General features: G+C 43.3%; 1 protein-coding gene across 1 annotated transcript; it reads right to left on the bottom strand.

The window, feature by feature from the left end:
* Positions 1-66613: 66613 nt before the first annotated feature.
* Positions 66614-133281, bottom strand: ADAMTS8 (ADAM metallopeptidase with thrombospondin type 1 motif 8). The gene is made up of 9 exons (XM_073603309.1): positions 132037-133281; positions 116619-116855; positions 113138-113270; positions 106980-107147; positions 100159-100457; positions 98529-98712; positions 97504-97676; positions 90149-90324; positions 66614-76234 (listed from the first exon to the last, which is right to left on the bottom strand). The coding sequence occupies exons 1-9, from the start codon at positions 132808-132810 to the stop codon at positions 75499-75501; spliced, it is 2880 nt and encodes a 959-aa protein (XP_073459410.1). The 5' UTR covers positions 132811-133281; the 3' UTR covers positions 66614-75498.
* Between the last annotated feature and the right edge of the window lie 10898 nt (positions 133282-144179).

Below are 144179 nucleotides of genomic sequence, written 5' to 3'. Positions count from 1 at the left end.
CTCCCCCCTTGTCTCGTTCTCCGCTGTCCTCCCGATCCCCGCACTCGCCGGGACCAGGTATAGGCAAGTGTGGGTGGGGATGTCTGTCTCTAGGGCTGAAGTCAGCTACATTCTCCCGCCGCCGGACCGGCTAGCATTTTCTCGGCTGTGCGCTTGCTGGTTAGAGCAGGGGGAGAGGAGATCACACACACACCCTCTCACTCCCGCATCCGGTCACGCCCCCCGCCCAAGTTTGTTGTATTTTTACCAGCGAGTGTCGCTCCACATGGTTTGCAAAGGGTCTTGTTGTCCTTAACATCAAATGCAAAATACATCCATAGATCTTCTCTTTTCTTTCTACCAGTGACAGTCACAGAAGCTGACATTTCCGGTATACTTTGGACATGGACAGACGGTGAGGAGGAAGCTGTTTTGCTTTGTGTCTATCTCTTAAAGTTCTTGCGATAAAACCAAGGAAGCTTAGACTTCTGTAGTGTATCAATGCTTTACTAAACAGGAAAAACCACACATAGAACTGTAGGATGCACAATACAACACAACTCATAGCTTACAAAAATATGCCTACAAATATAAGCATGTACAATATGTGCTCATTAAGTAAACTAAACAGTTACTCAGCTTAGGGTTTAAGATGTAATGTCCTTCATGATTCCTTGCTCAGTCCAACTCAAAAGTTCTCCAAAACTCTCCAGCTTCTAGTAGCCATGTCTGGCTTCATTGTCCTTCCAAACACATCTGTGGTCCGAACACATGTTTCTTTCAAAAGACCCCAAGCCCCCCCCACCAACTTCCTGTTTACCAACTTCCTGTCTCAGCTATTAGTTTGCGCAAAAGTTATAGCGTCTACAAAATAAGGGAATAAATTTATAGCATTTTTATTATTATTTTTTTTTTACTAGTAATGGCGGCAATCTACGATTTTTATCATGACTGCGATATTGCAGCGGACATATCGGACACTTTTGACACATTTTTGGGACCATTCACATTCATACAGCGATCCGTGCTATAAAAATGCATTGATTACTGTATAAATGTGACTGCCAATGAAGGGGTTAACCAGGAGGGGGGTGCTGTAGGGTTAATCATGTTGCTAGGGAGTGATTCTAACTGTGGGGGGAGGGGACTCACAAGGGGAGGAGACCGATCGGTGGTCCTCTGTACAAGGAACACACCATCGGTCTTCTCCCATCTGACAGGACGTGGATCTGTGTGTTTAGAGATCCACATCGCGGCCACCGGGCACGCGCACCGGGACCCGAGTGACGCGGTGGGCGTGCACGCCCCCTGGGGGACCTGGAAGGGCCGCCGTCATATGATGGCGGCCCAGGATAACAGCTGCACCGTCCCGCCGTCATATGACGGTGGGCGGGCAGCAAGTGGTTAAATAAATGCTGCATAGTACTGGATGGTGGTCTGAGGGATGGCCTGTAATCGACAGTGCCCTGGATGCCACTGCCAGTGGTCAGAGGAGGCCTGTAATGCACAGTTGCACTGGACAGATGGTGGTCTGAGGAGAAGGGAGGCCTCGGGCCTGCTGTAATGTACCACAATTACTGTACAGTCAATGACTATGAGTCAATCATACAGTGTACACTGTACACTCACACAGTCTGCTCTGGGCGCCTGGCGCAGCGTCAGGGGGAGTCGGGAGTCTCGGAACTCGGAGTCGGGAGGCCTGTAATGCACAGTCACACAGTGCTGCTCTCACACTCTTTGGCACTCTCGTCACGTCAAGTAGGCGGAGCTCCATAAAAAGATGAAAGTTAGTTCACGAGGGTAAAGGTCCCTCTTTGCCGATTTTGTCTCGTTTTGCGTTCGTTAACGAAAATAGATTGGATTTTCGTCACAGTTTTCATCAGTGGATGAAAATGTGCTGTACTTTTCATTTAGTTTTCGTCACTGTAAAAATGCTGCTGACGAAATCTTTGACAAAAACGCCTTCATTGACGAAATTAACACTGGTGACACCAACCCTAGTGACGCCACTCTCCTGGCCCAAGATGGCCTCCAGCATTACATGAGCTGTCAGCATCCAACCGGATCGCTACCCCAGTGACCCAGGAAACCATAGAACAGGGGTTCCCAAACTTTCTAAACAAAAGGCCAGTTTACTGTGCTTTGGACTTTGGGGAGGGGTAGACTGTGACCAGTTTCGGTAGAAAACGCCCTGGCGTCAATGGGAGTAAACAGTACTCCATCATTGGTATCAGTGGAAGGAATTGTGCCCCATTGTTGCTATCAGGGGAGGGAGTAGTGTCTCATTGTTGGTATTAGGTGAAGCAATGGTGCCCCATTGCTGGTAGCAGGGAAGCAACAATGCCTCATCCTTGGTGCAAGTGGCAGGAATTATGCCCCGTTTTTTATGTCACTTAGAGGAATGATGCCCTGTATCAGTGGGAGGAATAGTGCCCCAAGGGCCAGATAAAAGCAAGCAAAGGGCTGCATCTGGCCCCTGGGCCACAGTTTGGAGACCACTGCCATAGAGGAACCATGCTCCTCCTGACTTCCTCTCCCTCTGCACTACCACTGCAGTTGAGCGCCACCTGCAGTGGAGAAAATAGACTGCACCTGCCTACACTACTGTTTGCTATGTTGTTGCCTACCTCTCAGTTTATTGCTTGGGAGCATCCCATGGTCTGTGAATACAAGTCCTATGCCCTGTACTGTGTGATTAAGATAAAAGGGAATTTTAACTTACCTGTAAATCCCTTATCTTGGAGTACAATACACAGGCCCCTCACCTGTGTTTTGACAACTCCTTATTGTTTACAAAAAAATGTCTCTCAAAATGGGCGGTTATATATAGGTGACCTCTAGGAGCGGCCCTATCAAGTTTCTTGACAGTGTCTAGTCACCTGAAAGTAGCCTGCATATAACCCATGGTCCAGGTGAATCAAAATTCCTATTTTTTTTAAGACAAGCAGTGTAAGTATCTGAATATGACTAAGAATCAACCTTACAGTTCTTTGTGCAGCAGAGCTCAGATTGGAGGAAGGAGAGGCAGGACTAATAACCAATCATTTGTGCTACAGTGCGCATGTGCTAATGAGGAGAGAACTGCAGCAAAGAAAAATCAAGTCTCCTGCAGTGCCAGACAGGGTTGTGCTATGTGGCAGAGATGAGTGAATCTCAGAATCGGTTGGACAGAAATACAAATTGTGTGGAAGGTAAAACAAATTTTTTTTTTATATACTGTGTGTGTGTGTATATACAGTTGTGCTCATAAGTTTACATACTCTGGCAGAATTTATGATTTCTTGGCCATTTTTCAGAGACTATGAATGATAACACAAAAACTATTCTTCACTCATGGTTAGTGTTTGGCTGAAGCCATTTATTATCAATCAACTGTTTACTCTTTTTAAATCATAATCACAACAGAAACTACCCAAATGACCCTGATCAAACGTTTACATACCCCAGTTCTTAATACCGTGTATTGCCCCCTTTAACATCAATGACAGCTTGAAGTCTTTTGTGGTATTTGTGGATGAGGCTCTTTATCTTCTCAGATGGTAAAGATGCCAATTCGTCTTGGCAAAAAGCCTCCAGTTCCTGTAAATTCTTGGGCTGTCTTGCATGAACTGCACGTTTGAGATCTCCCCAGAGTGGCTCAATGATATTGAGGTCAGGAGATTGAGATGGCCACTCCAGAACTGTCAGGAAAGAAGCAAGTACCAGCCTCGCCATTATCGCCGCTTTCCTACGCACATGCGCAGTAGAGCGGCACCCCGGCACATCCCTGGGCACAATACAGTGGAACTGCTAATGCGCGTACGCAATTCAGCTTAACGGCTAACGTGCGTTCAGAATTCAGCGAAACGGCTAATGCATGTTCACAATTCAGCGAAACGGCAAATGCGCGTGGGCAATTCAGCGGAACGGCGAACGTGCGTACGCAATAGGGCACGCACAACCTGAGCCTCCCACTGCCTATAAAAGCCACTCTGTGCCATGGCCAAGTTGCTGGTTTGTCTTTCAGCTTCCTGTGTGTTTCCTGCTAGTATCCTATTCTTGATTACCCGTTGTGACCCAGATTGACCTTGACTTCCGCTGATCTCTTCCTGCATCTGACCTTCGGCTTGCCTCTCGGACCTCGCTACTTGCCTCCTGTGTTTGACCCTCGGCCTGTCTACGGATATCACTTCCTGTCTCCAGTGATTGACCCTCGGCCTGCTCTCAGACTCTGCTATTTAATAGGTAGGGATGGTGCTGCGCTAATCCTAATGTTCTCCACACTTCCCAAGTGTGGGTATATAGTAGTAATCAGTGGCTAAGGTATAGACAATAGTGGCCGTGGAATGAGGAGCCTACTGATCACACGATGGCTGTAGTGCCTAACGTGCTGTGTGGGATTGGACGTGAATATGTGAAAATAAACAAAAGTGTCTAATCACTCTAAAATCAGTGGGATCAAAAAAGGTCTCCAATGCATAAAACAAAAAGAAAAATGGTGTATACAAAGTTACACTAAGTGTCTGTGGAGATCTACAGTTGCTGCAAAAAGATATCTTATACCTATAGTGGGTGCTTAAAAACACAATATTCAAATACATCAAAACGGTGACTTATATAACAGCACCAACTGTATTAAAATTAAAGAAAGTGACTTGTGCAATCTAAACACCTCTAATATTGTTTAAAACGTGACATAAGGTAAAGAAGAATAAAAACACAATAATGGTAGGAACAAAAATTAATTCAAATTAGACGTGCAATATTATAATGAATGTCCATAGGGATCCATACAGGATATAATGAAGTATTCAATGCCAAACAAAACGTGCAAAACTGCAGGTTGAAAGTTTCTCAAAGAAAGTGACTTGTGCAACAATATAGTGTTCAAAAATCCAAACAGTGATCTGTGCAATCTCAAGCAGCTTCAGATGCTTTAAAACATGCCAAACGGTGAGGAGATACAGACTGGATTGTATCACATAATGATAAGCTGAGGTAGAGATGTGAGGTGTATACAGGTGCTTCCCATGCAGATGCTCCTACACTGTAAGGTAATGGCCCCTTACCTCATTAACCTGAGGTTACAGCATATAATCAATCAGGCACCGCTGGTATCTCCTGTGGGGGTGGCTCCTGCGCACAGCGCTGTCTCTCGCTTAGCCTCAGATCATCCACATATATAGTAACCAAAGGAAACAAGGATGCCGTATAGTGTAGTAATTTTTATCCACAAAGCTTTATTATCAATAAAACAGATTCGGTACTCACACAGAACAGAATATGCAGTGTATCCGGACGAGCGGCAAGCTCGTACACTGCTGACAGTGGAAGGGTGTGCCTATCCCTACGCGTGGCGTCACGGGTCACGTGGCTTCATCAGGGGATGCTAATAGGCACTTTTACTTGTCTTTAAATAGACCAGGTAAGTTCAATTGATGGCGGCCATTTTTTCGAAGTTCAATGGGGAATTGCTATAGCGGCCATTTTCCTAGGGATATATGGGGACGGACATTTTCTTGGTTATAATAGATGGTGAAAAACGTCAGCCGTCATAACGGCTGGAATGTCCTTAATCACGATGTTATAGCCTGTAATTAGTTTCCAATAGGGATGGTTAAGGATGGTGTTAACATAGGCCAGAGGGGATAATTAACCCAGTAGTGATCGGGAGTAAAATAAATATGCTACATCTATTAAAAAGGCAGATGTTTTATTAATATATTGATCTCAGCCGTATTTTCTCTGAATACCTTCCATTGTAAACAATATACTACTCGTACACTACCTATATAATGCATCAGCAGCAAATATCTAAATTCTTGGTACATTAAATTATCGGAAAGTAAAAAAACAAAGGATAAATAAAAATAGAAATAAAAATACACTAAGTATTAAAAATCCAATTTCAGCATAAAGATTAAGCATAATTAATGTCGTTTGTATAAAAATATATAAAGCTATGATAAATTCTTATATAAAATATATATATGTAAAAATATATAATTAAAAAAGCCCTTATGTAAAAATATCAATCCTATCTAATGAATTAAAACGTGAAAAAAGATTTTATTACGTGGACTTTAGTCATGTACTGTGAGAATGAAAACCGTCGGTGGAATGCAGGAGTTGGAGGTTTCGTGTAATAAGGAGGAGAGAAAAAACTATTATAACTCCTAATCTCGGAACTTAAATAAAATTTTGTGAATATTCCTGATTTAAAAATCGCTTAAAAAACAGTTCAAATCAAATTCTATGTTGAGACCCCGTGGTGTAAATGTATCCAACGTAAATATCCATCTGGATTCAGCCTGGCTGAGGGTTCTCACCTTATGCCCCCCCCGCCAGTGTCTAATATAGGGTTCAATCCCCCAGAATTTCAGATGTGTGGGGTCTTTGTTGTGACAGAGCAAAAAATGCTTCGAAACGCTGTGTTTGTCATAGCCCTTCTGAATGTTTTTCACATGTGTTTTAATCCGTGTCTTCAGTGGTCTTTTGGTCCGGCCGACGTACTGGAGCCCACAGCTGCATTCCAGGGCATATACAGCTCCTTCAGTATTGCAGCTGATAAAATTATCTATCTTGTATGTGTTCCCAGTACTGGTTGATGTGAAATCGTATTTTCTTTCGTTTGGTCTTCTCGTTTTTATGCAGGCATAACACCTTCTACATGGAAAGAAACCTTTCCCGGTGAAGAAGGTAAAAGTTCTTTTAGGTGGATCAATCACACTTTTTACCACCTTATCCCGAATGGTAGGTGCTATTTTGTATATAAAGTGTGGGTGTACAGGTAGAGATTCCCGTAACTGTTTGTCTGCCAAGAGAATATGCCAATGACTTTTGATAATTTTTTCCACCTTTTTATGCTGTGCACTGAAATCTAGGATTAAAGGTGCTCCTCCTAGTGGCTGTTGCGGTTTCTCCATGTCTCTAATCAGAGTATTGCGATCCATCATGGAGACTTCCTGTACTCTCTTTTCTATGAATTGGCGATCATATCCTTTATTTGCGAACCTTGATGTAAGTTTCTCTGCTTGTTCAAAGAATGTATTAAGTTGTGTGCAGTTCCGTCTCAGTCGTACTAGTTGGCCTTTGGGCACATTGAAGAGCCAATTCCTATGGTGGCAACTTTCAATAGGTAGATAGCTATTTCTGTCTACATTTTTAAAGTGCGTGTGCGATTTCAGTCCGGATTCATCTTGTGTAATTTCTAGGTCAAGGAATGTTACTTTACTCGTACTGATGTCCCAGGTAAGTGTAATATTTTTGTCATTCATATTGAGTCTCTCTAAGAAGCTGGTGAGACTGTCCATATCTCCCTTCCATAGAATGAAGATATCGTCTATGCACCTTTTATAGGTCGCCAGTTCGCTTGGTATATTTTCAAATACATTATCCTCCTCCCACTGGGCCATAAACAATCCAGCTATGCTCGGGGCAAACTTGGCCCCCATTGCAACTCCGTTATGCTGTCTGTAGTACTTGTTCCCGTACCAGAAATAGTTATTCTTCAAATTAAAATCAATACATTTTATTAAAAATTTCCTCTGTATACAGGGTAATTGAGTATATTTCCTTAATCCCCATTTTGCTGCTTCGCATGCCAAGTGATGAGGTATAATAGTATATAGCGAAGCAACATCTGCGGTAACCATAATCCATGGACCTTCTTCCTTTGGGGTGTGTTCTAAAATCTGTAACATCTCTTTAGTGTCTCTCAAGTACGCACGCGTATTCTTTACAGCGGGTTGCAGAAAAGTGTCGATGTATTGGCCCAATCTGGATGTAAGGGAATCTATACCATTTACTATTGGCCTCAGTGGTGGGTTAGTATTATTCTTGTGTATCTTGGGTAAGGTGTATATAATAGGTGTGCGACATGACTCTGGGACCAGGTACTTCGCTTCTTTTTTATTCAAGATATTTTTCTTCACTCCAAGGCCTATAATCTGTTCCAGTGCTTTCCTGCACTTATAGACGGGATTGCTCAGTAGTCTCGTATAGGTGTTCTCATCGCCAAGCATCTCTGTCATCGTATGATGGTACTGTTCCTTTGAGAGTACAACAATACCCCCGCCTTTATCAGCTGGGCGGATTACCAGATCTTTCCTCCTTACTAATTTTCTGATACCACTTTTTATATAGTCAGGGTCTTCCTTTTTCTTGATCTTAAGCTCTTTAATATCTTCTAAAACCACTTTTTTAAAAACTTCAATATATTTATTATCTTTCAAGGGCGGATTAAAAACAGATTTATTCCTTAAGGTGCTGTGTGTGACGCCATTCTCCTCGATCAGCGGATATTTTATCCTAATGGGATTACTTGCAGTATACTTTTGAATGTTCAGTTTTCTTATAAATTTCTGAATTCCAATATACGTCTGGAATTTATCCAGGTTTTTCATAGGTGCGTATTTCAGGCCTTTGTCCAGTACAGCAATCTCTTCTGATGTTAGTTCTTGTCCACTTAGATTAAAGATCCCTTCTCCTTTCATTCTCTTTTCCTTTTGTTCTCTCTTTCCCGATCTCTGTCCTCTCTTCTTCCTGGGCTTTTTCTGGGGTTTCTGTTCTCGTCTGACGGTCTCGGTGGGTGTTCGTCCCTGCCCCTGTCTAAAAAAGACCTGTTATATGCTTGATTTCCATACTGCGAGGGGTAATTACTCTCCTGCCTATCTTCTTCATCTCTGTACATGAGTGGCGCATAGTGGTTGTATGTTGGTATCGGGCTTCTTTCATTATGATATTGGTTTCTTTGTTGGGGACCTCTTCTCTCCCCATGTGTATGCTCGTGCGTCGGACTTCTTCCTCTTGGCCCATATTGTTCGTAAGGTGGTTCCCTATTCTCCCTATATTTGTAGGGAGGTCTTTTTTGATCTCTCCATCCTTGAGGTGGTCCTCTATATTCCCTCTGGTCATATGGTTGTTTATGCCAATTGTTATATGGCCTCCTATTGTTTTTCCAGTAGGGTCTTCTACCCCCATTTTGTGGAGTCCGGTTCGATTGAGGTCTTCTCTCCCCCCGATAGGGGGTGTTAGGGAGATAGTAATTTCTCCCGTCGGGTTCGTGATGTCTTCGGGTCGTTGGTACACGCTCTTCTCTTGGGGTTTGGTAGTTCCCAGATTGAGCGTACGGGGGATCTGTATTCTGGTGGGGATCAACCCTCACAGTCCTTTCTGGTGTCGAATAGGTGGAAACATTGTCTCCTCTACCTATTAAATTTTGCCATTTAAAAACCTGGTCGTTTTTGAAATCTTTTATATCTCTAGTATACTTCTTACTCTTCCTCTGTTGCACCTCTTTATCTGTTTTCAAGAGGTCTTTATTCAACTGTGTGGTTAAAGTTTTGAATTCTGCTGTGTCTTTATACACTTCTAATTCTTCTTTCAGTTGGGAAATGTTTTGATCTATTATTTTAATTTTCCTTTGTTTCCTTTCCAATAGGAATCTTAATAGTTCCAGCCCTTTATCATTAAAGAACTTAAACCATTCTTCATTGGATTGTTGATCACTAAGGCCATCATTCGGGGGCACGTCCCATCTCAGTCTCCTAGGGACTAGATTCTCTTTTAGATACGTCTCAAAGGTGCATGTGTCCCACCAGAGACTCACTTTTTTCTCCATATTATGTCCGAGCCTCCTCATTAGGCTCTCCAGATTTAAGTTTTTTGTAGTGCTCGGATTGGACGCATTGAACACTTCTTCTAGGTTAATTTTTCTTTTTTCCATATATGTGAAAACATCCATGGTTGCAGCGGGAATGGATTGGATGGGACTATACAAACTGATAAATTATATTATTCCTGCGCTACCATGTATAAATCTGTGATGTTGGTAACGGAAAAGCAGCTTGCACCGAATAGGGTCCAACCTGACCCCAGAAAAAGAGAGATTAAATAGGTAGGGATGGTGCTGCGCTAATCCTAATGTTCTCCACACTTCCCAAGTGTGGGTATATAGTAGTAATCAGTGGCTAAGGTATAGACAATAGTGGCCGTGGAATGAGGAGCCTATTGATCACACGATGGCTGTAGTGCCTAACGTGCTGTGTGGGATTGGACGTGAATATGTGAAAATAAACAAAAGTGTCTAATCACTCTAAAATCAGTGGGATCAAAAAAGGTCTCCAATGCATAAAACAAAAAGAAAAATGGTGTATACAAAGTTACACTAAGTGTCTGTGGAGATCTACAGTTGCTGCAAAAAGATATCTTATACCTATAGTGGGTGCTTAAAAACACAATATTCAAATACATCAAAACGGTGACTTATATAACAGCACCAACTGTATTAAAATTAAAGAAAGTGACTTGTGCAATCTAAAAACCTCTAATATTGTTTAAAACGTGACATAAGGTAAAGAAGATTAAAAACACAATAATGGTAAGAACAAAAATTAATTCAAATTAGACGTGCAATATTATAATGAATGTCCATAGGGATCCATACAGGATGTAATGTAGTATTCAATGCCAAACAAAACGTGCAAAACTGTAGGTTGAAAGTTTCTCAAAGAAAGTGACTTGTGCAACAATATAGCATGGCATGTTTTAAAGCATCTGAAGCTGCTTGAGATTGCACAGATCACTGTTTGGATTTTTGAACACTATATTGTTGCACAAGTCACTTTCTTTGAGAAACTTTCAACCTGCAGTTTTGCACGTTTTGTTTGGCATTGAATACTACATTATATCCTGTATGGATCCCTATGGACATTCATCATAATATTGCACGTCTAATTTGAATTAATTTTTGTTCTTACCATTATTGTGTTTTTATTCTTCTTTACCTTATGTCACGTTTTAAACAATATTAGAGGTGTTTAGATTGCACAAGTCACTTTCTTTAATTTTAATACAGTTGGTGCTGTTATATAAGTCACCGTTTTGATGTATTTGAATATTGTGTTTTTAAGCACCCACTATAGGTATAAGATATCTTTTTGCAGCAACTGTAGATCTCCACAGACACTTAGTGTAACTTTGTATACACCATTTTTCTTTTTTGTTTTATGCATTGGAGACCTTTTTTGATCCCACTGATTTTAGAGTGATTAGACACTTTTGTTTATTTTCACATATTCACGTCCAATCCCACACAGCACGTTAGGCACTACAGCCATCGTGTGATCAGTAGGCTCCTCATTCCACGGCCACTATTGTCTATACCTTAGCCACTGATTACTACTATATACCCACACTCGGGAAGTGTGGAGAACATTAGGATTAGCGCAGCACCATCCCTACCTATTTAATCTCTCTTTTTCTGGGGTCAGGTTGGACCCTATTCGGTGCAAGCTGCTTTTCCGTTACCAACATCACAGATTTATACATGGTAGCGCAGGAATAATATAATTTATCAGACTCTGCTATTTGTCTCCAGTGCTTGACCCCTGGCTTGCTCTCAGACTTTGCCTCCAGTTACCTGTGTTTGACCCTTGGCCTGTTTTACAGACTTCCTATCTGTCTTCAACATTTAATCAACGGCCTGTTTGCAGACCTGCTATCAGTGTCCAGCACAAGACTATTCTGCCTATCTAAGAGACTCTTGCCAGTCATCGGTGTTTGACCCCCGGCCTGTTGATGGACTAGCTGCTCATCTACCTCCCTGAGCTTCAGCATCTCTCAGTCCTGCACAGCTGTCTCCTTCCCGGTGACCATCACGCAAGACCTGCCCTGCCTGCTGGTGACTCATGCCTCTTTGTGCCCTTCACCCCCTGTGCGTTTAGTCACAAGAGGTTACCACTCTCAGCATCTCGGCCTCGGTGAGTACCCATATCTGACAAGAACCTTCACTTTATTCTGCTGTAGCCAATGACAGGTCGACTTGGCCTTGTGTTTTGGATCATTGTCATGTTGGAATGTCCAAGTATGTCCCATGCGCAGCTTCCTGGCTGATGAATGCAAATGTTCCTCCAGTATTTTTTGATAACATACTGCATTCATCTTGCCATCAATTTTGACCAAATTTCTTGTGCCTTTGTAGCTCACACATCCCCAAAACATCAGCGATCCACCTCCATGTTTCACAGTAGGAATGGTGTACCTTTCATCATAGGCCTTGTTGACTCCTCTCCAAATGTAGAGTTTATGGTTGTGGCCAAAAAGCTCAATTTTTGGTCTCATCACTCCAAATGACTTTGTGCCAGAAGGTTTGAGGCTTGTCTCTGTGCTGTTTGGCGTATTGTAAGCAGGATACTTTGTGGCATTTGCATAGTAATGGCTTTCTTCTGGCGACTCGACCATGCACCCCATCTTTCTTCATGTACCTCCTTATTGTGTATCTTGAAATAGCCACGCCACATGTTTTCAGAGAGTCCTGTATTTCACCTGAAGTTATTTGTGGGTTTTTCTTTGCATCCCAAACAATTTTCCTGGCAGTTGTGGCTGGAATTTTAGTTGGTCTACCTGACCGTGGTTTGGTTTCAACAGAACCCCTCATTTTCCACTTCTTGATTAGAGTTTGAACACTGCTGATTGGCATTCTCAATTCCTTGGATATCTTTTTATATCCCTTTCCTGTTTTATACAGTTCAACTACCTTTTCCTGCAGATCCTTTGACAATTCTTTTGCTTTCCCCATGACTCAGAATCCAGAAACGTCAGTGCAGCACTGGATGAAAGATGCAAGGGGCTGTCAGGAGTCCAGAAACCCATTGACCTTTTATACACACACACTAATTACAAGCAAAGAGATCACAGGTGAGGATGGTTACCTTTAATAGCCATTCAAACCCCTTTGTGTCAACTTGTGTGCATGTTATCAGGCAAAAATCACCAGGGTATTTAAACTTTTGATCAGGGTCATTTGGGTAGTTTCTGTTGTCATTATGATTTAAAAAGAGTAAACACAGTTGATTGATAATAAATGGCTTCAGCCAAACACTAACCAAGAGTGAAAGAAAATTTTTTTGTGTCATTATTCATTCTCTGAAAAACGGCCAAGAAATCAAAAATTCTGCCAGGGTATGTAAATGTATGAGCACAACTGTGTGTGTGTATATATATATATATATATATATATATATATATATATATATATATTTCATCTGTGTATTTAAGGCCTCAAGCACACTGGATGTTATTAAAAGGCCAGTAGCATTAGCTGTAGAAAGCTGTAGCTGTAGAGTGAGTTTTTCAGCATTTTTGTAGTAGCATTTTTCAGCATTTTTTTAGCTTTTTTTTAGTAAAACTATACTCCCATGAAAGTTTATGGCTTAAAAACAATGATAAACGCAGAATAGCCACATTTTTCTGAGTTTTTTCGGCATTTTTAAGCTGTTTTCAGCTTTTTTCAGAGTCAGAGCATTTTTACAGCTGAAAAACTCCTCTCAAGACGCATTAGTTCTGGGTTTTTTCCAGCTAAGAAATGCCCCTGCCAAAAACTGCTGATAGCCTATGTGTGCATGGACACATAGGATAACATGCTGGAGAGTTTATTGACTGCAGAAAAAAATGTCTGAAGCCAAAAACAGCCGCCGTAGAAACGTCCAGTGTGCACGAGGCCTAATTGTTTGTTCAGAGTTCAGCTTTAAGTTTACACAGATCCCATGATTTTACAGTTGTGGTATTTGGCATTTAGTTTGTGTTTCACATAAGAGAAGTGTTAAAGTTATATTCCTATAATCTTTTTAATAAGTGTGCAGGGTCACTAATGTGCAGCAATTACTGCCTAGCATATGGACATGATGTAACAATAACATTGTGCAGGATAGATTCCAGCCATAAAACATAGATCTACAGTACTGATTTCATTTTGTTACATGCCATTTAATGAAAACACAGGCTGGGGTGGGAGTGGAGAACCTATAAATTTCTGTATTTTATATTTTTCTGAAGCTGTGGTACCTAAACTCATACATTCAGTCATTCATGTCTAAAGAAAAAAAATCAGGCGCAAAAGAATATAAAAATTGCCACCCAAAGACCACAACTTTTTCTATCCATAAGTTTTACAGCTGAACTCTGGGCATGAAAATATTCCTTTAATAGCCACAAGGATGCATATTATTTTGTGTGTACCAAATGGATTCGCAAACCCAGGTATTACCTTGTAAATGTAGCGGTGACATTATCACTGTGCTGTACATAGCCTCTGCAGAGGGCTGAGCTGTGACCCCAACCAGTGCAAGCTGTCAGCAAAAAAAAAACAAAACTACAAGAGAGGGCGGAGACAAGATCAGTCACCATGCACAAAGAGAGAGAGAGCAGTAGTGACCGGTATATATTAGGGGAAGTTCCTGCACAGAGGTAAAGCTTCACTCTGGATTGCTGCACAGATCTGGCAGAAAACACAAAGCAAGCCAAGATTCAAGACAATATTTGCTTATTCTGGAGTATAGTTTTAACATGAATCACTTTTTTTTCCCTTGCTGTAGTAGGGAATTACCTTTGTCAGTTTTGAGAATGACACAAATATTCATTTTAACAAAGTCTGCTGCCTCAGTTTTAATGATGGATATTTGCATATACTCCAGAATGTTACGAAGAGTGATCAGATGAATTGCAATTAATTGCAAAGTCCCTCTTTGCCATGAAAATGAACTTAATCCCATAAAAAAAAAAAAAATTTACACTGCATTTGTGAAGAAGGCTTCAGGGCACCCAATAAAGTCTAGCAAGTGCCAGGACTGTCTCCTACAGTTGATTCAGCACCACCAGTGCAGAAATGTGCAGAAATGGCTCAGGAATGGCAGCAGGCAGGTGTGAGGACATCGGCACGCACAGTGAGGAGAAGACTTTTGGAGGATGGCCTGGTGTCAACAAGGGCAACAAAGAAGCCACTTCTCTCCAGGAAAACCATCAGGGACAGACTGATAATCTGCAAAAGGTACAGGGATTGGACTGCTGAGGACTAGGGTAAAGTCATTTGAATCCCCATTCCAATTGTTTGAGGCATCCAGAAAAAACCTTGTCCAGAGAAGAAAAGGTGACATGTCAACAGTAAAGCATTCTGAGACCATTCATATGTGGTATTGCTTCTCAGCCAAGGGAGTGGGCTCACTCACAATTTTGCCGAAGAACACAGCCATGAATAAAGAATGGTACAAAAACATCCTCTGAGAGCAATTTCTCCCAACCATCCAAAAACAGTTTGGTGATGAACAATGCCTTTTCCAGAATGATGCAGCACCTTGCCATATGGCAAAAGTCATTACTAAGTGGCTTGGGAAACAAAATATCAAAGTTTTGGGTCCATGGCCAGGAAACTCCCCAGACCTTAATCCCATTGAGATCCCATTGAGAACTTGTGGTCAATCCTCAATCTGAAAAACCCCACAAATTCTGACAAACTCCAAGCATTAATCGTGCAAGAATGGGCTGCCATAAGTCAGGATGTGGCCCGGAAGTTCATTGACAGCATGCCAGGGAGAATTGCAGAGGTCTTGAAAAAGAAGGGTCAACACTGCAAATATTGACTCTGCATAAACTTAAAGTGGCTGTAAACCAGATTCATTAAATTTGAGCTGGGCACATATATCTGCAGTGTTGTCTTATCTCTCTTCAAAGGCCTATGTCCTGTGGCTTTCTCCTGCTCCATTCTTCTGTTATCAGCCTGCTGACTTCTGACAAGTTCGCTGTCAACTGAAATAAAAGCAGCCTGAGTTTTGTGTTGGGGAGGATGTTAGAAATAGAGTAGCAGAGTGCTGACCTATTCAACAAACAGTTCTGAAAGTCTCTACCTATAAGGAGAGGGGGTGTGTGCCTTTTTCTCCAATCAGCTGTCTTGGCTGTATGCCCAGGCTTCACTGCAGTGCTGAACAGGAAAAAAAAATCTGCTAACACAATCTGAACTTTGTAAAGAATATACAGTCAGGTCCATAAATATTGGGACATCGACACACTTCTAATCTTTTTGGCTTTATACACCACCACAATAGATTTGAAATGAATCGAACAAGATGTGCTTTAACTGCAGACTTTCAGCTTTAATTTGAGGGTATTTACATCCAAATCAGGTGAACGGTGTAGGAATTAAAACAGTTTGTATATGTGCCTCCCACTTTTTAAGGGACCAAAAGTAATGGGACAATTGGCTGCTCAGCTGTTCCATGGCCAGGTGTGTGTTATTCCCTCATTATCCCATTTACAAGGAGCAGATAAAAGGTCAAGAGTTCATTTCAAGTGTGCTATTTACATTTGGAATCTGTTGCTGTCAACTCTCAATATGAGATCCAAAGAGCTGTCACTATCAGTGAAGCAAGCCATTATTAGACTGAAAAAACAAAACAAACCCATCAGAGAGGTAGCAAAAATATTAGGTGTGGCCAAATCAACTGTTTGAAACATCATTAAAAAGAAAGAACGCACCGGTGAGCTCAGCAACACCAAAAGACCCGGAAGACCACGGAAAACAACTGTGGTGGATGACCGAAGAATTCTTTCCCTGGTGAAGAAAACACCCTTCACAACAGTTGGCCAGATCAAGAACACTCTCCAGGAGGTAGGTGTATGTGTGTCAAAGTCAACCATCAAGAGAAGACTTCACCAGAGTGAATACAGAGGGTTCACCACAAGATGTAAACCATTGGTGAGCCTCAAAAACAGGAAGGCCAGATTAGAGTTTGCCAAACAACATCTAAAAAAGCCTTCACAGTTCTGGAACAACATCCTATGGACAGATGAGACCAAGATCAACTTGTACCAGAGTGATGAGAAGAGAAGAGTATGGAGAAGGAAAGGAACTGCTCATGATCGAAAGCATACCACCTCATCAGTGAAGCATAATAGTGGCGGTGTCGTGGCGTGGGCATGTATGGCTGCCAATGGAACTGGTTCTCTTGTATTTATTGATGATGTGACTGCTGACAAAAGCAGCAGGATGAATTCTGAAGTGTTTCGGGCAATATTATCTGCTCATATTCAGCAAAATGCTTCAGAACTCATTGGACGGTGCTTCACAGTACAGATGGACAATGACCCGAAGCATACTGCGAAAGCAACCAAAGAGTTTTTTAAGGGAAAGAAGTGGAATATTATGCAATGGCCAAGTCAATCACCTGACCTGAATCCGATTGAGCATGCATTTCACTTGCTGAAGACAAAACTGAAGGGAAAATGCCCCAAGAACAAGCAGGAACTGAAGACAGTTGCAATAGAGGCCTGGCAGAGCATCACCAGGGATGAAACCCAGCGTCTGGTGATGTCTATGCATTCCAGACTTCAGGCTGTAATTGACTGCAAAGGATTTGTAACCAAGTATTAAAAAGTGAAAGTTTGATGGATGATTGTTAATCTGTCCCATTACTTTTGGTCTTTTAAAAAGTGGGAGGCACATATACAAACTGTTGTAATTCCTACACCATTCACCTGATTTGGATGTAAATACCCTCAAATAAAAGCTGAAAGTCTGCAGTTAAAGCACATCTTGTTCGTTTCATTTCAAATCCATTGTGGTGGTGTATAGAGCCAAAGAGATTAGAATTGTGTCGATGTCCGAATATTTATGGACCTGACTGTATGAAGCTGAAGACAGCAGATATGCATGTAAAACTTATGTAGGGAGATTTTTTTTCATCCTTGTGTATCAACTGAGGCTGTTCACTGGGTATATGTGAGGGTTTACATCCACTTTAATGTAATTGTCAATAAAAGCCTTTGACACTTATGAAATGCTTATAATTATACCTCAGTATACTATAGTAACATCTGACAAAAAGAACTAAAAATACTGAAGAAGCAGACTTTGTGAAAATAATTGTGTTATTCTCAAAGCTTTTGGCCACAGCTATAAGTTATAGACTGCCAAAGGAGCTGCATCTTACTCTGAAAGTGCTGGTTTCTTGACTATAAAGCTGTTCCAGTGGCTTTAGTACTTTCTGAGTTACATGTCTGAAACAAGTATGCAAATCAGAATCTGATTTTACACAGACTTTGCTTACTGCCTGCTTATTCTAGGTGAGCATGTTAAAGAAATGAAGTGAGAGACAGCCAGGCAACTGGCTTTTTTTGTTCCCGACCACCCGCCGCAGTTGTACTGCGGCAGAATGGCACGGGCAGGCGAATCGCCGTCGTGTTACATCGGGCACGCAGCCACCAAGGGGGCGCCCCCTCGGCGGCCACGATGATCGGATTTGATCCAGAACTCATCAATCCCCAGGCCCAGGCCAATGAAATCTGGCCTGGACCTGGTGATCGGTCCTGGCGAATGAGATCGTAACTGTAAACACCGACAGGGGAAGTAATGTCATCTCTCCTCGTGTCGGTCTTTTCCATTCCAGACCGAGGAGAGATAACATTTAATAGTAAATGCACCAACACTACACTGACACCAGGTCATGTAAGCACACATTTCACCCCCCCGAGTTAAAGCGGGGGTCCACCCACACCGCCAAAAAAAAAAAATATTAAAAGCCAGCAGCTACAAATACTGCAGCTGCTGACTTTTAATACATGGCCACTTACCTGTCCCAGGGTCCCGCTCGGTTCTCGGCAGCTGCCGCCGCCATCCTAGGTGGGGGAATCAGGAAGTGAAGCATTGCGGCTTCACTTCCCGGTTCCCTACTGCGAATGCGCGAGTCGCGCTGCGCGTCCCAAGTGGTCCCCGCTCTCTCCTGGGAGCTGTGTGTTTCCCAGGAGACAGCGCGGTGGGGACGGGAAGAGGCATAGACTCCCATGGGAGTCTATGCCGGAAGTGGGTGCAAATACCTATCTTAGACAGGTATCTGCACCCCCCTCCCCCCTGAAAGGTGCCAAATGTGACACCGGAGGGGGGGAGGGTTCCGAAAAGCGGAAGTTCCATTTTTGTGTGGAACTCTGCTTTAACCCCTTCACCCCCCGTCACTGTGTCACCCAGTGCAGCATTCAGATTTTTTTTTGATCGCTGTACTGGTGTCATTAGTGACAAAAATCAGTGTTAGGGTAAATAGTCCAGATAGGTTTAGGGACCCCCTCTACCCCCCCCCCAATAAAGGTTTAACCTTTTGATTACCCCCTGTCATCAGTGATCACTGTATAAGTGTCACGGGTGACGCAGGTTAGCTGATTTATTTTTTATAGCGTCAGGGCACCCGCCGTATTTTACCTAAATAAAGATTTAACTCCCGGCGGGTGATCAAAGTTAGATTTTAGCGTCAGATAGGGTCTTCGTCGCCCCAGGCAGCGTCCGATTAGTGCCAGTAGCGGTAACACCCACGCGCACAGCATACACCCCCTCTTAGTAGCATAGTGTCTGAACAGATCAATATCTGATCTGATCAGATCTATACTAGCATCCCCAGCAGTTTAGTGTTCCCAAAAAAGCATTGTTAGCGGGATCAGCCCAGATACCTGCTAGCACCTGCATTTAGCCCCTCCGCCCAACCCAGCCCACCCAAGTGCAGTATCAATTGATCATGGTCACTTACAAAACACAACACACATAACTGCAGTGTTCGCAGAGTCAGGCCTGATTCCTGTGAACGCTAACAGTTTTTTTCGTAGCGCTTGAATCAGTCGCTGACAGTCAGGTGCTTTTTTTTCTTGTGAGTTTCACTAGTGTACCAATCAATTTAGAGACCAAAATGTCCAATCGAAGGTGCACCAGTGAAGAGACCTACACGTTTCTGAGCATGACAGATAGTGAAGAGGAAGTCACTCATCTGTCAGATTCAGGCTCAGAATACAAACCTGTAGACGGCATCTGCACCCTGACAGATAGCTCTGACGACGGAGTTGTGGTCCCTGCCAAGGTCAGGCGTACACGACCCCGTTCTTCTGCTGTCGTTGAGGTGCAAGAACCGCAGGTCCCTCGTATGGAGCAGAGAGCCAGTACTAGCGCCGCTCATCCTTCTGTTGAACTGGCAAGCACCAGCGGCCTAGTACATCCTGGTCGTACATCCAGCACTGCAGTATCACGTGGTGACGTGGAGAGTCCCATAAGTGCAGTTCAATCTGCCACCAAGAAGAAGACAAAGACAGGCCCTTCGAGCCCATAGTGCCCTTCCTGCTGCATCCGCCAATCCTAATTGGGAGCCCATTACTTCTGCAGCAGCCATACTTCCCCCATTCACTGGCCAACCCGGAATTCAGGTGGAAACAGTTGATTTTACATCACTTTTTTTTCCCTGTTTTTCACCGAAGATCTCTCTAGATCTATTGTGGACCAAAGCAATTTATATGCTGGTCAATTCATTGCCGCTAATCCCCAGCTGACGCTTGCCAGAGATTGGAAACAGATTACGATTTCCAAATTTAGGACCTTCCTGGGCCTATCCCTCCTCATGGGCATAACTAAAAAGAGTGAGTTGCAGTCATATTGGTCCACTGACCCAATTCACCATATGCCCGTGTTCTCTGCCTCCATGACCAGGACACGATACGAGCAGATCTTGTGGTTCATGCACTTCAACGATAATGAACTCTGTTGTCCTCAGGGTGGCCCTGAATTTGATCGGCTCTACAAAATTTGGCCTTCGTAAACCACTTCAACCAACGCTTTGTAGCCTTGTTTACTCCCCATCAAGTTGTCTGCATTGATGAGTCCCTGATTAAGTTTTCTGGCCACTTGTCATTCAAACAGTATCTTCCTAGCAAGCGTACCAGATATGGGGTAAAGATGTATAAGCTCTGTGACAGGACCACAGGCTAGACATATAGTTTTATGGTTTACGAGGGAAGAGCTGTTAAGATTGTGTGGGACTTGGTGTCACACTTATTCGGAAAGGGGTACCACTTGTATGTGGACAATTATTACACAAGCGTGCCACTTTTTAGTCACTTGTTTGATCATCAAATTGGCGTATGTGGCACCGTGTGATCTAATCGCCGGGGCTTACCACAGCGGCTTGTAGATTCCCATCTTAGGCTGGGGGAGAGGGCCTGCTTGAGATGTAATAATTTGCTCGCTGTGAAGTGGAGGGATAATAAGAATGTTTTCGTTCTGTCCTCCCTTCACGCAGACACGACGGTCCAAACTCCTACGGGGACTGGTGTTGTGGAGAAACCCCTCTGTGTCCATGAATATAACCTTAATATGGGAGAGGTGGACCTCAACGACCAGTTGTTGGCGCCGTACCTAATTGCACATAAGGCCAGACGCTGGTACAAAAAAGTGTATGTATATTTATTTAAATTGGCTCTGCTGAATGCTTTTGTGCTATACAAAGCTTCAGGACAAACTGGATCCTTCCTTAAATTCCAGGAAGAGATCATCACAGCCCTTCTGTTTCCAGACGGTGCTGTGGCCCACCTTTCCAATCCAAATGCAGTAAGCCGGCTGCATGAGAGGCATTTTCCGCATGTCCTCTCTGGTACCCCTACCCAAAGAAACCCCCAAAGAAGATGTTGTGTCTGTGGAAAGCGCAGATATAGGCGTGACACCCACATTTACTGTCCCTCCTGACCTGACCAACCTGGTCATTGCATTGTTTCGAACGCTACCACACACTAGTTGAGTATTAGCGTAGGGTACAGCACCACACAGTCCTAGGCACGCGTACACAGGGTCACGAAAGATGTGATGGCCATCTGCAATGTTCAGTTTACAGTTTTTTTACAGTTTTTATAAAAGTGAAAAAAAAAAAAAACACACAAAAAAAATAAAAAAGCCAAAAATAGATGTGGTTGTATTTTTCTTCTCTCTCTCTCTCTCTCTCTCTCTCTCTCTCTCTCTCTCTCTCTCTATTGTTCTCTCTCTTATGTTCGCTCTCTACTTGTCGCTCTACTGTTCGCTCACTATTGTTCTATATCTATCGTTCTCTCTCTGTTTTATTTTTACTGTGTTTTATTGTATTTGCTTTGCAGGTATAGTATGTTATACTGTAATGTTTGTTTTATTGTTAACCATCATTTGCTTAACAGGTACACCATTCAGCTGCAGCACGGGTTTATTTATCTTGACAGCAACAGCGTTTGCTCCCACGATACATAAAGCCGTGACTCCAGTGCTGTCAGGGGTGATTTCACCACCACAGTTAAAAAAAAGAGCATATATGCCGAAGCATAGGGGCAGGGGTAGAGGAGCAATTTGCTCCTAACATTAGGGGGGGATTGCCCCCATGCTTCAGCATATATTTTTTTAGGAACAGATTGCAATGTTTTATTTTTACTATGTTTTATTGTATTTGCTTTACAGGTATGGTAAGTCTTACTGTTATACTGTAGTGTTACTTTGTTTTATTATACACTATTCAGCTGCAGCACGAGTTTATTTATCTTGACAGCAACAGCGTTTGCTCCCACGATATGTAAATCAGCGACTCCAGCGCTGTAGGAGGTGATTTCACCACCACAGTTAAAAACAAAATGGTGCATGTATGCCCATCATTAGAAGTGGGTGGATGAAGGGCGGTATTCTAATGGTGGGCATACCCTCTGATCAATCTCTTTTTTCATGCAGCCCACAGGCTGCATGAAAAAAAGAACATTACAATGTATGCCCAACAAGGAATTTGAGTGGTTATACCAAAATGATGCCTGCAGGTTTAGGTATCATCTTGGTACCATTCTTTTCAGCCAGTGGTCAGCTTTCATGTAAAAGCAATCCTAGTGGTCTAATTAGCCTCTAGACTGCTTTTATAAGCAGTGGGGGGAACGTCCCCCCCTCCCATCGTCTTCCATGGTTTTCTTAGGTTCTTCTGTCCCAACAGGGAACCCGAGAATGCAGCCGGTGGTTCTGCCAGCTGACCACAGAGCTGATCAGAGACCAGAAAGGCTCCAATCATGTCTATGGTCTAAGAAACCGGAAACTACGACATTTCATGACTTAGGTTTTGCCGGATATAAACAGTGCCATTGGGAAATTGGCAAAGCATTTTATCACACCGATCTTGGTGTGGTCAGATGCTTTAAGGGCAGAGGAGAGATCTAGGGTCTAATAGACCCCAATTTTTTCAAAAAAGAGTACCTGTCACTACCTATTGCTATCATAGGGGATATTTACATTCCCTGTAATAACAATAAAAATGATAAAAAAAAAAGAAAGGAACAGTTTAAAAATATAATAAAAAAGCAAAATTAAAAAAAAAAAAAGAAAAAAGCACCCCTATCCCCCCATGCTCACGCGCAAAGGCAAACGCAAACGCAAACGCAAGTGTTGGTCTGGTGTCATATGTAAACAGCAATTGCACCATGCATGTGAGGTATGCACCGCAAAGGTCAGATCGAGGGCAATAATTTTAGCAGTAGACCTCCTCTGTAAATCTAAAATGGTAATCTGTAAAGGCTTTTAAAAGCTTTAAAAAATGTATGTAGTTTGTCGCCGCTGCACGTTTGTGCGCAATTTTAAAGCATGTCGTGTTTGGTATCCATGTACTCGACATAAGATCATCTTTTTTTTTTTCTTTTTTTTACAAATCTTTTATTTAATCAACGGGAGAGGTCCATGGACCCTTGACACGAAATAAACATCATATCAATGTGTACAGAACATACAAAATTCAGTACAAAAGAGAAAAAGGAAAGAAAATGGTAAGACAATAATTTGTCCAACTCTAACAAGAGATACATTGTTCAGTACAGCAGTCCCATGTGGCCCTCCCCTCTCTTTTTTACTTAATAACAATAAACAGTTGCAACTGTGAAATCACAGAGCACGAAAGAAAGAGAAGAGATAGGGTAAAGAAGGCTAAGAGAGCAGAAAGTAAAGTAAATAGAAGGAGAGGCGGTAGTTGGGATAAAGGAGAGAGGGGGAGAGGAGGGGGGGGGGGTGAAGGGGGTGAAAGAGGTGTGTGAGGCAACAAAAAAAAACAAAAAAAAAAGGGGGGAAGGTGGGGGGTCAGGTCTTCAGAACCTTAGTGTCTCACTACTACTATTTTAGTCTGGGATTGTGTTTCCAAATAAAGTGCGACCCTCCTCAGAGTAGACAAACATGTTCCAAAGAGACCACGTCTTGGAATATCGTTCTTGTTGTTGCCGTGCTGTTAGGATTAGGTCCTCAAATGTATTGATTTGTTCAACTTTCCTGAGCCATATCCCAATAGTCGGAGATTGTGGGGTTTTCCACTTCAGCGGAATGCATGATTTGGCTGCGTCAAGGAGGTGACGGATAATTGATTTTTTGTAGGACTTCACCCAGGCAGCCGAGACGTGGAGGAGGAAGAAGGCTGGGTCATCTGGAATTTGCCGGTCTAAGAATTTCTGGGAAATATTTTTGACCTCTGACCAAAATTGTGCTATGATTAGGCATGTCCAGAAGACGTGTAGTAGTGTACCCCGTTCCTCCTGGCATCTCCAGCATCTATCCGAAGTTGCGGGGAAAATTTTGCTTAGCCTCGCTGGAGTCCTATACCTGGTTAAAATTTTAAAATTGGTTTCCTGCATTTTTGTGCAGATTGACGATTTATATGTGAAATGGAAGATGTGTTGTTTTTGTTGCGGACTAAATGTGCGATTTAAGTCTCTTTCCCAGTCAGCAATGCAGCTTAGGGAGTGGGAGTCTGATGGAGTGATGAGAAGATTATACATGCTCGAAAGCGTATGTGGTAATGCCCCTTCAGTTGAACATATCTCCTCTAAGGTTGTGAGAGGTTGATTGAAATTGCTTGGGGGGGGGGCCCTAAGGAAGTGGGAGAGTTGGAGAGCATTCCAAAACTTCAGGCGAAATGATCCCGATGGATCCATAAAGTCTTGCAGTGAGGGCCATTTTCCCTGTGTTAGGAAGTGTGAGGCCTGCGTATAACCCGAAAGTAGAAGGTGTTTAAAGGGTTCATCCTGATACCCCGACAAAAAATACGAGTTCCCCAGAATCGGGAAGATTGGCAAGGTCTCGGATGAGAGGGACTCTTTTTTGAACAACAGGGAGCACACCTTTGCAGTCTGGCGGAGTAGCGGGCGTGACTTTATCCTATTAGGTAAGGAATCGTAACACCATGGAGCCCTATTCAAAGGGATAGGGCTCTGATCTTGTTCAAGCTGAATCCACAACTTGAGGGACTCATGCCTACACCAATCAACCAGTCTACCGAGGTGAACCGCCTGGTAGTACTTGTGTACGTCTGGTACTGCCAATCCCCCATGTTGTTTTGGCAATGTGAGCTGGGATCTCTTCAATCGGGGGTGTTTGTGGGCCCATATAAATTCAAAAAATATCTTTTGTATTTGTTGAAAATAAGAAGATGGGATGAGGACAGGTAAAGCCTGTAGGAGGTATAGAAATTTAGGAAGTATACTCATTTTAAGAATATTGCAGCGGCCGAACCACGAGTGTAGATCGGAATTCCACTTATTGAGGAGCATTCTGACTTTTGTAAGTAACGGGGGAAATTTAGTTCAAAGACCTTTGATATGTGGGCTAGAATTATTGTACCCAAATATGTCAATGCCGTATTGTTCCATTTTAACCAAAAATTCGACTGGAGTTGGACTTTGAGTGACTGTGAGAGATTAATGCCCATCGCTTCTGATTTTAAGAAATTTATTTTGAGGTTGGAGAGGACACCGTATTTATCAAATTCCCTAAAAAGATTTGGGATGGATATCACGGGAACAACATGTCGTCGGCATATGCCGATACTTTGTGTTGAAAATTTGCCACCGATATGCCATTAATATCTGGGTTTCTACGAACCAAGCACAGAAAGGGTTCCAGTGACAGAGCGAAGAGGAGGGGCGAAAGCGGGCACCCCTGACGCGCCCCATTGGAGATTTGTAAGGGATCCGACAAGACTCCATTAGCTCGTACTTTAGTATATTGATGAGATCCACTGGGACATATTAGCGCCGAATCCAACATATTGAAGGACTGCGTACATAAAGGACCAGTTCACCCTGTCAAAGGCCTTCTCCGGATCTGTGCCCAGGAACACGCATAGATTTGTTAGCTGTGTGTATTAGATTTAGTACCTTGATGGTGTTGTCTCTTGCTTCTCTCTTGGGCATGAACCCTATTTGATCTAAGTGAATCAGATGAGGCAGATGTTGTTGAATTCTATTCGCAAGTATCTTGGTGAACAGCTTTATGTCAGTATTAAGCAGGAATATCGGTCTGTAGTTTGGGTCTTTACCTTCCTTTGGTATAACTGCAAAAAATTTAACCGTGAATGTGCTCAAAGTTAAAGGTTTAAAGGTTTAAAGGTTTTATAGTAGCCGATGGTGGAACCATCAGGACCAGGGGCTTTCCCAGGTTTATTTGCCGCTATCACACATTGAACTTCCTCAGCCGTGATGGGGTCTTCTAGGGCTTCCTGAGCTGAGTCAGACAACTGTGGCATTTGAGAGGCACATGTATGACTGCAAGTTTTCTTGTGAAGGGGGATCCCTGTCTATGTTGTACAAAGATGTGTAGAATTTCTGTAATTCTTGGGCAATGTCGAGGGGTTTGGAGACCTTGGTCCCTTTTGGCAGGCATATGTGGGGTATGTACGTCGCCAGTCTTTGATCCCGTAGCGACCATGCTAACATTTTGCCGCATTTGTCGCCCGATTCATAGGAAATTTTCCTACAAATTTGCATCGACGCCTCGGCTTTATACTGTAACAGGTCATTAATTTGGGAACGTCTGACAAGGAGGTCGGTCTCTAAGGAGGGGTTTATGTCATGCTTCCAGCTGTCGTAAGTCATCTAACAGTGAGTTCAGCTGTTGGGTACGTTGTTTTTTAAGTCTCCAGCCATGCTTAATAAGCACTCCTCTGATGACCGCTTTGTGAGCCTCCCATACGATGCCAGGGTTGGAATCCGCCGTGTCATTAGTGCTGAAATAGAACTGAAGTTCCCTACTAACCTCTGAAATTACATCTTTGTCTTGTAAGAGACTTTCATTCAGCCTCCAATATTTAGTTCTTGAGGTGAGGAAGTCTGTAAGGGCATATGACAAGGAGATTGGCGCGTGGTCAGACCACGTAATGGATCCTATGACAGAGGCTCTGACTGCATGCAATTGTGAGTGTGGTACTAGGAATTAGTCTATGTGGGAATAAACTTTGTGGTGTGTAGAGTAAAACATATAGTCCCTTTCTGTGGGGTGAAGGATACGCCATACGTCTACCAGTTGGGTTTGATGTAAGGCTTGATCAATGGGTTTACGAGAGCCAGGAGGAACGGCGCAACATCTCGAGGAAGTATCTTCCGAAGGGATCAAAGGGATATTTAGGTAACCCCCCACAATCAGTTGCCCTTCAGAGAAGCTCAACAGCTTTTCAATAGTCTTCTCCAGGAAGACATCTTGGTGAGTGTTAGGGCCATATAGATTTGCTAAAGTCACCTTGACACCTCCAATCATGCCTTTCAGGAATAAGAACCGGCCTGCTGGGTCCAGCACGGAGTCTCAGCATGTCCACAGCACCTTACTGGAGATCCCTTTGACTTCGCAGCCGTGTTAGTCGAGTGGTAAGCTATTGGGAAAGCCCGATTCTTAAGAATGGGCAGTTTGTCGCCTCTGAAGTGGGTCTCCTGTAGGAGGGCCACATCTGCCTTAAGGCGGTGAAGATCTTGTAGGAGCATACATCTCTTTTCTGGAATGTTAAGTGCTTTGGTGTTAAGTGAGGTCACATTAAACACATCCATGAAAAAAAAAAGGGGGGGTTGAGGAAGGAGGAGGGAGGTTAGGAAAGGATGAGGAAAGTGAATGTGGAGAGAAAGGTGGACAAAGAAGGAAAGAGGAAGCAGAAGAGGAGAGATTCTAGAGAGGTAGCAAATATGCTGGAATGCTCACCAGAAAAAAGAAAAAAATTCCCGGAGATTGAGGGTTGGCCTATGTGGGGGTTCGGATAGACACAGCCGGAGAAGGGGCTCCGGCTATCCCCACCCATCTTGGCTTTAGTGAATAATAATATACAATAACCTCGAACTATTGACTTCCAGTAATAAACATAATTGTGTAACCAAATAAGCATAGCATTGAAAATATAACCTTGTGTGAGAACATACCATTACAATAGAGTGAGCATTAGACTATTAGTGTAAGGGTCATACCAGGACCTGAGAGTGACCTAAAGACTGGAACTCTCTCCTTATTGGTCTTTTGCTCCCCAACAGATCAGGGTTAACCTCTGGGGGGGGGACCGATCAATCCGTCCCCAGGACCTGTCTGAGAATGAACATCCCATAACTCCATAACTCCTGTGGGGGGGGGGATGGAGGGGGAGGGAGGGAGGGCTTGAGGGAGGGGGAGGAGGGGGAGGGAGGAGGAAGGTTAAAAGGGGGGAAGGAAGGGGGGGGAGAAGTTGGTGGGGGAGAAGGGGGGTGGTATACTGGGAGAAGGCATACTATAGAGGGGCTGTCTCCCGTCCCAGCGGTTTGTTACCCGCTTAAATTGTAGGAAGCTGTATGGGGCCAGGCAAAAGCATGCCCCCCAATCCCAATAGTTGGACAGGTTGAAATGTTCACTTCTAGTGATCTGTGTTAAGCTACCCAATATACCGGAGTCAGGAGCACACCGGAAGCCGGGGGACCAAGCTCTCCAGCTTAATAGTGGGGTTCAAAGGAGACAGCAGGAAAGAGTCTGCTCCCAATATTTCATGGAGCATGAAAAAACATTGGGGCACAAAGACCCCACCTCCCAGGACGCCATGTTAGGCTTGTTAGAGTATCTAGGGGTTACTGCTGTCCGTGTTAGATAATGCACCAAAGTATCTTCGATAACCTCCCTAGTTCTCTCATCGGGAAAAGCTAGTCCTGTAGTAGGCTATCAATAGCGGGGACTGCTCAGAACGTCCACTTTCCGTTAAACGGTATGGGGTCATCTTGGTGTCTCCAAGGGGACCATTAATACCATGAGGGTCCAAACATTTTAAGCCTCCATACTTTGTGAGATAGATTCCCAGAGGGGAACCTGCTGTGTAGAGCATTTAGCGGGGACAGCTCAGAACATCCGCTTGAAGCATTAGTAGTCAGTAAATAACAGAAAGAAAAAACAGAAAAAAAAACCTGCGGTATGAACTCATGTAGATTATTGTCCACCGCACTCACGATTCCCAGGATCTCTCTCCGGACAGGGCTCTCGGTCTCCTCCGTTGTCTCTGAGGGCGTGCTGGAAAAAATCCCTGGGTCCTGCAGGGCTAGGGCGGCCTGTGGAAAGATCATCTTTTTTATCTCATCAAACATTTGGGCAATATAGTGTGTTTTAAAGTTTTAAAATTTTAAAGTGTGTTTGTTACAAAAAAAATTGCATTTGAAAAATCGCTGCGCAAATACTGTGTGAAAAAAAATTGCGACACCCACCATTTTAATCTGTAGGGTCTTTGCTTTGAAAAATATATATAATGCTTGAGGGTTCAAAGTAATTTTCTTGCAAAAAAATATTTTTTCATGTAAACAAAATGTGTCAGAAAGGGCTTTGTCTTCAAGTGGTTAGAAGAGTGGTAGATGTGTGACATAAGCTTCTAAATGTTGTGCATAAAATTCCAGGACAATTCAAAACCCCCCCAAATGACCCCTTTTTGGAAAGTAGACACTGCAAGCTTTTTGCTGATAGGCATGTTGAGTTCTTGGAATATTTTATATTTTGCCACAAGTTTCGGGAAAATTACACTTTTTTTTTTTTTTGCACAAAGTTGTCACTAAATGATATATTGTTCAAACATGTCATGGTTATATGTGGAATTACCCCCAAAATACATTCTGCTGCTTCTTCTGAGTACGGGGATACCACATGTGTGAGACTTTTTCTGAGCCTAGCCGCGTACAGGACCCCGTAGACCAATCACCGCCTTCAGGATTTCTAAGGGTGTAAATTTTTTATTTCACTCCAGACTACCTATCACAGTTTTATAAAATGTCAAGATAGCACAACCCCCCCCCCCCCCAAATGACCCCATTTTGGAGAGTAGACACCCCAAGCTATTTGATGAGAAGCATGTTGAGTCCATGGAATATTTTATATTTTGCCACAAGTTGCGGGTTTGTGAAAATTTTTTTTTTTTTTTTGCACAAAGTTGTCACTAAATGATCTATTGCTCAAACATGCTATGGGAATATGTGAATTTACACCCCAAAATACATTCTGCTGCTTCTCCTGAGTACAGGGATACCATATGTGTGAGACTTTTTGGGAGCCTAGCCGTGTGCAGGACCCTGAAAACCAATCACAGCCTTCAGGCTTTCTAAGGGCGTAAAATGGTGATTTCACTTCCTCACTACCTATCACAGTTTCGGAGGACCTGAAATGTCAAAATAGCTCAAACACCCCCCCCCCCCAAATGACCCCATTTTGGAAAAAAGACACCTCAAGCTTTTTGCTGAGAGGCATGGCATGTTGTGTCCATGGAATTTTTGATATTTTGCCACAAGTTTCGGGAAAATTACAATTTTTTTTTTTTTTACACAAAGTTGTCACTAAATGATATATTGTTCAAACATGGTATGGTTATGTGTGGAATTACACCGCAAAATACTTTTTGGTAGCTTTTTGGGAGTCTAATCGCGTACAGTTTTTCTTTTTTCAATTTTCAAAACTTTGTGACAAAAAGCGAGATCTGCAAAATATTCAACATGCCTCTCAGCAAATAGCTTAGGGTATCTACTTTCCAAAATGGGGTCATTTGGGGGATTTTGTGCTATCTGGCCATTTCATGGCTTTCGAAACTGTGATAGGTAGTGAGGAGTGAAATAAAAAATGTACGCCCCTTAGAAAGCCTGAAGGCGGTGATTGATTTTCGGGGTCCTGTACGCAGTTAGACTGCCAAAAAGTCTCACACATGTGGTATCCTCATACTCAGGAGAAGCAGCAGAATGTATTTTGGGGTGTAATTTCACATATAACCATGGCATGTTTAAGCAATAGATCATTTAGTGAAAACTGTGTGCAAAAAAAAAAAAAATATTAATATTCCCGCAACTTGTGGCAAAATAAAAAATATATCAAGGACTCAACATGCCTATCTGCAAATTGCTTGGGGTGTCTACTTTCCAAAATGGGGTCATTTAGGGGGGGTTGTGCTATCTTGGCATTTTATGGCCTTCATAACTGTGATAGCTAGTGAGGAATGAAATCAAAAATTGACACCCTTAAAAATCCTGAAGGCAGTGCTTGGTTTTCGGGGTCCCGTACGCGGCTAGGCTCCCAAAAAGTCTCACACATGAGGTATCCCCATACTCAGGAGAAGCAGCAGAATGTAATTGGGGTGTAATTCCACATATAACCATGGCATGTGTGAGCAATATATAATTTAGTGACAACTTTGTGAAATCTTTTTTTTTTGTCATTTTTCAATCACTTGTGACAAAAAAATAAAATATTCAATGGTCTCACCATGCCTCTTAGCAATTTCCTTGGGGTGTCTACTTTCCAAAATGGGGTCATTTGGGGGGGGGGGGGTTGTACTGCCCTGCCATTTTAGTACCTCAAGAAATTAGATAGGTAGTCATAAACTAAAAGCTGCGTAAATTCCAGAAAATGTACCCTAGTTTGTAGACGCTATAACTTTTGCGCAAACCAATAAATATACGCTTATTGACATTTTTTTTTACCAAAGACATGTGGCTGAATACATTTTGGCCTAAATATATGACTAAAATTGAGTTTAATAAATCTTTTTTATAACAAAAATTAAATTAAATTTCTAAATTTTCGGTCTTTTTCCATTTATATTGCAAAAAATAAAAATCGCAGAGGCAATCAAATACCATCAAAAGAAGGCTGTATTTGTGGGAAAAAAAGGCCGCAAATTTAGTTTGGGTACAGCATTGCTTGACTGCGCAATTACCAGTTAAAGCAGCGCAGTGCCAAATTGTAAAAAGTGCTCCAGTCATTGAGCAGCCAAATCCTCCAGGGCTGAAGTGGTTAATGAAATCCATATTTCCCTTAGCACAGATTTTCTGTAGCAGAAACCTGTTGCATGTGAAGCAAGATCACAGTGTTTCAGGGCAGCATGTAGCAATGAATTTAAAGTGGTGTTCCACACCCAAAAAAAAAAAATACATGAACGTGCCTAAAAAAAAAGTAATAAATGTGTGAGTGAGTAATACATTTTTTTACTCACCTCTAAATGCCTGTTGCTAGGGGGTCCCTCGTAATCTGCCTCTTTCAGTGCCTGGGCTGGTGACATCACTTCCCAATCATCATGTCAATCATCTGGGAACCATTACAGGTCCCAGATGACTGAGCGGCCAATCACGGCGCGCGGTGCCGCTTGCGCATGCGCAGTGGGTGCCCGGCTGTGTAGCCACAGCCCGGTGCCCACAGTTGCAATGCCAGTGCCGCTGAACGGAGGAGGAGACGAGCGGGGCTTCGATCCCCTGCATCGCTGGACCCTGGGACAGGTAAGTGTCCAATTAAAAGTCAGCAGCTGCAGTATTTGTAGCTGTTGACTTTTATTTTATTTTTTTTTTAAATGGGAACTCCTCTTTAACTTTTTTACAAATCATGCTGTCTTAATATCTATAATCAGCAGTAGAAAATTAGCAATTAAGCATGAGCTGAACACCCCCTCTTCGGTTCGCACCAGAACATCCGAACAGGCAAAAAAATCGGAATAACAGGCGAACACCATTAAAGTCTATGGGACATGAACATGAAAAATCAAAAGTGCTTATTTTAAAGGCTAATATGCAAGTTATTGTCATAAAAAGTATTTGGGGACCCGGGTCCTGCCCCAAAGGACATATCAATGCAAAAAAATTTTTTAAAAAGTCAATTTATAGAGCAGTGATTTTTTTAACGCTTAAAGTGAAATAATGAAAATGAAATATTCCTTTAAATATCACGCCTGGGGGGTGTCTATAGTTTGCCTGTAAAGTTGCACATTTGGGGGCATGGCCTGCTGCAGCATGGAGTAGGACGTGTTGGACCAGAGCTCCGTCCAGTACTCCTTAATCCTTGCCCATCCTGCTTCCCAGCATCATCCTCCAGCAACCTGAGGTACCTCCTGAGCCCCCTGTAACCATATTGACCTGTTCCTGCAGGTCTTTGATCGGACGGGCGTCCGAACCGGCACGGAGCTCCTCCGCGGCGGCAGCCGCAACTACAGGCCGCGGCTTCGGGCCTACTGGATTCCGGAGGCCATCCTGCCCTCCTCGGCCTCCCGGGTGTCTGGCTCTCCTCCCGCCCACGGACCCTACCCTGAGGGCTTCCAGAGGAGTCTCAGGCGGAGCGGTATAGGACCGCACGGCGGTAGCCCCAAATCTAGGCCGCGGCTTTGGCCTAGTCCGGAGCTCCGGCGGCCATCTTGCTCCTCCAGGCCTCTCCAGGGGTGATACGATCTGGCCCTTGGGACACCTGGCTCTCCTGCTACCAGCTGACCCCCCTGCATGGGACCCTGAGAGGAGTCTGAATCACATAGTGCCCCCCCACACAGCGACAGCCTCAAATCCGAACCGGGGATCTGGCCTGGTCCCGGCGGCCATCTTGGTACTCTCGGCCTTCCCACCAGTATTGCATCCTTACTTCCTGGGCTCTGTACCCTGCACTCTCCGACCTGAAAGTGGACACAAGCGGTACCAGAGCTTCTCGGGACCGGTATGACCGGAGGGAGACACTCCCAGGCATCTCGCAAGCCCCGGAGTACTCCGAAGAAGCAGGCCTCCGTGGTGCGCTTGTCTCCCGCCACGGCGGCCAGCGTGGCGTCTCAGGCAGAGGAAGGAGAGGCAGCTCTATGGGAACAAACTAACTTTGAAGTCCTCATGCAGGCTATTACTACCTGCCAAACTACCCTGACGGGGAAAATAGAGTGCATGCAGCTAGACATCAGCCTCATTCGTAGAGACATGGACTGTTTCCGCTCCAGGCTCACTGAAGCTGAAAGAAGAGTGGGGGAGGCAGAAGATATACTACAAGACCAGGGAGTCTCACTCCGCACGCTGCAGACCAAAATAAAAGTCCTGGAGGCTCGTGCGGAGGACGCAGAGAACAGAAATCGAAGGAACAACCTTCGGATAGTGGGACTGCCAGAGGGCGCAGAAGGTAAAGATCCTACGACGTTTACTGAGCGCTTGCTGTGCACCCTTCTTCCAGATGCCAAGTTCTCTGATGTCTTTGTGGTGGAGAGGGCACATATAATGCCTGCTACCCGGGGGCCCCCGGGAGCTCCTCCACGCACATTTATTCTGAAACTCCTCAATTTTCGGGATCGAGATCTGGTTTGGCGGGAGGCGAGAAAGATCGAGGTGCTTCGCCATGAGGGAGCGAGACTCATGATCTTCCCAGATTTCTCCATCGATACACAAAAGTCAAGAAGATCGTTCGATCAGATCAAATTGGATCTCCGCAATCGCAAGATCAAATATAGTATGCTATTTCCCGCCCGTCTGAGAGTGCAGGATGGAGAGTCAGTGCGGTTTTTTACATTTCCAGAAGAAGCATCCAGGTGGCTTGAAACAGTACCACGAGGCTGATCCGATCGCTCTTACTAAATCCCCTTATAACATAAGTTTTACTGCAACAAAGATCACCTTCATCTGCTGACTTCACTACAAGCCCGAACCCTTTAAGAATAAGTCACTTTTATATTCTTCTTAAGATCCGGTTCTGTGAGTATATATGTCTACTAGTTATAGAACATTTACGCAAAAAGAGATGAAGAATTGTTTGTGATCGTGCTTAAATATATGGTGAGGGGACCGGAATCTTCTGTTCGCAACGTGTTTCAGTTTAAGAATAGTACCCCCAGACTTTTGGGAGACAGTTTAATATGCTGGGATCGTTTATCCGGGAATTTTGGGTCTTGTTGGCTGCTCTTTATGAACACAGACTAAGTCGCTCCGATGGCTCACTGTTCACGAGCCCCATGGGCAGTTGCCACAATTAGTTTTGGGGAACGAGCATCCCGAAGTTTGGGGGGTGGTGCGGGGAGGGTGGGAAAGGTTGGTGCTGGGGTTCTCACCCCAGATTAGTTTTACGTTATGTTATTTTACTTTTACTTGTTATACATTTGGCATTTATCTGCTCCAGATTGTACAATCAGTGCTCTACTCAAGGCAAGACATGCAGTGTTAATCTGCTAATACTAGAGAGGGAGGGTTATTCGGCTCACTGTATTATCACTAATGTGTATCTCACTAAGAGTATTATGTTATCATGTAAGCTCTGTATGGAGCGTATGCTGTACCAATCCTGTGGCACATGTATCAGGGCACCAGAATGAATCTCCTTAATGTTATGTCCTGGAATGTACGGGGCCTAAATTCTAAGATAAAACGCTCCTTGGTTTTTACTTACGTAAAAAAATACAACCCCAATATCTGCATTTTGCAGGAGACTCACTTAACGGGGAGCAGGACGCTGGCTCTAAAAAAGCCCTGGGTGGGTTCATATTATCATTCTACATACTCTACCTATTCTAGAGGAGTCAGCGTCCTGATCCATAAATCACTGCCCTTTACACTGCTTGATCTCCACCTAGATCCCGAGGGGAAGTATGTAGTCGTCCATGCCATGTGCGACAGGATTGAGATGGTAATAGTGGGCTTATATATTCCACCCCCAGCCTCCATGGCGATTTTACATAAACTGACCCCTATATTAGCTCAATACCCGGCTGCAGCCATTCTTCTGGCTGGAGACTTTAATATGCCACCGGACCCCAGTATGGATAGGCTGGGTGACGATGGAGCTTCTGACTCCCCACTGAAGAGATGGGCGGAGGGATATGGTCTTAGTGATGTCTGGAGATGGCGTCACCCCAGGGATAGGCAATATACTTGTCACTCTGCCACGTATGCCTCCTTCTCAAGAATAGATCTGTTCTATGCTGGGGGACCCATTCTCTCCCGTGTCCAGGAGGTTAAGATTCTGCCGCGTGGCATTTCTGACCACGCTCCCCTCCTACTACAACTAAACACGGACTCGCCAACGGGCTCCGGCCTATGGCGGGTCTCGGGTTTTTGGATAACGGATGAGGGTGTTGCCCCTGAGATAGAGGGAGAGATGAATACATTTTGGTTACAAAATAAAGCAACGGCCTCCCCTGCAATGGTGTTGGATGCCTTTAAGGCATATACACGAGGTCAGTACCGCATGGTCATAAATAAAGTTAGGAAACTCAATAGGCTCGCATTGGAGGAGGCTGAGGGACGGGCTCAGAGTTTGGAATCCAGCTATGTGACTAACAAAGACACGGGAACTTATACCACACTTCAAGCTCTCCACCGTGAGATTGCGTTGTTGCGAGCAACTGCGACCTGCAAGCTACTGCTCTCACAGTCCCAGAGAATATTCAAACAAGGTGAGAGATCGGGGAGGCTGCTGGCGTGGCTGGCCAAGGAGCGCTCCACCATAGCACACATTGCCAACATTAAAGATGACATGGGGAACCTCTTGGCAGATCCCGCTAAAATCAATGCCAGATTCGCACAATTTTATGAACACTTATATACATCCAAAACTGACTACACCCTAGATACCTTGCAACACTTTCTAGGTCAAATAGAGTTCCCAGTCCTCTCGGAGGAAAATAAAACTAAATTAGATGCACCCATTACCCTTAAAGAAGTGCAGACGGCAATCTCTTCACTGCAATCTGCAAAGTCCCCAGGCCCAGACGGTTTACCGGCCGAGTTTTATAAAACTAATAGTGAGTCATTGGCCCCTCAGTTTCATGAACTTCTTCTGTCTATGCTGGAGGGTCAAAGCCATCCTCCATCAATGTCAGAGGCGGTGATTGTTGTAATACCTAAGCCCCGTAAGGACCCCGAGCTATGTGAGTCATACCGGCCTATTTCGCTATTAAACGTCGACGCTAAGATCATCACAAAAATTCTAGCGAATCGGCTTAATACTGTTATCTTTTCTCTGGTTCATGGAGACCAGACGGGTTTCATGCCAGGTAAGGGAACAGACATCAATTTGCGACGATTGTATACAAATATATCCCATGCCCTTGCCAGAGGTACCCCCGGAGTAGTGGCCTCCCTAGACGCCGAAAAGGCGTTCGACTCGGTCGAATGGGAATATCTTTGGCATGTCTTGGGAAAATTTAATATTGGGCCTAGGTTTATCTCTTGGATAAAACCAATGGGTCCCTCTCACCCCCCTTCAAACTACAAAGGGGTACTAGACAAGGATGTCCGTTATCCCCGGGTTTGTTCGCCCTAGCTGTTGAACCTCTGGCTATCCTTATTAGGTCCTCCGTGGCTGCAGGGGGGATGGAGGTGGGCCCTCTACGGGAACAGATCTCCCTCTATGCGGATGAAGCTCTTCTTTATCTCCCAGATGCCTCCCACTCCCTCGAGGAGACCCTAAGGATCATAGACTTGTTTGGCTCCTTCTCAGGTATACGCATAAACTGGAACAAATCCATGCTTTTCCGGATCTCCAAACCGCCCCTACTCCCTCCCCACCATATACCCCTGCAAACAGTCACTAAGTTTCGGTATCTGGGCATTGAAATACAAAGGGATCTCTCTTGTTATCTGACAGATAATGTATACCCCATTCTACAGCAACTAATAAGACGCTGCTTAACATGGAAGTCCCTTCCCCTGACACCGGTGGGTAGGATAAACCTCCTCAAAATGATATTCCTCCCCAAATTCCTGTATGTATTTAGAAACACTCCAGTACCTATCCCTGAATCATTTTTTAAGCAACTAGATCGGGTGATTACTAATTTCATTTGGGCGGGACAGACCCCCAGGGTTGCCAAAACAGGCCTGCAGCTTCCCCTATCTGCGGGTGGGCTGGCATTGCCGTGCTTCAGGAAATATTATTGGGCAGCGGTGCTGGTGACGGTGCGCTGGTGGTTTGTTCAGTCACGACATAACCCAGCGGTTAATTTAGAAGCAGCCATATTGGGGTCGTATTCAGCATTGAGCAACCTGGTATTCAGGGGTCCAAAAGCACAAGACAATATGACCATCCCCATGCGCACGACCGCCAAAATTTGGGAACAGCTGACAGCTAAGCTCAACCCACCACAAACTTATTCACCCTATACACCACTCTGGGGTAACCCTAAACTACCACATCTGTTAATGATCCCAGACCCAGCAGTCTGGGCTAAATATGAAATTAAAATCTTACAGCATATTATGCCAGAGGGTAAACTCCTTACATTTGACGAATTGCGTAATACCTTCCGACTCCCTACTAAAATGTTTTTCCGCTATTTGCAACTGAGACACGCAATTCAGGCTCAATTCCCTTCAGAAATTCAACTACAATCACATATGGTGGAGCGCTTCCTCATTTCCAAGCATGTGGACCGTGTCCTTTCCTCTTTGTATCTCCGGGTGTCCCTGGGAACTGATAACCAGGGGACTAGGCTATTTAACAAATGGAAGCTGGCTGTGCCCTCCCTGACGGATGACGATTGGGAAGAGGGAGTCCAACAATATATTCCTTTGATGATATCCGCCAGGGACAGGTACATCCAGTTAAAATTCCTTCACCAGGCATACTACACACCCCAACGGCTTGCTAAAATATATCCCTCTCACTCTGATAGGTGCCCAAAATGCAATACGGATATAGGTACTTTCTTACATGTGGTGTGGTCGTGCCCCCTTCTTCAACAGTTCTGGAGGGAGGTGGTGTAGTATATCAATTTAATTGGGAACCTGACACTTACACTGGATCCCCGGGTCCTTCTCCTGGGGATCTGTGATACCCTTATCGCAAACACCCATAAGAGGCTATTCGTTTTCTACGCTCTATTCTATGCAAGGAAAACCATTTTATTTAAATGGAAACAGACAGACCCCCCAACAGTGGGACAGTGGAAAACACTCATCGATAAGACCCTCCCTCTATATAAGCTCACATTTATGAGCCGGAGATGTCCCAAAAAGTTTGAAAAAATTTGGGGTCCATGGGTTTCTAAGTGAATGGCCACTGATGCGGATCCCCCCGGGAGAACTCGCTGAACTTATACACCACTAGAATACACTTAAAATTACCACTAAAATATACCCCCCCCCCTTTTTTTTTTTTTGCTTTGGGGAGGAGGTATTGCTCCTAAAATACAACTTTGCAGTGATATGAATACCTGCAACTAAGATGTGAGCTGATGTGCCTTGCCTTTTTGATGTAATACTTGAGACTATTTAACCTAGATTGTCACCTTCCTTCTGGAGATGGTTCTTCTTTGCCTCTTTTATGTAATCCTCTCTTATTGTGCCCTTTTATATTTCTATGTATAGGAATATGTACATTTATATATATATTTGTGAATGTACTTCTTTTTTATCTTTGTACTGAAACTTTTCTCCTTTGGAGATGAATAAAAACGTAACTGTTAAAAGTTGCACATTTTTCCCGTGTTTAGAACAGTACCGCAGCAAAATGAAATTTCTGAAGGAAAAATTGTCATTTAAAACTGATCGAGGCTGTAATGAATTGTCGGGTCTCGGCAATATAGATAAAACTCACTGGAAAAAACGGCATGGGGTTCCCCCCAGTCCATTTCCAGGCTCTTTGGGTCTGGTATGAATAATAAGAGGAACCCCGAACCAAAAAAAAAATTGCGTGGGGGTCCCCCCAAAATCCATACCAGGCCCTTCAGGTCTGGTATGGAAATTAAGGGGAACCCTGCACTGAATTAAAAAAAAAAAAAATGGGGGAATCATGCAAATTTATTTCCTGCAACCTGTGGTTACAAGAAAGAAATTCACACTGTGTACGGCCAGCCTTAGTTCTTGTACCCCCGCCCATGCTCAATTCCCTTCAGAAATTCAACTACAATCACATATAGTGGAGCGCTTCCTCATTTCCAAGCATGTGGACCGTGTCCTTTCCTCTTTGTATCTCCGGGTGTCCCTGGGAACTGATAACCAGGGGACTAGGCTATTTAACAAATGGAAGCTGGCTGTGCCCTCCCTGACGGATGACGATTGGGAAGAGGGAGTCCAACAATATATTCCTTTGATGATATCCGCCAGGGACAGGTACATCCAGTTAAAATTCCTTCACCAGGCATACTACACACCCCAACGGCTTGCTAAAATATATCCCTCTCACTCTGATAGGTGCCCAAAATGCAATACGGATATAGGTACTTTCTTACATGTGGTGTGGTCGTGCCCCCTTCTTCAACAGTTCTGGAGGGAGGTGGTGTAGTATATCAATTTAATTGGGAACCTGACACTTACACTGGATCCCCGGGTCCTTCTCCTGGGGATCTGTGATACCCTTATCGCAAACACCCATAAGAGGCTATTCGTTTTCTACGCTCTATTCTATGCAAGGAAAACCATTTTATTTAAATGGAAACAGACAGACCCCCCAACAGTGGGACAGTGGAAAACACTTATCGATAAGACCCTCCCTCTATATAAGCTCACATTTATGAGCCGGAGATGTCCCAAAAAGTTTGAAAAAATTTGGGGTCCATGGGTTTCTAAGTGAATGGCCACTGATGCGGATCCCCCCGGGAGAACTCGCTGAACCTATACACCACTAGAATACACTTAAAATTACCACTAAAATATACCCCCCCCCCCCCTTTTTTTTTTTTTTTGTTTTTTTTTTTTTTTGCTTTGGGGAGGAGGTATTGCTCCTAAAATACAACTTTGCAGTGATATGAATACCTGCAACTAAGATGTGAGCTGATGTGCCTTGCCTTTTTGATGTAATACTTGAGACTATTTAACCTAGATTGTCACCTTCCTTCTGGAGATGGTTCTTCCTTGCCTCTTTTATGTAATCCTCTCTTATTGTGCCCTTTTATATTTCTATGTATAGGAATATGTACATTTATATATATATTTGTGAATGTACTTCTTTTTTATCTTTGTACTGAAACTTTTCTCCTTTGGAGTTGAATAAAAACGTAACTGTTAAAAGTTGCACATTTTTCCCGTGTTTAGAACAGTACCGCAGCAAAATGAAATTTCTGAAGGAAAAATTGTCATTTAAAACTGATCGAGGCTGTAATGAATTGTCGGGTCTCGGCAATATAGATAAAACTCATTGGAAAAAACGGCATGGGGTTCCCCCCAGTCCATTTCCAGGCTCTTTGGGTCTGGTATGAATAATAAGAGGAACCCCGAACCAAAAAAAAAATTGCGTGGGGGTCCCCCCCAAAATCCATACCAGGCCCTTCAGGTCTGGTATGGAAATTAAGGGGAACCCTGCACTGAATTAAAAAAAAAAAAAAAATGGGGGAATCATGCAAATTTATTTCCTGCAACCTGTGGTTACAAGAAAGAAATTCACACTGTGTATGGCCAGCCTTAGTTCTTGTACCCCCGCCCACGTCATTACTGTTGACTAATAAGCTTATCTCTCAGCCAGTCTGGTCTCTTCTCCTATCAGCATGAATAGTGCACTGCAGCACAAGTTATTGACGCCTTGTGCTGCTTCTGCCTGTCCCAGTTTGAGCTCTGTTGTACAGGAACTGCACGAGGCTGAAGCTAGGTCACTTACAGTGCCTACATTTAAAAAATACATTTGAAGACGTATTCAAAATAACCAAGCTGCATTAATTTGTGTCTTTTATATGTATCTGCCTGGAGATTGATGATATGTTGTAAGTACTGCTTCTGTCCAGTAATCCCTCAGATACACCTGCACTGCTTTCTCCGATATACCTACATATGTCTCTCCCAGAATTCCAAAAGTGATGTATACGTGTTACTGCACTTCCCTGGGATATAAATCTCACTAGAATATATGTTATACTTACATTTTAGTACATTTGACGGCATTATCTGTCCTGAATTGTGGATCCTAAAGCAGTTCATACATACCTCTCTCAGTCTGACTCTTAACAAAATCTCTTGAGAAATATAACTCGACTTTACAGATCTCAGTTTCTTTTCAAAACTGTTTTTATAATTTATTTGGCAGTAAGTATTATCCCTATGTGCGTCATAACTATTTTCTCAGAAATATAAACGACAAATAATTGTGCGAAAATGCGTATTTTTCAAGCAATAAAATGTAGATACTATTTTACACAAGCAAAGTTTCATACGTATATAATCCAGTTATCTGTCATATTGAGGGTGTTCTCTTTTTAGAGCAATAGAATTGTATTATGAGCATCTCCGGTGGTCAGTCATATTGGGGGTGAAGTGTTCTATGTGTAGAGTGTAAAAGAATTGTGTAATGATTATGTCCAGTGGTTGGTCATGTTGGGGTGTAATGTTCTATGCATAGTGTGCAATAGAATCGTATTACAATCGTGCCCGGTGGTTGATTGTGTTCGGGTTGTAGTGTTCTATATATACAGTAGAATGTAATAGAATTTTAATAAGATCATTGGCAATGGTCGGTCATGTTGGGGTGCAGTGTTCTATGTATAGAGAGTAACTGAATTGTTTTATGATCATGTCCAATGGTCCATCATGATGGGGGTGTAGTATTTAATGTATATAGCGTAATAGAATTCTATTATGATCATGTCCACTGGTCGGTCATGTTGGGGGTGTAGTGTTCTCTGTATAGAGTGTAAAGCTGGCCATAGATGGATCAAATTCAGCTGGTTTAGCAGGGACTGGCTGAATTTTGATCCATCTATGGATGTTCCTGTTCATGAGAACTCAATCTAATGATTTTGCTTGGAAAATTTTACTTTGATCATTAAATTCTGACTACAGGGGAGTCCCGCTGTCAGAATACGATGACACAGCATGGAGAACTCCCACAAATTCTCAATTGTTGGGTGGATGGGGCCTACTTGTCTTCCACATGGGGTACCTCTTCCTGTGTATGTGCTCATCAGTACCTGGGACCGCGTTCATGTGAAAGTCAAACATTATGGCTGTACCTCGGCTTTGAGATGAGCCGTACACTGTGTGCAGCTGTGAAACATATAGAGTTTCTCTGTGAAGCATTCCATGTAACTACACATCTTTGCTCGATGTATATTGAATTTAGGAGGTACACTGCTGAGCCCGTGCCCTCTCCACCAGTCCAGCGCACCTCTGCCATCTCACTCCCAGTGACAGAATGGGGTCCCACCAAGCACCTAGCACGGACCTCATGCATGCTCTCACTTAACTCCTTCTCTCTCCCATATCATGTGGCTAGGTACATGGGGTCTCCAATAGGGAAGGTGCCAGATCACCGACCCCCTCGCTACCGGAGCACCCGTCATCTTTGCCAGGTACCACAGATCACAACTGGCTGCTATACATTGTCCACGAGTTCATGGTTCCCTGTAGCAGCTGCACTCCAACTTCAACTCTCCTGCTGCGTTAACCTTTTGTAGTGGCCTTGCGTCATATTTCATGTGTGCTTTACAGGCCCTGTTCTTCTGATACATCATGTACCACCATGCACCCATTGAATTACTTCCAACCAGGCTGGAAACAGTTAAAGTGTTACTAAACTCAATTTTTTTATATATATATATTAAAATAACAAACATGTTATACTTATCTGCTCTGTGCAGTGGTATTGCTCAGAGCGGCCTCGATCCCCCTCTTCTGGGGTCCCCGGCGGCGATCCTGGCTCCTCCTCTTCTCCTCCTCTGTGGGACTACCATAGCCAGCCGCTGCCTATGGGGAGAGGTAGAATAGATAAGAGAAGTTGCATTAGAATAGTCCCAAATGATGAATCAGGATAATTGATTGAATAACATAATGATATGTTTCAGTATTTGAAGTTGTTGGGATAATGGGGAGAGATAGTCCCTGCGCTCCCGAGCTGTGTGCCTACGGAGTCGTGCTTGATAGACTTACACAGCGGGACTTAGGCCCGCCCCCACTTCCTCTGATCGACAGCAGCAAGAGCCAATGGCTCCTGCTGCTGTTGATCAGAGGAAGTGGGGGACGGGGACACTGAAAACGTTTTCTTATCTTATTGCAAGTAATGCATTAAGGTAAAAAATGTTTTTAGGTTTAGTAACACTTTAATGAAATTTTACTGCAGTCTGCCCAGGTTCATACCTTCCGGAGGAGCAAAGTCCATTCAGCAAAGGTACAGTAATGGTAGGTTCCTAGTCCAGGGAGAATCCCACCGGGGTGACCCAGGAAGGGACCCCAATCTCCAGTAGGACTACATGATGCAGCAGACCTTCCTCTTGAAATCCCATGTGGAAGAGAGAGAGCTCCTCTGAGCCCTCCCATGGTATTTATGTGGCTTACAGCAGGAGGCAGGACTCAGAAAGCCTGGGAAAGAGTCTAGAGACAGTTAACCCCTTCCCATCCCAGGCAGCCTGTAACTGTCTGTATAACTACAGAGTGCAATGACTACAACAGAAGAAATACATTAATGACACCCCGCAAGCACTTAAAGCGGAGGTTCACACAAAAATGGAACCTCTGCTTTTCGGAACCCTCCCACCCTCCGGTGTTACATTTGGCACCTTTCAGGGGGGAGGGGGGTGCAGATACCTGTATAATACAGGTATTTGCACCCACTTCCGGGAATAGACTCCCGCGGGAGTCACGCGGCTTCCGCCCCCCCCCCCCCCCCCCCTGTCTCCTGGGAAACACACAGGTCCCAGGAGATAGCGGGGACCAGTTAGAATGTGCAGCGCGACTCACGCATGCGCAGTAGGGAACCGGGAAGTGAAGCCGCAACGCTTCACTTCCTGATTCCCTCACCGAGGATGGCGGCGGCAGCAGCCGAGAGCCAAGCGATTGATCGGCTTCGGCTGCCGACATCGCTGGACCCTGGGACAGGTAAGTGTCCTTTTATTAAAAGTCAGCAGCTGCAGTATTTGTAGCTGCTGGCTTTTAATATTTTTTTTTAGGTGGACCTCCTCCTTAAAGTCCCCTGTTCCCCTGTCCCCGTTCACCCAAAAACTTTATTCCACATATCCCCAAATAACTGTGAGTTAACAGTAAACGTGAACCAGCAATGCAACTTAGAAAAATAAGTACAGTTAAAACCCATAAAAAAGGATCCAAACTCAAAGGAGTTGTAAAGTCTCAGGATTTTTTACCCTAATGCAGTCTATGCATTAAGGTGAAAAACCAACTGTGCTGCAGCTGCCCCCCAGAGCCCCCCTTTTTCTTACCTGAACCTGATCGTTCCAGTGACGAGCACGAGTCCAGTAGCTCCAGCCGCTGTCTCGGGTCCTCATTAGAGGGGGCACTCGCAAAAGAGGAGGAGCCAGGAGCGCCGCCGGGGGACCCAAGAAAAGGAGAAAAACCCTTACACAGAGCAGGTAAGTATGACATGTTTGTTAAAAAAAAACTTTTACAATCACTTTAAGTGCAGCAATATTGTCACTAAAATGTAGTAAGCGGGTGTCGGGAATGGGTTCACCTGCTGGTGGCACTGTGGCTCTTGAACCTGTAGCTTATAGTTCCAGTGTCCACCAGTGGGTGTCTCTCAGCAGCCAGCAGCCCATACTAATTAGTCATCACCTGATGCTGATTGCTGGGAGTATATTTAGCTCTTCCTGTGCCACCTCCCCCCCCCCTTGCCTGGTGTTTTGCCTATGTGCCTCTGACCTAAGAACTGTGTACCTCCACCTTGCTCCTATTCCTGTACTTGATTCTCTGCCTGTCTGCTTGTTCCTGTTCTTGTGTACTCTCCCTGTCCTGGCTTGCTCCCTCTGCCTGATCCCCCATGCATGACCCTGGCTCTGAAGCTGAGTATGTTTCTCAGCCATATCCTCCTGTCTGTACATAGTTATTTTGTTGGCTTAGGTAGTTTGTTAGCACTGTCACTCATTAGTAGGGATGGTCCTGATGTTCGAGTCGAGCATAAATTCGTAGAACAAACGAACATATTGGGTGCTCGCGGCAAGTTCGCCCGCCTTGGATTGCCCCATGATGCACTGTAAGATCGCAGTGCATTGATGGCTGCTGATTGGCCAAAGCATGCACCTGACCTGTCTGCTTTGGCCAATCACAGTGCTATGTGCTGTGAAAGCCATGATTGGCCAAAGGCAGGGTGCCTTTGGTCAATCATGGCTCTGGGGCTAAGTCCACGCCCCACAATATATAAGGCTGCTGCTTACATGGCGGCCGTATATAGTGAATGAATGGAGAATAGGCAGGTAGTTCGTGTAGTGTGCATTCAGTCAGTGTAGTATATATATATTACAATTCAGAGTATATAGTGCAGGTAGTGTAGTATATATTATACAGTTCAGAGTATATAGTGCAGTTAGTGTAGTATATATTATACAGTTCAGAATATATAGTGCAGTTAGTGTAGTATATATATATAATAAGGTTCAGAGTATATAATGCAGTTAGTGTAGTATATATTATACACTTCAGAGTATATTGTGCAGTCCGTATAGTATATATAATACAGTTCAAGGTATATAGTGCAGTACGTGTAGTATATATAATACAGTTCAGAGTATATAGTGCAGTCCGTATAGTATACATAATACAGTGCAGAGTATATAGTGCAGTCCTTATAGTATATAATACAGTTCAGAGTATATATTGCAGTATAGTATGTATAATACGGTTCAGAGTATATAGTGCAGTCCGTATAGTATATATAATACAGTGCAGAATATATAGTGCAGTCCGTATAGTATATATAATACAGTTCAGAGTATATAGTGAAGTCCGTATAGTATATATAATACAGTTCAGCGTATATAGTGCAGTCCGTATAGTGTATATATAATACAGTTCAGAGTATATAGTGCAGTCCGTATATTATATATAATACAGTTCAGAGCATATAGTGTAGTCAGTGTAGTATATATAATACAGTGGAGAGTATATAGTGCCATCAGTGTATTATATATAATACTGTCATGGATATGCAGTAATGTTTGTCTGTCAGCTTACCTCTCCCTGTGTTCAGCTTAAGAGGCCAGCCACTCTCACCTGGCTGCTTAAGTAATCTCTCCTCAAAGCATGGCTCTACCCCAGCCCCTATCAGGAAACTCTATATTAACCTGTGCACTGCAAGCCAGCCCTGCTGATTAATATTGTGTCTTTGGCTTCAGTGTGCTACTTGCTATGTGTTCTTTGTCTGATTCCAGTTACCGATCTTGGCTTGTTCTTGACTATCCTTACCTGCTTGTTGTCCCAACCTTTGGCTATCTCCTGACTATCCTTTGTTGTCGCAGTTTGCTACTTGAGTGTGAGCTGGGAGGCCCCAGGGGTCGTGACCTGGAGCCAGACTGCAGCTATTCCATCCCTACCACTAGGGGCCTCTGGTGAACACCCGCTGGCTCTTAGGTTCCATGCCCTGGGAAATCTCATGCTCTAGCTCCCGGTGTCATCCGTGTTGGTACTACAGAGTACCTGCTCTCCTGTATCACCTAGAGCTCCATCCACAGCAGTCAGCAGTAGGGTCCACTACCTTGCGGTGCACTCCAGACCCCAATGGGGTGCATCTATCACCTGGACTCATGTGACCTGACAAATACATTTGCAAAGGATTCTTCCTTTGCACATTGCGGGATGACACCGGCCTGAATAGCTGCATGATTTGATCTACTCCTATGCCATCTATTAAACATACATCCATAAACGTCATCTGTTGAGCCACCTCCAGGAGTTGCCTTTCGGCCTCAGTGGAGCCTCAAGTATCTATTTTACGCCCTCTATGGGCTTCCTCTTCTTCTTGAAGAGAATATTATGTATATATCTTTGTGGAAGAAACTCCATTTCCACTTATATATGGATCTATACCATCTCTAATAAGTAGATGACTGTTTGTGTCGGAATCAAGAGCATATTGGGTAGACAGACCATGTCATTGTCGCTGTTTTTAACTAAAAGCTTTACGTAATGTCAAGTCAGCCAACACAGTGTGAATAACTGTCTCTAATGTACACTACCCCTGAGGAAGGAGTTTAATTTACTCTGAAACTCGTCGGGTGCAAGAGTACCGTCTCAAACACTGTATACACACTATTGCAATATTGTCTGATTCGCATTCCAAACAATAGATGCTACAATTTTGTTATATTTTTCTGTTTCAATTTAATAAATTATATTTGTACTATTTATACTTTTCTTTTTTTATATGTACCTAAAAAGTCCACCAATAGGGGACCCTCTTCGTTGTTGTTTATATATAATACAGTAGAGAATATATAGTGCAGTTGGTGTAGTATATATAATACAGTGCAGGGTATATGGTGCAGTGCAGAGTATATAATACTGTGAACTGAAGTGGTTAAGGGGAACCCTATGACAGAATTAAGAAAAACGGCGTGGGGTTCCCCCCAAAGTCCATACCAGGCCCTTTGGGAAAGGCAGCGCCCCCCCTCCTGAACCATACCAGGTCACTTGCCCTCAACATGGGGAGGGTGCTTTGGGGTGCCCCTCTTCCCAACAACCCTGGCCGGTGGTTGTCGGGGTCTGCGGGCGGGAGCTTATAGAAATCTGGAAGCCCCCTTTAACAAGGGGTCCACCAGATCCCGCCCCCCCCCCCTATGTGAATGGGTATCGGGTACATTGTACCCCTACACATTCACTAAAAAAAGTGCCAAAACGTAAAAACCACAACAGACAGTTTTTGACAATTCCTTTATTAAAAAAAAAAGTGTCCCGTGATGTCCATCCATCTTCAATCATGCCACCTGACGGTCCCAAAAAAATAGAAAAAATTAAAAAAGCTCCGCCTCGATGGGAGGCCTCCCGTCGACTGCTGTCTTTTGGCTTTGACGGCTGTTATATAGGCAAGGGTAGGGCCACCTGGTGATGTAACTGAGTGACCCCCCCCTTCTGACATCATGTGACATCATAAGACATCAGAGGTGGCGGGGTCATGCGGGTACATCAGCAGGTGGTCCCACCCTTGACCTATATAAGAGTTGTCAAAGCGAAAAGACAGCAGTCGCCGGGAGGCCTCCCATGGAGGCAGAGTTTTTTTGTTTTTTCTATTTTTTGGGTCCGTCGGGCAGCGTGATTGAAGATGGAGGGACATCGCAGGACACTTTTTTTCTTTTTTAATAAAGGAATTGTCCAAAACTGTCTGTTGTGGTTTTTACTTTTCAGATTACTTCCAGATTCCGATAAGCCCCCCGCCCGAAGACCCTGACAAAAAATGGCCAGGGTTGTCGGGAAGAGGCTTTTGTCCCTATCAATATGGGGACAAGGTGCTTTGAGGAGGCGGGGGCACAGAGCCCCTCTGCCCTAAAAGCACCCACCCCCCATGTTGGCATGTGGCCTGGTATGGTTCATGCGCTCACTCGTCCCCCCCTATCCTGACCTCCAGGCTGCATGCTCGGATAAGGGTCTGGTATGGATTTTGGGGGGGACTCCAATTTTTAAAACAATTTTGGTGTGGAGTTCCCCTTAATATACATACCAGACCCGAAGGGCCTGGTATGGGCTGGGGGGGGGGGCAACCCTTGATTTTTCATGTACAGTATATTGCCTGGAGCTGGCAATACATTACAGCCGCAAGCAAGTTTAAATTACATTTTTTCCTTTAGAAATGTCATTATTGCTGTGGCACTGTTCTACACCAACTTTACAGGCAGACCCCCCAAGCATGATATTTAAAGAAATATTTCATTTTTATTGTTTCACTTTAAGCATTATTAAAATCACTGCTCCTGAAAAAAAAAATATTTTAAAAACTTTTTTTTGCATTGATACATGTCCCCTAGAGCAGTACCCGGGTCCCCATATACTTTTTATGGCAATAACTTGCATATAAGCCTTTAAAATGAGTACTTTTGATTTTTCATGTTCATGTCCCATAGACTTTAATAGGGTTTGCATGTTCGCTAGAACTTCTTGCCTGTTCTTGTGCAAACCAAATTGGGGGTTGTTCGGCCCATCCCTATTCATTAGATTCCCTGGAATTGGTTCATGGGGTTTCGGTATACTGGATGTCTGCTTATATAGTTGTTTTATTCACTTTATCTTTTAAAATCACATTATTTATACCATACTTGTGCCTGGTGTGCCTGGTGTTCTCTGTGCAAGTCCACGCATTACTGTTCACGCCTGTTTCACAGGATACCAGCACTTGGTATCCTTGACATAACACCATGTCCAGAAAGGACCAGAAGTGGCTGCACAGGAAAGCCATTGTACACGTTGGGGAAGCGTTGGGGTACCTGTTCCTTCGAGGGACCAGGTGTCGTATCTCTCTGAGAATCTGGCCTACAGGATAACCAGCCAGTTGCCTAACCCCAGCGATGGGGTACCCAGTCCGTCATCAGGCCCAGACAGTGAGACACCTAGATAATTATTGTATCATTTATGTCATTTATGGACTTGTTCAGCTATGGGTGGTTAGAGTGTCCATAGGCTGCACCTTTGAGGGAGGAACTGTCAGAAATGGGTTCATCTGCTGGTGGCACTGTGGTACCCAAACCTGTAGGTTGTAGTTCCGGTGTCCACCAGCGGATGTCTCTCAGCAGCCAGCAGCCCATACTAATTAGTCATCACCTGATGCTGATTGCTGGGAGTATATATGTTTATATTATTGTTTTATTCACTTTATCTTTAGTAAATCACATTATTTATATCATACTTGTGCCTGGTGTTCTCTGTGAAAGTCCACACATTTATGGTCACGCCTGTTTCACAGGATGCAAGCACTCTTGACAGCAGGGTCGGGGAAGAGACCCAAACTTCCTGTAGCTACAGTAGGTGCTTGTGTACAATTTGGTGATGAGAGCATAAGAAGGTACTGACCCAGGCTGGAGGAAGGAGTCCAAGGCACAGCGACCAAAGTCAAGGAATTCGGAGATGTCTGATGGTGCCTCACACAGCTCCCTCATTCCTACAGTTATGTACTTGGAGAAGGTTTGGCAGCAAGTTGCTGTGGCAGATACGGAACCAGTGAGTCCCACGGTAATGGTGCGACTCCTACGGTGGCAGGTAGCAAAATGTCAACTGGCTCAGTTACAGTAGCAGCCAGCGACTCCATTACTTTAGGCATAGGCAAGTTTGATGTCTGACCCGACTATTATGGTGTTAGGCCTGCAGGTAGGGTAGGCAGAGAGTCTGCAAAGGCAGCAGCTAACGCCTTGAAATCTGGTTCATGACACAGGGTAGCAGAAGCAGGCTCCTTTGCAGGTGTTGCTTACATGATGTGTTCTCCTGGCACGGACTCGTCCCCGGTCCTGATGGGGGAGTCCAGAAGTGGTCCCTTGAGCATGCCCAGTGAGGGACCTGGAGAACTGAGGACATAGGTATGCAGAGTCAACACTGGAAAGATCACTGGACGTGAGGCACCACCTCCTATAGGAACTAATCTGAACACTGCATACAGCGTTTATGAGGCAGACACACTGGGGCAATCCTGAACAGGTTCTAACTAACTACAGAAAACCACGGCCACTGGAGATGCCCACAAGGCTAGAGGAGATATATAGGCGGTCTGCCCCCAAGCTGGTATCACTTCTACCCCCATACCCACCGGGGTTCCGGGAACTTCTCCTCCAGCCCTGTGAACACCTCCAGCGGCCGTGGTTTTCTATCATCGGCGGAACAGGACACTATGCAGGTTTGGATTTGGCGAGATACGTACTTTTTAATATGAGTTGTTATAACATTTTTAATAAACTGCCCATTGTTGCACTACATGACGTTTCCCTTTCTATACTGGGTTCACACACACAGGAGCGGTGGGGGAAATCGCATGTAATTCGGACAAGAATCGAACCCCATTTCTGTTTAAATCAGCTTAAATTACACAAAGGTATCAATAATTGGTATCGGCGAGTACTTGACTGAAAAGTGTCAGTACTCGTACTTGCCAATAAAAAGTGGTATCAGTGCAGCCCTAGTAGGCACTATATATACTGTGTGTGTGTGTGTATATATATATATATATATATATATATATATATATATATATATATATATATATATATATACAGTATCTCACAAAAGTGAGTACACCCCTCACATTTTTGTAAGTATTTTAATATATCTTTTCATGTGACAACACTGAGGAAATGACACTTTGCTACAATGTTAAGTAGTGAGTGTACAGCTTGTATAACAGTGCAAATTAGCTGTCCCCTAAAAATAATTCTACACACAGTAATTAATGTCTAAACCACTGGCAACAAAAGTGAGTACACCCCTGAGTTAAAATGTCCAAATTGCGCCCAAAGTGTCAATATTTTGTGTGGCCACCATTTTTTTCCAGCACTGCCTTAACCCTCTTGGGCATGGGGTTCACCAGAGCTTCACAGGTTGTACTGGAGTCCTCTTCCACTCCTCCATGATGACATCACGGAGTTGGTGGATGTTAGAGACCTTGCGCTCCTCCACCTTCCATTTGAGGATGCCCAACAGATGCTTAATAGGGTTTAGGTCTGGAGACATGCTTGACCAGTCCATAACCTTTACCCTCAGCTTCTTTAGCAAGCCAGTAGTCATCTTGAAGGTGTGTTTGGGGTTGTTATCATGTTGGAATACTGGTCTGTGGCCCAGTCTCCGAAGGAAGGGGATCATGTTCTGCTTCAGTATGTCACAGTACATGTTGGCATTCATGGTTCCCTCAATGAAATGTAGCTCCCCAGTGCCGGCAGCACTCATGCAGCCCCATGACAATCCCACCACCATGCTTGACTGTAGGCAAAACACACTTGTCTTTGTACTCCTCATCTGGTTGCAATCACACACGCTTGACACCATCTGAACCTAATAAGTTTATCTTGGTCTCATCAGACCACAGGACATGGTTCCAGTAATCCATGTCCTTAGTCTGCTTGTCTTCAGCAAACTGTTTGCAGGCTTTCTTATGCATCATCTTTAGAAGAGGCTTCCTTCTGGGGCAACAGCCATGCAGACCAATTTGATGCAGTGTGAGGGGTGACATGCTGACCCCCTCCCCTTCAACTTTTGCAGCAATGCGGCAGCACTCATATGTCTATTTCCCAAAGACAACCTCTGGATATGGCGCTGAGCACGTGCACACAACTTCTTTGGTCGACCATGGCTAGGCCTGTTCTGAGTGGAACCTGTCCTGTTAAAACGCTGTATGGTCTTAGCCACCATTCTGCAGCTTAGTTTCAGGGTCTTGGCAATCTTCTTATAGCCTAGGCCATCTTTATGTAGAGCTACAATTCTTTTTTTTCAGATCCTCAGAGAGTTCTTTGCCATGAGTAGGGATGAGCCGAACACCCCCCGGTTCTATTCGCACCAGAACCTGCGAACGGACCGAAAATTCACACGAACGTTAGAACCCCATTGACGTCTATGGGACTTGAACGTTCGAAATCAAAAGTGCTCATTTTAAAGGCTAATTTGCATGGTATTGTCCTAAAAAGGGTTTGGGGACCCGGGTCCTACCCCAGGGGAAATGTATCAATGCAAAAAAAACTTTTAAAAACGGCTGTTTTTTCGGGAGCAGTGATTTTAATGATGCTTAAAGTAAAAAAAAAAAAAAAGTGAAATATTCCTTTACATATCGTACCTGAGGGGTGTCTATAGTATGCCTGTAAAGTGGCGCGTGTTTCCCGTGTTTAGAACAGTCCCTGCACAAAATGTCATTTTTAAAGGAAAAAATATCATTTAAAACTGCTTGCGGGTTTAATGTAATGTCGGGTCCTGGCAATATGGATGAAAATCAGTGAGACAAACGGCATGGGTACCCCCCAGACCATTACCAGGCCCTTTGGGTCTTGTATGGATATTAAGGGGAACCCCGCACCCAAATTAAAATAAGGAAAGGTGTGGGGCCACCAGGCCCTATATACTCTGAACAGCAGTATACAGGCGGTGCAAACAAGACAGGGACTGTAGGTTTGTTGTTAAGTAGAATCTGATCTAATTTTTAACGGGTACATTTTTAACGTGTTTAGCTCCAGCCAAAAAATCTTTTTTAAGCTTTTTGGAAAACATAGGGAAGGGTTATCACCCCTGTGACATTTGTTTTGCTGTCTTTCCTCCTCTTCAGAAGATTTCACCTCACTTTTTGTCCCAATGACAAATGTTTTTTGAAAATTTGTTTTTTTTTGTGGAACAAGGATTGGAAAGCATCAGTGGAAAGGAGAAATGTTTTTCCCTTATTAACTCTTACAGGAGAGAATTTCCCTTCCTAAGGGTAGATTTCATCTCACTTCCTGTTGTCTCCTTCCGTTTGCAAGTAGGAGTCGTTTGTAAGTTAGATGTTTGAAAGTAGGGGCCTGCCCTATATACTCAGCAGAAATTTGGGCCTTAGGTGTTGTTGTGGCCACAACACTGTAAGCCCTCACAGGGCTCTGCTGTGAAATATTAGATCAAGAATTGTAATTACATGCCCCTGTTGAACAAGGGCAGAAAAATTGGGCCTTTGGTGGTGGTGGTGGTGCTGGTGCCACAACACTGTAAGTCCTCACTCGCTCTTGGTGGGTGCAGAAATGGGCCCTGCTGTGAAATATTAAATCAAGAATTGTAATTACATGCCCCTGCTGAACAAGGGCAGAAAAATTGGGCCTTTGGTGGTGGTGGTGGTGCCACAACACTGTAAGTCCTCACTCGCTCTTGGTGGGTGCAGAAATGGGCCCTGCTGTGAAATATTAGATCAAGAATTGTAATTACATGCCCCTGTTGAACAGGGGCTGAAAAATTAGGCCTTAGGCACTGGTGCTGGTGCCACAACACTGCAACCCCTCACAGATACTCTAGTTGGAACGCAGAAATGAGCCCTGCTGCAAAGTATTGCATCAAAAATTGTAATTACAGGCCCCTGTTGAACAGGGGCTGAAAAATTGGGCCTTAGGCACTGGTGCTGGTGCCACAACACTGCAACCTCTCACAGATACTCTAGTTGGAACGCAGAAATGAGCCCTGCTGCAAAGTATTGCATCAAAAATTGTAATTACATGCCCCTGTTAAACAGGGGCTGAAAAATTGGGCCTTAGGCACTGGAGCTGGTGCCACAACACTGCAACCCCTCACAGATACTCTAGTTGTAACGCAGAAATGAGCCCTGCTGCAAAGTGTTGCATCAAAAATTGTAATTACACGCCCCTGTTAAACAGGGGCTGAAAAATTGGGCCTTAGGCACTGGTGGTGGCGCCCAGAACCAAAAATGTTCTTACAAGCTATCAGCGTGATGATTGAGGAGGAAGAGGATAATTACTCAGGGATAGTCACTCAGCATCAGCATAGGCAGTCTTTGAAGGGGTCTGATTCATTTTTATGAAGGTCAGTCGATCGACCAAGTCGGTGGACAGACGCACCCTGTGATCGGTTACAAAGCCTCCAGCAGCACTGAATGTGCGTTCCGAAAGAACGCTGGATGCAGGACAGGCCAGTAGCCCAATTGCATACTGTGCAAGCTCTGGCCAGTGATCCATCCTCAAGACCCAGTAACCCAGAGGATTTTCGGTGGGAAAGGTGTCCAAGTCAGATCTTGCCCCTAGGTATTCCTGCACCATGTAAAACAGACGCTGGCGATGGTTGCTGGAACCGATCATACCTTGGGGCTGCGGACCAAAAAATTTTTACTGAACGCATCGGTCAGACGGCCACCTTCTCCACCGCTACTTCTTTGACTGACCGAAGCCTCAGCAACACGTTGTCCAGAAACAGGAGTTTGTAACCTCCCAGTCTCTGGGAACGCGTTGCACAGACCTTTCTGCAAGGCCTCCCGAAGATGTTTCATCCTCTGCTCCCTCTGCGATGGCAAGATAAGGTCCTCAACCTTACCCTTGTAACGTGGATCAAGGAGGGTTGCCAGCCAGTATTGGTCCTTCTCCTTGATACCACGAATACGAGGATCCTTACGCAGGCTTTGCAGGATCAGGGAGGCCATGCAGAGTAGGTTTGCTGAGGCATTCGGTCCAGAGTCCTCTGGGTCACTAAGGACGACATGGTCCGCAGCCACCTCCTCCCAGCCACGTACAAGTCCATGTGTTTCTTGGGACTGATCCCTTAAAGACTGCTGCTGATGCTGGGTGCCAGGCTCCACCTCCATACTGACACAATCTTCCTCCTCCTCCCCCTCCTCCTCCTCCTCTTCCTGTGTGATCGGCGGGCACGCAGAAACACTGTCTGGATAAAGGGGGCCTTGAGAGCTAAGGAAGTCCTCCTCTTCCTGCCTCTGTTCTGCCTCAAGTGCCCTGTCCATTATTCCACGCAGCGTGTGCTCCAACAGGTGGACAAGGGGGACAGTGTCACTGATGCATGCACTGTCACTACTCACCATCCTCGTGGCCTCCTCAAATGGTGACAGGACAGTGCATGCATCCCTGATTATGGCCCACTGCCATGGGGAAAAAAAAACAAGCTCCCCTGACCCTGTCCTGGTGCCATAGTCGCACAGGTACTCATTGATGGCCCTCTGCTGCGTGTGCAGCCGCTGCAGCATGGCCAATGTTGAGTTCCACCTGGTGGGCATGTCACAGATTAGGCGGTTCTTGGGCAGGTTAAACTCCTTTTGGAGGTCCGTCAGCCGAGCACTGGCATTATATGACCAGCGGAAATGCACACAGACTTTCCTGGCCTGCCTCAGGACATCCTGTAAGCCCGGGTACCTGCCCAAGAACCGCTGCACCACCAAGTTAAGGACGTGAGCCAAACAGGGCACATGGGTCATTTGTCCCTGTCGGAGGGCAGAGAGGAGGTTGGTGCCATTGTCGCAAACCACCATTCCTGCCTTAAGTCGGCGTGGCGTCAACCACCTCTGAACCTGCCCCTGCAGAGCTGACAGAACCTCTGCCCCAGTGTGGCTCCTGTCCCCCAAGCACACCAGCTCAAGCACCGCATGGCATCTTTTGGCCTGCGTACTTGCATAGCCCCTTGAACGGCTACGGAGCACCGCTGGTTCCGAGGACAAAGCACAGGAAGAGGCCATGGAGGAAGAAGAAGAGGAGAGGGTGGAGGAGAGAGGTGTGTCACAATCATTAGCATTTTGGAGGCGTGGTGGCGGAATAACCTCCAACACTACTGCACCTTGTCCTGCATCCTTCCCAGCTGCCAGCAGAGTCACCCAATGCGCCGTGAAACTTAGGTAACGTCCCTGTCCATGCCTGCTGGACCATGAGTCAGCGGTAATATGCACCTTACCGCTGACCGCCCTGTCCATTGCCTTCCACGTGCCGGTAGAGAGCCGGAATCGCCTTCCGTGAGAAAAAGTGGCGTTTCGGTACCTGCCACTGAGGAACCGCACATTCCACAAACTCACAGAAGGGGGCAGTGTCTACCAACTGAAAAGGCAGCAGTTGAAGTGCTAGCAATTTTGCCAAGCTAGCATTCAACCGCTGGGCATGTGGATGGCTGGGAGCAAACTTCTTTCGGCGGTGCAGCAGCTGGGGCAGAGAAATTTGCCTGGTACAATCTGACGTCGGTGTACCAAAAGCAGATTGCCCACAAGTACTTGGCTGTGACACACCTAATTCTACACCTTCATTCCTCTCAGTGCAGGTCTCAGAGAGGACTGAAGGTATAGTGGGGTTGGAGATCTCAGCTGATGAGGAGCAAGGAGAGGTCCTCTTTGTTCTTTGGTGTGGGTCTTTTAGATACGCTTGCCAACGAACTGCATGGCAGGTCAACATATGTCTGGTCAAGCATGTGGTACCCAAGCAGGAGATGTTTTGGCCACGCGAGATACGCTTGAGACATATGTTGCAAATAGCAGCGGTGTGATCTGATGCACTCGTCTCAAAAAAGGCCCACACCAAAGAACTTTTTGAATAACGCGCAGAGACTGCAGCGCCCTGCACATGTGGAGCTTTGGGGTGTGATGCAGTCAAGGTGCTGCCCTTAGGCTGGCCCCTGGAGGGCATCCTGCCTCGTTGGTGATGTGCCGCCTCCTCCTCCTCCTCTCTCCTATCAGGCACCCACGTTGAGTCAGTGACCTCATCATCCCCTCCCTCCTCATCACTGGAGCAAACCTGGCAGTATGCTGCAGCAGGGGGAGCATGACTGCCAGATTGCTGTCCTTCTTGGGCACCCCCTCTGTCCGTGCTCACGTTACTGCCTTCATCAAGCTCAGTATCATCATCAGAGCCTTCCAAATGCTGGGCATCCTCCTGGAGCATGTACCCAACACTGTGGTCAAACAGTTTGAGGGACTCCTCAGGAGGACATGGTGGGGCTAGGGAAGGAGTCACTGATGACATTGAGCCAAGGGAAGAGGCCGCTGCTTTGCCAGACAAAGTACCCTGGGCATGGGTGAGAGAGGATGAGGAGGATGAGGACGGCTTGGTCATTCACTCGACCAAGTCTTCCGCATGTTGCGGCTCAACACGGCCAGCTGCCGAAAAAAAGGCCAAGCGTGTCCCACGGCCACATGCTGATGAGGATGCACCGTCTCCACGACCAGCACTAGACACAGAGCCTGCTTGCCCTCTCTTATTGGCTTGTGACTGTCTGCCCCTCCTTCTTGGCCTTCCAGACATATTAATGGCCTGTAGCTGCACTAAGCTGGGATATATATATATATATATATATATATATATATATATATATATATATATATGTACTGATACTGCAGCTAGCAAAATCAACTGCCTGCCTGTAGTATGAGAACACCACCAACCTTCTACAGGTAGCTTTAGCTGAACACTGTGCAGAGCTCGCAAAAAACTAACTTGTAGCTTTTTTAGCTGCCTGCGGTAGTGATAGGATCAGGAAAACACCACCAACCTTCTACAGGTAGCTTTAGCGGAACACTGTGCAGAGCTCGCAAAAAAATAACTTGTAGGTTTAGATGGATACTGTGAGGAGGACGCACCACACTAACTTGTAGTTTTAGCTGAACACTGTGAGCAGGACGCACCGCACTAACTTGTAGGTTTAGCTGAACACTGTGAGGTGGACGCACCCCACTAACTTGTAGGTTTAGCTGAACACTGTGAGCAGGAAGCACCCCATTAACTTGTAGTTTTAGCTGAACACTGTGAGCAGGACGCACTGTACTAACTGTAAATAGTCTAGCTGCCTGACTGTGGTACTAATAGGATCAAAAGAACACCAGCAATTTTCTTCAGGTAGCTGTAAATACTGTAACAAGACAAGCCTGCCTGTCAGTAAGAAGATAACAGGAACGGATCTAGCTGAACACTGTGAGCAGGACGCACTGCACTAACTTGTAGCTTTAGATGAACACTGTGGAGAGGTCTCACTACACTATCTTGTAGGTTTAGCTGAACACTGTGAGCAGGACGCACAGCACTAACTTGTAGTTTTAGCTGAACACTGTGAGCAGGACGCACCGCACTAACTTCTAGGTTTAGCTGAACACTGTGAGGTGGACGCACTACACTAACTTGTAGTTTTAGCTGAACACTGTGAGCAGGACGCACTGCACTAACTTGTAGTTTTAGCTGAACACTGTGAGCAGGACGCACCGCACTAACTTGTAGGTTTAGATGAACACTGTGCAGAGGTCTCACTACACTAACTTGTAGTTTTAGCTGAACACTGTGAGCAGGACGCACCGCACTAACTTCTAGGTTTAGCTGAACACTGTGAGGTGGACACACCACACTAACTTGTAGGTTTAGCTGAACACTGTGAGCAGGACGCACAGCACTAACTTGTAGTTTTAGCTGAACACTGTGAGCAGGACGCACCGCACTAACTTGTAGGTTTCGCTGAACACTGTGAGGTGGACGCACCACACTAACTTGTAGTTTTAGGTGAACACTGTGAGCAGGATGCACTGCACTAACTTGTAGCTTTAGATGAACACTGTGCAGAGGTCTCACTACACTAACTTGTAGGTTTAGCTGAACACTGTGAGGTGGACGCACCCCACTAACTTGTAGGTTTAGCTGAACACTGTGAGCAGGACGTACCCCACTAACTTGTAGTTTTAGGTGAACACTGTGAGCAGGACGCACTGCACTAACTGTAAATAGTCTAGCTGCCTGATTGTGGTACTAATAGAATCAAAAAAACACCAGCAATTTTCTTCAGGTAGCTGTAAATACTGTAACAAGACAAGCCTGCCTGTCAGTAAGAAGATAACAGGAACGGATCTAGCTGAACACTGTGAGCAGGACGCACTGCACTAACTTGTAGCTTTAGATGAACACTGTGCAGAGGTCTCACTACACTAACTTGTAGGTTTAGCTGAACACTGTGAGCAGGACGCACAGCACTAACTTGTAGTTTTAGCTGAACACTGTGAGCAGGACGCACCGCACTAACTTCTAGGTTTAGCTGAACACTGTGAGGTGGACGCACCGCACTAACTTGTAGTTTTAGCTGAACACTGTGAGCAGGACACACCGCACTAACTTGTAGGTTTAGCTGAACACTGTGAGGTGGACGCACCACACTAACTTGTAGGTTTAGCTGCACACTGTGAGCAGGATGCACTGCACTAACTGTAAATAGTCTAGCTGCCTGACTGTGGTACTAATAGGATCAAAAGAACACCAGCAATTTTCTTCAGGTAGCTGTAAATACTGTAACAAGACAAGCCTGCCTGTCAGTAAGAAGATAACAGGAACGGATCTAGCTAAACTGAATACAGTGTATATATATATATGCAACACCTGGGATGCATATATATACACAATACACTGTAAGTGCAACTAACTGACTGACTGTTCTGCCTAATCTATCTAACTCAAATCAAATGTCACTGTCTGTCTCTCTCTCTCTCTCTATCTATGAACGCCAGAACACACACTACACAGGGCCGCCGTGCAGGCGGCCTTATATAGTTTGGGGCGTGTGCTAAATCCCCTGAGCCATAATTGGCCAAAGCCTCCTTGGCTTTGGCCAATTACGGCTCTCTGTTCAGACGGCGCTGTGATTGGCCAAGCATGCGGGTCATAGTACATGCTTGGCCAATCATCAGCCAGCAATGCACTGCGATGCCGCAGTGAATTATGGGCCATGACACGCCACACGAATTTGGCGCAAACGGCCCATATCGTTCGCAATTCGGCGAACGGGCGAACAGACGATGTTCGAGTCGAACATGGGTTCGACTCGAACATGAAGCTCATCCCTAGCCATGAGGTGCCATGTTAAACTTCCAGTGACCACTAAGAAAGAGTGAGAGAGATAACACCAAATTTAACACAGCTGCTCCCCATTCACACCCCATTCACCATTTGTAACACTAATAAGTAACATGACACTGGGGACGGAAAATGGCAAATTGTGCCCAATTTGGACATTTTCACTTAGCAGTGTACTCACTTTTGTTGCCAGCAGTTTAGACATTAATGGCTGTGTGTTGAGTTATTTTGAGGGGACAGCAAATTTAAACTATTATACAAGCTGTACACTCACTACTTTACATTGTAGCAAAGTGTAATTTCTTCAGTGTTGTCACATGAAAAGATATAATAAAATATTTACAAAAGTGTGAGGGATGTACTCACTTTTGTGAGATACTGTATATATATATATATATATATATATCCCCATACTCAAAAAACCCTCACTAGACCCCACCTGCTTGAATAACTTAAGACCCATCTCCCTGCTCCTGTTTGCCTCCAAGCTCATCGAACGCCTTGTCCATGACCAAATGAGTCGCTACCTCACGGACAACAAACTTATTGACCCCCTACAGTCTGGCTTCCGCCCACAACATTCTACTGAAACTGCCCTCTAAAACTCACCAATGACCTAATAACTGCTAAAACCAATGGCCACTACTCCATACTCATACTCTTAGACCTCTCTGCTGCCTTTGACACAGTTGACCACCTGCTCCTCCTCAGCAAATCACTCTCCCTTGGCCTCCGTGATTCTGCATTATCCTGGTTCTCCTCCTACCTATCTCAGCGCACTTTCAGTGTCACTTACAACTCCATCTCCTCCGCTCCCCTTCCTCTTTCTGTTGGGGTACCCCAAGGCTCCGTCCTTGGGCCTCTCCTATTCTCACTCTATACCTCTTCCCTGGGCCAGTTGATAACCTCCCATGGCTTATCATACCACCTCTATGCCGATGACACAAAGATCTATCTCTCCACTCCTCAACTCACCCCCTTGATCTCCTCATGGATCTCAAACTTACTGAATGACATATCGGTATGGATGTCACACCGCTTCTTCAAACTTAATCTTTCAAAAACTGAGCTTGTTATATTTCCTCCTTCACGGTCCCCCCCGTGACTTCACCATTAATATCAACAACACAACCATTGGTCCCTCCACACATGCCAGGGTCCTGGGTGTAATCCTTGACTCTGACCTCTCCTTCAGCCCCCATATCCAATCACTGGCTAAATCCTACCGACTTACCCTCTGCAACATCTCCAGAATTCGACCCTTCCTGACTAATGACACCACAAAGCAACTTATTCACTCCTTTATTATTTCCCGCCTTGACTACTGCAACTCTCTCCTTAATGGCCTACCCTTAAGCAGGCTATCCCCCCTTCAGTCTATTATGAATGCTGCTGCTAGACTAATACACCACACTAATTGATCCGTGACTGCTGCCCCTCTCTGCCAATCTCCTCACTGGCTTCCCCTACCCCACCGTGTAAAATTCAAAATGCTAACCATAACATACAAGGCCATTCACAACATCGCCCCCATCTACATCACCAACCTCATCTGCAGATATCGCCCAAATCGTCCCCTCCGCTCCTCCCAGGAGCTCCCTTGTTGCCTCCTCCCATGCTCGCCTTCAGGACTTCTCCAGAGCCTCTCCCATCCTCTGGAACTCCCTGCCCCAGTATGTCCGATCAGCCCCTACCCAGTCCACCTTTAGGAGATCCCTGAAAACTCATTTATTCAGGGAAGCCTATCCCACACCCACATATCAACTGTCCCCCAGCCACCCCCATCAAATCATTCTCTGCAGCTATTACCTTTTGTACCACCACCCCCTCCCTTTAGAATGTAAGCTCTACGAGCAGGGCCCTCCTGTACCTTTTGTATTGAACTGTACTGTAATTGTTTTGTCCCCCCTGCACACTGCGTAAACTGGTGGCGCTATATAAATTGCGTATAATAATAATGATAATAATACTATATATATATATATATATATATATATATATATATATATACACAGCAAATAGATTAATACGTTAATTATATACTTCTTGTAGAACCACAGACAAATTAAATTAATGCCCCACCCCTAATTAAAGTACATTCTCCGTCTAAAGTGGCTTTCTGGACATGGAAAAAAAAGGTGTTCCTGAAAAAAATGTTTAAATGTTGGCAACTATGATTTTGGAGCCTGCTATATTACAGGGTTTGTCTAGACCAGTGTTTCTCAACCTTTTTTCAGTCAAGGCACCCTTTAAATTTATGGACAGTCTCGAGGCACTCCATTCTAAAATGTAAAACACTATACTAATAGTTTTACACAATGCAGCAACATCCACTCGTAGGACGCCCAACGTGAAAGGTGATTTTTTTTTTCCAAAGCAAATACACTTTTGCACACTGACACTGACTAGTATTCCAATGTTTCTCTTCTCCCTCAATTTCTCTCCATCAGTAAGCTAATGTGACCCCAGTGCTGAGGGAGAGAGGAAGAGGAGGTTCAAACAAGGAAACAGACATTCTCCTTATCAACTAATGACATAATTGGTTGTTAGGATGCCAGCGTCTAGAAAGTCGTAATGATGCATAATGAAAACCTGTGGCTTTGTGTAACTAAAAGGCAGGTTTCATCCACCTGTTTGTTCACAATGTTTGATCAATTTTTAGGCATTTTGCCAAGGCACCCCTGAAGAAGCCTCAAGGCACCCTGGTTGAAAAAGACTGGTCTAGGGACCTGGTCAATAGTCACTTTATGCAAGGCCAACCAGAACAGTACTTCAGTGGCTTTCCTGTGGGTGTAAAAAAGATAGTGGGAATTAAAGAACACAGTGTCCAGGGTGACATGAGAGGGCTGGTGGAGTCTAGAACATGCTCACAATTCATAGCTCAAACGCTATGGAACTCATGTGTCAGGGAAGGTAGAAACAGACCATATCCACAGAGAGTGCTACTTTAATGACTTGTAGGCAGTGTGGCTGGCCTCTAGGGGGAGATATGCTTGGACCTAGTGTAGTGTTCTATCTACAGCAGGGGACCCCCAGCTGTTGTGGAACTACATTTCCCATGAGGTATTGCAAGGCTGGCAGTTACAATTACTCCCAGAGGCACGATGGGACTTGTAGTTCTGCAACAGTTGGAGGGCCCCAGGTTGCCTACCCCTGATCTATAGAGTGTAATAAAATTGAGTCTCAAAGACTACAAAGGGGAGTGTTTTAGAATGGTCACTGCAGAAGTGGCTGTGGAAAGGGACTAAGTATATCAGCAGGCTATACAGAGTGTCACATGGTACAAAGCCACAACTAAAAACAGAATATCAGAGGGTCTGCAGACAACAAAGCAACATGGTACAGATGTATGATCTATGCTGGTTTCATCATTCCATTCAGTTCTAGTGAAAAGAAATTTGGAGTTTAGCTTTAAACACCAGCTGATGACTGCAATAGCAGCCATCAGCTTGTGTTCCATTTCTACAGGTGGCTCCTGGTTCTTTAATCCCTTCTGCCTGGAATGAAACCAGATGTGATGATGAATAAAGGTAAATAAAAAAAAAAAATATATATATATATATATATATATATATATATATATATATATATATATATATACACACAGTCATGCTCAAAAGTTTGCATACCTTGGCAGAAATTGTGAAATTTTGGCATTATTATTGAAAATATGACTGATCATGCCAAAAAACTCTTTTATTTTATCTTTAAATTTTATCCAAAGCCTTGAATATGCCAATCAGTACTGTTTAATCACTTATTAGGAAGTGGAAAATTAGGGGCTCTTTTGATTCAAAGCCAAGGTCAAGTAGACCAATAAAGATTACAGCCACAACTGCCGAAAGAATTGCTCAGGATACAAAGGAAAACCCACAGGTAACCTCGGGGGAAATACTGGCTGCTCTCTAGAAAGACGGTGTGGTTGTTTTTATAGAACACAATTCAACAATACTTGAACAAAAAAGAGCTGCATGGTGAGCTGCCAGAAGGAAGCCTTTACTGCGCCAATGCCACCAAAAACCAATGAGGCATGTCAAGGTGTTGTTGGGCATATTGTAATCAGACTTTTTTGTGGAACTTGTACAGTAAAGGCTTCTTTCTGGCAACTTGACCATGCCGCTCTTTTTTGTTCAAGTATCATTGTATTGTGCTTCTTAAAACACCACACCATCTTTTTCCAGAGCAGCCTGTATTTCCCCTGAGGTTACCTGTGGGTTTTTCGTTGTATCCTGAACAGTTCCTGTGGCAATTGTGGCTGAAATATTTCTTGATCTACCTGATCTTGGCTTGGTATCAAGAGATCCCCAAATTTTCCACTTCTTATTAACTGATTGAACAGTACTGACTGGCATATTCAAGGCTTTGGATATCTTTTTATATCCTTTTCCATCTTTGTAAACTTTCATTCCCTTGTTACACAGGTCTTTTGACTGTTCTTTTCTACCTCCTCATGGCTAATGCCGAGTACACACGAGCGGACTTTACGGCAGACTTTGCCCGGCGGGCTGGATTTCATCAGACAATTCGATCGTGTGTGGGCTCCAGCGGACTTTGTTTTCTCAAAAGTTGGACGGACTTAGATTTGAAACATGTTTTAAATCAATCCATCGAAATCGAGTCCGGTCAAAAAATCCGCTCGTCTGTATGCTAGTTCGACGGACAAAAAGCCACGCTAGGGCAGCTATTGGCTACTGGCTATGAACTTCCTTGTTTTAGTCCAGTCGTAAGTCATCACGTACGAATTCGACGGACTTTGGTGGATTGTGTGTATGCAAGTCTGTTCATTCGGAAAGTCCGTCATAAAGTCCGTCGAAAAGTCCGCCGGGCAAAGTCTGCCGTAAAGTCCGCTCGTGTGTACGCGGCATTAGTGTCTAGCCTGCTTAGTGCATCCATGTGAGAGCTAACAAACTCATTGACTATTTATACACAGGCACTAATTGTCATTTAAAAAGTCACAAATGTGGGAAATTAACCTTTAATTGTCATTTAACCTGTGTGTGCCAACTTCTGTGTCTTTACTAAGGCCAAGCATTTCAGGGTATGTAAACTTTGCATCGGGGCCATTTGGGTGATTTCTGTTATCATTATAATTTAAAAAGGATCCAAAAAACTATGTATTAATAAATGTCTTCATGTGATTGCTATCCTTAAAGCGGAGTTCCGCCGAATTTATTTATTTTTTTTTAAAAAGTCAGCAGCTAAAAATACTGCAGCTGCTGACTTTTAAAATATGGACACTTACCTCTCCAGGGCGCCCGTGATGTCCTCACCCGAAGCCGATCTGTCCCTCGGCTCTCGGGTGGAGGCACCGCCATCTTCGGTAAGGGAATCAGGAAGTGAAGCCTTGCGGCTTCACAGCCTGGTTCCCTACTGCGTATGCGCGGGTAGAGCTGCGCATCCTCACTGGTCCCTGCTGTCTTCTGGGACCTGTGTGTCTCCCAGAAGACAGCGGGGGGGGGGGGGGAACGGAGGAGAGGCCGGACATGGCGTAGATCGCCGCGGAGCCTGCGGTGATCTATGCTGGGAAGTGGGAGCAAATACCTGGACTAGACAGGTAACTGCTCTCCCCTCCCCTCTGAAAGGTGCCAAATGTGACACCGGAGGGGGGGAGGAATCCGATCAGCGGAAGTTCCAGTTTTGGGTGGAACGCCGCTTTGAATAAAAGTTTTTTGGCATGATCAGTCATATTTTCAATATTATTGTCAACATTTCACAATTTCTGCCAGGGTATGCAAACATTTGAGCACAACTGTATATACAGTATCTCACAAAAGTGAGTACACCCCTCACATTTTTGTAAATATTTTATTATATCTTTTCATGTGACAACACTGAAGAAATGACACTTTGCTACAATGTAAACTAAGTGAGTTGTTTACATTGTACATGTACAGCTTGTATAACAGTGTAAATTTGCCGTCCCCTCAAAATAACTCAACACACAGCCATTAATGTCTAAACCGCTGGCAACAAAAGAGAGTACGATATAATACAATTTTTACAAAAATGTGAGGGGTGTACTCACTTTTGTGAGATACTGTATAATGTTCTGGAGATTTTAAGTAACTTTATAGCCAAAGATTGTACATGTGTGCAAAAAATGAAAAAATTGTTCTAGAGCAGAAGTGGTAAGTGATAAAAAAAGCCATGATGCAGCAGCCATAGATTTTTCTACAAAATTAGAGTTTTATTGAAATATGTTACATTATTTATCTAAAACAAATAGCATTGTTACAGACACTTGGAGGATGAATACATTCTAGACTTCTATATCACCTCATCATTCAGTGGTGACCACTGAGTAACGCAGACTTTACTATCAGAAGAAAGGCAGCCAGTGGGATTAAGATGTATCACATTTATTGGCAGAAAAAACTCCATCTTTGATGCAGAGCTGATTATCAGATCCAAATACTTTATTGGTAGAGCTCAAGTTTTCCCTGAGCTGCCTCCTTAGCTTTTCTAGAACAAATTTGCTCCAACAAGTTGAAAGTCGTCATCACACATCTACTACTGCAGAAAATGGGCTTCTCACGTTTTCTTTGTCATAAAAATTAGGGCACCTGTCATCGGCACACTTAATATCTGCTTAGCATTTGGAAATTTCCTGGCTTTCTTCATAGCTGAGCAGCCAAATATCTCAGAAACATTTCAGAGGAACGTCACACAAAGTGTGGGTTGTTTTTTAGTAGAAATAAGACTTACCATGTGAATGCAGCATCATTCCCCTGCCTGCACCGCTGTTTGCTCAGTTCTCTGTGAGCAGAAAGCTTCTGGCTGTCAGTCACCAGCTATCTGCTCTGCGCTCACTGAAGAACTGTGCTGTGGAGGGGGCAGGAGCTGCTGTCTCAGGCTCTCCGCTGGTCGCTGAGAGGCTGAGCCAGGTGCCTGTCCAGGCTCCTGACCATATGGTCACAATCTTTCCCAACCTGGACCAGATCTGTGACGTCAGCCGACAGCGGGCTGAAGCCTGCTGTCAGCTGAAAACTGGTCATAGGAGTGCAGAAGAAACTGCACTCCTGTGATGCATAGGAGAAGTACAGCCGAATGAGCTTAGGCTGTACATCTCTTTTAAGGCTGGCCTTGCAATCTGATTGTACAATTTCCTTTAGACCTACCAATAACTTTGTCATTGGTGTGCCATCCTGACTGATTACAAATGAGTTTGATTGTTTATGTAGAGCATTTACTACATAGTTTTGGTAGATATAAAGCAGCATGTAGAGCAATTATAATATCAGATTGTGGCTGGGTATACACAGGTTTTTATATAGAGTTTTTGAATAGGTTATTAGTGTGCATCTCTACATCCCAGTGAGTGCACTAAGCACCGGTCGTCGTTAATGGCTGGCCTAGTACTCACAAGCAAACGGTGGAAGTGTCTAAGTTGTGTCTCTCCTAGGCTTATTAAATTAGCTGCAGCGTTCCCTTCCCATCAACTTCATGAAGTTGAAGAGGCAATACATATATACATCTAAACATCAATTCACCTCTTTACCACAAATGTAAGTTTCTGGTAACTGTTAAAAGAGAAGTATAGCCAAAGCTTTTTTGGTCATACTTCCCTTGTGGATCACAGAAGTGCACTTGAGTTCTACTGTGACCCAGAATCAGCGGACAGTGGGCTAAAGTCCAACAACACAGTCACCACTCTCTGCTCAGAGCAAACTGGGAACTGAGTGATCAGCGGTCATGTGATCACTCAGTTCTGGGGCTTAGAGCCAGCGGGAGACAGCTGTAGCATCACACTGATGAGTATGTTATTTTTTTAAATGACTCCAAACTTGTCCTTTAAGTGCATTGTAAGACTTTGATCTTTGAGTAAATTATTTACATTTATTTCACAGCTGTCCCCTCTCTTTTTTTTCTGTAAAATGTGTAACTGAAGATCCAAGGGGGAATGGACTGTGGAGCATGGTTTGGATAAGATTTGTTTGGCTGGTGGCCCCGAGTTTTGATTCTTCACTATTTAGTAAACTATTAGAGCAGGATCCAAAGTCGGTGACACATGGTGGGTGTTGTAAAGCTATCTGCACCTCGTTTAGACTTGCTTTCACAGCACCTGGCAGGGGAAAGTCACCCGGCACCTTTTCCATTCCGCCTTTGAGGTGTCATGTGGCCAGATGTTGACAGCCTCAAAAGAAACTGTGCCCAGCAGTCAATAAGGCACCATGGCACACTTTGCAAGCTATACATTCTTCAGAACACAGAAACCAGTACCTAATATCGCAAGGCTAGTTGGCTTTGTTTACCCCCTGAGACAAAGGCTCCCTGTCATCACCTCTGGTTGTCCTTCCTTTAGAAGTGAATGTATAGTAGTTACTGATTTGCATGTTATTTTCATGTTAAAGATGCCTGAAAAAAAAATCCCAGTTCCTTTCTGACACTAAAAAAATCTAAGTGGATGTCTGGAAAACACTACAGCCATCTGATAAGGGTTTCATGGAACATGGGGTAAAAATGACACCCGCTTATAAGGTGTCTGAATGTGAAGGCTTTGTAATGAGCGACTCCTATAGCCTGACCCCTAGTGTCAGTACATCTGCTCTGAACACACTGCCTTACACGTGTATTCCCATATTTGGCAACCTGTTTGGAAATTTGCACAGAAGTGCCACATGTTTTCCAGCTGTTGTCCATGGGAACAGAGGAACCACCCCAGGAACACTTATCTAATATTAACTATTGCACCAGAAGAAAGATCTGTTATATCTGTAAAGGTAGTGTAGGACCTAAAATGCTTTCAGCTAAACCACAAGGACACTGGAGTGCCATACTTAATGTTCCATTCTATAGATTCATTCTTTTTTTTTAAATTCTTATAATGATAAATGCAGAAGCTGTATACGGCACAAACCGTCTTCCTGAAGGAAAATGCTTCCTTTGTGCTCTAGATACAATTAATTACAACATTATTCAAAGCAAACTGTGTCATCTGTTTTTTTTAAAAAGCAAACAATTTGATTTGTGACAAAGTGATTTGTCTTACGATACAGCACAGCAAGGGTCACACTGTAACTGTAATGCATACTTGGCAAAGAAGAGATCAAGATTCTTGCACAACAAATCTATTTTAGTGTTCCCAGTAAATTCACAACAGCAGCCTTTAAATGTGAGGTACTGTAAGGGAGCTGCGCAGAGAAGCCATCTGCCGCCAATCAAATTGTCTGCCCACTGTTCTCCTGTAGAAAGTAAACACATTATGAGAAATATAAAAAGGAAAGCACTGCTTCTGCTCAGGGCACCCTTAGTGGATTGACCCTCTACCAGACCAACATACCGATTAGGCTCTCAGGTAGCGGGTGAACACATTATCAGTGCTGTCCCCAGGGTAACACACGATCCACCCAGTGTTGGTTAAAAAGGGGACAGATATGAATTGGCCCACCAGGAGAGGGAGCCTTGCAATTAACAGTGTTAGAGTTGTGAGGCCGTAAAAGAACTCATACTTCTAATGCCCTGTACACGCGATAGGATTTTCCGACGGAAAATGTGTGATAGGACCTTGTTGTCGGAAATTCCGACCGTGTGTGGGCTCCATCACACATTTTCCATAGGAATTTCTGACACACAAAGTTTGAGAGCTTGCTATAAAATTTTCCGACAACAAAATCCGTTGTCGGAAATTCCGATCATGTGTATACAAATCCGACGCACAAAGTGCCACGCATGCTCAGAATAAATTAAGAGACAAAAGTTATTGGCTGCTGCCCCGTTTATAGTCCCGACGTACTTATTTTATGTCACCGCGTTCAGAATGATCGGATTTTCCGACAACTTTGTGTGACCGTGTGTATGCAAGACAAGTTTGAGCCAACATCCGTCGGAAAAAATCCATGGATTTTGTTGTCGGAATGTCCGATCAATGTCCGACCGTGTGTACAGGGCATAAGACCTCTGGTGCTCCAGAAGGGCAGGAGATCCTTTTATTTGCTTTTTTTTAGTTTGAGCTGCTTTTGTGACCTTAAAGCAAATCTCCAGTACAAAAAAAAACAAAACTTTTTGGGGATACAGCACCCAACAAATAACTTACCTCTAATTAAGTAGTCCATATGTCCTTCTGGCTGCCGGTTACTGTAAAAATTCACTCTTTGGTGATGCCAGATTAGTCATCGTCCACCCTCCTCTTCATCTCCCCTTGTCTATTTACAGAATGCAAGGCATTCTGTGTATAGACGAGGGGAAAGAAAGGGTGGATGAATGACAGGATCTCCCTTTGTTAATTTAAAAAACACCTGGCAAAATCTGCAACAGGGAAAACAGACCACAATACAATTCTGAAAGATGTTCTAGTATTTCCCCCACTTAACCTAAAAAAAAGCACTTCTACTTTTGTCTGTGTTGCTGTTGGAGAGATTCCCCCTTATTTCCTGTCTCCTTGGGACAACCTTTGTGAAGGATTTTCTTCAACAGAGTCTCCAACAGCAGTAAAATGTTCAAATCCTTATTCACTCTATCCAGAACTCAAACAGAAAAAAAAGATGTGGCTACAGATGCACTTTAAATATGCTTGGTCATGTTTTAAAATATATCTAGTGTTATGTTTGAATATTATCTATTCTCAGCCCTGCTCAAAAAGCTACTATGATGCCAAAGTCTTTAGGTCTAATGGTTGTGATGTTTCCCAAAACATTAAAAAATATATCCAGTATAATGTTTAAATCTTATCTATTCTCAGTCCTGTTCACGTAGCTAAAACAATGCTAAAGTTTTTAGGTCTACTGGTTGTGATGTTTCCCAAAATGCCATATGTTAGTCAGGCATCCTCATGAAATGCAAGTAAAGATAACCCCCCCCCCCTTTTTTTTTTTACAAAAATGCCCCCCCCCATTTCAAGTTATCTTTACTCTCAGCCAGCTAAAACAGTCCTATATTCAATGTGGTGAAAGTATTGGAAATACCACATATAATCCAGGAACTGGGGGCAGAAATCAATTTTGTTGTCATCTTTTTCGTGCCAGATTTCAAATGAATAATGATAAAAATTCTTGCCAAGCTGTTATTTCTATGATGCTGTTTTCCTTGAATTTGACCTGCTTAAAAGTCACAATAAATATCAGTAGATATAAATGCCAGGGAATTGGAAGAGCTCTTAGGAGAGGCTACATATTTAGTAAGAAAGAAGAGAGCAAAAACAGCTTCAACAAGAAACAGTCGTTTTGTATATGAAGCAGCTGCTCCTGTCTTCTCTCTGCTGGCCTCAGGAGTCACTGGCAAACATCCCACATGGACCATTTAGCAATAAAATGGCTTGCAGGAATATCGAATAATAACATGAACAGGTGCAGGTTTGTGGCTTGGCCTTGCAACTCATATTAGAAAACATCTATTTTTCTTACCCCCCAGCTAGCAGACACCTGAATCTTCCCTACCCTTGGTCTTCCAGAAGATACAGAAGGTACAGAGCAGGTGTCGGCAACTCATAGCACACAATGCTGTTTGTCCTGGCACCTGCTGCCATTGGCTGTAATTGACAGTTGATCTGAGGCCTGAAGTGTAGACATGTGCACACTGAAATATTTCGTTTCGGAATTTCGTTTTCGTCCGAAAAATAAATTTATTTAGTTACTCCCGAAATTCCTTTTTATTTATTTCGTTTTTCGTCAAAAATTGCATTCGTCCGAAAATCCAAATTAAGGTCGAATCTGTCATTGAAGGCTTATGGTGTCTGTCGAATGTTCAAAGAATATTCGATGGAGCAGCTAAACTGTACGACGCCGTTTAGTTTACCTGCTCCGTCAAATCTTCTTAGAACTTTCAACAGACACCATAAGCCAAAGTACGTGTGTACTTAGTTCTAGCTATTTTACTGCTCCTCCTCTTTGGTTACAATCAGCCAATAACATTCATCATCATCATTATTTTTATTTATCTTTTCTCCCCTACGTCGAATCTTTTCTCCCCTACGTCGAATCTTTCTCCCCTACGTTGAATCTTTTCTCTCTACGTCGAATCTTTTCTCTCTATGTAGAATAATCTTGGACTAATAGAGTTAAGGTTGGGCACATTCGACCACAGGTTTGATGGACACAGATTGTTATTGTCATCATCGTGTCGAATCTCCTATCTATATCGAACTGTTGTAGCAACAAAAACGAAAATAAAGCATTTGTTTATGTTGGATCTTTTGTTTTTTGGATTCTGCACTTTCGTTATCGTTTGTTAAAACGATAACGAAAATACCTGAAATTCGGACGAAAATGCATTCGGACGAAAACGAATGCACATGTCTACTGAAGTGCATGCATTGGAGTTACACCTGTTTTATGCATCAGTTAGTACATTTTTGCACACAGAGTTGTACTGCTAATAGAAAGTTAAACTTAATCATTATTATATAATAATTTATGAACTGAACTTGCTATCAGCAGGACAACTATTGAAACCGAACTAATGCCGCGTACACATGATCAGGATTTTGGTCGGAAAAAGATATGATGGCTTTTCCGATGGGATTCCGCTCAAGCTTGCCTTGCATACACACGGTCACACAAAAGTTAGCTGAACTTTTAACCGTCAAGAACGCGGTGACAACAACACTACGACAAGCCAAGAAAATGAAGTTCAATGCTTCCGAGCATGCGTTGAATTGTTTCAGAGCATGCGTAGGAATTTTGCGCGTCGGAATTGCTACAGACGATCGCATTTTCGGATAGGAAAAATTAAGAACATGCTCTCAATCTTTTGCTGGCTGGAATTCGGCCAGCAAAAGTCCGATGGAGCATACACACGGTCGCATTTTCCAACCCAAAGCTCTCATCGGTCTTTTGCTGGCCGAATTTCCGATCATGTGTACATGGCATAAGACTACAAAGCACTGTCGTTTACTGGCACGTCGGTTGTCTAACGCTTGTGAACAGGATACTTAAAGCTTAACTCCAGCTTTGCAATCACTTTAAATAGAACTATTTTCTGTACTAATATATGTGGCCGCTGTTGGCGTTGTATAAATTATATGTAGCATCAGATACATACAATATACAGCGCTGTGTTCCAGCAGCAGAATTGGGACTTTCTGTCCCTTTCCTGGAACAAAATTGAGTCGGGCTGAGCACTGCTCAGCCATTCACAGAAAGTATTTTTATGATTGAATACAAAGCTTCCTCTGAGGTAGAGAGGTGGGCAGATGATGTCACTATCTCCACCCCAGACATTCAGAGGAAGCCTTGTTTTCATTATTAAAATACAAGGCTTCCTGTGAATGGTTGAGCAGTGTTCAGCCCATCTTGATTTTGTTGCAGGAACAGGATGGAAAGTCCACGTACCGCTGCTAAAAACAGAACACTACTAGGTACCTCATCCTGCATACAGCGTATACAGTGCTGATAGTGGCCGCATGTATTAGTAAAGATAATAGTTAGTTTGGGACAACTTAAAGTGGAACTATACTTCACCTTGGCTCCAGTGATGCAATGTCCTGGAGCTACCCTCTGGCCGCTGACATCTTCGAGTGTCAGGATTCTGGGTATCGAATGTCAGACACTTTCATTGGCTGGGCGGGGATGACGTCTCTCCCATGCATGCTTGAGAGTTCCATCGGCTTCAGCAGGGGCCATTTTGCAAGGGTGGACAGGCAGGTAGGTCATTTTAATGCAGAAGCGACAAAGCGTGTCTCTTCTGCATTAATAATCCTGCCTGTTTGCCCATTTTTATTTATGACCTAAAGTTCCACTTTAAGGTGGGCCTGGGGCAGCTTAAAGTGATAGCAATCCTGGAGATTCAGGATTTGTTGATTATATAAAATGACAATGACACCTTTAGTAGAACTTTTGATGTTAGCAAGTGGCAGAGCATCCTGTACAGCATAAGCATTTTACTGCCAAACTTTATGTGTTGTATCGATGTTTTCTTTAATGCCGTTGTTGCTGCAGTCTGTATATAGGCATTATTTAGGTTTGCCCAGAAATACACTATATGGCCAAAAGTCCATGTACCCCGACCAGAACATCCACTGTAAATTAACTTGTTGGGCACTACTTTCCAAAATCATGGACATGTATAAGGAGATTCCCCTTTGCAGATAAAACATTCTCCAGTCTCCTGAGAAGGGATTTCATGAGATTTTATAGTGTGTATGGAGGAAATTGTGCCATTCATCAAAACGTGCATTTGTGAAGTCAGGTACCGATGTTGGATGTGAAGACTTGGCTCACAATCTGCATTCTAGTTCATCCCAAAGCTGTCCAGTAGGGTAGAGATCAGGCTCTGTGCAGGTCATTCAAGTTCCTTCACACCAAACTAGTGAAACCATGTCTAAATGGAGCTGGCTTTGTGCATGGGGCACAGTTATGCTGAAACAGAAAAATGCTTTCCTCCAAACTGTTGTCACAAGGTTAAATGCCTTTCCAAATCTGTTGTCACAAGGCTAAAAGCACAAAATTGTGCAAAATGTATCCTGAACTAATTTGGAAGGGCACCCACATACATTTGGCCATAGAGCGTATGTGTATAACCAGAAAACAGCATTTCCATCCATTCTGGTACTATTCCATAACTCAAACAATGCCCAACATGTTTGGGATAAATAAATGCTTATATGAAAGTTCATGGTGTATGATGAAACAGCAAGTTTACAAAACACATTTCCCTTCTATGGCACTAGCCTGGAGGAAAAGTACACTGAAATAATTATGCAACATGGTTTCAACATGCTGCAACACAAAGTATGACCTTCTTGCAGAAGAAAGTACATGAAGAGCAATAGCTAACTCTTCTGTGCTTTCCTGGAAAAGGCGTTGATAGACATAGAACATGGAGCTGATACAAAAGGTTACATATTCTCTAGTGAGGTAGATTTCTATCCTGAAACACAAAACGTGTCTCCGTTCTGTAGTTAGTCTTTAAGGCAGAGCAATATCCGCTCTTGTCATATAGTGCACAGTTGCTCTCATTGCTGCTGGCAGACCCTGTATTACAGTTTCACAAAGAGCACAGCTTTAGATCACACATCAAAGTCTTTTATTCCGATTGATCCAAGTCATCCATCTCTACCAGCAGCAATGGGGCTAATGTTTGTAGCTGCCAGGATTTTATCCACCCTGAAAGGTCCTCAGCATTCCTCCAACTTACAAGGAGTCACAGACGCTGCAGGAAGTTTCTTTGGGTCACATTTATCATTTTCTATCTCTTTTCCTGTATAGTCCATACAGGATATCCTCTGTGTCCTCATTCCTTCTCCGCAGCTTTGAGAGCAATGTGACCAGCCGTTTGCTCTCCACATGGGGCAGGGTAAGTCCCCACAAGCCTGAATGTTCTCAGGTTTGAGCTCTGGTGGACATTGACCTGAGCCCCCTCCTTCCTTGTTTCGACATTCCACTGTTCTTCTCTTCCACCCAGAACCACAACTCTTGGAGCATGGAGACCAATCTCCAAAAACCCACTGAGCAGTTAGTAGAGGTCTGAGTGAGTGATGAGATACCTTATCCTTGGCTTTTTGTCGTTCATACGGCAAGTTCTTAGGCACAAAAAATGTATATTTGATTTTGGGTGGGACTTTCTCACTAGCTACTCGAAGGATTTGTATTGTCAGAGGCTCAGGGAGAGGATGGAAGCTCTGAAGCCTCTCTATGCGGGTGTTGGATCCACTGTATAATAAAACTGTTCCCCTTAAATGGACATCCTGTTCAATTGAGGAAACTAATAAATCCCCATTCAGAAGATAGCTCCCATCAGCTCTCTTGATTGCCAGGTAGTTCCCATCATAAACGATGCCACGGGGACTGCGCTGCTTCACGTCAATATTTGTGGCTCCCGCTGGAATGGTGACAACATCTGAATATCCATACCTGGTTCAAGATAAAAAGTATTTATTAATACATTCCAGACAATGGTCTCTATGTATGCCTATCACAGTGCTGTTTACTACTTGTACAACAGCCTTAAAGTGACCCTGTTGCAATTTTTAAGCCTCAATACCAGGGCCATTGATATTTGTTTTGTTTTTTTGGGGTGGTTCAATTTTGGGAGCTTTGTGAAAAATAATTAGGCTGCGTTCAGAAAATGATGGGTATGGCAAAATTAAGCTATCAATGGAAGGGGCATAAAACTCAAGTCTACTTGCTGTGCATGTATGGTAACATATGGCACTGTTCTGGTACCTAGTAACATATTCTTTAATTACTGTGCCACAAGCAAGAGTCTAACAGGGGCAGCAGTAGTGTATTTAGGTTTTGTGCTGCCCTAGGCCTGACTAAACTAGTGCACCCCCTAATTTATATATGACCCACCCCTTCCTGTCAAGGCCACACCCCTTGCTGTTTAAGACCCTCCCTGACATTTTTGAGTGGGGACACTAGTTCTGAGGGCCTGGGGGGGGGGGGGGGCAATGGATTCCCTTAATTTACATAGATTTACTCTCACTTCCTGTTTGGCTATGGGGCAGGAAGTGAAGGGAAATTTCTGCAATGGGACAGGGATGGTAAAAAATAAACTGACAGGGGCTATAACCCTCCCTTATTCTATCCAAAATGAAAAAAAAAAAAGTGTTGCCAATAGTTCTACTTTAAGCACAAATTTCTGATAATTTTATGGAGAGGACTAAGAAGATATAACCATGCCAATGGTGCAGCAAAAAACATATAGCACAGTGAGGAAAGTTTGTGGTCCAGGATGATAGGACAGTCAAAATTAGAAGCGTCCCCCCCACACACACACACACACACACAGTTGCGGAATGCCGGCAGCCCGCATACCGGAAGCAGTGTGGCCGCTTTATGGGGGGCGCTAGACTAATTTGCCTCTCAGCCCAGTCTGCCCCATAAGACTGGCACTACACTAACAGTGACTAACAGGGACTCTTTTCGTGCTGCCCCTGTAAAGTGCTGCCCTAGGATACAGCATTGAGGGGCAGGAGTGTGTAATGCACAAAATGTAGGGGTCGGTGTCTTTAATGCATAACACACAAATCAGTAGAGAGAGTACAACATATATTACCTTCCTCCTCAAGCCAAAATCCCCCTAGTTCAGACTCCCCCCACTACTAAAGATCCCCTCACCCCAGTACAGTTCTAGTGATCAGAGAAGAGTTAGGCAGCACAGGCACTGGGAAACCTGAGTATTTAGTACAATCTTTACACTGACCACATGCCTAATACCATCATTCAATAAGCAATCGTTTTTAATGATAGAATGTAAAATAGTGATTTTCAATGTAATTATAATTTGTCGAGGCAGAAAATCCAATCACATGTCACCAAATACATTTTTTGTGTTTAATTATCAATTCTTAAGCTTAAGATTTTTTTGAACTGATAAAATCTATGATTAAAGATTTATTGGTAAATATATAACTGGATTAACACTGAGAACTCCAACACTGCTAATGTCAGTAAGTCAAGTCTGGGGGGAGGCCTGGGCTTTCTTGGAAAAGCTGCAGATGAGAGGTTATGCTCTTCTAGAAGTATCATACTTGCATCAAATGAGGCTTATACTGGGTAGAGACGCAGCTTTAACTCATAATATGTTATATGCAGCGTCTGAACCCTGCTCCTACATTCTGCTGTCAATTTAAGTGAAACCAAGAGAAGGAAATAGCTTGCAGATGTGAGTACATCAATATCTTTCTTGGTCATTAAGTCTACATATTGTATCAGTGAGTATATAGCAGGTTTATGCAGGCTTTTGTAGAACTGGTCATTCTGTTGGACCAGAAGTTAGCAGGCTAATAAAAAATTGACAATTCAACACAGAATGCCTCCAGCATATTAGCACTTGTCACTCTACAAAATGTACCACCTCATGTACCACCATACAGAGTGTTGCTAACAGTGGCGGCTGGTGCTCAAAATTTTTGGGGGGGCGCAAACAAACTGAAAAATTCTGAAAAAAAAAACATCAATCGCAGCCACTGTCATCAAAATACAGCCACTGTGTCATTAAAAACGCAGCCACTGTGTCATCAAAAACGCAGCCACTGTGTCATCAAAAACACATTCACTGTGTCATCAAAAACGCATTCACTGTGTCATCAAAAACGCATTCACTGTGTCATCAAAAACGCAGCCACTGTGTCATAAAAAACGCATTCACTGTGTCATCAAAAACGCAGCCACTGTGTCATAAAAAACGCAGCCACTGTGTCATCAAAAATGCATCCACTGTGTCATAAAAAACGCATTCACTGTGTCATCAAAAACGCATTCACTGTGTCATCAAAAACGCATTCACTGTGTCATCAAAAACGCATCCACTGTGTCATAAAAAACGCATCCACTGTGTCATAAAAAACGCATCCACTGTGTCCACTGATCCCAGAAACCATGATTGTCTCCTTAATAGCAGCCAGCATCTCTTTGAACAAGGGGGAAGGGGGGCAAGTTATCAAAGAAAGATGATCACAGTGATTTGGGGGGCTGGGAGAGGATGCTTTATGTGCTAGGGGCCACTTTGGGAGCAGAGAGGATTTGTGCTGGGGGGGGGGTCTAATTTTATATTCAACCCCCCTTCTAGCACAAATCCTCTCTGCTCCCAAAGTGGCCCCTAGCACATAAAGCATCCTCTCCCAGCCCCCCAAATCACTGTATCTTTCTGTGATAACTTGCCCCTCACGTCCTGTGTATGTGTCCATTCTCCTCCCCTCCCCCTCTGTCTGTGTATAGGTGTCTTCAGTAGACTCGTGTGTAGTGAGACAGGAGGGGGGGGGGGGTGGAATGGGGAAGAGAGGGACAGATACATGCAGCTGTGCTGTGCTGGAGCTCACCCTGCTTGCCAGACAGCAACCCATCCCTCATATGGCTCTTACCTTCCTCCTGCAGCTCCGCTCAGCCGAAGAACGGAGCTGCCGACATCACTTCCGGCTCTCGTCTTCTTCACGAAAGCCGGAAGTGACCTCAAGATTTGAAAAGCAATGCTCCCGCCCATAGAATCACACTGATTCTACGAGCGGAAGCTAATCGGCGTTTTCGTTTGCGCCACAAGGCGGGTTAAAAGCCCGCAAATGAAGCGCCGCGTCTGCAATCTCGTGATTGCATTGACGTGGCGCTTCCCATAGTGCACTGGCGTCCGGCGCCACAGTGCACTTTGTTAAAGGACTTTTTTTTTTTTTTTTTTTTGTTCTTAAAGGGGCCGTTTAACCACTTGCCGACCGCCTAACGTATATATACGTCGGCAGAATGGCACGGGCAGGCAGAATCACGTACCCGGTGCCATCGGCGGTCGGCATCTGACTGGGAGCGTCGGGAGGCGAGGGGGAGACCATCCGATCGTGGCCCCCCCCTCGCGATCGCTCCCAGCCAATGGGAATCCTCCTCTGCCTGTGTGTAGTTTCACACAGGCAGAGGATGTGATGTCATCTCTCCTCGGTCTGGCAGTTTCCGTCCAGCGCCGAGGAGAGAAGACATGTAAGTCCACACAACACAAACACACACAGTAGAACATGCCAGGCATACTTTACACCCCCGATCCCCCCCCGATCGCCCCCCGATCCCCCCCCAATCACCCCCCCCCTGTCACAAACTGACATTAGCAGTATTTTTTTTTTTTTTTCTGATTACTGCATAGTGTCAGTTTGTGACAGTTACAGTGTTAGGGCAGTGAGTATTACCCCCCTTTAGGTCTAGGATACCCCCCTAACCCCCCCTAATAAAGTTTTAACCCCTTGATCACCCCCTGTCACCAGTGTCACTAAGCGATCATTTTTCTGATCGCTGTATTAGTGTCGCTGGTGACGCTAGTTAGTGAGGTAAATATTTAGGTTCGCCGTCAGCGTTTTATAGCGACAGGGACCCCCATATACTATCTAATAAAGGTGACGCTGGTTAGTTCGTTTATTTTGTATAGTGTCAGGGCACCCGCCGTTTATTACCGAATAAAGGTTTAGCCCCCTGATCGCCCGGCAGTGATATGCGTCGCCCCAGGCAGCGTCAGATTAGCGCCAGTACCGCTAACACCCACGCACGCAGCATACGCCTCCCTTAGTGGTATAGTATCTGTACGGATCAATATCTGATCCGATCAGATCTATACTAGCGTCCCCAGCAGTTTAGGGTTCCCGAAAACGCAGTGTTAGCGGGATCAGCCCAGATACCCGCTAGCACCTGCGTTTTGCCCCTCTGCCCGGCCCACCCAAGTGCAGTATCGATCGATCACTGTCACTTACAAAACACTAAACGCATAACTGCAGCGTTCACAGAGTCAGGCCTGATCCCTGCGATCGCTAACAGTTTTTTTGGTAGCGTTTTGGTGAACTGGCAAGCACCAGCCCCAGGCAGCGTCAGATTAGCGCCAGTACCGCTAACACCCACGCACGCACCGTACACCTCCCTTAGTGGTATAGTATCTGAACGCATCAATATCTGATCTGATCAGATCTATACTAGCGTCCCCAGCAGTTTAGGGTTCCCACAAACGCAGTGTTAGCGGGATCAGCCCAGATACCTGCTAGCACCTGCGTTTTGCCCCTCCGCCCGGCCCAGCCCAGCCCACCCAAGTGCAGTATCGATCGATCACTGACACTTACAAAACACTAAACGCATAACTGCAGCGTTCGCAGAGTCAGGCCTGATTCCTGCGATCGCTAACAGTTTTTCTGGTAGCGTTTTGGTGAACTGGCAAGCACCAGCCCCAGGCAGCGTCAGGTTAGCGCCAGTACCGCTAACACCCACGCACGCAGCATACGCCTCCCTTAGTGGTATAGTATCTGATCGGATCAATATCTGATCCGATCAGATCTATACTAGCGTCCCCAGCAGTTTAGGGTTCCCACAAACGCAGTGTTAGCGGGATCAGCCCAGATACCTGCTAGCACCTGTGTTTTGCCCCTCCGCCCGGCCCAGCCCAGCCCACCCAAGTGCAGTATCGATCGATCACTGTCACTTACAAAACACTAAACACATAACTGCAGCGTTCGCAGAGTCAGGCCTGATCCTTGCGATCGCTAACAGTTTTTTTGGTAGCGTTTTGGTGAACTGGCAAGCACCAGCGGCCTAGTACACCCCGGTCGTAGTCAAACCAGCACTGCAGTAACACTTGGTGACGTGGCGAGTCCCATAAGTGCAGTTCAAGCTGGTGAGGTGGCAAGCACAAGTAGTGTCCCGCTGCCACCAAGAAGACGAACACAGGCCCGTCGTGCCCATAGTGCCCTTCCTGCTGCATTCGCCAATCCTAATTGGGAACCCACCACTTCTGCAGCGCCCGTACTTCCCCCATTCACATCCCCAATCAAATGCAGTCGGCTGCATGAGAGGCATTTTCTTTATGTCCTCCCGAGTACCCCTACCCAACGAACCCCCCCAAAAAAGATGTCGTGTCTGCAGCAAGCGCGGATATAGACGTGACACCCGCTATTATTGTCCCTCCTGTCCTGACAATCCTGGTCTTTGCATTGGTGAATATTTTGAACGCTACCATGCACTAGTTGAGTATTAGCGTAGGGTACAGCATTGCACAGACTAGACACACTTTCACAGGGTCTCCCAAGATGCCATCGCATTTTGAGAGACCCGAACCTGGAACCGGTTACAGTTATAAAAGTTAGTTACAAAAAAAAGTGTAAAAAAAAAAAAAAACACATACAAAAATATAAAATAAAAAAAAAATAGTTGTCGTTTTATTGTTCTTTCTCTCTCTATTCTCTCTCTCTATTGTTCTGTTCTTTTTTACTGTATTCTATTCTGCAATGTTTTATTGTTATTATGTTTTATCATGTTTGCTTTTCAGGTATGCAATTTTTTATACCTTACCGTTTACTGTGCTTTATTGTTAACCATTTTTTTGTCTTCAGGTACGCCATTCACGACTTTGAGTGGTTATACCAGAATGATGCCTGCAGGTTTAGGTATCATCTTGGTATCATTCTTTTCAGCCAGCGGTCGGCTTTCATGTAAAAGCAATCCTAGCGGCTAATTAGCCTCTAGACTGCTTTTACAAGCAGTGGGAGGGAATGCCCCTCCCCCCCCAACGTCTTCCGTGTTTTTCTCTGGCTCTCCTGTCTCAACAGGGAACCTGAAAATGCAGCCGGTGATTCAGCCAGCTGACCATAGAGCTGATCAGAGACCAGAGTGGCTCCAAACATCTCTATGGCCTAAGAAACCGGAAGCTACGAGCATTTTATGACTTAGATTTCGCCGGATGTAAACAGCGCCATTGGGAAATTGGGAAAGCATTTTATCACACCGATCTTGGTGTGGTCAGATGCTTTGAGGGCAGAGGAGAAATCTAGGGTCTAATAGACCCCAATTTTTGCAAAAAAGAGTACCTGTCACTACCTATTGCTATGATAGGGGATATTTACATTCCCTGAGATAACAATAAAAATGATTAAAAAAAAAAAAAAAATGAAAGAAACAGTTTAAAAATAAGATAAAAAAATAATAATAATAAAGAAAAAAAAAAAAAAAAAAAAAAAAAGCACCCCTGTCCCCCCTGCTCTCGCGCTAAGGCGAACGCAAGCGTCGGTCTGGCGTCAAATGTAAACAGCAATTGCACCATGCATGTGAGGTATCGCCGCGAAGGTCAGATCGAGGGCAGTAAGTTTAGCAGTAGACCTCCTCTGTAAATCTAAAGTGGTAACCTGTAAAGGCTTTTAAAGGCTTTTAAAAATGTATTTAGTTTGTCGCCACTGCACGTTTGTGCGCAATTTTAAAGCATGTCATGTTTGGTATCCATGTACTCGGCCTAAGATCATCTTTTTTATTTCATCAAACATTTGGGCAATATAGTGTGTTTTAGTGCATTAAAATGTAAAAAAGTGTGTTTTTTCCCCAAAAAATGCGTTTGAAAAATCGCTGCGCAAATACTGTGTGAAAAAAAAAATGAAACACCCACCATTTTAATCTGTAGGGCATTTGCTTTAAAAAAAATATATAATGTTTGGGGGTTCAAAGTAATTTTCTTGCAAAAAAAAATTATTTTTTTATGTAAACAATAAGTGTCAGAAAGGGCTTTGTCTTCAAGTGGTTAGAAGAGTGGGTGATGTGTGACATAAGCTTCTAGATGTTGTGCATAAAATGCCAGGACAGTTCAAAACCTCCCCAAATGACCCCATTTTGGAAAGTAGACACCCCAAGCTATTTGCTGAGAGTCATGTTGAGTCCATGGAATAATTTATATTGTGACACAAGTTGCGGGAAAGAGACAATTTTTTATTTTTTTTATTTTTTTTTGCGCAAAGTTGTCACTAAATGATATATTGCTCAAACATGCCATGGGAATATGTGAAATTACACCCCAAAATACATTCTGCTGCTTCTCCTGAGTACGGGGATACCACATGTGTGGGACTTTTTGGGAGCCTAGCCGTGTACGGGACCCCGAAAACCAAGCACCGCCTTCAGGCTTTCTAAGGCCGTAAATTTTTGATTTCACTCTTCACTGCCTAGCACAGTTTCGGAGGCCATGGAATGCCCAGGTGGCAAAAAAACCCCCCAAATGACCCCATTTTGGAAAGTAGACACCCCAAGCTATTTGATGAGAGGTATAGTGAGTATTTTGCAGACCTCACTTTTTGTCACAAAGTTTTGAAAATTGAAAAAAGAAAAAAAAAAAATTTTTTTCTCGTCTTTCTTTATTTTCAAAAACAAATGAGAGCTGCAAAATACTCACCATGCCTCTCAGCAAATAGCTTGGGGTGTCTACTTTCCAAAATGGGGTCATTTGGGGGGGGTTTGTGCCACCTGGGCATTCCATGGCCTCCGAAACTGTGATAGGCAGTGAGGAGTAAAATCAAAAATGTACGCCCTTAGAAATCCTGAAGGCAGTGATTGGTTTTCGGGGTCCCGTACGCGGCTAGGCTCCCAAAAAGTCCCACACATGTGGTATCCCCATACTCAGGAGAAGCAGCTAAATGTATTTTGGGGTGCAATTCCACATATGCCCATGGCCTGTGTGAGCAATATATCATTTAGTGACAACTTTGTGCAAAAAAAAAAAAAAAAAAAAAAAATTTGTCACTTTCCCGCAACTTGTGTCAAAATATAAAACATTCCATGGACTCAACATGCCTCAAAGCAAATAGCTTGGGGTGTCTACTTTCCAAAATGGGGTCATTTGGGGGGGTTTTATGTCATCTGGGCATTTTATGGCCTTCAAAACTGTGATAGGTAGTGAGGAGTAAAATCAAAAATGTACGCCCTTAGAAATCCTGAAGGCAGTGATTGGTTTTCGGGGTCCCGTACGCGGCTAGGCTCCCAAAAAGTCCCACACATGTGGTATCCCCATACTCAGGAGAAGCAGCTAAATGTATTTTGGGGTGCAATTCCACATATGCCCATGGCCTGTGTGAGCAATATATCATTTAGTGACAACTTTGTGCAAAAAAAAAAAAAAAAAAAAAAAATTTGTCACTTTCCCGCAACTTGTGTCAAAATATAAAACATTCCATGGACTCAACATGCCTCAAAGCAAATAGCTTGGGGTGTCTACTTTCCAAAATGGGGTCATTTGGGGGGGTTTTATGTCATCTGGGCATTTTATGGCCTTCAAAACTGTGATAGGTAGTGAGGAGTAAAATCAAAAATGTACGCCCTTAGAAATCCTGAAGGCAGTGATTGGTTTTCGGGGCCCCGTACGCGGCTAGGCTCCCAAAAAGTCTCACACATGTGGTATCCCCATACTCAGGAGAAGCAGCTAAATGTATTTTGGGGTGCAATTCCACATATGCCCATGGCCTGTGTGAGCAATATATCATTTAGTGACAACTTTTTGTAATTTTTTTTTTTTTTTTTTTTTTTTTGTCATTGTTCAATCACTTGGGACAAAAAAAATGAATATTCAATGGGCTCAACATGCCTCTCAGCAAATTCCTTGGGGTGTCTACTTTCCAAAATGGGGTCATTTGTGGGGGTTTTGTACTGCCCTGCCATTTTAGCACCTCAAGAAACGACATAGGCAGTCATAAATTAAAGGCTGTGTAAATTCCAGAAAATGTACCCTAGTTTGTAGACGCTATAACTTTTGCGCAAACCAATAAATATACACTTATTGACATTTTTTTTACCAAAGACATGTGGCCGAATACATTTTGGCCTAAATGTATGACTAAAATTGAGTTTATTGGATTTTTTTTAGAACAAAAAGTAGAAAATATCATTTTTTTTCAAAATTTTCGGTCTTTTTCCGTGTATAGCGCAAAAAATAAAAACGGCAGAGGTGATCAAATACTATCAAAAGAAAGCTCTATTTGTGGGAAGAAAAGGACGCAAATTTCGTTTGGGTACAGCATTGCATGACCGCGCAATTAGCAGTTAAAGCGACGCAGTGCCGAATTGTAAAAAGTGCTCTGGTCAGGAAGGGGGTAAAACCTTCCGGGGCTGAAGTGGTTAAAAAAAAATTTTTTTTTTTGAATTTTTTTTTTTTTTTTTTTGACTACAGGAGGGGGGGGGGCGGCGCCCTGGCGCCCCCTATGGACGGGCCGCCACTGGTTGCTAAGGTCCTAAAAATCCCAGGGCACCCTTGTGCACCTGGCCTGAATTGTGTGTTAAACACAAAAAACAGCAATTTATTTAATTCTCTATTTGACTAAAATATCTATCTAACATAATTCTAAAGTGCTATGAAGGATAAATTAAGTGGAAATTAGAATGGATGTATGAGTTACAAATAACTTCTCCTAAGCAAAGTTCAGAAGAGATTTCTCTCCAGAATAATTCTTTAGATGATGGCAAAAATGACTTTACATTAGCCCCACAACAATGAGAAAAAGATCTGAGACAAGATGGAAGCATTCAGCTGTATCTTTGATATCAGAAGATATAAAGTTGTCCACGACAGCCAGTGACTGGTGTGCTAAAAGCTGAATTCCAGTGTAGCGCACCCCCCTTAAGGGCTGCAGATGAAATGGAACCCCCCACCCTAGAGAGCAAGGCACACAGAATCTTAAAGCGGGGTTCCACCCAAATTTTGAACAATATCTGTATGTATTCTCTTCCTTGCCTAGATGCTGACATGCTGTTTAAAAAAATTTAAATCGCCGTAATTACCTTTTATTTTTCTATTCTTCTTTGCACTTCCTGGTTCTCCTCCCGTGGGAGTAGGCGTGTTTCTAGCCTCTCCCAGACTCCTGGGAGCTAGTCTCAGGCTTCCCAGGATGCCACTGAGCATGTGCGGGAACGAGCGGTGAATGCTGGGAGCACAGCATTCACCACATCCAGGAAATAAATGCTTGTGGGCTTCAAATGCCCACAATGAAGATGGAAACCGCCTGCAGTGAATAATATAAGTTATTCTTTCCAACGAAATCTGACACAGGCGGACATATTACACACAATATGTGAGTATGTAATGCTGAGAAGAAAAGTTTGTGAATGAACTAAAAAAAAACGATAGATAGGTGGACCCCCGCTTTAATAAGCACTCCAGAGTCAGAGAATAGTCTGTGACTTTGTGTTTGTTATTTATTGAGGGTAATAACTTGGATAGGGATGGGAGGTTATGGGATGCCCATTGACTTTAACAACGAACTTCAGGGCAACTCTTCCTATATACCAGGGGTCTTCAAACTGCGGCCCTCCAGGTGTTCAGGAACTACAATTCCCATCATGCCTAGTCATGTCTGTGAATGTCAGAGTCTTACAATGCCTCATGGGATGTGTAGTTCTGCAACAGCTGGAGGGCCGTAGTTTGAGGATCCCTGCTATATACAGTCTCTATATCCAGTTGCCCCATTACAGGCAGGAACCTGAGGCCCCTAGTGCTGACCTGCTCCTGCTGTCTTCTCTCCTTGCTCACATGCCTCCAGGAAGGCTTCCTCCGTGTGTTTTTGGTAGGATCCAGCCAAGCCCCCAAGCCCCGGCACAAGGCCACCCCCCCAGACTAGGGGGCACCCTCAAGGTCCACCAACAGCCTCCTTAAAACTCCACCCCCCCCCCCCGACTGCCCCTGCTGGCATGACATGCCTATTTATGAGGTGGCCTGCCAGCCCCCTATTGGGGATTGGCTGAGGTCCTTATAAATATTCCAAGCAGCTCCTCCTAGTCTCCACCCACTATGTTCAGAACATCCTCCAATGCCCCAAAAAACAGGGGGAGGCACCAGTGAGGCTGCTAGCATGAGACAATCAGCCCTGAGTCACTAAACCCTGACCCAGATTCACAGTTCAGACTTAGCCCTGAGCTAAAATAAATTTACCTACACTAACACCTAGCACACACTAGAGGGTGCTACACTAGGATAAGCAAATATTACCTAAATACAAGAGGTGTATGCATTCTTACTTTAATCATGGCACGCTTTGTGTATTTCTACCAGATCTGTGCAGTAATCCAGCCTGAAAGTTTGCCTTTGTGCTGGAGCTTCCAGTACTAAAGACCAGTGATTGATGCTCTCTCTCCTTGTGTGGGATTGCTGGTCTTGTCTCTGCCCCCTTCTGTAGTTATCTACAGGCAGCCTGTAGTGGGTGGACCTCCCACAGTTTTGCTCTCTGCACAGATTATGTACAGCACAGTAGTGATTTCACTGCTTCTTTTACAAGGTAATAATTGGGTTTGCAAAGGAATGTGGGGAACACAGAATGTATTTATATCTTTTGTGCCTATTGAGGAGTATATTTTAGTTAAAGTTTCTGTGCCTGGAGTACTATTATAATTTCCAACCTGACACTGTAAACATAATATGAGTATCTGAATGGTTGTCATGTGCTCCTTAGGCACGTTAACATGTGGTGCCTTGATGCAAAACAAGCCATGTTCACCTTTAAAATTTCATTTGCCACACAGATGTTAACATTGATGGAAGAACAACCTTTAAAGCTCCATGAAGATATTAAAGACATACATGAATGAAGCTTTGCATTCAGTAATATATTATTAAATATATTATTATTTTTTTTTTTTATTATTATTATTATACAGGATTAATATAGCGCCAACAGTTTGCGAAGCGCTTAACAAAATGAAGGCAGACATTACAGTTACATTACAATTTGGTACAAGAGGAATAAGAGGGCCCTGCTCATTAGAGCTTACAATCTAAGAGGGAGGGTCAATTGATACAAAAGGTAATAGCTGTGGTGGATGAGCTGATGGAGAAAGTAAAACAGTGTATTAGTTAGGAGCAGGATAGGGTTCTTTAAAGAGAAGGGTTTTCAGGGATCATCTAAAGATGAATAGATTAGGGGACAGGTGGACAGATTGGGGTAGGGAGTTCCAAAGGATGGGAGAAGCTCTGGAGTAATCCTGGAGGTGAGCATGGGAGGAGGTGACAAGGGAGCTAGAGAGCAGGAGGTCTTGGGAGGACCGAAGAGAGCGGCTTGGTTGATACTTTGGGACTAGGTTAGTGATGTAGCTGGGGGCAGAGTTATGGATGGCTTTGTAAATTGTTAGTACTTTAAATTGTATTCGTTGGGTGAGTGGAAGCCAGTGGAGGGATTGGCAGAGAGGGGTGGAGGACACTGAATGGTTGGTACGGTGGATGAGTCCTGCAGCAGCATTCATTATAGAATGAAGGGGGGATAGCCTATGTAAAGGTAATCCAATGAGGAGGGAGTTACAGTAGTCGAGGCAAGAGATAACCAGGGAGAGAATTAGAAGCTTGGTGGTGTCATTGGTTAAAAAGGGGTGTATTCTGGAAATGTTGCAAGCCGGCATGATTTGGACAGGGATTGGAAGTGGGCCTGAAAGGACAGTTCAGAGTCTAGGGTTACCCCTAGCACCCTGGCATGTGGAGACGGACTGATAGATGTGCCATTGATCTTGACAGAGAAGTCAGGGGAGGGGGCACGTGGGGGAGGAAATATTAAGAGCTCGGTTTTAGATAGATTCAGTTTGAGGAAGTGATATGACATCCAGGCTGATATGTCTGTTAGTAAATCAGTGATGCGTGAGGAAACTGTTGGGGTGAGTTGAGGGGTAGAGAGATAGATTTGGGTGTCATCGTCATATAAATGGTAGCGGAAGCCATGGGAGGCTATAAGCTGACCCAGGGAGGACGTGTAGATCGAGAATAGCAGAGGTCCAAGGACAGTACCTTGGGGGACCCCCAACGGTAAACAGTAATATATGTTTTAATGCAAGCAGTGTAAGTACTTGAACTTGACTTATAAGCCTCTCGCAGAGCTCATACTGGGAGCAGAAGAAGCAGCACATGGTGGCAGTTAGTTGTGCTTCAGTGTTGATTTGCTAACAAGGGACATACTTATAGGAGGGAAGAGCAGAAGGATAAAGAGATTAGCTCATTACTCTGCAGCTTCTCCTTTACTGTTACGGTGTAGGTGAAGGACAAGACTTGTAAGCAAGGCTTTTTTCCAGCTGGAACGCACTAATACTCACTACCGGTACCTCCAGCATTGTGCTGAGCGTCGTACATGTCTGTTAGACTCTTGCTTGTGGCACAATAATTAAATTATATTGTGTGGTTACAATGACTGTGGCATATGTGTGTACAGCAAGTAGGTTCAGGCATTATTTAGCAATAGCCCTATAGGACCCTCCCACTGATACTGCAGTTCAGCTACACCCACCATTCTGCGTAACGCCGTACCAATGTAACTGTCACTTTTGCTGGACTGCTTGGTCTGTAAATGTAGACTAGGCTTGTAAAAAAAAATGAATTTCTGTTCTGAATGCTATCATTACAGTTAATAATGTAATTCAGCTACCAGAATACAATATATGTCCCCGTACTCGTCCTGTTAATAAATCAGATTCGGGAATTGATACGGCTGGAGAATATCTGTTTTAGCATGGCAAAATTACTTGATATGTTTCTATTTTGTGTGAATTCACAGCAATTCCTGACCCCGCATGCAGATCCCACCCAGAAGTTCTTACGTGGTCTTGTTGAAGAATTCAGATATTTTCCTGCAGCTCGATCCATCCCCTCCACACACTGCACAATTGTCCAGCTTCTTCGAGGAATGCAATACATGATCACACCCGGCTTTAATGCATTGACCCTGTACGCAGACCGATAGGCTTTCCGGACCACACAGGGTGCCATCTATCACCTAGCAGAGAAGGAGATGGTCATGAAGCTAATAAACAGGCAGATAAGCAGTCTGTGTATATTTCATCTGTAGTGTATACTGTGTACAGATAGAGTTCCTGGCAGAACAAAAGTAAGATCTGGCTCAGCTTTTTAGTCTTTTACAGCTTGCTTTGTTAAAGCAAAATTAAAGTGGTTGTAAACCTCTGACATGAGCAATGATCAAAGCATATCCCTCTATGGAATGTACTTGTCTCAATTGGGAGCACTAAGTGTCATTTCTTTCTGATGTCTCATTCCTGTGCTATAGAAATGAATCACTTCTAACAATTTTCCCTGACACCAAGAGAAAAAAAGTGACAGAGGAGGGATCTCCAGCTGATTGACAGCCTCAGCTCTGTTTCTGTGTGCTGTGTGAAGGAGGATGTGTATCTTCCATTCAATCAGCTCTCAGAGCTCTCCTCACTGAGCTCTACAGAGTGAAAAGCCCCGCACACACGGGCTGAATGTTGGACGGCATTGGCTGGTTCAATAGATACTGGCCAACATTCGGCTTGTGTGTACTGCAGCCGGTCTGACAGAAGCCGGACGTTCAGCTTGTTTCGATGGGACCTCCCAGCTTCATCAGGACTTCCTGACTTCCATACTCCCACATGTTTCCATCGCAGCCCGGACGGTATGGCGTGGATAGACTTGCCTGACCGCTAGGAGCGTTGACTCCCAAATCCTGGATGGCTAGCCCAGCACAGTCGCTCCACCATATTCCTGGATTGGAACTATCAATACCTGCAGGGAGCCACATTATCATTACGAGGGGAGCTGACAGATGCGGATGGGAGCCGTCAGAAGCTGATATCGGTGACACCAACAACTGACATCTCGCTTTATAAATTTCATCAACCAAGATATGGACACAGACACGTAAATATACTCTGTTTCCATCTGCTGCCATTCCATGATGGTGTGGGCTTGACATCCATCTGCAGACTGCTATAATATACTTTGCCCACCACGGACTTGACACTCAATTGCAAGTCTTTCCACTATACCTGGAACATCACGGGCCCAAAATTCATCTGCAGGCTATTGCACCCTCCCGGTACCTACATAGGGTGTCCACTGAATGACATATTGCTGGATCATAGTCAGTTATTATTAGCTTGGTGTCCATGGCTCCTTCTGGTTGCTCCTTGATGGTGACTTTTCATCACATTGACTAGCCTGGCCATTATAGGGTTTATTTTGAGGGATTGCACCAATGCTATTTTCATGATTCTGACTTATGGCTGCTGGACTGTTTCCATTGCTCATTGATGTTCACAATTAGTCCCATTTTACTGAGTCTATGAATCTCCATGAGGTGGTGCATCATACGCCCTCCCCTCCCCACCTTTTTTTCCCCATTTATACCAGCTTTCTGCCTATGTGATATGTATGTGTGGAGTGTATGTGGATGGTGTTTAGATAGTTCACTTTGATCAGACAACGTTGTCTTTTTAGATTGTGTTTTGGTGGAGGTGTCTGCTTTTTTGTATTGGCTAATGTTTACCCTATTTTGCAATAAACTTTTGTAATTTTTATAATTTTTTGATCGCCCCCTTTCTTATTTGGTACTATATCCCTGAGGCTCTATTTTTGTGGTGCTTTGAACTTCATTTCCTCCTTTTTCTTTAGCTTAGTTCCATTATTAACTCTGTTACAGCCCATGCACACCAGATTGGGTGGGGCTGCACTGGCAGCAATTTCCACCGCAGCCCTAACACATAGACAAGGCAAAATCCATTGCCGATGTGTGTTAAAAAACCTAAAATTACTACAAGCACTACATCACTTTTTTCAGTGCACCAGGTGGTCTTGCCATAAAGGTCCTTGCTCAGGCACTTCCTGTTATATGACAACACTTTGTCCCTGTCTCCCAATCATGCTCCTGTGTTGTCACCCTTCCCCACAGGCTTTCAATTGAGAATACATGTGGCTGATTCAATACACATTACTCAGGCATGGCCCACTGTTGTCACCATCAGGAAACGGGGGAGAGAATTCAGCTGCTGGAACATGTTACACGTTCCACTCTAATTACAGGTATCATTTAAATATGTAAAAGAAAAATCAAAGCGTTTTTTTGAGGAAATAGAGTACCTGTTAGCTTCTTATTGCTGTCTGCGCCCCCCATTAGGGAGACTCACCCTCTCTATTTGTCCTGTTTACCATTATCATTGAAAGTGCCACATTTTTGGTTGACAGAAAAGGAATAAAGAGGAAATATTCCAATAGGAACACTAGTTCTGGTGACCCTGGTACAACCAGGTACTTCCTTCACTTTGGAGGGATTTGGTCTCACTTCCTGTTGTGGCTATGGGGACAGGAAGTAAACAGAAATCTCCTCAATAGGACACAGATGGCAAAAAAATGAAAATACTGATATTGGTTATAATCCTCCCTTTCTCCATCCAAATTATAAAAAAAAACAAAGTTTTGGCTTTAACACTGTCTAACCTATATGCACTTAATAACTGGCAGTTACATTCAGGTTGGGACGATTCCAACAATCTGTATAGTGAGCTTTTCCTAACACAGACACACATCTAGGCTGATGTAATAGACTGCTATGTGCAGTAATCTGGATAACTGAATAAGACATTCTGAGCTTGACATTCAGCAGAGTTTTAATGTGAGAGCTGTGTAAATGTTTTCCAGATGTTAGGGTAGAAAATTGCTGAGCTCTGACTGTTTTGCAGCCACCATACTACACCTGCATGGGGTCTGAAATTTAGCATTTAATTGATTCTAAAATCATTTTCTGTAAGGTAATATTTTAAAAATGAAATACAAACTGTAGTTTTATCCTCTGTATCAAACCACTTTCCAAAGTCCAAAGTCCCAATTGTGAAGTTAAAAAACAAACACTATTAATTAGTTATCTTTTTACTCTGCACACTAAACTGCAGTGAACAGGAAAGAACTACTTTTTTCATGCTGCAAAATTCTTCAGGGAAACTGACAAGTGTGAACAGACCAGGGGCGTAACTAGAAATAGCAGGGCCCCATAGAAAAATGTTGTATGGGGCCCCCCTGCAAACAGCCCCCCCCCCACAGCTGCCCTAGTGTCAATGCAGCGTGACCTGTGCCACATATAGCGTGACCTGTGCCACATATAGCATGACCTGTGCACAATGCAGCGTGACCTGTGCACAATGCAGCGTGACCTGTGCCCAATGCAGCGTGACCTGTACACAATGCAGTGTGACCTGTGCCCCATGCAGCGTGACCTGTGCCCAATGCAGCGTGACCTGTGCCCAATGCAGCGTGACCTGTGCCCAATGCAGCGTGACCTGTGCCCCATACAGCATGACCTGTGCCCCATACAGCTTGACCTGTGCCCCATACAGCGTGACCTGTGCCCCATACAGCGTGACCTGTGCCCCATGCAGCGTGACCTGTGCCCAATGCAGCGTGACCTGTGCCCCATACAGTGTGACCTGTGCCCCATACAGCGTGACCTGTGCCCAATGCAGCATGACCTGTGCCCAATACAGCCTGGTCTGCCTGTGCCCCATACAGCCTCACCTGTGCACAGGAGGAGGCAAGCCACCCGGATCAGCAGAGAGCAGGATTGCCCGCTGTAATAGCTTTCATTTGAATTTCCCGTCTTCCCGGGGCTCATTGTCACATAGCCCCACCTCTTGGCCTGACGCCTTTGATGATGTCACATGTCCCGCATTGGATTGGCGTTCTGTCTATCAAAGGCGCCGGGCCAAGAGGTGGAGCTATGTGACGTGAGCCCCGGGAACACTGGAAGTTCTAATGAAAGCTCTTACATCGGGCAATTCAGCTCTCTGCTGATCCGGGTGGCTTGCCTCTTCCTCTGCACAGGTGAGGCTGTATCGGGCACAGGCAGACCAGGCTGTATTGGGCACAGGCAATGCTGTATTGGGCACAGGTCACGCTGCACTGGGCACAGGTCACAGCTTGCCTCTTCCTCTCTCTTCCCCTGGCTGGGAGACTGTGCCAGCGGTGCTCTCATCCTCACTGGGCCCCACTTGGCTGCGGGCCCCATAGCGCCCGCATGGGTCGCTATGGTGGTAGTTACGCCCCTGGAACAGACCCTTGGACTGGGTGCATTAACACAAGTGCGTTGATGTGATTTGGTTTGCACTTTAACAGGACTCAGGGTTGATTTACTAAAGGCAAATAGACTGTGCACTTTGCAAGTGTAGTTGCACCAGAGCTTAGTAAATGAGATGAAGCTTTACTTTGCAAAGAATACCCAATCACATGCAAGGAAAAGAAAAAAAAAACTAAATTTTTGCTTGCACATTATTGGATAATGGAAGTCAGCAGACCTTTCCCTCATTTACTAAGTTCTGGAGAAACTGCTCTTGCAAAGTGCACAGTCTATTTGTCTTTAGTAAATCAACCCAGTTGTGTTAGAGCAGCCTATTTATATGAATGGGCCTAAAGCTCCAAAATTATTTTTTTTGGAATGTAGCGCACCACAAATTACGTGCATTACTATGCCTTGGGGTTTGCTACAAAGAACGTCTGTTGGCAAGGTGCATCGGGGGGGCGCCATTAACAATAAAGGGCACTGCAGCACCCTAAAGTGGAACACTTGTGTTTTCGCACATTGTGGTATTGCGTGCGTTCTTGCAGCGTAGAAATGTGAACCCAGCCTTAAAGTTTTTGTGTTTACCTTTTTTCTTATTTCAGTGCTGCTGATCTCCTCCATCCTCTTTCAGACACTTTATGTTTACATGGTCTCGCTCCAGCGTTGACTGCACATCATTGCCCTGGCATGGTTCCTGATAATGACAGTATGCACGTTGAAATGGCCACTTGATGTCTCCATTGCAAGCCCATATGCAGGCATGTACTGGCCATTGGGACTACAGGGAGTTTCCCGGTGGGCCGATGGCTCAGTGGGCTGGTTTCAGTGACAGCCTGTCAAAGTAATGGCTTTCTTGGTTCGCCCTCAACTTCACGCAGTGATGTGAGAAAGATGAGAAAAATACAGAGGAGAATAAGTGAAATAATAAAAGAGGTTAGTGAGGACTCCTTATGTTATGCTACTTATGTTTTTTTTGCACAATTGCGTATAGTTTATAGGCTGTTTTTGTGCTTGTTTGCACAATTAAAGTGGGCCGGTCTAGATGAAGTCCAGGGCCAAATTTTTATCCCAGTCCAGCCCTGCCCATATGTGACCGTAGGGAGACAAGACAAGAGCACAGTTGAGAGACAGTTATCACCTCCTAACTGGAAGTGCCTGTGCAAGGACCTTTATGGCAGGATACCTAGGAATTATTTTGATAAAAGATGCAGAATGCAGATAATAACCTCCCTTTTTTGTTTGATGCAGACAAAAACCCTAAGTATAATGTTGTCACTAAGACAGAAGCACACACAGAAATACAAACCTGGAAGACGTTTCAACCTTTCACCACTCTACTATAGGAAAAATGTTTCTGTTACTTTGTCACCATTGGACAGATTTACAATCACTTCATTTCTTTTAGTTTTGAGGGCAGGAAGCAAGAGCAAATATACCTAATGGCAGCAGTAATAACCCTTACAATGGCCCTATTCATTCCTTATTCAGGGCTTTATCCCCTCCCTATTGATGACCCCATCCCTCCCTATTTTATTCAATAGAAAAAAAAAGAAAGATAGAACCCCTTAGCCTAAGAACCCCTTAGGCTAGAACTGGACTAGCATATCTGAACCAAAATCATTTTCATTCTGGAGAGTAGGGAAGGGGTAGAAGCCCTGTTGGGTTTTTTGCCATTTGTGTCATTGGGGACATTTTTCTTCACTTCCTGTCCTGTAGACACAACAGAAAGTAAGAGGAAATCTTTCCAATCTGAGGGAAATCTTCTAGAACCAGAATAGGTGTCTGCATTGGAAGACTTCTCCTTTATTCCTGTTCTGGTGACAACTGTGTCATTAAATATTTCTATCACTTTCAGTCCTGGTAATATTACTTGAGAGAGCAAATCTCCCCAGCAGGGATATAGACACCAATAAAACAGAGATTCAAGCCTGTTCCTACTCCGTCCAATACTAAAAAAAAGTTTTGCCTTTTGATACACTTTAAAGGATCACTAAAGCTATTTTTTTTTTTTAAATAACAAACATGTTATACTTGCCTCCACTGTGCAGCTCGTTTTGCACAGAGTGGTCCCAAACCTGGTCTTCTGGGGTCCCTCGGCGGCTGTCTCGGCTCCCCCCCGCAAGGACTCAACACTTTTATACGAGCTCCCTCGCATGGTGTTGAGTGCTTGCGGGCGCGCTCCTGTGATACAGCCAGCTCACACCGCTCACTGTATCATTCGGCCCCTCCCCCCCGGCCCACCGCGTCATTGGATATGATTTACAGCAGCGCGAGCCAATGGCTGCGCTGCTTTCAATCCATCCACTCTAGCCAATCAACAGCCAGGCTGAGTGGCGAAGAGGATGTCGGGGGCGAGCGCAAGACTTTCAAGGGGTCAGGTAAATAGAACGGGGGGGGGCGGTATTGTCGGATGTTTTTTCACCTTAATGCATAGGATGCATTAAGGTGAAAAATCTTTTACTTTTACAACCCCTTTAACTCTCCAAATATCGTTTGTGGACAGATGACCATGTTTGTAAGCCAGGTATCAGGGAAAAGAGGGAAATAAAAAGGTGATGGTGGGTTTGAAACATGTAATCATTCAGTTATTAGTAGCTTGTAATGCCGCGTACACACAAGCGGAATTTCTGACAGAAAGAGTCCGATGGGAGCTTTTCATTGTATATTCCGACTGTGTGTATGCCCCATCGGACTTTTTCTGTCGAAAATTCAGACGGACTTAGATAGAGAACATGTTCAATATTTTTCCGACGGAACAAATTACTATTGGAAAAACTGCTCGTCTGTATGCTGTTCCGACGTACCAAAAACGACGCATGCTCTGAAGCAAGTACAAGATGGAAGCTATTGGCTACTGGCTATTGAACTCCTGTTTTCTAGTCCCGTCATACGTGTTGTACGTCACCGTGTTCTGGACAGTCAGAATTTGGTGTGACCGTGTGTATGCAAGACAGCTTGAGAGGAATTCCGTCGGAACTCCATCGTAAAAACCTTCAGAGTTTATTCCGACGGCAAAACCAATCGTGTGTACAGGGCATTAGTCAGAGAAAAGAAAGGACCCACTTTATGATAGTGCAGTTCACAAAATCTCACCTTAGGTTGGAAAACGTTGAATTCGCTGCCCCCACGTGCCCTGCACATGAGCTTGCATCGGTCCCGGGGGTAGACACCTGAGTACTTAGGGATCCACTCAATGAGGTTTCCATGTCTGTTTGTGTAGTTATAGGCATTGTACTTCTCACACTGCACCTCCCGGAAACTCTTCTCTGCAAAACACAATATAACACAGGTGAGGAGAATCCAGGGAAAACCAGACTGGGACTGGAACCCATGCAGGTATGTGCAGGAAGAGGGGAATGTGAATGTGTCTGCCAGCAGTATGAAATCACTTTGTACCGTACACTCTGTACCTTGTGATTTAGATGAGACACTCTAAATGCTTGGAAAGCCAAGCTGGTCCCGGCTTGCCTACACGTTTACAGTATATTGTAAATTATTTCCAGGAGTAGTAACTTTTCCTGGACTTTCCAGGGAATTTTCTACTTATTACACTGTATTCTAGAGGGTATTCTACAGTCATTGTTTGCAATCCCCCTCTCTTAGTGAGTGAGTCATACTGTATGGGGAACTTCTATTCTACACCTAACAAGAGTATAACTAAAATTAATAAGATAGTAGTAAACATTGTTCCAGCCACGTAACTATTGCCTCCTCTGTTTAAAAATGTCTTACTTTTTTTACCAGGTGATCCTGCCAGAGGCCTAGAGGTGACAACACCCTGAACAGCTCCCTAAACACGAGCAATGTTGTCACCCTAGGACTTGCACGCCCTGTGGACTACAAGCTGATACCAGTGTTCCAAAACAGCTCGGGGTCCACAAGGCTCATGGCATAGTGGGATTTTGACATCATTGGAGATGCATCTGCAGGTACTGTGTGAGCACAGAGACCAGAAGAGGACTTCTACAGTCAAAAAAGTAACTGTTGAGGAATTTAAAAAAAAAAACACACACCAGATAGGTACAGTCTATGACAAGATACAAAATGATCAGTTTAGGATTTACTTGTGCTTCAGGGTATTGAGTCAGGAGAAAGCTGGTTGATGGGAATATACCTACCCTGCAAGGGGCACTCCTGGGTGTTGCATGACTCATAGATGGCTCTCTGGCCTTGGCAGTACTTGCCACCATTCTCAGGTTCTGGATTGTTACATTCTCGATAGGAAAAACGTACTCCTCCTCCACAGCTCCGTGAGCATTCGCCCCAGGAACCCCAAGTCCCCCAATTTCCATCCACAGGAACCTAGGAGACAAAAATCACATGAGGAACAGTAGTTGATTTCAAGCACAATTTACATTGTTTGAGAATTATACACCATTGTAATCTTAGACTTAAATGATTACACCCAATGAGCAACCCTAAAATGTGTGCACCAACCCAAGTCTTAGAGGTCCCTTGTTTGATGCTCTGGGGTCTTCGGCTTTATTATTTTTGGTCCAACTGCCTCCTGTCTACATACAGTCACTCCAGCGTTGCTGGAGTACATGATTGCCCTGGAAAGGCTTTCCAATTGTAACCATGTCGGGGCCATGTTTGTTGGCACAGTTGCTTGTAGTCTCCACCAGAGGCTTATGCAACAGGGTGATAAGACAGGACTGGAAATAAGAGACAGTGACATTGTCACCCTATAACAGAACGTGCCTGAACATAGACATACATAGACATAGACTAAAGGTCTAAACATAGACCTCCATTGCAGGAGCACTGGGGATCATTTTATTGAAAAAGTGATTGAAGAATGCTAAATGCTGAAAATGAAAGTGTTAGTTCACTTATTATTATTATTATTATTATTATTATTAAAAAAAAAAATACATGAAAAGGTGAACTAATATCCTACACCCTTCTCACCTCCCCGGTCCTCACTGTACTTACCTTCCACAGGTAATGCGCTGTCAGTGCCCATGCAACCAGTGTAGCAGTCTGGGGATTTAAAATCCCTTAACCTCTCCCCCTTCATTCTCTAGGGCTTCTTGGACAGCTTCTGATCTGTCTCGGAAGCCCTGCAGAGTGAAAAAGGTTTTTGAAAAAGTTAACTAATATGCAATTCTAGTTTTTGAGTGTACATCTTCTTTAGGAATTATAAAAAAATAAGAGAAAAACTTGTGCAGGATTTTTTTTTAAAGTATAAAAGAACTGACACTTGTGTATATATAAAATCAAAAATGTTATAACAGGAAAAAGAAAAGAACGCTGCCATTTTATATTAGGTAGGATACTTGGAATTGCAACTTTAGCTACATAATTTATGGCTGGCCTATTCATTAATGAAGTTATAACATTCTCAAACATTATTGAAAAAATGTTTTTATTATTCATTCTGGCTGTGATATTACTATATTGCAGTTATTGAATGCAATTTCCTCTGAGAAATGATTCATCATGAGTAAAGGGTAGAGGATTTTCCAGTGTTTGGCTCTTATGTTTAGTTTTGAGATGTTAGCCGTTTCCCATTAATGTGCCTCTACAGAACAGAATTTGAGTCTAAGCTGAGTCATCGTATTTCATTTTAGAAGCTCCTGGCTGTAGTGTAGTGACCACTATGTGATCAAGTATATAATTTCATTGTCATATAATTTCATTACATCATATAATTGCTCATGATCTTGTGGCAACGATAGGCGTTGCACGCAGTGTTTCATGAATTGGAAGGTGTAACATCTGCCAAGGTTACAGTTTTGAAATTACCTTTGGTTTAAGAACATCCTCTTCTTCCTGACAGACTCCCTCCCAGCATACGCGGCTGTCCCCACAAGGCGTCCCATCAGCCCAGGGCAGGCTGCCATTTTTGGTATGGCAAGCTTGATCCTCTTGGATTTTACACCAGAGCTGGGCACAGATATCTTCTGGCCTGGTATTAGGACAGTGACAGAACTCTTTTCCAAAAACCTGACGACACTGATTGTCCAAATCGTATTGAGCTGATGTTCCGGGAAGATCCTGGGGAAGGTCCAGAATCCTGCCTGGTGCATCCAACAAACAGTCCCCTGCCGATGAAAATACATGTTAGTCACCTCTTCCTTCTCTGTTTTTATTCAATATCAAAGATCAGCTCTATGGAAAAGGTCAGTAGTAATTTTTTCAGGTAACATTGCAGCTGTACCAGAATTTAAGAATTCAGTAGTTAGAATTTTCCTACAATTTACAATAAGGAAACATTTTGTCAGTTTCTGAAGCTTTAAATTTGTTAAAATGCAGATTATCCTATCTTTAAATCTGCTCCTGGGATAATTTGTTGTCTGTTCCCACTTTTATTTAAAGTGGAACTTTGTGTAGAAGACAAATGATCTGCCTGATGCATATACAATCTCAACATGCCTTGGTGGTGAGATGATGTAACACCCATGCGCGGGGAGTTTCATCATCACATGATGGTCAATCAAGATGGCCGAAGACACTGAACCTGGAAGAGGACCGAGCAAAGATGATGGCACCTGCATGAGAGCTTGTAGTAACCACATTGCTAGGGGGGAGATGGGTATAGGGAACTTTAGTTCAGTTTTAAATTGTACAGTATCTAAAGCCAATTTTTTTTTTCTATTTTGGAAGCAGTGGGAAAGGCCCCCCGTGAAGTTTTTTATTGCTGTGTTACCCCAGGGAGATTCACCCTCTCCGTTTGTTTTGGTGACCATTGTTACAAGGACTGAAAATGTAGGGAAAGGTCCTTTTATTGGGATTTCTTCATTTTGGTTTGAAACTCTTTATATCCAAAGGATTGCACCTGGTTTATCTATATAGTAGCATGTTGGCAATCACAGAAGATTTTGCAATTTATAATGAATTGATTACAGCTGTGAATTTTACCTTTGAGACGCTTTTATGAGTCTGAAATTAAGGCATAAGGTTCAGTTGATGGGGGAACTAAGCAGTAAATGATCTTATTTGGAATAAGATCAATATGTCATTCTTTAAAGAGTGCAACAAACCAGCAGAGGCTTAATATCGTGACTTCACCTATAGGAATGTTAATAGGGGAGATTACTGTGTGACTCTATAATTGACCATCCACAGACGAGAATATTGTGCAATACAGTATGTTTTACACAATGTATCTGAGAGTTTGCATGGAGGATTTATTTATGTGAACTGATACAGAAAGATGCTTATTTCCTAGCAGTGAGGGGCCGCTGTTCCCTAGTGATCATGTGGTGTAGGCGACTCTAATGTAGGAGGAGACTCCTGATGTAAGAGGGACCTCTGGTGAAAGGGGAGACTCCTGATGTAGGAGCAGACTGATGTAAGGGGAGACTTCTGATGTTATAGGGGAATCTGATGTAAGATAGGACTCTGAAGTAAGGGGGTGATCTGATGTAAGTGGCCACTCTGATGTAAGATGGGACTCTGATATAAGAGGGAGTCTAATGTAAGGGGAGACTGATGTAAGGGGGGACCCTGATGTAAGATGGGGCTCTGATATAAGGGAGCACTCTAATGTAAGGAGGACTCTGATATAAGAGGAGACTGATGTAGAGGAGGCTCTGATGTAAGGGGAGACTCCTGATATAAGAGTGATTCTGATGCGGGGGGGGGGGCTCTGGTATCAGGGGAGGCTCCTGATGTAAGAGGGGACACTGATGTTAAACAAGACTCTCATGTAAAGGAGGGGGGGGGGGTAAAATAATAGGAGATTCTGACATAACAGGGAGTTCTGATGTAGGGGGGACTCTGGTTGTAATGGCGAATCTACTGTAAGAGAGGACTCTGATATAATGTCTCTCCCTTGTTGTGGACCCACAGCGGGTTCCGATTTCTGTTCTTGCACAAAGCCCCAATGCATTCATAAAAAGCCCCTGCTGGAAACAGAAACCACCTGCACTTCATCAAAACCAACAACTCAAAAAAAAAAAAAAGACTACAAATCGAAGGAAATGTATGAAAGGTGACTTTTGTGGTGTAAACACCGTAAAGACATTGTAATACCTTAATCTCCTCCTTACTACATGCAGGCACCTCAATATGCTCCTTATTCCATACAGACACCATATAATCCAATCTCCTTTTCATTCCATACAGACACAATATACTTCAATCTCCTCCATATTCCATACAGATACCATAAGACCCAATCTCCTCCTCACACTATACAGACACCGTACACCCCAAACTCTTCCTTACACCAAACAGACATCATACACCCTAATCTCCTCCTCACATCATACAGACATCATACACCCCAATCCACTCCTCACAATATACAGACAATGTACACCCCAATCTCTTCCTCGCACCATACAGACATCATATACCCCAATCTCCTCCTCACACTATACAAACACTGTACACCCCAATCTCTTTTCTACACCATACAGACACTGTCCACCTTAATCTCCCTCTCATATCAAACAGACACTGTCCACCCAGAAACATCTCCTCACACCATGCAGATGTCGTTTGACCCAGTTTCCTGCTTACACCATATGATCCCAATCTACTCCTTACACCATATAGACACTGTATGATCTATACTCACTCTGGCACTAGAGAAATACAGACATGGGTGACGGAGCGATGCATTACTTGCTATATAAGAGAAGAGACAATAAGGCTGATTGGTGTACATTGCAGTATGTGTGGTAGTGCACACATGTAAGTGTGAATGAGCCCATTAAATGTCCCTTTTATGTCGAACTGCAGCACATGGATGTGAACCGATCCCACAAAACAAAATTGGATTTCTACTTGAAATGTATTTTCATGCTGCATGATTTCAGAAAACAAAGAAAAAGTCTTTGCAAATGTTACCAGACTAGACCATCATTTGGTGTCCAAACCTTACAGAGAATAGGCAGCTATAAATGGAGAACAAAAAAAAAATGGACTAAATGTCCTCGTAAAAATATGTACTTGTTAATTATAAAATACTCATAAAAAGGTACTCACAAGAGTAAAGGAACAAATTGCTTGTAAAATTCACAGTCAAGCTAAAACAGGCATAATCAGGCCAAGGTTATAATATCTTTATATAAATCAAAAGCGACCAAAGCCAGTGGTACAATAGTGTGACTAATAGGCTAATGCAGTTCAGGGGCCACAGGCCCTTCATCAGAGCGTGCCCCTGGAACCACGTTATCTATACTATGTACTGTTGGCTGCAGTCAGTGCTTTGATTTATGTGAGAATTTTATGATCCTGATGTGACCGTGCCTGTTTTAGTCTGACTGTGGATTTTACAAGCATTTCATTCCTCTTCTCTCCTGAGTTCCTACAGCATATCATGGCGCTTTGTCCATTGTTTTGATCTTTAAGAATACATATGTGTGAGTAGTAGCCCCTGTATTCTATTCAGACTTGTGCATTGTGGTGACATGCGATAAAATGTGCATTTATGTATGTTACCACACCACATTAAACAGTATACTGCGGTGTTGTTTGCACCAAAGGACCTTGCTAGCACACGTACATTTAAACTCTCCACGACACACAGATGTTGTGCTGCACTGAAGTATATGGTGCTGTAACATCTCCATCTGCTTTATTGGGTTTTACACTCATATATGAATTGACTTCCAGCAAAATAGTAAAATACTGAAAAACAGGAGTTTAATTGTTGGTGCACAGTTAGAGTTGCCACCTCATCCCTTTAAACCCGAACACATATGAATTAGGCCTCTTTCACACAGACGATCCGTATGTCCGTTTTTCATCCTTCCGTTTTCGGATGAAAAACGGACATACATTCATCCCTATGGAGCGTCGGATGTCAGCGGTGACATGTCCGCTGACATCCGACCCGCTCCGATCCGAAAAGTGTAACGGAGGAAAAACCTGCTTTTCCATCCGTTTTCGGATCGGATCGGGTGACGACGGACACTGCGGTCCGTCATCATCCGATCCCCCCATAGGGGAGAGCGGCGCTCTGACAGGTCCGCCGCTGCACAGCGTGCAGCAATGGACCTGTCATCTTCCTGCTCAGCGGGGATCGGCGGAGCGATCCCCGCTGAGCAAGCGGGTGTTCACGGGGCGGATCATGACTGATCTGCCCCGTGTGAAAGAGCCCTTACACGGGTTCTGTGGCTAATTGAATGCAGGTAAGACACTAAGTGAGTTTAATTACCACCTTAATCAGCCACAGAACCTGTGTAATTAATATGTGTTCGGGTTTAAAGGGATGAGGTGGCAACCCTATGCACAGTTCATGTAAACTTATTATTAGGGGGAGGGGTCCAAGCATTGCACATCTACATTTTGAATTCTCTGTGTTTTTTTGTATTTTTGTATGATGCTTTTAGCAATCAAAAGGATACCTAGGTTTGGTCTGGGTCTGTGTTTGCAATTTTTTTTGTGTGGGAAAAAAGATAAATTGGTTTTCAGCCAAAACTAGTGTGTGGGCATTGCTAGAGATGCCCCCTGACTTCTTGTCTCATGCTGTACTCTCTGTGGTCCCATGTCTGACCTTTGTGATATTTTGGGGGCTGATTGTTCCTCAGTCAGATTTTGTGGTGTGTGGTTGAATAACTGGTGTAACACAGGATAACATCCTATTAACAAACCTCCCAACTTTTTGAGATGGGAACGAAGGACACCTATTAGCAAAACTAAGACACACCCCTTGCCACGCCCCCTTAAATGAGAATTATACAAAAAAAAAGATTAGTTAAACTCCACAAGTGCTTCTTTTTTTTTTTATCACTATTATTCCTTTATATTGGCTTTTGAAATTTACAAATGCAGCAATTTAGAAATTGGATGAAAGATTTAGCACTGGGAAACACTTTTTGAAAGATATTCAAAAATGTCCCAAAATAAGTGACAAATGAGGAGGAAAGAGGGACAGAGGGACAGGGACTTTGTTCCAAATCAGGGACAGTCCCTTGAAATCAGGGACAGTTGGGAGCTATCCATTATTAGTCTTCCATCTCTATACACCTCTATGCAGGCGTGGAGCCATATAACATTACGGCGTGTTGGATGATCTGACAGAGGAACACAAAGTTCTTTCCTGTAGCTTCTTTCTCTGTCACTCATGAAGGACAGGTTTGCGGAACATTCTGCTCTAACATTGCTGCCTCATAAATTACCTGCAAATTCCAAATCTTGTTGGCTGCTGCCCAGGAATTGTGTAGTTTAAGTCCTGCAGAAGAGGACTCCAACCTTCTTGTAAAACTTTGCACCTCTGTATCAGAAGGACCAATGTATGCTGGTGTATGGTTTAACCAGTGTTATATAGAAGTTTTATTCTCCCAAGATCTGACTTATACAAACAGACAAGTAGCAAAAAGTGTTTGTGTTTTCCAGAGCAAACAGTCATATTGACACAGACGCACTGTCCCTGTATGCAGGGCTGCTGATACTGTACTGGGCCAGGGCCCCATCAGTTCAAAAGGGGGGCCCAGGCACCTACTGAGCAGAAAGACCAGCTGTACTGTCTTATTACTAACTAGCTGCTCGATTGCTAGTACAAGCAGTGGGAGAGGACATCCATCCCTCACACCCCTTTCCGCAGCACTCTCGGGTTTTCCTGTCCTACCGGGAGACCCGAGTGACCAGCCGGCACCTTGGACAGCCCAACAAAGTCTGGATCGGCTTTGATAGGCTGTCCAAAATGGTAACACGGAAGCAATGACATGACTCACTGGCTTACCCGGATGTTTTCGCCACCATTTTCAAATAATGAGATGCATTCAAAAATACTGATCTCTGTGTTTTTGAATGCTTTTAAGTGCAGAGGGGGGAATGTGGGGTCTTATTGACCCCAGATCCCTCCATAAAGAGTACCTGTTACGTGCCTATTGCTGTCACAAGGTATGTTTACATTTCTAGTGACAGCGATAAAAGTGAGCAAAAAAAGAAAAAATGAAGCAGCAGTGTAAAAATAAAATAAATTCATACTTTAAAAAAAAAACTAAAGTGCCCCCCTTCCCCCCGCTAGCATGCAAGAGTGAACCCATGTGTTGGTCCTGCACGTATGCAAACAGCAATCGTGCCACACATGTGAGGTATGGACGCGAATGTCAGGTGATAGGCAGTAATTCTAGCACCAGATCTCCTCTGTCAATCTAAAGTGGTAAACTGTAAAGGCTTTTAAAGCGTGCCCTATGGATAGTAAAATTTAGGTTTGCTGCCATTGCATGGGCGTGCATGCGTGACATGTTTGGTATCTATTTACTTGCCGTAACATCATATTTTATGTTTTACTAAAATAAATTGGTTATGCATTGTGTTTTTTTGCATTAAAATTCCAAAAAGTGTATTTTTTCCCCCCAATTTTTTTTTTTTTTAATGTCGATCATTGTAAGTGTCTAAACCTGGATCCATGAAATAAATGGTCTGTGTTCTTTGTCCTGATAGGAATAGTGGATGTGGCATATGCAACATGTAAAGCTTATAAAATTAGGAGGTGTGCATAGCTTTAGACTTTCCCAAATCAGATGCTTCCTCTGAAAGGCTTATGGATTGGTGAAATCAACTTTAAAACCAACTTTAAATTCGAGATTTTCATTATAAGAATGTATAAGGATCTTCCCTATTTTACCACAGCAGATAATCGTCTTTCTTCCGTCACTTCTTACCATGGCCGCTTTCAAAGAAATCTGTAAGGTGCATGGCACTGCATGGTGACCATGGCATGGACTTGTTTAGCTGCAGAAATAGGGGAGCCATCAAGTGGTGTCCGTCCAGAACGCCAAAAACCTTCCTGCAATTGTTGGAGTTGTCATGCGGAATACTGAGGACGTGAGCTGGAGAAAGAAGTGATTTATCAGAGCTGTAAATAATCTGAAATTATATTCTATCACAGGCTTTAAAGTTACACTTTAGGAAATAAAATCACATGTAACGGTAATATTGTAATTATATTGCCAACAAAGTAGGAGTGTAAGCTTCTCTAATACAGAGACTCATGTGAATGGATCAGTGTTCTCTGTACAGCAGTTTGGAAACTGTCAGAGCTATATAAATGTATAATGATACTGTGGTATAAATATATAATGAATGTATATTGATGCTGTGGTGGGGACATTAGAGTGTAAGCTCCTCTGGTACAGAGAGTGATGTGACTTGCTCACTGTTCTCTGTACAGCACTGTTTTTCAACCTTTCTTCAGCCAGGGCACCCTTTAAGATTTCGTACAATCCTGGGGGCTCGTTCACACCAGGGGGTGCGTCTGAGCGTGCTCGCTTTTTTTGTATGTTCCCATGCATCACGTTTTTTAACGGGCTGCTGTATGTGCATGTAACATATAAAAAAGGTGCATGATTTTTTAAAATGCACCCCTCCAAAACACATGGTACTGCGGAACCATGTGTTGTAGCGGGCGCCAACATACGCATATTTGCTAGATGCATGGGGGCACCATTAAGAATTAATGGCACTTGCTCGCGTTTTCAAATGGCAGGGAATTTTTGTGCGGTGCGGAAAAACACAGAGTTTTGCGCATATTACTGCACTGCACACCCAAAAATGTAGTTTGTAGGGCAGAATTAAGTGGTCTGTAGATTATTAATCCCTCCAACTCCCTCCCTCCCAAATAGTTCCTCCCAGCACAAATTCTGTTCCTCCTCCCTCATCCAAATCCCCCTCCTATCACAAAACCTCTTATCCTACCACATCCCTCTCATCTACAGGAGTAGCGACACACGCAAAGAGGAGGAGAAAGCTGGAGGAGGTGTGGTGCTCTATATCCCCCCCCCCAGGGTTCCCAACCTCCCGCAGCATTTTTTACTGACAAAACATGGAAAATTTACTGGCGGAGCAGAGTTTTTACTGGCAACCTGAGAAATTACAGAAGTCCTATTGAAAAACACAGTGAATATTTGAACAGTATAAACGTGATATGGAAACACTGACAATACCTATAACAAAGTAATTTGCTTGATTTACACTTAAAAAAGTCAACACAGCATGAAATTATCAGCCCCTGATATTTACTGGCAGTTGTAAAAAAATCACTGATTTTTACGAACTGTCAGTAAATTTACTGGTGTTTGGCAACCCTGATCCCCCCCCCCCCAGCTCTTCTCCCACCTGTCTATATACTGGAGATAACACAGAACACACTCAGATCAGACTTTGCAGGGTTTGATTATCTTCTCGACTCTACCCACAATTTTTACAGGCGCAGTGTGGGGATGAGATAGGGGGAGATAATCAAGCCCTGTACAGTCTGGGCAGAGAGAAATCCTGTGTTAAGCCCTGTGTACAGACAGGAGGGGGAAAGCACAGCCTGCACCTCCTCCCAGCTCTCTCCTCCTCAATATTGTTATGTGTACTCCTGTCTGCAACCCAGGAAGCTGAGCGGGCCGCCCAACATGTCCTTCGCAAAAAACTGACTAATCCTTCTCCACTCTGTCCAAAATTTTTAAAAAATGTTTTGCCTTCAGTTATACTTTTCAGAAAATACAACCTGAAAAAAAAAGGAAATACAGTCACCACATCATAGAACTGGTAAGCTGCAATATATTATATTTTTGTTCTTATAGCACCCCCAGGACGGAGCTTCATTGCAAGTTGCAGAATGGCATCACTAATATCTTGCTGGTATTTTTTTCTGGGAAATATAGCTTAGGACACACTCCAAAAATACTCTATAATTATAAAGCAGCTCTGGGCAATCTCTCTGCTCATATCTGCATATTCTGCCAAAGTTAAAAATGACACAGTCATGTTTTTTAATGGGTTACAGTTTGGTATTTCACTGAAATTTTAATATTGGTAGTTTATGTCACCTTTAACACAGTGTGGTCCATTCTTCACACTGGACAGGAAGTGGAAAATGTATCACTTTTATAGATAGAACCTTTCCATTAATTATAATGCAGCCATTTTTCTGCTCTTCGCTTTTCGCTCTTCTTTCTCTTTATAGCTCTGCATATCAAACTTACAAAATGGAGCAATAATTTCATGTTGAAATAGGGCAAAGTGCAGTGAAATAAAATCAGGCCAATTGTTATAAAGGGGCCCCTTTTTTAAACATGAAATAAAAAGACCCTGACAGGTTTCTAGACAGATCAAAACAGCAGGTCCCTGCAATAAAGGAGGTAGTATACTCACCTCTCAGGTGGCCTAGGTCTCTTACTGTGCCCCTGTTCCAGCACTGCAGGTAACGTCAGTGTCTTTGGAGGGGCCAAGTCTAAGTCCCTTGCTGTGCATTGTGGTTTCCTCTCTCAACTCCCACATCACTACTGTGTCCTGTGGTGATGTTGTGGTCAGAGAATGGAACCACCAATCAAGGTAGGCAAAACAAGCATCTGACACACAATGAATTCTCGAGTGCCAATGAGACTGGCAAAGTCTGCATCCCTGGAATGGAGAGAAGATATGAGTCCCAAGTAGGGATGGGCCGAACACTCCCCTGTTCGGTTTGCACCAGAACATCTCAAACAGCGAAAAAGTTCTAGCGAACATGCAAACCCTATTAAAGTCTATGGGGCACAGACATAAAAAATCAAAAGTCCTAATTTTAAAGGCTTATATGCAAGTTATTGCCATAAAAAGTGTATGGGGACCTGTGTACTGCCCTGGGGGACATGTATCAATGCAAAAAGTTTTTAAAACAATAGTTTTTAAAGGAGCAGTCATTTTAATGATGCTTAAATGATGCTCTGCACCCCCCACACCCTATTCTTCTCGATAACCCTGGGCTGTGGTTGTCAGGGATTGTGGTTGGGGGGCTTATCGGAATCTGGAACCCCCCTTTAACAAGGGAGCCCCCAGATCCCGCCCCCTCCTTGAATGGGTATCCGGTACATCGTACCTCTACCCATTCACCAAAAAAGTGTCAAAAAGTAAGAAACACAATAAACAGTTTTTAAAAAGTCCTTTAACAAACAAAAATAAAATAGTGTCCTTTGATGCAATCCATCATCGATCACGACGCCCGCCGGACCCGAAAAATAGAAAAAATGCTCCACCTCCTGGGAGGCCACCAGCTGTCTACCTCCTCTCTGCTTTGACAGTTCTTATATAGGCAAGGGCCGGGCCACCCAGTTATGTCACCCCGTGGCCCGACCCCTTATTAATTCACATGACCTCATGTCAGAAGGGGGTGGTGCCACTGGGTGATGTAACCATGTGGCCCCGCCCCTTGCCTATATAAGAACATGTGAAAGCAGAGAGGAGGCAGACAGCCGGTGTCCTCCCTGGAGGCGGAGCTTTTTTTAAATTGTTCAGGTCCGGCGGGTGTCATAATTGATGATGGATTATTTTGAGGGACACTATTTTTTTTTTTTTTGATTAAGGACTTGTCAAAAACTGTTTCCTGTGGTTATTACTTTTTGACACTTTTTTTGGTGAATGGGTAGGGGTACAATGTACCCGATACCCATTCATATGGGGGGGGGCTGTGATCTGGGGGCCCCCTTGTTAAAGAGGAATTCCATATTGCAATAAGCCTCCCACCCGCAGGCCCCCGACAACCACAGCTCAGGTTGTCGGGGCCTGCAGGCGGGAAGAGGCCCTTGTCCCCAACAACATGTTTAGGGCAAGTGGCCTGGTATGGTTCTGGAAGGGGGGAGTGCTCGCTCGCCCCCCCTTTCCCAAAGGGTCTGGTATGGATTTTGGGCGGGGGGCCCATGCCGTTATTTTTTTACATTTTGGCGTGGAGTTCCCCTTAAAATCTATACCAGACCCAAAGTGCCTAGTATGGATTTTGGGGGGGACCCCACGCCATTTTTTTCTTAATTCTGTCATAGGGTTTCCCTTAACCACCTCAATACAGGCCACTTTCACCCCCTTCCTACCCAGACCAATTTTCAGCTTTCAGTGCTCATTGGTGTCTATGGGAAATCTTGTCAGCTTGACATGACACTGTTCCCAAACCATAAGTGACAGGGACACCAAACTTGGGGAGCACCGAGAGGGGACCCAGAACTACAACATATCCGACTTTGGGGTCAGCCAGCTTGCCTAGGTAATCAGTTATAGTGATGCTATCACTGTAAAGATTGGCACAGTGATTATAACAACAACATCTGATCATTGCTATGTGATTAGGAGCTGTTGAGCGATTGAGTGTGCTCCCATACTATAAGAAGCAGATGTTCTGCTACAGATATCCTGCCCTCACCTTTGCATTTATGGGTGCCAGCTCAGCAAGTGGTTTATTCTCCATAAAATAGCAAGAAAAAAAGATATGTAGTCATGCTATGGGATAAAAGCCACCAGTATCTTTAGGCAATCCCATGTAAGGCAGATCACCTCAACTCTATGAATAAGTTCATTATGGGTGAAATGCATTAAAGGGTATTGATCAGGTCGTCTGCTTTGCATCAGATCACCTAATAAATCTTTGCAGCATTTATCCTGAGGTGCAGCTAGATTTATTTTTTCTCACTATCCAGCGTGTTTCTAGCACAAAGCAAAGGCGGTCCACCTCCTAGCTTCCACATTTACAGTATGTGTATGGCTAGCAGAATGGGGTTAAATAGTGTGGTTTTACTGAATTACAGAAAGGAGCAGAACAGTTCCTTTCCTGCAGAAACACTTGATAGAGCTTGGTCATATCATGTCGGCAATGTGTCTTGTATAAATTCCAGGCATGCTTTTTACTTTTTTACAAGAATTGTAGATTTTATCCAGAAAGGTAAAGACATTTAGCTGTATGGTAACTGGCAACAAATGTAATGACGTGTATTTTAATAGGTTTTTAATGTGGTTGAGTGACATATAAAAAATATTTAAAGTGTATCTTAAGCCAAAACTTTTTCTCACTTTTGGATAGTGTAGGAAGTGGTTCTCAACCCCATCCTCAAGTACCCCCAACAGGCCATGTTTTGGGATTTTCTCTTAGATAAAATAGCTGTCCAAAATATCAAGCCATTGGCTCTGATTTAAAGCACTTGTGCAAGATAAAGGAAAACCTGCAAACATGGCCTGTTGTGGGTACTTGAGGACAGGTTGAGAACCACCGGTGTAGGGGAGGGTGTCATTTTTATTTTTTATTTTTTTGCTGTCTATGTCCCATTGGGGTGATTTCCCCTTCACTCCCTGCCCTAAAGACACAACAAAACATGGGGGAATCTCTCCAATATTGGGGAAATTTGTCATTCCAACAAGTGCCCCCATTTGAAGATTTCCCCTCTATTTCTGGCTTGAAGACATCTGTAAAATGTTGTATTTCCCCAAACCTGACATGGATTCTAACCTTTCTATGTTCCATCCAAAATAAAAAAACAATGTTTTGAGTTAAAATACACGTATTATTGGTACATTGTGTTAGGTGCTACTTTTTGTTGTTTGAGAAAGTCTAGAAGCGGGTATATTGAAATTTGGTAGTGCTGCCTCTGTTGTACAACATGGGATTGTGCTAACCAAATAATGTGCAATGCTTTAGTCTTCAGCACCCAGGGGTTTGCTGGATTAGTCCACCCCGGGACACTTTCTGCATGGGGTTTGCATGTGTGGGTTTTCTCTAGTTTTATTTATTTTCTTTCAATTCCAAAGAAGAAGCTGCTTTATTATTTTATGCTGGCAACTCTGCAGATTTTATCTCCAAGGCCCCAAGTGCTTGTTACAGAAGACACCTGAGCCTCAGCTATTTTTTACTTTATTAGCAAATACCAGAAATATTACTGGTTCACATGCTTCGCACTGCATTTTAGAGAAAGATAAACCCCAAAGTCGTAACAAAAGCTACAATTTTAGGAAAGTGTTGAAATGAAAAATCTGTTGAATCTCATTAGCTACTCTTCCATGTGAGACCAGTGATTGGATGGTAGAAAAGGACATTTACCAAGCTCATGGGCCAGGGTGTAGGCCGCCTGTAGTCCGTCATCTTCAATCACAGAACAACTCTTGCTGGGGTCACACACTGTCCCGATGTCAGCTACTCCTAGCGTGTCACAGCTCTCATGTCCACAAAAGTCCTGACAAAAAATTGAACAGTGATCTTTACAGTAAAATCTCAATAAATTAAATTCACAGTAAATATAACTCAGTATATTAATAATGGGATGTTGAAAAAAAAGTACTTTCAATATATGAGAAAAATTTTTACTCAAGATTCCTCAGGGGGTCTTAAATTCTAAGAAGTCTAAAACACTTGGCCACCATGTGGGCATTGCTAGGCCCAGGCAACTGGGACATGTGCCCTGGGTCTCTTCACACCCAGGAACAGGCGTTACTCCTGTCATCTTTGAGGTAAATAACCACTGAAACCACTAATCTTCTGCCAGTTAAGGGGTTTACTCCCCGCCAATAAAAACCAGTGTACAGAGGGCACTCTTCCTGCCAATGATTGACAGTATGAGTGGTCACTACAGTGACCATCAATTTAACAAGAACCTTTACACTAGATGAAATACAAAAATAATAAGTGCCAACCTCTAAAATCAAATCACAATACACTCAAGTGCAAAAATAAAGGACAAAAAAAAAAAAACCCGTGCTAAACAATAATTATTTCTATAAAGATGTACAATAAATAAGTCATGCGCAAATGAATAATAAAAACAGCTGCTCATTGCGCTATCACTTTATAATTAAATATTCAGGTTCCCAAAAGTCCCTTCAAAATAAATGAAATGAAAGTTTCATACCAATTTTTCAAAACACATTCAGAATAGAGAAGAAATCACTCCAAAATCCCACTGTACTGATTTCACAGAAGTAAGCTGTGGAACTATAAAACACTTCCTCCAATTTACTTTGTGCTTCCCATCAGGTGACACACCCCCCAGATCTCCATGACCCCTTAAATCAATAAGTGGGTCCAGCACAGCCTTTTCCAGTGTTATACAGCTCTCTGATCTACTCCCTTGGCTCAAGCTTAATAACTCCTTTTTAAAAAAAAATCTCTCCTCTGGCTCCAAATTCACTATCACAAAAATAAACAACAAGGAGTGATCCATTGTGCAGTATTATTTATTAAAAAGCTTAAAACTAATACACCATATGCTCACTTACAAGTAAAAAAATAATGCCAGGTTTAAATGTGTCATAACATTACCAGTATATGGAAAAGCGCTCTACACTGGCTAAACTTCCTGTATCCCCGGGCGTACATTCCATGCATCAGAATATAGGCAGATGTGATAGACATATAGCTCTGACTGACGCGTTTCGTTTCGTCTCAGTATTGACGTTGTCAGGTCCTTGAGGGTTTTTTTTTTAAAGAATTAAGCTGGAGCTAAGGGAGTAGATCGGAGAGATGTATAACACTGGAAAAAGCTGTGCTGGACCCACTGTGCTGATTTCACGGTTCACACCTAATGCTGATGCGGCTCCCAGCAGGGGTCCTGTGCGTCCTGGTGCACCGTTTCAGGTCCGATTTCAGCCCGAATTTTGGGCTGAATTGGGACCTGAAATGCACCAAATATTTATTCATACACTGATAGCACAATAAAGAGCGTTTTTTTTAATTATTAGTTTGCACATGAGTTATTAATGGCACATCTTTATAGAAGTAATTATTGTTTAGCACACATTATTTTCATTTATTTTTGCACTTAAGTGTATTGTGATTTATATTTAGAGCGTGGCACTTGTTATTTCTGTATTTCACAAGCACTGAGGACCCCATACTATAAGAGGCCCAGCATCTTTTTAAATATTTTCTTGGAAAATGTATATTATTGAAGCGAGCAGGATTTGTCTCAGTTTGGTATCCTTTACACTGGCTACCAATGTTAAGGAGCTTTTATTACGGGTCCCTGGGGGCTGTCTGCTGACCTACCTTCAGTGTAAAAGCAGTGTAATTAAGAGGGGTACCCTGGTCTAACTATTCATAGCAATGAATGAGAGTATAGAGCATATGCAGGGGCCCAGACAAGTCAATTTATATCCAAATCAGACAGACCCTCGTACCTAAGGCTTCATGTACACGGGACATTTTTACAACCTCTCCTGAACGATTTAACTTGACAGATAGTAACCCACGTTTAAAATGTCCGTTTTGCCGCGTTTACATGCCGCGTTTAACAGCAATTTGCCACGTTTGTGTTTAGAAGCGTTTAAAAAAAAAAAAAAATATATATATATATATATATATATATATATATATATATATATATTTTTTTTTTTTTTTTTTCTCAAAATAGCCAAAAATGAAAAACCTGTAAACGAAAGGCAGCTAAACATGATTTACTGCAATTAGAAGCGTTTGGCAATTGAAATGCCTCTAAACTCAGCTTCTGAACCCATTTTTTTGCATTCCAAAAAAAGCCTCTAAACTCAACTGGCTAGAAACAACTGTAAATGACCCTGTGTACATGTACTAATAAGATAACATAGAGGAGAGTTCAGGAGCAGTTGAAAAAAATGCCCAACTGCTCCTAAACGTCCGTTTAGCAGCAGCAGTGTACATGAGGCCTTATATACACGATCAAAAATCAGACACAAAATACCAATTTCGAAGCAATTGTACGATATTGTGATCGATATTACACAGATTTCGAGAGCCAATGATGACAGTTCATGCAAAATTATCCGAAGGGACAAACACGTAAATTTTTTTTGTACAATACCAAAACTAACAATTTTCATTTAACCAGTACAGTATTCATCCGAAAAAAATCAGAAGACCAAGACCATGCATGTTTGGAAAAAAAGAATACATTATAATACACAATATAATACATTACATCACTTCCGAAGTTGTAATCTGTCATATGAGAATTTTCGTAACTTTAGTAACCTCTTAATTTTCAATATTAGACTGGCATCCAAAAACAAAAAATGGACTTTCATTCCTACAATATTCTCATCGTGTGTACGAGGCTGTACTGGTATTGGTTTATTGGTCGCTCCAATGGAGAGTGTACAATCAGATTGTAACAGGAATAAGACTAGCGGGGGAGAAGGGCCGGAGGCCCTACATTATGTGGGTGACTGCAGCAAGGGTGTAGTTACACTTTAAACATAGGTTAACTTTGCCAAGACAAAAATAAGTTCTTAAGTGAATCAGGTGAATATAGCAAGCTGATACTGTGCACAAAACAGGCAGAATATTTTACTTGAGTGTAACATATATACATCTCTCTAGCTAAACAATAAAAATGAATAAAATAATAATCTGTGTGGAATCCCAGATTAGCAGTGCAGCCTAGAAGAGGTTTTTGCCTGTGAGGTTTTCCTGTACAGCGTATCATATTCCTGAATCTGTGGCTAGACTGCAGCAGTCAGTTTTGGAATAGATGTAAGTGATATTCTGAGCCTGACGTGTTGTATATTGGAAGCTCAGTCTTTAGGAAGTGTCATTGCTAAGGGTCACATACCTGCCGCGTGATGAGAATGGCGGTATCATAGTGCTCTGGATGGCGATCACTCGATGGGTTGTACTTCTGCTGCCACCTGCAGAAGTTCCGTAATGTCAGGCCACCGTTATCAGACACTTCTGGACCCGCATCTCCATCCACTACCAGAATGTTTACTACAACTAAGTTCACAGAGTTCTTCAGGCTGGGGTGCTTGTAGATGCGAGAGGCCACAGACATCAATGTCAGGAGATGGAGCTAGAAGGGAACATTTAGTTTATTGCAGTTTAGTTTATTTTTGCCATTTACAGATACAAGTACAGTGTAGATAGGTGACATCTATAGATAAAATAAAACAGCTCAGCCTTCACCATGTGATGCTTAGTATTATTTTAGCCAGAGAACCCTCATTTCATAAGTCAGACATGGGAAACACAGTTATGTTTATCTAATAAAAAACATTCATATACAGTGAGCTTTATTACTGAAGGAACTCCTTGTTGGCCAGAAGATTCTCTCCTTTTAAAAGGAGAAAATGAAAGAGAGATTCTGATTGGATGTTATTATTTGTTCATGCACTTGTGAACACCTGACCATCACACCTATATGAGTTTATTGGGCTTCCATTCACAAACTGTTTGGAGTTGACCCCCCCTTTGCAGTTATAACAGCCTTCACTAAGGAAGTAGTTCCACAAAAATGTTGATTAATGTACGTGAAAACCACTGCCAATTTAGGCAAAAGAGTATTTGTGAGGCCTGATATTAATACTGGCTCATTATTAGGCACTGATTCCAAAGGTGTTTTTTTTGTTTGAGGTCAGGGTTCTATGCAGACCACTTGAGCTCCTCCTCACCAAACCTGCAAAACCATGTAATTTATATATAATAAAATATTATATATTACATTATAATATATTATATATAAAATATATATGCTGAAAATATATATTATTGGACCCAGGTTGGCTGTATCTAGAGTTGCTCTGCAGGCGCTGAGCTAATTTATGACAGTTATATGGAATATATAGAATCAAGATAGTAAGCTAACTTATCATGGCCACAGCTGTGGTACACACGTTAGTAAACTTGTTAGAGCAAAAGCATCTCAAGATATTAACAGTAACTGTTATGCTCAGTGTATTTTTACTGGTTGTCATGGTTTCTTAAAATGACTCACAATTACAGTGAAATAATCAAACTTTGTTCCAATCAGATGTCTAGACAATAGCAAGTGAGATGGCCAAAATTGTTGACCTACATCCAAACTATTTCATTCTTTCCTATACTTCATAGGTTGTTTGTGTTTTACTTCAGATTGTAGACTGTTATATTTTGCAACCCTTTAAAGGTTTAGTCTTCCAGAAAGGGTGGAACCTGCTGAGTCACTCTGTGGCTTTTTATCCCTTTGAGAACTCCAGCACAGATATCTACCTGCCGTAGTCCCTCATTGTGTTCCTTGACTCCCTTGTGGTGTTCTCACTCCTCCTGTTGCCCTCTGTATAGTAGTAAGATGCATCAGTGAGTGTGGGATGCCTGGTAATGACCAAAGGAGGTGTGCAGACCCTTGAATGCAAGTGCAGAGATGTCACTACTAGAGTTTCCAAAAGATGAGGGTCTTTCAGATGGTTTTATTTCATCTACTGCATTTTATTTGAAATCTATTTATGCGCTTTTGAGCCTGCTGGCTTACTATGGCTCTGGGATCCAACACCAATTTTCTACCGGGGTGAATAACACCCATCCATTCAACCCAATTCCTGTAAGTGCAGGGCATCAAGGAACGATCCTCTGAGGGTATGTCATCAAGCTGCCCTAAGCTTATAGGGGAATGCTCCAGGGAATGACACCACATAATGTGTTTTCATCATTCAGGACTACCCACTAGAGTATCCATGAGGTCATGTAAATGGACTAAAGCTCCCTGCAAAAAAGATAATTATTCAGATAAAAATAAATAAATGATTAAAAATAAATAAAAAAAATAAATAAATGTTGGGGGGGGGGGGCAAGAGAGTGAAGGACAAAGGGTGAATTTAACTCTCCTGCATCCACCAAAAGTCTGACCCTTTCAAGGACCACACAAAATAACGGAAAACGTATAATTGGTCAAACCTGCACATTCCTCTTACAAAGTTATCCTTCGATCAGGGTGCGTCTTCCGCAGTACTTCAGAATGAGTCAGTGTCATATGTACGACTTGACTAAGGCCCATGGGTGGAGGTCTGAACTGCCCTCGGGTAAATCAGTAATTGGAAAAGTCAGTGATAATGTGATCCAGTACATGAAAGAAAGACAAGTGAATGTCTCTATGGTGCATCAAAGAATTATAATTCTGGCCTTCTCATGTCCCACCTAGTTGCAGAACGATGAGATTCTGTCTGACATATGTGTGAAAATGCTGTGTTTTGTCCTTGTCTTATCACTGTGGCCGGGCTATTACGCTCACAGCGCGATAATTGGTGTAATCTCTCCCGGAATAGCTGGACTCTGAATGATTGCCAGCCATCCTCTGAATAATGACCTCAATGGAAAAGCACGACACTCCTTAGCAAGTTCCTGTAATCAGATTTTACTACTGTTATCAAAACTGTTTTAATTTTCCACATTAATGGAAATGTCTGGGCTGGCCACCTGTAATGGACCATGATGTGGCACATTGTGTGCGCAGGGGCAGACTGGGAACTGGCTACCATTGTGAAAGGTGGGGGTTGTCTTAAAGACTATATTTTATTGTAACACACCTTTTTACATACAGTATACATGATAAAAAAAGATGATTGTATGTAGTGGATGAATTGTTAATGATGAAATACTAAAAACAAACATTGACTGCTGCTCTGGAAAATGATATGGACTGCTAAATAAAACGCCATGCCATCATCACAAATAATCTTAATCATTCCCCTTCCTTTAGGGCTTGTTTACACCACCGCACCAATGTGGTAATGTGTGGTAAAAAGCTTGTATTACTGAAAACACATTAGTGGACCAAGCACAGTGCAGTGTGTTGCGGTGCCATTACTTTTGAACGCAACTGAATGGATCCACATAATGACCTTGAGCACGACTTAGAAAGTATAAAACAGCAGCAATTTTTTTCTGCTTTGGGGCCCAAATTGCCTCAAAGCATGGAGGTGTGAACAGGCACACAACTACTGACTGCGACACATTTAATGCCCTGTACACACGATAGGATTTTCCAACAACAAAACCGTGAATTTTTTTCCGACAAATGTTGGCTCAAACTCGTCTTGCATACACACGGTCACACAAATGTTGTCGGAAATTCTGAACGTCAAGAACGCGGTGACGTAAAACAAGTACGATGAGCCGAGTAAAATGAAGTTCAATAGCCAGTGCAGCTCTTCTGCCTGATTCCGAGCATGCGTGGAATTTTGTGCGTCGGAATTGTGTACACACGATCGGAATTTCCGAGAATGGATTTTGTTGTCGGAAAATTTGAGATCCAGATCTCAAATTTTGTTTGTCGGAAATTCCGACGGAAAATGTCCGATGGAGCCTACACACGGTCGGATTTTCCGACAACAAGCTCCCATCAAACATTTGTTGTTAGAAAATCCTATCGTGTGTACAGGGCATTAAAGTTTTTTTTGCACTCTTCCACCACTGACTTAATTTGCAGCTCTCGGTATTCCGCAGAGTCACAAAGAAAGTTGATCAGGGCCACCATCCAAACATACTGTATACTGTATTAATTTTATAGTTTAAGGTGGAAAGTATATCTCTAATTTAGGTATTAGTTGTAATAAGGCTTTCATTATTGATAGTACTCCCCCCAAAAAGTTCCCAGTGTTTGACATATTAATTGTACTGCAAATGCTCTCCAGACCCCCTGTCCAGTCCTCCCCTGCAGGTAAGTGAACCCTTTCAGCTTATTAAAGTAATTATACATCATAAATCCAACACATCACTATGAGAGTTAACTAACAGGAAGCTGTGACCCATCTTGCCACCCGCTGGCCTTTCTTTAGCAATTCCCACAGAGCTGTAATAGGAAGAGAGAGGGAGGGTCTTGTAGAAAGAAAGAGACGTTGTGGGGTGGTCGGAGCACTTTGTCTGGGAACAGTCTGACTCTGAAACTATAGTCGCCCAGGTAGGGGTTGGAAGAGCATAAAGGATGTCGGAACAGTTCACTGGAGTCTTTGTCCTGGGATTAAAGAACACTTTTGAACGCCAATTTTGTGGAGTGATCTACGATGACAAATCTTTTTTTAGAGGCCACATAGTGCTATGATGTTAATTACACTTTACTTGTATTTACATTACACAGGACACAGCAATGGCATGGAAAGTTCCACAGCAAAATCGGCACTGGTGGCGGAGGTCTCCCAGACAGCTTGAAATCTCCACTATTGTGCATCAATGTATTACTAATAACTGTTAACTACACATCTCCCAGGTGTCCAGCTGTTGGTATCCCTTATTCACCTACATAAAATCTATTCATTCCTTTTAGCTTTATAATGTTTTCCACCTCCAGAAACATAAGGGCTCTTTCACACCAGAGAGCTGCAGAACTCAGAATCTGGTGCAGCTGTGCATGGTAGCCAATCGGCTTCTAACTTCAGCTTGCTCAATTAAGTTTTGGCAATAAAACCCGGGAGCTGATAGGTTTCTTTGCAAAGCTGCACCAGATTTTGCACTCTCCAGTTTTAGTAAATCAACACAACAGTGGCAATGTGCTGATTTTGGTGCCTCTTTTTTTGCAATTTTTTTTCCCTGATATTTTAATTCAGTCCCATTTATCTTAGCAGTGTTGCCTTTGTGCTTATTTTCAGAGCACACACGGCAATGCTGCAGTTATCTACGTGTTTGGGCTCCACTGGAAATAGCTGCCAGCGTAGCCCAAACGCATCTGGTGTGAACCCTAAGATTTGGCTGTAATGGGAAGCAAAGCTATTCTTAACCTATTGATCCCCACAAGGTGGGCTTGTTTATTGCCCACATATCACACAAATGCATCCTTGGGCAGCAGAGGTTTCTGTGCTGAAAGCATTTTTCCTGCACAGAGACCAAGCTGTCAAAGACAGCTCCAAGTGTCTAGTAATGATTGGAAGCCAGTGGGACCGTCTGAGCAGGAAGGAGTTGAACACCAAAGCATGGGAATTTATGTTTTTATGTATCCATACATGATGCAATTTTTCACTACTATTTTCTGAGTCTCCCCATGACATACTGTAGTTTTATTATTTATCACCTGTTGATCGTGCCATAAGATCCGTTATTTTTCCTCTTCCTGTAACAGTGTGACAACGGTATTCATTCTGCAGTTTAACTACATAGCATACATGTTGTTACCCTGTGGTCACAGTAAACTAATGCCGCGTACACACAAGCGGACTTTCCGGCAGACTTGGTCCGGCGGACCAGTCTCCGTCGGACAATTCGATCGTGTGTGGGCTCCAGGGGACTTTTTTTTCCCAAAAGTCCGACGAACCTAGAAATAAAACATGTTTCAAATCTTTCCGACGGACTCGGGTCCGGTCGAAAAATCCGCTGGTCTGTATGCTAGTCCGACGGACTAAAACCGACGCTTTGGCAGCTATTGGCTACTGGCTATCAACTTCCTTATTTTAGTCCAGTCGTACATCATCACGTAGGAATCCGTCGGACTTTGGTGTGATCGTGTGTAGGCAAGTCCGTTCGTTAGGAAAGTCCGTCGGAAGTCCGCCGAAAGTCCGTCGGATAGACCGTCAGACCTAGTCTGTCGAAAAGTCCGCTCGTGTGTACATGAAATTTTGAATGAACTTTAAAAACAAATTAAAGCCCAACTTCGATGAACACATGTAAACAGTTCCTGCAACAGTTTACTTCATATAGTTCAAACCTTAAAAAAAGGTTTAAGCTATCTGAAAAAAATCTGACAACTGTAATGGGAAACAGACTTAGGGAAAGATCCGGAGGACTGGCAGATCATGACAATTGCTCTTTTTAAAAGTTCTAAGTAAGAATGTTCCCATATTGGAGAATGCTTATAAAGTTCTGTACGGATGATACTGTACGCCAGCTAGGCTGGCGAAATTTATTCCATGCTATTCCTCTCTTTGCTTCTGGGGATGCTCCCAGGAAGGCACCATGGCACACATTTAGTGGTCTTGTCCCAAGGTATGCAGACTATGGGTCAGAGTATATGCCCTTCTTCGTAACATATTTCACACTAGCATCAAACGGGACCCCTATGAGGCCCTTCTTTACAAGCCGATAGTTGAACTGCTCCATCCAGAACGCCAGTTGGCCTTGCATCTTTTTACTGCAACTAAATTGACTATTGCGAGGGCTTGGAAAACTCCTGTGCTTTGAAGTGGTTAAGAACCATCTGAACGATATCATTGTCAATGAAAAGCTGACCGCATGAACCTCGGATACACATGATAAATTTCTCAAGGTCTGGCAACCTTGGATCGCACATACCCAACCCTCCAGATTCAATAATCAGCTTCTCTCGATTTGATGACTCTCTAGTGCTCACCCCTGAGGACTCCTCTCTTTCCCCTCATTCCCTTCTGTCTCCCCTTCCCCTTTCTCTTCTCTTATTTATTCTATTTTTCGGTTCCCATTTCCCTTACTATGTATCTTTATCTTCAAAGCCCACCAGGCTGCAGGGCAGGGTTTGGGTGTGGATGGTTTCAGTGATGGTATCCCCCTAATAATGGAGGGTGCATTTCGCTATATGGATGTTCAATCTCAATAAGTTTCTATGTTTTGGGATTCTAATTACGCGGCCTGAGTCGTTCTGTTTTAGTTCACCATATGATACAACCAAGAAACTCGAGCTCTGTCAATCAGAAACGTTTTGGCCTTCGTTATGATGCTAAATGGAACTCAGAAGCTCTACAAAATCTCTTGTTTTCCCCTTTTGTTGGGACTTTTTTACCGCTTTTGTTATACATAATTTAACCATCTCATTGTTTACCTAACTTACCTGTTCAATTTATTATATAAATAAAATCTTTTGTAAAAGAAAAAAATCTGACTGTTGTAAGCCCTCCCACCTGTGTTATGTGCAGGGCTGCGGATAAGGCAGTATAGCCAGCCCTCCTGTACTGGGCCGGACCCATCAGTTCAAAAGGGGGGCCCAGGCACCTGCAGGAGGGCCGGCTGTACTGTCTTATTGCAGATCTATCCTCTTCTGCCTCCCCTGCAGTGCTGCCAGCTTCTCTTCCTCTTTCCCCTCTCTGGCTGCACTGCAGGGACAATGGTTCTAGCACATATGCCCCTTCCATCAGCTGTCCGGGCCCCTCTGTGTACCCCTTTTCCCCACAGCACTGCCGGCTTTCCTCCTCTCCTCTTCCCCTAAAACACAGGGGAATGTTTCAGGGTGGAGAGCGGGGGGGGGGGGAGGGCGGATTAATATGTCATTTACTGGCCCCTTCCTTTCCAGAATAAACACAGTGAGCAGTTGGTACCACACACGCCTGTGTCCATTCATCACGAAGCATAGTACACTGTGTTTACTATGCTTCTGTTTGTGAATGAGCAGGAAGCATCAGAGCACTTCCTATCCATTCATCTGTGCAGCTGAGGCTGCAGAGAAAGGGACTGATAACTCTGTGTCCTCAGCCACTTTCGGCCAGGGGCGAAGGGGGTCTCTGTCAGGTAGGCTGTATGGGGCCCCGTGATTTCTAACAGTAGCCCTGGTTATGTGGTTTGTTGTTGGAACTGGCACTTTTGCGGAACAGCTTGATCTGCTTATATATGTAGAGAAAAATGTAAAAAAAAGGCTTTTGAAATACAGAAAAGAAATGAATATACTGAACACAGTCTTTCCAGGTATTAACTCCATACAGTTAACAGAATACGTTATATGTTTAGCTACAGCGGGCCTTAGTAGTATGGAAATGTGTCTTTTCACACAGTAAGTATTTATGATTTGCTGTGCTGGGGGTTATGTAGGTATATCCACATAGAGCCTTCCTATAACTGAACAGAACAGACTGTTTTTCTTGCACAGTACATGGGCTCTGATATGTAAGTGTATATTACTATGCACAGGAATGCTTTTAGTCTAGGAAAGTCCTAGTGTGTAAGCAGGTGTTCTGTTTTAGATCCATTAAGATTCAATCTCCTCCTTTTCAATATCCCTAAAATCATTAAAACTTTGATAATCTATTCGTAGGCCACTTTTACTTTTCAATTATTATGTTGCTGAATATAGCTACATACCGTTTCATACCTATTTTGTGTTTATTTTCAGACAATACAGAATTGCAGCTGAACAAATATATTCAGACTCGTACAACCTAGACATATGAGCAGAATACAATGTAGATTAGAAAAATAGATTTAAACAATGGTTTGGAAAAACTGATACCAAGTATAGTGTATAAGTCTGTAGATCATCAGAAGTCGTTGGACTACATTGAAAAAAAATAAATAAATAAATAAAAAAATAGCAGATGTATGAAACAAAGATGGATACCAAACAGTAATATACAGTTCAACTGGGGACATGATTTCATACCTATTTTAGGTTAGAATTCTAGGACTACATAATAAAAACAGGTCATATTGGTGTTTTTTCATAAGGTTTAGAGGAATATATGCAACCAGGGCCGTTTGAAGGAATTTGGGGGCCCCCACAAACCCCCCCCCGCACGCATGCAAAGCCTACAGGAACCACAGTATAGCGATACAGTTTAAGTTCACTAAATTTACAAAGCAGAGAAAAGACTCTACAGTAGAGTGTACTGTAGAGTCTTTTCTCTGCTTTGTAAAGTTTTGCAAAAAGCTTTAATAAATATTACCTGATTCAAAAAAGAAGCAATAAGATGTAAATGGGATGGTAAAGAAAGAAGAAAATGGAAAGAAAGCTATGGTAATTGTTTTTATTATGGTCAGCAAGCTTCCATATTTTTATTACTAAATAGGTCTTGATGACTGCCTCCCCCCCTTACTACTCCCCCCCCCCGTGTTCTTTTTAACCCCCCTCCCTACCGTGTACAGCGCGGCAGGAGATTCTGTTTTCTGTTCCCAGCTGGTCGGACTAAAAGGAAGTGAGCACTCAGTGTGTGCACTTGCTGTCAATCCGGCCGGGAACAGGAAACTGAATCTCCTGTACCGCGCGGACTGCAGGAGGAAGGAAGGGGAGTCGGACACGCTACAGGCTGCAGCTCATAGGAAGCGGCGGCCGGCGGCGCGGCTGGGGCCCCAGGCCAGCTCGGGGCCCCAAGAAATTGCTTGTTTTGCCTGTCCTGTCGCGACGGGCCTGTATGCAACCTCTCCCCAAGATTGGTGTGCTAGCGGGGTCCCTCCACAAGGTGTCTAGATGCTAGGAGCTGTCAATGCCCTCGGTGCTGCAGGGAGCTAGTACTGGATTCATAGCAGGAACACTGATAACAGCAACCAAACTCATCTGGTATTTAAAGGAAATTGTAATACCAATACAAGCAATAGTTATTATTGACAATCCAATATAAGCTTACACGAAAAATCTCCTTTTCTGTTGTGAGTTTGCAGATCATATCTTTCCACAACTTCCTGGAGCCCCTGCACGCTCTTCAGCTTCTGCTCTGCTGTTTACTTTCCATTTATAAGAACTACATGTCCCATGGTACCTTGCTGCCTGCAAAATGTGATTCCTATTCCAAGTCTCTCAGCACCGCTGTGGTTCAGAAGGCAGGATCTGTAAAATGTGTCACACAGTGGTGCCTGGTGCTTACACACAGGGCATAGTGAATACATGTCACGGAATTCAAGGATATAAATGTGTGGGGATCTTCACAAAGTAAGTTTACAATTTTCAAGATCATTCAGAAAGCTAAGTTCACATTGGCATTAAAAGCAGGCATTTGGGAAACGCCCCTAAAATGCCAATGCAAATGATACAATGAACAGCACATGCTGGTCACACTATAAAAACATGAAGCGTTACCATCGCGTCGCTTCAAAATTGAAGCCTCTTGTCAAGTCAGGAGGTGTTTGAAGTCTTTCAACACCTCCCATTCAAGTCTATTGTAACGCATTGCAAATGCTCTGCCAGGCAGTTGCGGTGCGGTTGCTGGGCATTAAGATTAGTTTATCTCCTGTAATGGAATAGGCATTTGTGGAGTGGATTAACGCTCACCAAACACTTCAAAACTGCTCATAGGGCGTTTGGGGAGCATTTGTAAGTCGCCATTACTGCTTGTAAAATGCCAGTCTAACGCCCATACTAATGCTATAGGAGCGTTATAAATTTAGTCAAGTGTGAACAAACCCTAATAGTAGTAGGCTAGAAATAATTGGAATACAATGTGGAAATGAATATAAGATGTTATATTTTCACCATAGATATGCTTTAATGTTATAATAATATTTATAATAATAATAATAATAATAACAAATGGAAGGGAATAGAAATTCCCTTCCATGATCCATATCCATATCATTTTCTAGCCTTAAAGCGGAGTTCCACCCATTTAAAAGTCAGAAGCTACAAAAAGTGTAGCTGCTGACTTTTAATAATCAGCCACTCACCTGTCCCATGGTAAAGCAATGCGGGCGCACAAAGCTCCACTCCTCCCCCCTCCTCTCCGAGGCACCGGCATTCTAACTGTGGGCGCCCAGCTGTGGTTTCACATCCGGACGCGCATTGCCCATGCGCAAGCAGCGCTGCACGCTGTGAATGGCCGGGCAATCTTCTGGGACCTGTGACGTGTTCTAGAAGATTGCAGGGAGGAAGGGGGAGAGGTGAACTTCCTTCCAGCGCCACGGAGCCAGGGGAGGAAGTGGGAGCTGGGTGCCTGTGAAAACATGGTACCCACTCCTCCCCCAAAAAAATGACATGCCAAATGTGGCACGTCAGGGGGGTCACCTGCACTTAAAGCGGAAGTTCCATTTTTGGGTGGAACTCTGCTTTAATGTACTGTCTTTGTAATAATAACATTTGGGGATATATATATATATTTTTTTTATTTATTCATTTATTTATTATGTATTTATTTATTAATATATATATATATATATATATATATATATATATATATATATATATATATATATATATATATATATATATATATATATATATACATATTTTTTTTTTTTTTTTTTAATTTATTCATTTATTTGTATTCATTAGCTTTTTGCTTCTCCCCTCCAGGTGCAATTCATTTTGGGCATTAACAAGGTCTTATTTTATGTGGAGGTTTCTTTCAACATTGCTTTGCATTTGAATGAATGTCTATTTTTCATTAGCTCCATATATACATAAGATCAGACATTGTTTATTCAGCTATGACTAAGCATCTGTTTGTGATGTGAAACTCGCTAGCTGTTCTTCCCTGTCTTCTATGCCTAAGATATGACTGTTTTTGGATTTGAATCTTTCAATAAAGATGCCTTCAGCGGTGTGCGGCCGTCCAGGATTTTTCCTTCTTTCCTTTGTAATTTCTGATACAATCTTATTGGAATAGGTTTTCATTGATTGTTTTTTTTTTCCTTGATATTCTTATAAAAAGTTGTTTGAATTGTGGAATAAAAATGGGTGGGTGGCCAATAAAGCAAAAAGTAACATCAGTTTGGATTTTTATAGGATTTAAATATTGAATAAAACTTGATGTATATAGCAGCAATCTTTTTCTTATTGATTAAAATAGGCAGGACAGAGGCAAAACATGCACATAGGTGAGTACATGAGGTGCTTTAAATGACATAGCTGCATCCACACTGCTCATATGGTAAGGGGCTAACCTTCTGTAAAAATAAGGAAGTCTTGTTTCCTTCCTAACTGCCATTTGAGATGGATCATCAACCACAGACTATCTGCTCTAACCACAAGAAATGAAAACAGCACAAGCCCTGGCAAGCCCGAGGGAGTTACAAGCAACTAATGTTTCCCCCACTGTCAGGCTGCTGCGCAATGTGTTACAGGTGTCTGAACTCCTTCCCTATAGTTTGCTCTGCAGCCAGAACACAGGCAGGTGCCAATTGGCACAAAGCTATTGATGGTCAGAGCACAGGCAGGCAGTTAGCATGAAACAAGCTAGACTTTAGGGTAGCCTTTTTTAAACCGTTTTAACCACTAGGAACCTCTTAAACTAATTTTCAGGTCTCAGGGAACCGCTTCTTATAATTATTATATCAACAGCTCAGGAAACATTAGCGTTAACAGTAAGTTGTAAATAAAAGAATAAGTAAAAAGATAATAAATGTGGCATACTTAGCATATCTTACACACAGTTCTGAGCTATAGAACAACATTATTTTCTGAAATAAAAATGAAAAGAAACAGATAATAATAATGACCAGATAAAAAACGCAGGCAATGAAAATGGTAGTGATTGCTCATACTGGTTATGAGGGGAGAAATGCTTACATTGATGGTCAATAGAGTGCCCCTTACATAGGTGGTCAGTGAAATCCTCTCCTACTCTGGGGGGTCAGTGGAGAAGGGACCCCCCTTAGATTGGCGATCAGTGGAAGAAGGATGCTCTTAAATTGCCGTCCCATAGGGCAAGGGCACAATACACTGGTGATCAGTGGGAAGAAAGTCCCTTACATTGGCACTCAGTATGTCACCCTTAAATGTCAGTCATTATTGATCTAGGAGGCACAAATTGTTCATTGCTCAAGGAACCCCTAGCAATCTGTGGAGGAACCCTACTTGAAAAAAGTTGCATTAGAGAATTTAAATCTTTGCAGTGTGAGTTGGCTGACTGGCACATTGCAAAGAACGATGAATCAATGAGTGGGAGATATACAGCCCATGTCCTTCTACTGTATATTACTGATAAGAAACCTCTGGTTCTAGTAAAAGGTACCAATTTCCAGATGGAGACATTTGATCCTTAGATTTCCTATCATTTGAGCCCAGTCTTGCCACAAAGAGTTAATCCAGCCCTGAGCGATCCTCTTTTATTGTTCAGTGAGATAAAACTTGACAAACAGAGAAAAACTTTGTCAAATCCTCCCCCTTGCTGTGAGTGACAGGTGATTTACATATCTCGTGCACTAGCCTAAGACACATGCATTATTTTTTAATTCCCTCCCCCACTCCTTTCTTCAGCAGCTCTGCAAGGATTGGCTGTTCCACACCTCAGCATGATTTGGCATGCTGAAGTCATGTGGTTACTTTCCTGTCTTTTCACTGGATGTTAGAGATCATAGCAGAAGTTCAGTGTAAGAAATACACAGGAGAAAATGCATATTGACAAGGGGAGTGTAGAGGTGGGCGGGGAGTCTACTGACATCACGACTCCACCCACCGAGCTCCAGACAACAGACCCGCCCACAGAATCTGCAGTTTTTCAGGTCTAATAACAGACAGAGGGGAGACATTTGACAGGTAAAGATACATGCAGGAGGCATGTATATCCTTATAGATAACACCTATGGCAGTAGTTTAGAAAGGATGACATTGGCTTTACATCCACTTTAATGAAATTTTTTACCACCCCTTTCCCCACTTCTGAGAGGAGAGGAGGGAAGCTAGTAGCACTGCAGGGGGGAGACGGAAAGCAGGGGTAATCAGCACCGCGTGGGGTGATTAGGGTATGCCCAGGCACAACTGGCACACCCTGTGCGCACGCCTATATCAATAGTACCGTCCCAGGGAGTGAAAAATTCCCCCCAGCCTAGTCCTCCCCTGATAAACTGTATATTCTACATGGGAATCTTGTCAGTGGGTGAATGTTGTGTCTGTTGATCTCCCGCCAGTGTAATGTGATACTCATTATGGATCTGACTCATGAAGACTGGAGGAAGGAAGATGAGCTCAACGATGGAGTTGTTGCCCATAGCAACCATCAGACTTTTGTTTCAATTTACAAAAAAAAATAAGGAACAGCAAATTGGCTGCTGGTGACAACCATTTCCTTTTTTTTCTCCCCATATTTCATGTATCAGCATAATGTGTCATTTTGGTAGTACTGGTCATTCATGTTTCTGGGAATGGAATCAATGTGGGGAAAAAACTCCCTACTCTGCATTGGACAGCAGAACACCGTACACAGCTACCTCCATACCTCCAGATTCATCTGGACTGTGTTATCCCTATTCCAGATATCAGATAATAGAGGGTAGCAAAGCACCAATGTTGCTTGCAGCATCCAATTAGATTGCAGATGTCATATTTTCAACACACTTTACAAGAAAATAGCAGAGGATTTTAAAATTTTAAAATTTTGTTTCCTCTGAATTTTAAAATAATCCCTATTTTTCCCATTGCTTTGAACTCTCTGCTTGCAGATAAGGGACTTGCATCCGTCGTGTACAGCCCCGAGATTAATAATTTTCTCTGGATCTCTGCATTTTAGTTGTCTACAGAAATGTAAACTCCTTAGATGTTTAAACCAAACACTCCACAAATGTTCATTAACCCAAAGCAGCCAACAAGCTTTTCCTCAAAGTGTAAGTCTAGCCAAAACTTTGTTCTTAAGTCTTGGATGAAGGGGGGGGGGGGGGGGGGGGTTAGAACAGCAACACAGACAGAAATAAAAACCTTTTTTATAAGTGGAGTAACGGAAGCCTAAAACATCTGTCGGTTTTTTACTGCTGTCTGTATCCCTGTTTTAGATTTTCCCTCCCTTCTTGGTCAGTCTACCCAAAACGGAGAAGCTACAGAGTCCGAGTTTTCAAGTCTGCAAAGCTTCTGCTGCATTTTAGGATAAATTGTGCAGAGTGGGAGTGGAAGCAAAACCGCTGCCAAAAATGAGTGGGATTGGGATTTTACCACCAGCAGAAAAATAAAATAAGGAATCTGTTTGCTCTGGATAATATATAATCCCCCATATAGATTAATAAGCTTTCATGCACCTGCAGAGCTTAACGCTCATCCAGCATGCTGAGTGTGTATTTGGCAGTGCTTTTCTCTGCTGGGGACCTTTTCTATGTGACTGACTTGATGTCTTACCATGAGTCTCAAGTCCAGAGTTTTATTACAGTGTATCGAAACCCAGGGAACAACTTTTCATTTTTGACAATAAAACCTGGAAGCTGATTGGTTACTATGCACAGCTGCACCAGATTCTGTGTGCACCAGTTTTAGTAAGTCTCCCCCCTTCCTGTCTTAGGGTGACAGTTCTTGCTTACCATACCCTGTCTATAGAGGAGTAGCGTTGTCACCCTAGGACAGTACTACAGAACACCTCCTTCTCTTCTCTACTTCATAAAATAAGAGGGGGGGGGGGGGGTTCTTTAGTCCCCAGGGATTGCTGGGAACAATATATCTGATAAGAGTGCAGCAGAGAGCACAGAAAGTTCACTAGATTTATGGCAAGATCAACAGGTGTTATTGATTTTTTTGCAATTATGGAACAGATATAACCAAATGCTTTTAATGGCATATTTAACAGATTAAAATGGAGCAAATAAGAGAAGATCACTGTTATGTTTAACACACATTAACAAACTCTGAAACTATTTTCAGCGTCTGTAAACTACAGAAAGCATCCAAAAAGGAAACTCAAAAGTGAAGCATAACAAATTTGACATGTTACCTGTAGGTCTTCCCCGTAGAACTGGACCATTGATGTATCTGCCACAAGAAGAATTTCCACGAAACGCTCAGACGACACAAACCTCCTCTGGCGGTTTCGAGGAGTGGTGCCAGCATGGCTAATGGGTCTTTCAGAGATGCTCCTGTCAAGAACCAAATGTTCCTTCACCTCTTGTATGGAGTTTCTCCGGTCAGTGGATGAAGAGCCAGGTCTGCCCCATTTTACATCTTTAGTCTTCCTCTTCTTCCCTAACATCCCTGCTGTTTGTTTCCTATGTCCTCTGATATAGTCTTTATCTTCCCTGCTTCGGCTGATCATTTCTTCTTTGTTCTCTCCAGCCCTGCTGCCCACATTCTCAGCCTTGCCCACTTTGAATACAATGTGTTTACCTAAAGCCCCCCATCCTTCCAGCGTCTGTAGAGGCTGGACCACATACCTGTCTTCACCATTATGGAAAACCCCCTGAACCCCTCTGCATAGGCTAAAAGCTGCCAGTTGCTTGTGGCTGGAGTAAAAACAGTTTCTCAGTCCAGCAGTGTCCTCCTCATCAGACCCGTCCCTGCCCAAGTGTGTGATATGAACCCCAGGTGCCAGGAAAGCATGGTCAGGGAACAGCTGAAATTCCATCACTCCACCCAGAGCAACCAGCCTTAGTGTCACCTTCCCATCCACACCTGGAGATAATTCTGGCACCGTCACCTCTCCCCTAGGCAAAGCTTGGGTACCCATTAGCCAAAGCACCATCCAGGAGCCCCAGAGGTGTCTTGGAGCCATTGTGCTACTTTTCTAAATGGTATAATAAGTGAACAGGTGTGTGTAGCAGCTCCTTTTTAGTCAGCTAACTGCAAAACAAAAAATACCATTACATGGATATTATGCAATAAATAAATGATAATGTAACTGGACTCTACACAAGCTGAAAATGTGCCAGTTTTCCTCTAAAAGTTCCACATGTGTTAATCATTTACTGGAACTTTTTTTTGCAGAATAGTCAATTCAACGCAACTGAAGTGTGACCAGCAGCGTCAGGTGAGGTCATTTGGAGGTGTCATCCAGAAAGATGTGTCCCAAGGTGGAATGAAGGAAAGTGATGGATGACAGGTTCTCTTCCCGTGAGCAGCAGCAGCAGCAGTAGAGGTGTGTGATTGTCTGTGTGGGATCTTTCAGCCCCCTTTGCTCTCCTTCTATTCCCAGAAATAGTTGAAGCACCAGAGCTGGTTGGGAAAGATCCCAGTATATATACACTCACAGCTTCCTCCACCCCCCGAGAGGTTTATTTTTGATCTTTAGTTACTCTTGTCCCTCCCTCCTCGCCTCCTTGTCGTACAGGAGAAGGAGGAGAGGCATGAATACAAAAAACGGATCATTGAGTGATTTAACCCTTTCCCTGGCCTGTTGGAACAAGATTAAGTTGGCACCTTGCACTTATCGGGATTACTTTGCTGGTTACATCTTCCCACACTTTTGCAGCATTGCTTTAATTAAAGGGCCACTCCAACATCAGCTACAAAAACAATACCAGTTTGGGGTTGAAGAGTTAACCCCCCCTAATGGTTTTCTTTGTCTTTGACATCCTTGTGCTTGACTTCTTACATCTTGACCATGACAGGGAACCCTTGCAATCCCTGCTGAATTATTTATTTATCACTTCTTCCTGTAGTCTTCGACTCCAATCCCAGCCAGGACACTGTCTGCTGTTTGCATGTTCCCCCTGTGCTTGCATGGGTTTACTCTCATACTCCAAATACATACTGGTAGGTAACTGTCTCCTGTCTAAATTGGCGGGGGCTCTCTGAGTTTTTTCTCATTCGACCAGTAGGTTGAACAAAAAATACTCATAAGGTTCCTGAATCCTCACAAGCAATGTGGCTTCAGGGATCCCCCCCCACCCCACCCCACGCTATTGTATTCTGACAGTGGGGGCTCCCCTTCTTCAGGATACACTAACCAGTGCTGCAGCCGTTGGTTGTAAGTGCTGATCTAATGATGGTTTACCAGCAAGATCAGCTTCTGTTGAATACACAGGGGGACACACGGACCGTAATTCAGCCAGTTCATGCTGCCTGTTAGTGTCCGTCAGCTTAAGATTGTGAGCTCCTTGAAGGCAGGGAATGATGTGAATGTACACACACACACATACGCGACATTCTATACTATACTATCTTTACAGGTTTTGCCTATTTGTTAATTGTAGTGGCTATTCACGTGTCCAAGCAGGGCCAGACCGAGGGGTAGGCAGAAGAGGCAGCTGCCTTGGATGCTCCAGCAAGAGAATGGAAAGTCTGCAAAAAAAGGGCAGGACCTGAGACCTTTGCTGAAGTAGTTTACAGCACATACACTATATTGTCAAAAGTACTGGGACGCTTGCCTTTACACGCACGTAACCTTTAATGGCATCCCAGTCTTAGTCCGTAGGGTTCAATATTGAGTTGTCCCACCCTTTGCAGCTATAATAACTTCAGCTCTTCTGGGAGGGCTGTCCACAAGGTTTAGGAGTGTGTCTATGAGAATGTTTGACCATTCTTCCAGAAGCACATTTGTGAGGTCAGGCACTGATGTTGGCCTGGCTCGCAGTCACCACTCTAATTCATCCCAAAGGTGTTCTATCAGGTTGAGGTCAGGACTCTGTGCAGGCCAGTCCTCCACCCCAACTCGCTCATCCATGTTTTTATGGACCTTGCAATGGTGCGCAGTGATGTTGGAACAGGAAGGGGCCATCCCCAAACTGTTCCCACAAAGTTGGAAGCATAAAATTGTCCAAAATGTCTTGGCATGCTGACGCCCTAAGAAATCCCTTCACTAGAACTAAGGGGCCAAGCCCAAGCCCTGAAAAACAACCCTACACCATAATCTCCCCTCCACCAAATGATTTGGACCAGTGCACAAAGCAAGGTCCATAATGACATGGATGAGTGAGTTTGGGATGGAGGAACTTGACTGGCCTGTACAGAGTCCTGACCTCAACCCGATAGAACACCTTTGGGATGAATTAGAGTGGAGACTGCGTGCCTGGTCTCACAAATATGTTTCTGGAAAAATGGTCAAACATTCCCATAGACACACTCCTATACCTTGCAGACAGCCTTCCCAGAAGAGTTGAAGCTGTTATAACTGCAAAGGGTGGGCCAACTCGATACTGAACCCTACAGACTAATGCCCCGTACACACGGTCGGATTTTCCGATGGAAAATGTGTGATAGGACCTTGTTGTCGGAAATTCCGACCGTGTGTAGGCTCCATCACACATTTTCCATCGGATTTTCCAACACACAAAGTTTGAGAGCAGGATAAAAAATTTTCCGACAACAAAATCCAAGATTTTGTTGTCGGAAATTCCGATCGTGTGTACACAAATCCGACGGACAAAGTGCCACGCATGCTCAGAATAAATAAAGAGATGAAAGCTATTGGCCACTGCCCCGTTTATAGTCCCGACGTACGTGTTTTACGTCACCGCGTTTAGAACGATCGGATTTTCCGACAACTTTGTGTGACTGTGTGTATGCAAGACAAGTTTGAGCCAACATCCGTCGGAAAAAATCCTAGCATTTTGTTGTCGGAATGTCCGAACAAAGTCCGACCGTGTGTACAGGGCATTAGACTGGGATGCCATCATGTTTGTGTAAAGGCAGGCGGCCCAATACTTTTATATACAAAATTAAAAAATACCGCACTGAGGCTCAAAATTAAGTATCATAATCATAAAAGAATATGCAGCACTCAAATGTACAATCACTTAGTACAAAAATGTATAACCTTTAGTGTTAAGTGAAAAGGATTGTTATCCCTGTAAAAAGGAAAAACAAATTCCACCAATGTGAAGAGACAAATATTTAAAAAAGGAAAAAAGGAAAAACAACTGTCCACCAACGTGAAGAAAGAAATATTTAAAAAAGTCTTAAGATATAAGAACACAAAATCCTTATAAATCTTGATGTATGTAGAAAATCAGCTGATTGGCATCACTGGAACCACACTAAGAACACGATGAAGAAGGGATGTTTACAGAAAACGACCACCACCAATTGTGCAGAGGCTTACCGGAATGTATGGACTTAAAGGGGTATACACCTCTTAAGTCATATAGGCTTGTGGTGATGAACACCATATATGTAGAGACATGAATAAGCGAGATGGTGTAGGCAGGGTCGAGTCCTGCCTACACCATTGCGCTTATTCATGTCTTTCTTGCAAGTGTACTTATCTCCATGTGAAATGTGAGTTTTTTGATTTTATTCTTTTATAATGAACCCTTTTATCTACGATATCATACTATGTGGAACCTTTTTTCAATTTTTGGTCACATCGTGTAAACACGGAGTTTCGTTGTGGTCCTCCTTCCATCCATGAGAAACCCATTTGTACATACTGGATACCTTTTAGTTTTGATCCGGGCCAGAGATCGTAGACGTCACATCTCTACATATACGGTGTTCATCACCACAAGCCTATATGACTTAAGAGGTGTATACCCCTTTAAGTCCATACATTCCGGTAAGCCTCTGCACAATTGGTGGTGGTCGTTTTCTGTAAATACCCCTTCTTTATCGTGTTCTTAGTGTGGTTCCAGTGATGCCAATCAGCTGATTTTCTACATACATCAAGATTTATAAGGATTTTGTGTTCTTATATCTTAAGACTTTTTTAAATATTTCTCTCTTCACGTTGGTGGAATTTGTTTTTCCTTTTTACAGGGATAACAATCCTTTTCACTTAACACTAAAGGTTACACATTTTTGTACTAAGTGATTGTACATTTGAGTGCTGCATATTCTTTTATGATTATGATACTTAATTTTGAGCCTCAGCGCGGTATTTTTTAATTTTGTATATAAAAGTATTGGGCCGCCTGCCTTTACACACACATGATGTCATCCCAGTCTAATGCCCCATACACATGGTCGGACTTTGTTCGGACATTCCGACAACAAAATCCTAGGATTTTTTCTGACGGATGTTGGCTCAAACTTGTCTTGCATACACACGGTCACACAAAGTTGTCGGAAAATCCGATCGTTCTAAACGCGGTGACGTAAAACACATACGTCGGGACTATAAACGGGGCAGTGGCCAATAGCTTTCATCTCTTTATTTATTCTGAGCATGCGTGGCACTTTGTCCGTCGGATTTGTGTACATACGATCGGAATTTCCGACAAAATATTTGTCTCTTCACGTTGGTAGACATTTGTTTTTTCCTTTTTACAGGGATAACAATCCTTTTCAATTATCACTAATGGTTGCACATTTTTGTACTAATTGATTCTACATTTGAGCACTGCATATTCTTTTATGGTCCCAATACTTTTGACAATATAGTGTAAGTGGGGGGGGGGGGGGGGCTGGGGGGAATGGGGGACTCAAACTTTGGCCCTTTTTCGCCTTGGGTGCTAAAGGACCTTTCCCAGCACTGGTTCCAAGGTGCTCTGCAGAATCTCAGAACAACCTGCAATATTCACTCAGCCTTGTCTTCTGTTGGTGGTCACAAGATTTTAACATTAGGCTGGCTTCACATGCCATGTTGAACTACAGGTCTGTTTTTTGCTTCATTGCTATGCATATCACATGCAAAAAAGTGTGCATTAACATATGTGCAGTAACTCACCAGAGTGTAATAGCACAAGGGGAATGGGGCTTAATACACTTGATAACTATTCTGTTCCAGGCACGTGGGTCCATCTGTCAGTGTCTCTATTACTTAAACTTGGCCGTCATAATTCTGATTCTCTGCAAATTAAAAATTCTCCAGTAAAGCAGCCTTTCCTGACAAACAGAAGGTCCTCTTTTCCAGCCCCTACCCCCTTCCCCCAACATACATGGCTGTAAAAAGGCAACTGTAAACAAATTGTTTGCAAAAAAAAAAACTTACCTCACCCCAGCCTCTGACACTTAAGAGGCATGGATGAATAAATAAAGAGTAATTGGATGGCTCAAATATTTGCTGTTACTTGAGAAAAAGCAGCTCCAGGTTCCCTACCATTGTGGTTGCATATCCAAAAGCCTATGTCATGTGATCTATGCTGCAAGAAAAAGAGTTCAGGTTGGTCGTTTCCCCGCTCCTGCAAAGACCTCGTGAGAAAACACTCTCTGTATTACATGCGATTTTGCACTGGAGAAGGTTTTCCTTCTAGCAACACATTCTACCTGTACTGTTACTTTTTCTATATCAATCTCAGCTAAACTTTTAATAGAGCTCTAAAAAATGTAAAGCTAAATAGAGAAAGAGAAGTGAAGGGTTTCAATCTCTGTTTTGTATTCTTTGTTGGGGAGACTCCTCTTTACTTTCTGATGACAACATTGTTAGTGGGACTGGAAGTGGTGTAGGACACACATACTAGAGCTTGATTGGTTAGTCTTTCTTTCTTACAATTTGTCAGCACATATTTTCAGCCAGGTGCTTGTGCTTTGCCCACTATGCATGGATCCTGGTTTAGCCCCACTAATGCCATGTACACACGACTGGACTTTTCGTCGGTCTCAACTCCGAAGGACTTTTCGACAGAGTTCCGACGGAGTTCCGACGAAACAGACTTGACTACACACGATCACACCAAAGTCTGACTGATTCGAACGCGATGACGTACGGCCGGACTAGAATAAGGAAGTTCATAGCCAGTAGCCAATAGCTGCCCTTGCATCGTTTTTGGTCCGTCGGACTAGTATACAGACAAACGGATTTTTCGATAGGATTCGGATCTGTCGGAAAGATTTGAAACATGTTCTATTTCTAAAGTCCATCAGATTTTTCGACAGAAAAGGTCCGATGAAGCCCACACACGATCGAATTGTGACCTTTGCTGTTGAAAAGTCCGGTCGTGTGTACACTGCATAAGAGGTGTAGGGATTGCCATTTCCTTCACACCAGTTCTCTGTCTTGTGTTTGATCATAAACTAGGACCTTGCCAGCTCTAGGCTGGAGATGGAGACTTTCTTTTTTTTAGGTTATCATATTTCTGGTTTTCACATTAGCTCTTTGGCTTGTTAAAGACTCACATGTTTGTAAACAGTGGTACACCCCCACACATTTTGCTAGCACCCCCATAGCTCCCCCAAAGTCAGAGTATTTTTCAGAGTTGGCTTACTAAAACAAATTGTCACTGGTGGGATATATATGGGTGGGCTTACAACAGGGTAGCATCATGCAACCATATGCAAACTCACTTGTCGGGTTTCTGGTTCTTGAATGGTCCTTTGATTCCTAGCTTCTCAAAAAAACATGCTGCCTGCAAGTAACAGGGCACAACTGGAATGAATGGCATAGTGAATAGTGACTGTGTACAGCACAAGACAGGACAATAGACAGTAGCCTTTGCGGTATTAGCACACTTTAGGTACTCTGTAAGTAGGAACAGACTAACCAGTTCACATAGCTATATGAATCAATGAACCTGGAAGGGTGCACAGATTGTTCCTTAGCACAGGAGCCCTCTGCATGTCCACCATTGTGATGTATGACAAAGTGATGACAGTGAACTGATAAGGGATGACCATATATGAGATATATAAGACTAAAGTGTATGTAAACCCAAAAACTGCTTTTCAGTATAGTTGTCATCTTGTGTTACTGTATACATTTTTGTAAGCAAATATTTTTTGGTGAATCTGTTGCTTTTCTTACCTGGAGATCCTACCAATATTGCCAGTAACAGCATTTCCTGTTCCAGGCTACCAACACCAAGCCACTTCCTTTCAATAAGCATCAGCATTGTCAGATTAATGTGTGAGCTCTTTCAGTTGTATAGACCCGATAGGTAAACCAACAGCCAACTGAAGGAGTGCACATGACAGGCTGCAACAGGAAGCACTGTTACTAGCAGATTCTCCAGGTATGACATTTTGCAAACAGATTTGCATAAAAAAAAAAAAAAAATGAAAAAAAGATTTGCTTTGGAAAACTGTGTACAGTGAGACATGATGCGATGCCAAACATACCTAAATAATAGGCTTGGTTTACATGCACATAAGTGAGTCACTTATGACAAATCTTTTGAGACATAGAACTCTATATCTTATAAAAAAATAAAATAGTCGGATCCAGAAATAGCTCTATTACCTGCTGAATAATTACAAATTTTATGACCTGTATGACAAGGCATCAATATATCTGTGTTACTAATTAAAATATGAAACTTGTTAGGTCATTCAGTTCTCAGGCTGCTTTGGAATAGGTATGTGTTGGTAAAAACTGGACTTTGACTTGTTAGGTTGAGGAATTGGCCTTTCGGTTACTGTGTTATCTTATTTCTCCTGCAGTTTTTAATTCAATAATTTTATCATAACCAAGAAAGAATGAAATACAGTATTTGTGTGGCAATAATCACTGTCTTCTCCCGGTAGGGACGCTACCCCTGCCGGGAGAAGACAATGGTCTGGGAGCAGGGATTTCTGCATTCAACACTATCTGCGTTGGTGGGGGAATCAAGCTAATTTATTCCTTCCTCCCACAGGCTCTCAGTAGCTGCCCCCTTTGCGGAAGTCTTTGCTTACAATGCAGAACCATGAGGCACCACAGGTCCTGCATTGTATGTAAAGACATTCCAAGGGTCCGGGGAACAAGGCAATTATTTATCAGCATTACACTCTACTGGAATAAAACAGACATTAAATCATTATTTTTGGGGGGGGACTGGGAATCTAAAGTAAGTTCAATAGTAAGTTTCAATGGTCAGAACATTAAATGAATAGGAGGAAAAAAATGTGTACATGTGTAAATAAATACTAAAATGTGTATATATAATTTTTCAACTAATTGAACAGAATATCACTTTGCCACAACATGTCCTGTCTCAGGATCTGTCATATTTTGTCGGAGCACTTCACCTTGAAGTATCTTAGAATCTGTCACAATGTCAGAAGATGTGGTGTGTCTGTGTCCTCCATCTGACAAAACACAGAATCCACCCCTTCGCTTGATACACCAGGGTGAGGCTGATATCACTAGATTGTAAAACGAGTAGTAAAGGTGGAAATCTCCCTCTTATATTCCACTGATTGCATCTGCCCATTATTATTATATTTCAATAAACAGAAGATGATGTTACTTTGGATGTCATCTTCTCAGGATATTAGAACATCCTATGAAATGAGAAGTGATCTGGGGACACATGAAGGTCTACCACCTGTCCTGTTTCCTCCAGCTTTACCCTCTCCTCCTCTAACCAACTTTCTGCTGATGGTGGAAGAATTAATATTAATATATATGTAGAGCCAAAACTTTTCTTAACTTTTGGTAGAGTATGCAATGCGTTGAGTTTGGTTGATTTTTCTTTCTGTTTTGCTGTTTATTGAGGAGATTTCTTTTTACTTCCTGTCCCAGAGACGCAACAGGAAGTGAGAAGAAATCTCTCCAAAGTGAGGAAAATCTTCCCTAATGCCCCATACACACAATCAGAAATTCTGCCAGCAAAAGTCGGATGTGAGCTTTCGGTCAGAAATTCCGACCATGTGTATGCTCCATCGGAATTTTGCTGGCAGAATTCCAGCCAGCAAAAGATTGGGAGCAGGTTCTCTATTTTTTGGTCGGAAAAAGTTCCTATCCGAAAATGCGTTCGTCTATATGCAATTCGGACGCGCAAAAAATCACGCATGCTCGGAAACAATTCGACGCATGGTCGGAAGCATTGAACTTCCTTTTCTCGACCCGTCGTGTTGTATGTCACCGCGTTCTTGACGGTCGAAAGTTCAGAGAACTTTTGTGTGACCGTGTGTATGCAAGGCAAGCTTGAGCGGAATTCCGACGGAATTTCTGATCGTGTGTATGGGGCATTAGATAGCTGTCCCTAGAACAGGTGTCCATTTTGGAAGATTGTCCCTCATGTTCCTGTGTTTCTCAAACATGTTGGAATTCACATTACTTGCTGTTCAATTGACAGATACGTTAATATTTTATGTATTTACTTCTCTGGGAAAGAGCAGGGATTATCCCCAGTAAAAATAAATAAAACTCTGTGCAGTCAAACGAAACTAAATCATATACATAGCATATAAATCACTTTTAAATGGATGAATAATAAATGTGACTAAAAAAATTTAAATCCCAAAATACAAAGTACCAATCCAAAATACAGTGTAACATCCACTTATATGCAAATGATAATAGTGAAGAAATATATCGTAAAAAAAAGCATATATATATATATATATATATATATATATATATATATATATATATATATATATATTAATAGTCCACCTCCTTTTTTTTCCACCTCAATATGAGTCCATAAAAACCAAAATGTGCATGAGTGAATATTCTAAATGAATCACCACCACAGAGTGCTTCTTCCTCCTTCTAAACAGGCTGCTTACCTAAGATTTTGACCTACTGAGAATTAGGTCAAGGGGCACAATTCACTAAGTGATATTTTACTGTATCCGAGTATGCGGTAAAATAACGCATAGCGTTTAAAAAAAAAAAAAAAAAAAAACGGTGTAATTCACAAAGAAACTCTCCTTAAAATCTTGCATGTGTTCAATTTCTGAAATATGCCTCAAATACCACCTGAAACTGTGCAATAAGTTATCGCAAGCATCTCACTTTTGTAAATGTAAAGGTGTAAGGCAGCCAATAATTTAATCATGGCTGGTATGGCATGGCTGCTCTGGGTTAAGGGCTCAAGGTACCCTATGAGTTGGGTATACAGTTCCACGATTAATGCCTTGAATAAGTGGAACTTCTTCAGGGTATCACATCTGTAAATTTATCCAGCAATTTCCTTTAAAAGGACCACTCAAGAACTTCTCCCCCTCCTCTGCTATATTACTTTAAAATCCAAAAGACTGGATCCAAAGGGCTCCATCCGCTGTGCCATGCCGTCTGCCAGCCTCGAGTCCAGAGACAACTCCTGAGTAGAATCTAGCTGACACCTGTTCCAGCTTGTACTTTCCTGCCTATTTTTTTAAACCGATGACTTACCTCAAACCCAGGATCTGACCATTATCAATAGTTATCACAAGCTTGGACCAGTACTTAAAGGAGAACCTCGTTTGGCTGTACTTCTCTTATGGATCACAGGAGTGCAATTCGTTTTGCACTCCTGTGACCCTTTTTCAGCAGAGAGCGGACTGATGTCACCAATGACGTCTCTGCTGACCTCACCAGTGTCAGTCTAGGCACCGCATCTCCCGGACAATGGGAGTCTGGATCGGCCAGATGCCTGGACTGACACCCGTCTCAGCCTCTCAGCGAGCCTCTGAGAGCCTGAGACGGCCGCTCCGCCCGCTCCACAGCTCAGAGCTCCAATAAGCGAGGAGGGAGAAGAGCAGAGAGCTGTGACTGACAGTCTGCATTTCTCTGCTCTCGGAGCTGGGAAAACCGAGCAATCGGTGGTGTTTGATCTCTCGGTTTTCAGTGTAGAGGCGCCGGGGGACAGATGCTGCATTCACCTAGGTAAGTATTAATGGGTAAAAAAAAAAATACCCATACTTCTCTTTTAATTACCGCATGCATTTATTTATTTATTTCCTTCTGTGAATTGACCTTAATGTCTTTTTATGCGGTATTTAACAAGCGTTTTTAGTGTTTGCACTAAATACCCCATACGAGCAGTAGTGAATTGACATTTTCATTATCGCATGCGCTAAGTGGTCACGTGACCGTCATAACGCATGCGATAACCTTTAGTGAATTGTGCCCAATATGCTCCTTGTCCTTTAAAATGGCTTTGTCTTCATGCAAACTTTTATCTGTCTTTCCCCACTTATGAACACCTTTCCTCCAAAAGGTAAGTAAAAGAAACAAAATGAACCCCATTCTAAAATATAAAAAAATACACACTTTCAATAACAACATATATTAAATCAGCGTTTTTCTCCATCCAATGGCAACAGATCTGTTGCCATTTGTTGTTAATGAAAGTGTGTATTTTTTTATATTTTAGATTGCTACATATAATACATATTGCATATCGGACTTTCCGTGAAGAAGGAGTGTATGATACTCCGTAACGCGTAGGAAACACGAATGCTTATGACCATTTTTTATATGTTTACATTTTGAGTGCATATATGCCTGGAGTAATATTTATTTATTTTATTTATTTCAGGTACTTATATAGCGCCGTCAATTTACGCAGCACTTTACATATACATTGTACATTCACATCAGTCCCTACCCTCAAGGAGCTTACAATCTAAGATCCCTAA

This window comes from Aquarana catesbeiana, linkage group LG10 (assembly GCF_042186555.1).
Source record: "Aquarana catesbeiana isolate 2022-GZ linkage group LG10, ASM4218655v1, whole genome shotgun sequence".
Lineage (NCBI taxonomy): Eukaryota > Metazoa > Chordata > Amphibia > Anura > Ranidae > Aquarana > Aquarana catesbeiana.
Note: the sequence above shows the minus strand (reverse complement) of the source record. Positions and strands in the feature narration are given on the sequence as shown.

Excerpts from the sequence above, each read along its gene's own strand:
- ADAMTS8 (XM_073603309.1), bottom strand. The coding sequence starts at position 132,810 with ATGGCTCCAAGACACCTCTGGGGCTCCTGGATGGTGCTTTGGCTAATG. Across the intron at positions 100,458-106,979 it reads TTTCTTTGAAAGCGGCCATG|GGGACTGTTTGTTGGATGCA; the intron begins GTAAGAAGTGAC and ends TTTCATCGGCAG. Across the intron at positions 90,325-97,503 it reads TCAACGTTTTCCAACCTAAG|GTGATAGATGGCACCCTGTG; the intron begins GTGAGATTTTGT and ends CTTCTCTGCTAG.